This window comes from Mesoplodon mirus (assembly GCF_964341445.2).
Source record: "Mesoplodon mirus genome assembly, chromosome: 5".
NCBI lineage: Eukaryota > Metazoa > Chordata > Mammalia > Artiodactyla > Ziphiidae > Mesoplodon > Mesoplodon mirus.
The window spans coordinates 5,780,335-5,924,513 of NC_138980.1; the positions used below are offsets into that span (position 1 = coordinate 5,780,335).

At 37.2% G+C, this 144,179-nt stretch overlaps 1 protein-coding gene across 1 annotated transcript; it reads left to right on the forward strand.

Moving 5' to 3' along the window:
* Positions 1-51,324: 51,324 nt before the first annotated feature.
* On the forward strand, positions 51,325-107,654 carry GABRA1 (gamma-aminobutyric acid type A receptor subunit alpha1; the record flags this gene model as incomplete). The annotated part of the gene is made up of 9 exons (XM_082620724.1): positions 51,325-51,398; positions 54,754-54,866; positions 67,973-68,040; positions 75,321-75,541; positions 78,883-78,965; positions 86,894-87,037; positions 97,200-97,352; positions 102,323-102,525; positions 107,343-107,654. The coding sequence occupies 9 exons, from the start codon at positions 51,325-51,327 to the stop codon at positions 107,652-107,654; spliced, it is 1,371 nt and encodes a 456-aa protein (XP_082476850.1).
* Positions 107,655-144,179: the final 36,525 nt, after the last annotated feature.

Below are 144,179 nucleotides of genomic sequence, written 5' to 3' on the forward strand. Positions count from 1 at the left end.
ATTGTGTTGTTCATCACTGTTTGTTTGCTCTTTCGTTCTTCTACGTCCTTGTTAAACATTTCTTGTATTTTCTCCATTCTATTTCCAAGATTTTGGATCATCTTTACTATCATTACTCTGAATTCCTTTTCAGGTAGGCTGCCTATTTCCTCTTCATTTGATTGGTCTGTTGGGTTTGCCTTGCTACTTCATCTGCTGTGTATTTCTCTGTCTTCTCATTTTGTTTACCTTACTGTGTTTGGGGTCTCCTTTTTGCAGGCTGCAGGGTTGTAGTTCCTGTTGTTTTTGGTGTCTGCTCCCAATGGCTAAGGTTGGTTCAGTGTGTTGTGTAGGTTTCCTAGTGGAGGGGACTGGTTCCTGTGTTCAGGTGGATGAGGCTGGATCTTTTCTTTTTGGTGTGCAGGTCCATGTCCGGTAGTGTGTTTTAGGGGTGTCTGAGACCTTATTATGATTTTAGGCAGCCTCTCTGCTAATGGTTTGGGTTGTGTTCCTGTCTTGCTAGTTGTTTGGCATAGGGTGTCCAGCACTGTTGCTTGCTGGTCATTGAGTGGAGCTGGGTCTTAACGTTGAGATGGAGATCTCTGGGAAAGTTTTTGCTGTTTGATATTACATGGAGCCAGGAGGTTTCTGGTGGACCCCTGTCCTGAACTCGGCCCTCCCACCTCAGAGGCACAGGCCTGACACCCGGCCAGAGCATCAAAACCCTGTCAGCCACATGGCTCAGAAGAAAAGGGAGAAAAAAAGAAAGAAAGAAAAAAATAAATAAAATAATTAAAATAAAAAATTATTAAAAATAAACAATTTTAAGTAATAAAAGAAATAAAGAAGAGAGCAACCAAATGAAAAAACAAATCCACCAATGATAACATGCACTAAAAACTATACTAAAACAAAACAAATCAAACAAATCGGACAGACAGAACTCTAGGACAAATGGTAAAAAGCAAAGCTATACAGACAAATTCACACAAAGAAGCATACACATACACAATCACAAAAAGAGAAAAAGAAGGAAAAAATACATACATATATATATATATATTTTTTTTTAAAACATGAACAGAGCAACCAAATCAGTAGACAAATCTACCTATGATAATAAACTCTAAATACTAAAGTTAGATAATCATAAAACCAGAAACAAATTAGATGCAGAAAGCAAACCCTAAGTCTATATTTGCTCCAAAAATCCACCGCCTGGATTTTGGGATGATTCATAGTCTATTCAGGTATTCCAGATGCCAGGTACATAAAGTTGATTGTCGAGATTTAATCCGCTGCTCCTGAGGCTGCTGGGAGAGATTTCCCTTTCTCTTCTTTGTTCGCACAGCTCCCTGGTTTCAGGTTTGGATTTGGCCCTGCCTCTGTGTGTAGGTCGCCTGAGGGCGTCTCTTCCCCACCCAGACAGGACGGGGTTAAAGGAGCAGCTGATTCGGGGGCTCTGGCTCACTCAGGCCAGAAGGACGGAGTGGTATGGAATGCAGGGTGAGCCTGCAGCGGCAGAGGCCAGCGTGACGTTGCAATAGCCTGAGGCACGCCCTGTGTTCTTCCAGGGAAGTTGTCCCTGGATCATGGGACCCTGGCAGTGGTGGGCTGCACAGGCTCCCAGAAGGGGAGGTGTGGATAGTGACCTGTGCTTGCACACAGGCTTCTAAGTGGCTGCAGCAGCAGCCTTAGCGTTTCATGCCCGTCTCTGGTGTCCACGCTGATAGCCATGGCTTGCGTCCATCTCTGCAGCTCATTTAGACAGTGCTCTGAATCCCCTCTCCTCATGCACCCCAAAACCATGGTATCTTGCCTCTTAGGCAGTTCCAGACTTTTTCCCGGACTCCCTCCTGGCTAGCTGTGGCACACTAGCCCCCTTCAGGCTGTGTACACACAGCCAACCCCAGCCGGAGCCTCAGCTCCCAGCCACAACCCATCCTGGCGGGTGAGCAGACAAGTCTCTCAGACTGGTGAGTGAGTGCTGGTCGGCACTGATCCTCTGTGCAGGAATATCTCCGCTTTGCCCTCTGCACCCTTGTTGCTGTGCTCTCCTCCGTGGCTTCGAAGCTTCCCCCACCACCACCCCACCACCCCGTCTCCGCCAGTGAAGTGACTTCCTAGTGTGTGGAAACTTTTCCTCCTTCACAGCTCCCTCCCTGAGGTTCAGGTCCTCTCCCTATTCTTTTGTCTCTGTTTTTTCTTTTTTCTTTTGCCCTACCCATGTACGTGGGGAGTTTCTTGCCTTTGGGGAAGTCTGAGATATTCTGCCAGAGTTCAGTAGGTGTTCTGTAGGAGTTGTTCCACATGTAGATGTATTTCTGATACATTTGTGGGGAGGAAGGTGATCTCCACATCTTACTCCTCCACCATCTTGAAGGTCTCCCCTCTTTCTATTATATTATCTAAAGAACCACCAAGTCATCTTTCCAAATTGTAATTTTTGTCCTGCTCTAAAAATATAATGGGTCCACATTGCTCTCAGGAGCAATTCCAAAGTCCTATAAGTTTAAGTCCATGCTTAATCTGCCTTTACCTAACTGCCCATTATCTCATGTCCCTTTCTCTCTCCCTATGTTGTTCTACTGTTGTTACCTCTTCTCAACTAGAGTCTGTGTACTAGCAGTACCAGAAATGCTTTTTCTATTCCACTTCCCCTCTTGAAACTAGCTGGTGCTGGCTAGACAAATCACAGTTTTCTTCCTAGTTCTACATGTTCATGACAGGCCGTGTTCTTTGTAACGAATATCGTATGGTTGTTAATAAACTGTTTTTTCCTTGTGGTATATTCTTCTTCCTCTACAGGATATACATTCCACAAGGTCAGGGACTTATCCATTTGCTTATCTCTATGTTCCCATTGTCCCTGAACATAATAAACACAATAAATATTTATTGGAAAAATAAATGAAATGATGGTTTTTGAGGAAAAAATATGCTATGAGCCACTCATAATTAGTATAATTTTAAGTGATTTTCAGGGATGAGTATCTGGGGTCATAGTGCAGAGAAAAAAATCCAATTCTTTTTCAGTCTCCCACACATGCAAGTCTGATGGTCAATATTGTGGTAAGAAAGTTAGGAAAATGAAATTTTGATTAAATGAAGTTCTCAATGTTCTCAAGTTAATGATCTTTTAAGGTTCAATGTTAAGTAAAGAACCAATTTTAACTTAACAATATTGGCATCCATCTCCACTAAATGTAACACAGTCACAGGTTTTGTCCATTATATTATATAGGATTATATAACCTCATATAAATTTCCAGAATTAAATATTTGCAACTTCACAATTTTAATACTGAATAATAATAATTTATTCTTTTCTTGGTTGACCTTTTATTTATTTTTATTAAAGTATAGTTTATTTACAATGTTGTGTTAGTTTCAGGTATACAGCAAAGTAATTCAGATACACATATATTCTTCTTCACATTCTTTTCCCTTATAGGTTATTACAAAATATTGAGTATAGTTCTCTGTGCTATATAGTAGGTCCTGGGTGGTTATCTATAATTATTCCATTTTTGATGACTAAAAGTTTTAATCAGACTCTGGACCCTCAAACCCAATTGTCAGAAATTGCAAACCATGTTATACTAAACAATAACAAAAATAAAATAATTGAATGTTACTTTCAACAATGAGATTGGGACCACCCAAAGGATTTTTTTAAGTAAATTTCAATATACCAGAAATTGACTATTTCTGAAGATCCCATTCCCCCAATACTTTTTGTTGTGGTTATGGCAAAATATATAAAATAAAATTTACCATTTTATCCCCAAATTTTAAGGTTAAATAAAGATGTAATGTACATGGTAGAGACTACTTCGCTGTTCTCCAAATCTGTTTCTCCTATTTCTTGTACTTAGTGCTATCGTTTATTTCCCAGCTGTGCTCTTAGTTCAGTGTGGCCATATGGCTGGATGGTAGCCCATGGAATACGGGGTATGAGCAGAAGCTAACATGCTCCTCTTCCACACTTTCTGTATAAAATACTTCCATCCAGAGTTCCTCCATGCTTTTTCCTCATCTAGTGGTTGAATGAAAGGACTAAAAGGCCACAGAGGATTGTAAACTCACAAGAGAAAGGATGTTGGTTTCCTGAATGATCACTTGGAAAGTGAACTGACACAATGGAGCATTTAATGCCATCACTTAATGTGGAGTGGAATTTGGAAGTTTGATGGTCACAGATATAGAACCTGGTATTACCCTAACAAATACTATGTGCTCTCCATAGCAGATGCAAATATTGACTGATAGGTTTTCCAAGTATTAAACTAGCAAAACATACGATGGGTGCTTTTTCTTTTGTTTGTTTGTTTTCCTCTTAATTGACCGGCTTCCGGAAGTTGATGGTAGTAGTTGAAGAGACAAATAAAATGACCCTATATTACTAATAGCAGGAAGAAAGGCTACAATGAGCAGTACATCCTTTTGGGGATGGCACAATTCTCTATGGAATGCTTGAGGCAGACCTGAGTTCACATCAGAATGTAGTGATGGTTGCCACGGCAACAGGGTGGTGGCATTTATTTCTGTTGAAAATATCTGAAGCACATGCAGCACCTTTTCCAAATTGAATGCTCTACTTTGAAGTTATTTGCCCAGATTCCGTACCCTAAACTGCTACAATTCCCTGCTGAGCTCCACGCCTTACTATAAAGGGCAAAAAGCCTCAGCACACACTTGCCATGTCACTGTTCACTCCCTTTTCAGCTCATTAGGAAGACTAGATGGGAATACAGAAGGATTCCTGTGACTGGGGAGAACTTGAACCATAAAGGTGATAAGGTATAAACTGCTCCCTGTGAGAGGAAGGGAGGAAGTTACTGACTTCCTTCTGAATCACTATATTTGGATGTACCTGATAGTGAGCTCTGCTAGGGTAACTTAATAGAAAATATAGCTCACTTTCACTTCTTAAAGAGTTAAAACAATACTCTTAGGAAGATCTGGGGGATGGGGAGATCTCTAGGTTAATGAAGCTCACCTAGAATGATTCTTTTGTAAAGCAGCCAATATTACCAGAGAAATCACTCCCTTGCTTAAAATACTTCAGTGGCTCCCCATTAAGATAAATGTTTAAATTCTTAAGAGGCTACAAATGCCTTACTCACAGCTACGTACTCATATCAGGGTAACCTCCCCATCTCTGCCTTTACTTCAGCTTTATTTCTTTCATTTTTCCAAAAGGTCATGCTTACTTGCATCTCATAACATTTCCATTTGCTGTTTGTACTGCATGGAATGTTCTCTGTGGACCACAGTTTGCAGTTAATTACATCTCATCCGTTAGAACAGCACTGAGACAGTGCTACCCTCAGGCTTTCCTTGCCTCCTCAACTAGGCTGAGGATCTCTTTCACATGTCTACTGTGGGTTGCATTATTTGTTTAAAATATCCTCGGTGGGACCCTTCTCTGGTGTTGCTTTTTATAGGAGGAGTATATTTCCTTTCCCACTGATGCATGATTTTACGATGAGGCTTGCTTTATACAATGAAATGAGAGTGAAAGTGCTGATGGTATGTTCATGAAGAGGTTTCATGGCTGGTATAGCTAAGATAAGAGATGATCTTTTCTCTTGGATTCCAGAAAAATAGGACATGGAGCAGAGTTACAGCTGACCCACAAGGGACATTAATATGAGTAATAAATAAGTAATTAAACCTTTATTGTTGTAGGTCACAGAGACTTGGGATATGTTTGCTATTTGAATATAATGTAATGAAAGCTGAGTAGTTCACTGTCATAGTTCATTTTTTTTTTTTAAATAAGAGGAAGCATAGCATGGTAGTATTAGGCTCTAAATTCAAACTCCTATATTCGATGTCCATTCTGCCACTTGTTATTTTGTGTTCTAAGATATCACATTATTTAATGTCTTTGGCTTCTGTTACTTTACTTGTGAAATGGAGATAATACTAGTATATACCTCATAAGGTGGTGGTCAGGATTAAGTGAGTTAATATTAACATTAACATTAAATGTAATTAAATATTACACCAATGTCTGGCACAGAACAAGCCCTCAGTAAGTGTTAATTATTAGTATTCATAGGACTTAGCAAATTTTTCAGTCACAAGTTTTCTATGATTATTTGATTAAGGTCTGTTTCCCCTATTAGACTGTTAGAATCCTGAGAGCAGAAACCTCACCAACTTGATTCACTTTTATATCACCAGTGACTAGTATAAACCTGACACATAATGAGCACCTGACAAATATTTGTTCCTACAATGAATTTTTTAAAATGAATGAATAAACTAGTAGCCCAAAGCTAACATCAGTCACTGTATTGAAATGAATAAAGAATAAATACTATTAATATTTAAAATTACTTGTAAGAGGAGTAATAATTCAAGCAATGCTAGTTTTGTCCACTGAAATTATATAAAATCTAGACTGATGGAAAAACCAGGCTTTTTGGTTGAAATCTGCAGGGTAAAATTTCCTGTGGTAGATGGCACTGCTGGTCTGGTGTCAGCACCATTGCTATTCCAAAGGGCACAATTGTGTGAAGTATGGGATGGTGATCATTTGTTAAGATGTTTCTCAAAAAAATACTTCAATAATGACATATCTAATTATTGAATTTTATGATGAATAAAACCAGTCCTAATATCTATATAATGCTTGTTCTCAAATTCTCCCATTGCCATGTTCTGCCTATCCTAAAGGACATTTCCTGGTACCCCATGATGGCCATCATTTTTCATATTGTCTGATGTGACTGCAACTTCATGCCCATGCCTCTCTGATAGCACCACCATCTCCCCATTTCCCCTAACCCTCAGCCCCTGGTAACTATTCTACTCTGTTTCTGTGAGTTTGGCTTTTTTAGATTCCACATGTGAGATCATACAGTATTTGTCTTTCACTGACTTATTTCACTTAGCATAATGCCCTCAAGCTCTATCCATGTTGTCACAAATGGCAGGATTTCCTTCTCTTTAATGGCTGAATATAATGGAGTATATATATCACATCTTCTTTATCCATTCATATGTAGACAGTCACTTAGGTTGTTTCCATATCTGGTCTGTTGTTAATAATTCTGCAGTGAACATGAGAGGGCAGATATCTCTTTGAAATCCTGATTTCATTCCCTTTGAATATATATACAGAAGCAGGATTGCTGGCTCACATGGCAGTTCTATTTTTAGTTTTTTGAGGAACCTTCATACTGTTTTCCACAGTGGCTGCACCAATTTACATTCCCACTAACTGGGCCCTTTTTCTCCGTATCCTTACCAACACTTATTTTTTAACTTTCTGGTAACAAACAGGTGTGAGGTGATATCTCATTGTGGTTTTGATTTCTATTTCCCTGATGATTAGTGATATTGAGCATCTTTTCATATACCTATTGGCCATTTGTATGTCTTCTTTGGAAAAATGTCTATTCAGGTCCTCTGCCCATTTTTAGTTCGATTGTTTGATTTGTTGCTATTGCGTTGTATGTGTTCCTTATATATTTGGGGTATTAACCTGTTATTAGATAGGGAGTTTGCAAATATTTTCTTCCATTCTGTATGTTGCCTTTATATTGTATTGATTGTTCCTTTGACTTTTTAGTTTGCAGAACTAAAAAGTGCAGAAGCTTCTTAGTTTGATGTAGTCCCACTTATCGAGTTTTGCTTTTATTGCTTGTACTTTTTGTGTCAAATTCAGAAATTGCTGCCAAGATGAATGTCAAGGAGGTTTTTCCCCCTGTTTTCTTCTAGGAGTTCTACAGTTTCAAATCCTATGTTTGTCTTTAATTCATTTTGAGATAATTTTTGTGAGTGGTGTAAGATAGGAGTCCAATTTATTTTTTGCAGGTGGTAATCCAGTTTTTCCAACAACACTTATTGAACAGACTATCATTTCTCCATTAAGTATTCTTGACTTCTTTGTCAAATATCAGTTGAAGTGTTCATTTCTAGGCTCTCTATTCTGTTCAATTGCTTTATTGTGTATTTTTTTGTGAGTAGCATACTGTTTTAATTACTATCGCTTTGTAATAAGTTTGAAATCAGGAAGTATGATGCCTCCAGCTTTGTTCTTCTTTCTTAGGATGGCTTTGACTAGTAGAGGCCTTCTGTGGTTCCATACAAATTTTAGAATATTCTTCTATTTCTGTGAAAAATGCCCAGACTTGTGGTTGCCAAGGAGGGGAGGAAGAGGGATGGACTGGAAATTTGGGGTTGGTAGATGCAAACTATTACATTTAGAAGGGATAAACAACAAAGTTCTACTGTATAGCACAGGGAACTATATCCAGTCTCCTGGGATAAATTGTAATGGAAAAGAATATTAAAAAAGAATGTCTATATGTCTATGACTGAGTCATTTTGCTATACAGCAGAGATTGGCACAACATTGTAAATCAACTATATTTCAATAAAAAAAGAATATCCAAGAGAACTCTAAATGACTGAATAAAATTTATTCAAATTATTAAAGGCTATATTCATTAGATAATAGATGAGATTCATGTGATGGTAAATGTTTTTCCTTGAGTAAAGAGCAGAGACAGTTTATAACAATGAATAGAAATATTTGATTTAAACAAAGTTTATAGGTGTAATAAGCCTCGGAGTCTAAATTTCTTGCCCTGTTATCCCTATAAATATAGATCTGATTTCCTTAGAAAAACTGGGTGCTTGTTTTCCTGTATCCTATTTTCCTGCATCATATTTTTATCTCCCCAAAGAAAACTCTGATATCTCTGACATATAATGCAAGCTTCCAGCGCTCCTCTTTCTGTGAGATGCTGTCTCTTACGGACTTCATTCCATTAGTCATGTGTGGATTGTGGGCACATTTAATCTGGGCAGGACACCAAAGGGACAAAAGCACATTCCTGAGCTTTTACATAAAGCCCTTCATTTGTCTAGCCCTGGCACCAAAGGGTGAAATATCAATTATTATAAACGTATTTTGGGCACTTAGAGGCATTACTCATTCTTCGATGTGGAATGGGAATTTGTGTTTCCAGGAGAAGAGAGGGAGTTGGCAGGTGCAATGAGAAGCACTGCAGTAAAAATTTCCCTACAAAGAGAGATGCTGTGTGTAGAGAGTGTGTGTGCAAGATCTCCTGCATTGCTTAGTCCATTCCTCTTGGGTAGAGAAGCCAGTTTACATTTTCCAGTGAACCATATCCATTGATGAGTGTTTTGATTTCACTGAACAGGAGGCTTAACAAACAGCCAACGGATTTACATTTTAGTGGAAAGCATGGCATAACCTTCAGCAAAAAACCTCCTTCAGAAAGAACCAATGTGCTTAGACTGCCAAATGCATTTAACTGTTGCAACAGATTAAGAAAACAGGACATATGTGTGCCATGTTCACCAGGCTGAGTGTCCTCTGAATAACCCCCTTGGGAACAAGTCCACATGCAATAGCACTCACATGCTTCCTGATCTTAGCAACATCTGCATCTCTCTAGTTGGTGCTATAGATGTTGGAAAGAAACTATTTGATGGTAAGATTGTTTTACTCCATTTTAGGGATTTGTACCTTTAAGAGCTGTTACTTTTTATCTTTTTTTAATAAATGTATTTATTTTTGGCTGCGTTGAGTCTTTGTTGCTGTGCGTGGGCTTTCTCTAGTTGCAGCAAGCAGGGGCTGCTCTTCACTGCAGTGCTCGGGCTTCTCATTGCAGTGCCTTCTCTTCTTGCAGAGCACGGGCTCTAGGCATGCAGGCTTCAGTAGCTGTGGCTCACAGATTCTAGAGCACAGGCTCAGTAGCTGTGGTGCAAGGGTTTCGTTGCTCCATGGCATGTGGGATCTTCCCGGACCAGGGATTGAACCCGTGTCCCCTGCACTGGCAGGTGGGTTCGTAACCACTGCGCCACGAGTGAAGTCCCAAGAGCTGCTCCTTTTTAATTCATACATTTTGCTCTCTGCTGAGGGCAAGAGCCAGATATGTTGTTTTAAATGATATGTGTGGTTAGTACAACATATCATTTAAAATAGCATTTTCCCTTGTAAGATTTGAATTGCAAACCATTACAATTTTAACTGCTTTACTGAGGTATGAGTAACAAATAAAAAGCTGTACATACTTAATTCATACAACTGGATGCTTGGAGATAGGTTTACACTCTGGAAACCATCAGCAGTACTAGTACCATAAATGTATCCACCACTTACAAAAGTACCCTCTTGCCCCCCCTTGTGTTTTTTGCTTGTTTGTTTATATGTTTTCCCTTTTTGTGATCAGAGCACTTACTATAAGATCTAGCCTCTTCTTGAGTCTGTTGGGCCCTGATTGTCTTCAGCTAGAAATAACTCACTTACCAAAGTGGCACATTCTGGGGCAGCCTCCCCTGAACCCCATCACATCATAATGGTAAGCTTGATTTTTCAAGCAGGGATACTGCCTTTGGTGAAATTTCAGGAAAAAATATGGGATCAAATATGATTTCTGTGGCTGGTTTCTATGTGGGTTAATATAGAGACACATTATTTTATGCAGTATAGACGGAGGGAAGGAAGATTGAAGCAAAAAACTTGTTGGTCCTTTATTTACAAGCTTTCTCTCAAACAGGTTCTGTGAGCTTTATCCCAGCTCTATTTCATTAGTGGTTATAATTAGAAAGTAACATGTTCTCTGTTCCTATGGTATTCTGATATAAAATTTGGGGAGAGACATGTGCTTTCTTGATTTTATATTAGTGCAATGTATGAGACTTTTAAGAGAAAGGTTTTTTCTTTATTTGTAAATAATCTTTAAAATTATTTTTAAAGTCACTCATTGCTCACAAGCCAGCCTAGCATCTTCAACCTGTGCGGCACCGTGCATTAGAACTTGGCCCCTGCTGTTCCGTTTGTCCAGAACACGTCTTCAGACAAGCTCAGGTCTTGCTTCCTTTCTTCACAATGTTGTTCAGATATCATCTGCTCAGTGAGGTCTTCCATGGTCACTCTATTCAAAGTGTCACCTCCATATCTATATTTCCTGTTCCCCTTCCTTGCTTTACTTTTCTCTCCAGAACTTAACACCTTATAACAAAGTATATAATTTTTACATTGTTTACGTGATCTCCATCCACAAGGATGAAAGCTCCATGTGGGCAGAGGTTTTCAGCTGCTTTTTTACTAATACTAATCAGAACTTAGAACACTGTCTTACATCTAATATACACACATTTGTATATATACAAATATAGCATTAAGTAAAAGCTATTAATACAAGAAACTTTGAACAGTATATAAATATAACTACATATATCTTAGATTCATTTTAGTAAACTACACATAATCAGGGACTCTAATAGAAGCAATAACCAAGGATACTTGTCTAAATACTTATAATACTATGATTCCATATTTAGGGAATTATTTAAAAATTAAGAAGGCTGCATTAATTTTAAAAGGAATAATTTATCATGGATTTAGGCATCAGTTCCTGAAATCTTTCAAAATTTGTTTTGCAAGGTATATTTTAGCCTCAAGGATATTATTGCTCTCAAAATATTTTCCCAATAACAAAAGAGGAACTTTTTTCCTTACATTTTAAAAGGGTCCATAAGAAATTATAATAGAGTTTTACCTAATTTCAATCATTAACTGAAAACTACTAAAACAAGAAAGACCAAAAGCAAAACAAAACAAAAATTACATCCTGAGAAAATAACAACATTGCAATCTCACATACTATGGACTTTTTTTTCTCTTAGCACAGTCTCTCCCAACTGTGTTTATCTGCCTGCATTCACTGGCGGTGGGTCCAGCTTCATAAGATCTGTTTTCAAAGAGACATTAGCAATCAAACCTGATGTATGAGTTTTCCATGTTAAACCTGACTAGGAATTAATTGCCAAATAAAGGATTACATATTAATTCATCCTGCATTTATTCATTCAGTATGCATGTATGCGTGTGTGTATTTAGCAAAAGCCCACTATGTACAAAACATTAGGCTTTGTGCTACCTGCAAGAAGAACAAAACACAGTCTTGATCTTCAAGCAACTTACATGCTATGGGAGATAACAACTTGAAAATCCAAGCTGTGTGTGGCCATACCCTGACGACTTCCCTGGGGGCCTTCCTAGTATTGCTCCCTCCGTGGGGATCCCTAGAACTGTGAAGTGCACAAGTGGTCATAAGGTCTGAAAGTGTAGGATGTGATGGAAACAATTTTATCGAATAAGGCAGGAGAGCATAAGTGCTCTTCAGGAGGTGTAATCATTGCATCATGGGAGTAGTTAATTCTGCCTCAAAGACTGGAGAGTGGGAAGGGGGTGGCAGGAGCTGCAAATGGTGTAATATGATTTCTTCCAAAGTCAGGAAGATTACTTGGCTTAAGTAGACTGTTACGAGTAACTGGACATAAGAAATAGAAAACATTTTACAGATCACTTCTAGTTCAATATCTTTGTTTTATTGGTCAGGAAACTGAAGCTCAGAGAGAGGAAGTGACATGCCCAAAGTTACAGAGCTAGTTAAATGCAGTATGGAATTCTAATCGCATTTATTAGCTGTTACTTACTATTAGATATTATTTTCAATTTAGAATTTTCCTTTACTTTTTTCAATGAAACTCATCTTTCTCTCAATCTCTTGATTATTGAAGTGGTCTTGGATCAAATATTAAGGGAATTGTAAGGTGATATAGTATGGAAGACTTTTTGGAGAAGATCATGTGTTAAAAATCTACTTCAGGGAAGAAAACTATTAAAAAACAACTTTCTACAGTTTTCCTTAACTAAATGCACTTAAACTTAAGATTCTATATTTTTTAGTTTCTACTCATGCTTTAAAAAAGACTGTGACCATAGCAGAAATAGCATGTCACAGCAATACTGAAGCGGATTTATATGTTATTTAGAGATTGTGAATAACTCTTTCTAACAAAACTAGGAATTTCTTTAAATCCTTTAAGTCTACTGTGACTAAAAGAATTAGAGTTGGAAAAGTTTCCTCAGCAGAACATAAATTAGAAAGTGTATGGCTTCAGTGTGGGTTCCATTTCTGATTTCACTCCCACCTTCTTCCCGGCATGGTGGCTCTATTGGTAAAAACAATTTCACTTAAATACTATTTACTTAAAATTGAAAAAATGCTTGTAAAATTAAACACAATTTAAATTATCTTTTAATTAAAAAAAAAGATCTGTTCTAAAGCCTTTAGATAAATAGCCACTGAATCTTGAATTTACATTTACCTATATTTGTAAAAGTTGAGAGTGTTCATATTCTGTAAGCACAGGAATTTAAGGGTAATGGTATAGTACCCTTATATACCCTTTATATATATATATATATATTATAATGTGTGTATATATATATAAAATACATATACATATATATTTTATATATATTATATACACACATATAAATATATATATGTGTATATATATGTGGCTAATATATAAATAATATATATATTTTAGCCACAATGTGATAAGCATACAAAAACATTTAAAAATGATGTTCTATACTTAATGATTTGTATTTTCCTTGGCAATTAGTTAGAAATCAGTGATTAAACTGAATTGAAAATGCCATTTGCAAAGTATTAAATGGGACAGTTAACTAATCAAATAAATTTACATACTTGAAAAAATGTTATGAATTTGGAATACGAATGATAGTAACTAAATTTTTGAAAGACTCTAGTTATGGTCAAATGTGCTTAAAATCCAGAGGCATTATGAAAATATTAATTAAATAAAATCTTTAATTGCTGCCATCCTAAACATAAATCCATCCCATTTATGGAATATTGGATTAACTTTAGTGCCAGGTTAATACTGTTCACTAACTTGAATCTGGATTTCCAAAAGTGTTCATTATTTTACAGCATTTATGAAGAGGAAAAGAGAATAATGTTTATGTGTGGGTATTTATTTTTCCATGGACAACAAAAGTTAAAGAGAATGAGAAGTAAAATATTAATGGTAGACATACTTGAACAATGAGATTATCGTCACATTTTTCCATGTTTTAAATTTCTAAATTTTTCACTATTTTTGGTTTAGTTTGTTTGTATCTATCATTTGGAAAAACAACCATGACTTAAAAACAGGCAAAACAACAAAACTAAAGCAAGTGATTTCTCATAAGATTCCTTGGTGGGGAAAGTGGTGGGGGGCAGTGGTAGGATGAATTGGGAGACTGGGATTGACATATATACACTAATATGTATAAAACAGATAACTAATAAGAACCTGCTGTATAAAAAATAAATAAAATACAATACAATACAAAAAAAAAAAAAGATTCCTTGGTAGATTTTTTTACCTATAGGTAATATAGGACCAGATAGAAAAGGTCTGAGGATAACTTGTAAGAGAAAAACACCATAAAATAATTAAAAATCCATAAGTACTGAAACATTTGTTGAAGATGACTAATTTAGTGGCTTAATTGTACACTGAAAAAACAGCAGTGATCCGCCATGCCTTTGAGTTTTATGGAATATGGATGTACCACATGATCTTACTCTAGAGTTCGCTGTCTCCACATTTTAATCTTGGCCAGCTAGGAAACATAGGCAAAAACTCAGCAGATGGCACTCCTATCCTTAGGTCTAGACTAAAACCAAATCTAAAGATGTTTGTTTCACACTTCAGGATAGAAATGGCACTTAAAAACATGTAAAGACTATTTATCATAATACTAACATGGATCAATGCAATCCACATCAAAAGCTCAGCAAGTCATTTTGTGGATATCAACAAACTGGAGTGTCAAAAGACCCACAGTAGTCAACACAATACTGAAGGAGAAGAACAAAGTTGGAGGACTGATACTACGTGACCTCAAGTTTTACTATACACCTGTAGTAGGCAGTTCAGATCAGGATGGTGGAGCTAAAGGAGCATGGCGCTCACTTTCCCCCATGAACACAACAAAAATGCATCTACAGGTGGAACAATCCTCACTGAAATCTAACTGGAAACTGTCAGAAGGGCTTCTGTACAACCAAGGCTGTAAGAAAGATACACACCTAATTGAGTAGGAAGGGAAGAAAGGCAATCAGGTCAGGACCTGTGCCCTTGGGAAGGGACACAGAGGAAAAAGGAGATAACACGGACGGACTCCCACCCTGGGTAGTGTACAGTTTGAGCCACAGACTGGGCACCCGGATCCTGGGGTCCCATGAGAGGGAGGCTATCCCCGTTGGCTGGTTGGAGGACCACTGGACCTAACAGAAGGGCTGTGGGAAGCCTGGACTCCACTCAAGAGGTGCCTACATGCTAGCTTGCCCCCGAGGCAGGGTGGAGAGAGGTCTGTTCTGAAGGTTACTGTATTTCCAGCAACTACTTCTCTGTGTATCCCAGTCTGAGCTGAGCAAACACTTCGGCCCCACTTACTCCACATCACAGAGCAGCACTAGATCTGGGGTGGCTATGACAGGGGAAGAGACTGGACCATGGGACGCAGAGGTGACCCGGTCCTGAGACAGAGCCTGAGTGGGACAGTGGCCATGGTTGGTGCTTATTCAAGCAGTGTCTCAGAAGCAGCCCAGGTCTCTGACGGCGGCCGCACAACCACAACTCCCCTCCTGAGACATGCTGAGAGTCCATGTGGGCCCTGCCCACACTGCAAAGCAGCTCTACAATGGGGCAGGGGCAGCAGAGGCTGGGGTCAGCGATCAGCTGTGTTGGACAAAGGGGACTTGCATCCAAGGATACATCTGAGAGAAGGCACCGGTGCCTGCACACTGTACCTCTGTCTGTGGCTGACACAAGCCGAGAGCCTGCAGGGGCCCCACTTACTTCAGCACTACCCTCCCCGGGGCAAAGGTCCCGGTGCTGAGAGAGGGAAAAACACATAGTTCAAGGGAACAGAGCCTGGTTGGGCTTCAGACCGCACCCTGATAGGGTAGTGATTGTCACTGAGCAGAGAGGAAGTCCCACCTCACACCTGGCTCCAGCTCTAGCCCCTCCACCTCCAACGTCACCTCCTACCAAGGTGATAGCTCTAGCACACCCTGAGGAAAGATGTGACTTGAATCCACATCAAATCCAGTTCTCCCACCAAAGGCACTGGGCACACACGGTCTGTACAGGGACACTCCCACATAGGACACACATTCAAGACCACAGTAAGTAGCTGTTTCACTCAAATTGATAGATGCAGAGAAAGTTAAGCAAAATGAAAAGGCAGAGGAACTACTCTCAATTGAATAAGCATGAGAAAACTCCTGGAAAAAATAAATAATGAAACAGAAATAATCAATTTACCAGATATATAATTCAAAGCATTGGGAATTAAAATGTTAACTGAATTAGGGAAAATAAGTGATGTAATCAGTGAATTAACAACAATTAACAAGAAACTAGAAAATAAAAAAGACCCAATCAGAAATGAAGAATTCAATAGCTGAAATAAAAAACACACTAGAAGGAATGAATAGCAGACCAAATGATACACTCTGCTTGATTCCCAAAACAGCAACGCTGTCAAATGGACTCAGTAACTACACATTTTAATCCAGGAGCACTCCAGTATTGTTTCTGGATTGGTGCTTGCTGACAGTCTCTCTGCCCCTAATTTTACTTTACACCTAGTGTAAAGAGAAATAAAGAGAAACACGGCATTGTCACTTTGCTAAAATGCCATTTCTTAAGAAAGACAGAATTTTCTTGATCAAACTGTGGAAAACAGGCTCCACCCAAGTTATATCACTCCCGGAAATTGTAATATATATTTATAAACTGTAACTCCCATCGTCAATAATATGGAGGTATTGTCTGTCCCAGGCACTCCTTAAACCCCAGTGTTTAGAACAGTGCCTGAATGAATGAATGAACCTGTGAATGCAAAACAGAATAAAGGAGGTTAAGAGAAACGTATTTTTAAGGAATTTATCCAAAGACTCACAACTTACAAGTTGTACAACCAGAATTTTAACTACAGATTTCAGTCCAAACCCTGTGCGCCAACTGTTTCCATCTTGGTTAATGTCACCATGTCCATGGAGAGCAGCATAACGTAGTAGTAGTTTAAGCCATATGGAATTTCCTTTCTGAGTTGAGTGCCATTTAATCTATAACATGAAGTATATAAAGGAGTCACTCTGCTAATAGGTAGGCTATGTTATGCAGAAGAATCAGTAAGTTCAATGGCCCATATGTCAGGGAAGAGTACGGATTATTCTAGAAACTGCCAAAAGGCCAACATAGTTGGAATTTGAGTGACTGACAAGGAAAGTGTTTGAAATGAGACTAAAGAGTAGGCAAAGTCTAGATCCTACATGGTCCTGTAGGTTATATAAAGGAATTCAGATTTTATTCTAAGCACAGCAGGAAGCCAATGGTTTTAAGTTAGAAGAGTGACATGATCTAATGTGAGTTTTTGAACAGTCACTCTGGCTATTGCATGGAGAAAGAACTAAGAATGGGCAAAACCTACATACATACACTACACCTTCACACCCCACAGGCCACCTGTGGAAGGGTGTAAAGGATGGGGAAAGAGAGTGTTCTGCACAGCATTAGGTACATGGTGACAGTGGAGTTTATGATAGCATTTCACGTCTCTGAACACCAGATATAGGTGTGTCTCCCTCTCTCTCTGTCCAAGTTGCCTGCCCTCTGCAGCAGTATGAGAAATCTCATGGGGAATGGGACCCTACCCTACAGATGGCAACTCTAATATGAATGGAACACTAAACTAGACATAATTTCATATGCAAAACATTCAGTGTGTAACAACTTACATGTTTTCTATTGTTAAGGTGCATTTTATTCCTGAATTCTATGCAATTGTTAACGATGGTTTTCTTTAATTTTTTTTCTATGGCCAGGTAATTCTTACCTCTAATTTTTTTTTTTTTTTTACCAGCTCTCTGTTTTCTTTTATTTTCTAGGATAAAATTCAGGCATTTAAAGTTGCTCATGGAAAAGGGAACTTTCCTACACCGTTGCTGGGAATGTAAATTGGTACAGCCATTATGGAGAACAGTATGGAGGTTCCTTAAGAAACTAACAATAGAGCTACCATATGACCCAGCAATCCCATCCCTGAGCATATATCCAGAGAAAACTATAATTCAAAAAGATACATGCATCCCTATATTCATAGCAGCACTATTCACAACAGCCAAGATATGGAAGCAACCTGAATGTCCATCAACAGATGAATGGATAAAGAAGATGTGGTACATATATACAATGGAATAATATTCAGCCATAAAAAAGAATGAAATATGCCATTTGCAGCTACATGGATGGACCTAGAGATTATCATACTAAGTGAAGTAATTCAGAGAAAGACAAATACCATATGATATCACTTATATGTAGAATCTAGAGTATGACACTAATGAACTTATCTACAAAACAGAAACAGACTCATAGATGAAGAGAATAGACTTGTGTTTGCCAAGGGGTGGAGTGGGTGGGGAAGGGATGGACTGGGAATTTGGGATTAGCAGATGCAAACTATTATATTTAGAATTGAGAAACAAGTTCCTACTGTGTAGCACAGGAAACTATATTCAATATCCTGTCATAAACCATAATGGAAAAGAATATGAAAAATAATATATATATGTATAACTAAATCACTTTGCTGTACAGCAGAAATTAACACATTATAAATCAACTATACTTCAGTAAAATAAATTTTTTTAAAAAGTTCCTCATGATCTGGTTCCTGTATCTTTCTCTATTCTCACCTTTATAAGGAATTCCCGTTCATCCATCACACACATACAAACATGCATACACACAAACTTTGTGCTGAAGCAGTAATGAATATAGTCATTGCATTCTATGATTTTTTCCATGCTTTTATATCTTTGGGGATGTTTGCTTTTTGATTCGACAAACTTGTATTCAATCTTAAAAGCTCAGTTGCTGTCATATTCCCAGAAAGCCATCCCTGGTACTCCTTTAACTGGAGGCAGTTATACTTTTCTCTAAATTTTCTCTACACCTTATTTATGGATATATTAATACATTCATTTATCAAATTGGTGTTTATTTATTGCCAGAATGAATTTCCTGTTAAGGGATTACTTTTCATTTGTTTTATGCTTCTTGTGTCTAGCAGCATTGGGCTTGAGGCAGTTTGGCCATTCAAGGAATATGTTCTAGATTGAATTCTACTTTTCATCTATACAGATATTCTGAATAACTACTATGCATGTGCAAAAAAAGTAAATTGAGATTATGAAGTAAAAGTGGAAACCAGGATAATTATTATTAGTCATTTGTCCAGTCACCCTTGCAAAAAAGTATTGCAACTTGACAAAAGGAAACACAATATAAATTCTTAGTGAGATTGCAAACATTCTTAGGCATTTTTTTTTCCTTTGTGGTGTTGGAAGTCTATATTTGTGAAAGAGATAATGAAGAATAAAGGATAAATTAAAAGTCCAAAACAAGCTTTACTGTTTAAAAAAACTGAACTTGGAAGAAATACGTCAATATACTGTGGATATCACCTTTTTATGATTTTGATTTAAAGCACGTTAAAAATAATGTTTCCGGGCTTCCCTGGTGGCGCAGTGGTTGAGAATCTGCCTGCTAATGCAAGGGACACGGGTTCGAGCCCTGGTCTGGGAGGATCCCACGTACCGCAGAGCAACTAGGCCTGTGAGCCACAACTGCTGAGCCTGCACGTCTGGAGCCTGTGCTCCGCAACAAGAGAGGCCGCGATAGTGAGAGGCCTGTGCATTGCGATGAAGAGTGGCCCCCGCTTGCCACAACTAGAGAAAGCCCTCGCGCAGAAATGAAGACCCAACACAGCCAAAAATAAATAAATAAACAAACAAATAAATAAAAAGCCAAGCATTTGAAGCCCTTTTAAAAAATAATAATAATAATGTTTCCACTGAAGGCCTATACCACAATTTATAAAGGTTTCTGGTCTTTACTCTTTTGCTCAGAATGCTGCTGACCTTTGAAATTCAAGGAACTGGAAGGGAATCAGTATTTATTATTTGAGGTGGCAATGCATAACCAGGCTGATTTTAGCTCTGACAAAAGAGATCAGAGCTTGTGAAGGTACAGGAAAAGTTAAAAAAACAACCAAACCAAACAAACAAACGAAATCCTCATCCATTCATAATCCTGGTAATAATAATAGAATATAACATACTTTCTAGACTCAAGATCCCAGAAATTAAAAAAGAGAATACGTTTGCCATAAAGAAGAGATTTAGGTGGTTATAGTTTTCTGTTGAATGTTATTTCTTCCTCAGATTTCCTCACCTCCTTTCACAAGGCCACTGGAATGTTTAAAAATAATATAAATAAAAATAATGTTCTAATGAATTAATTACTTCAGAAAAAGAATCACAGACCTCACATGGTTATGTGAATTCCACTAGATTCTAGATATTTGTGGGTGGGATCTTTGTTTATATCTTGTTCCCCCTACAGATCCTGTACCTAAAATAGTGGAACAAACACAGTGGAATCTCAGTATTTGTTGGACTAATGAATGATATATTGAATACCCAACTTAATATAAATGGAGATAACTCTATTCTTTCCAATCATCATGCAAATATATACATATATATGTATACATATATATTTTTTAAAGATTTTTTTGTTTTGTTTTTTAAATTTATTTTATTGAAGTATAGCTAATTTATAATGTTGTCTTAATTTATACTGTACAGCAAAGTGATTCAGTTATATATATTTATACATTCTTTTTCATATTCTTTTCCATTAAGGTTTATCACAGGATATTGAATAGAACTCCCTGTGCTACACAGTAGGACCTTGTTGTTTATCCATGCTATATATTTATAATAGTTTGCATCTGATAATTCCAAACTCCCAGTCCATCCCCCACATCAGTTGAATGATTCTTATCTCATCCCCGACATCTACTTTGTCACCAAATCTTGACTGTGTCTTCCCATTTCCATTGCTACCTTCTTCTTAACTCATCATCTCTTCACTGTAGGTCCTCCAACTGAACATTTTCTTCCTACTGCTGAGAGAGTGTTTGTATTGAAAATAGCTCTGATATTTCTCTTACCCAATCCTCTGATTAAGTTTTGCCACATTTGTTCTATCGCCCAATCTATATATAAATATATAGCCATTATCTTTCATCTTTTCCTAAACTTTTCAAGAGTAAGATGTAGGCAGAATGTCCCCTCACTCCAAACAATACAGTATTTATGTTCCCCAAACAAGGATACTTTCTCGAATAAAAATCATATAACCCTCCCTCAATTTAAGTTCCTCAATCAGGAACCTAAAATTAGTACAAAATTCAAGCCCACATTCCCATTCAAATTTTGTCAGCTGCCACAATTATGACTCCTTTACCATTCTGGTTCTCATTCTTATCCAAGACACCATAGTGCACTAAATTGTCAGGTCTCCTCTGATTCCTGCATCCTGAATCAGTTCCTCAGTATTTTCATGTCTTTTTGTCTTTGATGGGCTTAAAGGGGACAGGTCTTAAACTCTATAGCATGACACTCAACCTGGGTCCATCTGATGATTCTTCATGTCCTGATGGAGGTCATGCATTTTTGGTAGGAATTCCATAGAAATGATGTTACACACTTCTTGGTGCATCACTTGAAGAGACACTTGATGTGGAACAATCCTTCCTTTGGTCACTTTAACTTTAACTACCTGGTAATACTGGCCTCTGTCAAGTTCTTCCCCTTTACAGTCATCATTTTCCCAGTTTAATTGATTAGTGTTATATTGTAGGAAAGTATTTAAAAATAATTCCATAAACCCATTCCTTATCAAACCACCACCAAATAATTTTGGTATCCATTAACAGCATCTTCTTAATTAACCATGATTTCTGATGTTTGCCAAATGGCAATTCTCTATTTCCATTATCCCTACAAAATTTGTTGGCAATCTATTGTAAGGAAGAATTTTATCTCTGCATAGGTTTATTTATATAGCTATAACATAATATATAGGCTATCTATAATAGAACCCACAATTCTATTCATTCATTCATTTGTTCATATATTCTATCAGTATAATATCATGAGTTAACATCTTATTCAATGGGGTTGCAATCTATCATTATTGTTATTTATTTTGATGCCAAAATCATCTCAAACTGTCTCCTATGTGCTTTAGACATGTCCCAACATTCACTGAGCATTACATTAATTTCAGGTACAATATGATGTTCAAGGCTTATCTCATCCTTTCCCTGCCTAGTCCTAGGAATCGTTAGTTCTCCAGGAAGCCCTGGTTCCTTTTAGTGAAGACATCATTTAGCTGTCTTGGCACTCACTGTACTCATTGTTATAAGATTGCTGTTGCACTATTAATTAATGGGCAGAGCTTGGAAATATATGTATATGACTCCATATACAACTACAATTACTTATATGTATAGTTGTATGTATATGTTACAAAATCATGAGTCCATGTTGAAATCTCCAGTTTTAGTCTAACACTTCATGCTTCTTTTCATCCTTTACTTTTCTTTGTTAATATCTTCTTTTGCTTCCAGAGGCTTCACATTATTCTCAATGCATGTATTTATTTGCTCAATGTAACCATACTCTAGCCATGCAGGTCATCTCTTCTGTCATCTCCAACCTTCTCACATCACTCCCATTCTTGGTCATCAAGTCTTCCAGTCTGCTGAGCAATGTGTATCTCTAGCCCTTTCACAGTGCCCTGCCTCCCTGGTCACCATCAATCCTACCATCCCATAGCTCCATGCAGTTTTGCAACTCCCTCTCCCCTCACCACCTCACATGCTAGGTGACATATGTTCTCCTTTACACAGGGAAGAGAAGGAAAAGAAAAACTACACATGAATTTTTAATAGCATTTTTGTCCACTGATTAGTACTTCACAAAAGATTCATCACAGTCCACACTGTACATTCTTAGAATACCAACAGAAAGAGAAAGGAAAAGAAGAGGGAAAAAAAACATAGCTCTTTCTGTTTGCTTTTGGGGTTATATATGTAAACTTGAGTCAACTAAAGAAATAATTCTACAATGGTACCTAACACTTTGTCCCTTTGCAGTTCTATCCCCAGGGGAAAAAATTAAATTCAATTAAAAGGTGTTTATTTTAGAGTTCAAGAACTCTCTCACTTGTAAACCCTGAAATTAGAATAAAAAAGGTTGTGGTGCAACACTAATTATATAAACAATTCTAAGTTTCTTTATAGAGAATACTCACATAAAATCTTACAATTTTAATTCAACAAAGGCAACTATATATATTATATGCAAAGTACAGCCCTTATATAAGACCATATGTAGGTAGGTCATATTTACTGTCACTATTCAACAACAGTTTTATAAGTTCTCAGAAGTATCAAATTCTTCCACTTTCACTATACCACGCAACTGACTTTAAGACAACGTAAAATTACACTTAGAGTATTTTGCTCCTCTCTTCCAAAAATACACATTATTGGGATAATATCTTGATGGATGACTTGAGCCATGAACAATAAAATATCCCATGTCTAGAAAACATCCTGACTACAGACCTACAAAATTAGTAAGAATCATGAAATCTCACAGATCCTGAGATGAATCAGTTTATGGAATGATGATTCTTAGAGAGCATTTAATCCAATGCCTGAACTTCACAATAAGGGGTAATCATTGGGGGATTATACTACTTCACACAACAGGAAGCTTACTGTCAATAACTGTAAAGGGTCTGAGATTTTACTCTACCTGTAAAAAAATTGGCCTGTAACAGTTTCATGAATGCAAGTGAACACAAGACTCTGGGTCAGAAACAGAGGGCTTTATTAATCACAGCAATAACACGGGCCACAGTATCAGCTTTTGCACCACTCCCATGAGTCCCATTTCCACAGGGAAAATCAAAGGGCTGGGTGATGCCTGTTCATAAAGTTGGTTGCATTACAGGAGGGAAATTCTAAGCTTAGGAAACCAGCATCTTTTTTAACAGGCTGTAATCTTGCCTAAGCTTTATCTTAGAGGTAAATATTATCTTCATCATACTGAAAAGTAAACAAACCACCTCTTTGTTGCAGAAGGAGACTCAATTTCTGTCCTCCAAGCCTGTTCATTATACAAACATCCTTGAAAAATTAATAAGAAACAAAGGCTGTCAGTACCACTGCTTGCAAGATAGGCAGAAATGCAGGAGACCCATGGGAAACTGTCTCTCAAAGCTTAGCTTCAGGTTGATTCCAGGATGGCTTTAGCAAGTCAGCAATAGCATCATGCACCCAGGGGCCCAGAGAACTTTGGTTCTCTGTTATCCTTAGCAAGTTGATGTTTTTACTCATCGTTGTAAGATGTTTACAGCAGTTTCTTGGTATCATATTGATGTCTGTCTGGCCTGATCTAGGGAAAAAGAGATGTTTCTACTCTTGCTTCTCTTTTAATGGTGAAGCCACATTGACAGATTTACATGCCTGTTCTTTTGGTCAAGATTGGGTCCCTCATTCATGCCTAATTAGTGACTGCCAAGGGGGAGAAGACCTATCAGAATTCTTCCCCTCTATTTTCTTTTCTGAGTCATATGAAGGGGAACATCCAATCAAATGGAGATTCTGCAGCAAAGAAACAGGCAGATGGGGCAATCAACTGAGACTGCCAGGCTCCTGGATTCCAGGAACATTTCTACTTCTCTGCTTTATAAATTTGAAACTTTTTTTTTTTTCAGTGCAAAAGAGGAAAATGGTCTTTCTCTTCCATATAGAATAATAGGATATAAGCAATTGCAAAGTTTTTACATTTTGGGAAAATCATAATGGTGGAGCTAAGGAGAACACACACTTTCATCCTATTATCTGAGAGTCTGTGATTCTTACTCAATTTATGAGATCGAAATTCAGAGATTTCCTTTTTTTTACCCTGAGGATTAGAGACAATGAATATCAATGTTACTACACCTTTAAGGAACCCTTCTCAAGCTTCTATTCTGAAGTGTTTCTTCTTATTTACAACTTGAAAAAAATATGAGTAGGATTGCTCTTAAAAATTGAATTTTCTTAAATTCCTTTGAGAGCTTATCATTATTATCTTCATCAACAAGTCATCTCCTGAATTACGAGAGCCAATTAGCATGATTATGAGAGCAATTTATATTTGAATGGTACCTAAATATGTATTTTATGGAAGGAAAGTGAAAAATATCTATTTGATTAATTTAATTACTAAAGATGAAATTCAAGAAAAGAGAGTACTTTCCTTCCACTAGATTGGCTTTTCTTTTCCCCTAGGCTAAACTTTTACATCCAAGAGCTCTCAAACATGCACCCTGCTGTGATGTAATGGAATCTTATGAAACTGGATTACCACGTACTTCTAGAAACCTAGGGAAGATTCTTTAATCTTTTAACTGGTGGAAGCTTAACTGAATACCATAAAGGCCTTTTTTTTTTTTTTTTTTTTTGAAGGATTGTGTTCTCATGTCTCCTTTCTTTAAGGGAAGTAATTACATACAGTGTTCTACCTAGTTTTGTTTTTTTTTTTAAATATGGAACGCTTCACGAATTTGCGTGTCATCCTTGCGCAGGGGCCATGCTAATCTTCTCTGTATCGTTCCAATTTTAGTATATGTGCTGCCGAAGCGAGCACTGTTCTACCTAGTTTTTAAAATCTGATTTGAAATATGTCACATTTAGTTTCTAAACGGAGGATGCTTCAGTCTTTGATCACTGACACTGGTTCAAATGTTGTTTCGTTAGTTGGTTTTTGTTAGCTTTTTTTTTTTTTTTTTAAACCAGGATTGTACCTTCTATCAAAAATTCAGGAAAATAAATGTATCCTCGTTCATACATACACCTGTCTACATGGTAGAAGGGGCAAAACTAGAGTCCTGGACCAGGGCTTTCCCCCTAGAATAAGTTGCCAGGAGCACTTCACATAGTAAGAAATTTGAAGTAAGGTTCAGGAAGCTCCAGTTAGCCTCTATTACTGTGTGACATTGGAAATTTTGCTTAACTGCCCTGGGATCTTTATTTCCTTACTGTGAAGTTCAGACACTGGATTAAATGCTCTCTAAGAATCATCATTGCATAAGCTGATTCATCTCAAGATCTGTGGGATTTCATGATCTTTACTAATTTTATAAGACTGTAGTCAGGATGTTTTCTAGACACAGGGAAATGCCTTTAATTCTTGAAAATTTTTGATTCATAAATGTTTTAAAGGTTCAGTTCCATGATTTTTATCTCACTGTTTTCTTTTCCATTTGTGAAAAACAAACACTAAGCTTCCTGGCTCTTTATCTTCCTAATTTCCAAATTATCTAAATATTATTGCCTTTTTTTTCTCATTGAATATATTTCTCTTATGGAAATAAACAGATGAATTTAATTGATATAAAAGAGAAGGTTCTACTGTGTGCAATAATGTCCTCTTCTTCTGAATTTGTGCTCTAGGACATCAGTAAAACTTTTAATAGAATAATGATAATAAAGCAGAGGTAGTGAACACCACAAACCATGCCATATTCTCTTTGAGAACTAGGTGGAGTCCATATAAAAATAAACAAAACATAAGTAGACTATGTTCTTACATTATGTTCAATAAGTGGGCTACTTTCTTGAAATATATGTCTAATCTACCTAGTCATTATTTTCTAGTTAAACTATTTATTTATTTATTAAGTCCACTGGGTATGCAACAGCATGACGCAATGTTCAACTCACTGAGCCTCTGCCATAATCTGATGGAGGTAGTGTTGCTTTCTGCCAAAAGCTTTGTGAGTAGTGGTTCTTGGATACATTCTCTTGCATGAGGGTATGTATTTCATGAATTCAAAAGGAAAAAGTTTCCTAAGGGAATAATGTCAGAGGTAGAACTCTTTTTAAAGGAAGATAGACGGTAGACGAAAGCAGCATTGATGAACTTGAGTTCTACTTCTTCATATGCTGACTGATTTCTCCCAGAAATCTAGCTGGCAGGGTGGATGGAGGTGATGAGAGTTATGGATGGGATATAAATAATTGCAACATTGTTGTTTTAAGTTTAGAAAGGCTAAGGGACCCTAAAAATGTTATTATCTCCCAAGGAAATAATCATTTTCTCTGAAATTGGGACTTTGCAGATTTTTGTTGATGCTGTGGTCACTGGTTTATTAGCTTAAATGGTACTACTTCAGTGAAAAAAACCCTGGCTTCAGTCACAATGCTCAAATGCCACAGTGGCCTGATTCTCAGCATCTTCTCAGTGCCAGGAATGTTGAGCCTAGGAAAAATGGAAGTCTCCGTGACTACAGATATGAAGAGATGCGTAGATTCTGTGCTCCTATTCTGGGATCATGGGAGGTCTGCAAAGTGGCAGAGAAATCAAACCCATCTTCAGCATGGAGCAAGCTGAGTGTTAGTGGGAGAACCAGTTTAGATCAAATAAGCGTCAGCATTTTGTGCTCTTAAGAAAGAAAAAAAGTGGTTCTTTAAAAAATTGGAGAATGGATTTTTTTTTTTTTTTTTTTTTTTTTTGCAGTATGCGGGGCCTCTCACTGCTGTGGCCTCTCCCGTTGCGGAGCACAGGCTCCGGACACGCAGGCTCAGCGGCCATGGCTCACGGGCCTAGCTGCTCCGTGGCATGTGGGATCTTCCCGGACCAGGGCATGAACCCGTGTCCCCTGCATCAGCAGGCGGACTCTCAACCACTGTGCCACCAGGGAAGCCCTGGATTTTTTTTTTTTTAACTTTTATTTCATAGAATCAGTTTCCTCAAACATGGGATTTCTATTGGTAAAATGAGTCAGCATGCCTTTTTCTCCTATGACTATTGGTTAGGTTCATGGAATTGGCATTGCTCCATGAATAAATACTAGTGGCCTGTTACTAGCCCGTCAAAGAGGTTACTACTGCAGCGGTTTGTCCCCTCTTGATATCTGCTCTGGACCATTCCAGTAGATTCCAACTTGGCTTTCTAATATATAGTTTCGTGCCCCACCTCACTTACCTCCTCAAATCAGCCTCTCTTATGCATTCTTCACAGTGACGTCAGAGAGGTCTTTCAAGAACACAAATTTGATCATGTTTCTTTTTGCCGAAAATTGCTTAAGAGTGCCACATTGCCTAGAATATAAAACCTAAGTTCCTTAGATTTGCATTAAAAGTCTTTCACAGTTTTGCCTCTGTATACCTCTCTAAATGTGTAATTCTGTCCCAGGACCATGTATCTACTTAAAGGCCAACTCACTTTTATTCTCTAGCTATAGCAAAGATGCTGAAGTTCTTGGGAAACACCATACTGCTGTCTCTTTTCATTTACTACATTTTCTACCCATCTTGTATTTCCATTTCTTCTCTACTTGCAAAATTCCTATTCAACCCTCTAAACTTAAGTGAGCTTCTTTTGGAAAAACTTCCATGACATACTCAGAGTCAAACATTCTCTCTTTTCCCACATCCTCAACATTCGCACAGTAGCCGGTACATGGTAATTTCTTAATAGTTGTTTTATTTATGTATGTAATGTTTATGACAGTAATTTTCAGGATCTTTAATGAACAAATGTGCCTGCAATCCTTTAAGAGGAGTGTGGAACGTACAGGGTGTATCAGGAATTGCATCCAATTGCTGTAACAGAGACCTGGTTGGAATGGCTTAAACACATTAGGGTTTTATATTCTCACTGAAATCAAGATAAGAGGTAGGGCTGATGTGGTAGTGCCACAGAGTAAACTGAAGTTTCATTTATAAGGTTTTGTAGAAAAGAAAAAACTCTGACAGTTTTTCTTTTTGTAATGCAAGTGCGTGATTTAAAATCTGCCTAGGCATCCACTTCAATGATGGCTATCTGGAATGAACACAATGCCAACCACAGGGCCAGATAAAGAGCCAGGCCATGCCCCACTACCCGCTTTGTTTTAGAGATCTTGGTTAATTTCAATAACCGACTATTTGGGACATTGTTTTTCTCTTCCTGTGCCTTAAATTTCCACACTTAGGTTTTAAATTCACCAATACAGAATAAACCTTTGAAACCATAGGCCCTCACCCTAGACCCCAATCAAGCTGAACTCCAAGTGCGCTGGCGCGCTCTCTCTCTCTCTCTCTCTCTCTCTCTCTCTCTCTCTGAGACCTGCCATGGGGCCCTAAATGTGCCATGTAATTTCCAGGACTTGTAAGTAACAAACATTTTTTTCCCCCTAAAGTTTCCTGATGGTTATTGCTGGGGGTGTCTTGTGTAGGAAAGCAAAATTTGCACCCCAATGTGTGTCTCTTTGACATGAGGATTATTTTAGGTTGATTATTTTTAAGAGAAAGAAGACTCAGGAAGCCTTTCTTTTTACTTCACCCTTAGCTGCCTAAAGAATTAGATAAAAGGGGCTGCAACAGGAATGGGTCACCAAAGATATCTACCAAGAACCGGGCTACGTGGGGATAAGAAACTTGGCATGTCCTGGAGAGTCCTTGGCAAAGTCCTGTCTGTGTCCCATTGTCTCTGCGTGGCCCAGCAAACATCTGTTTATCAAACATTTGTTTTTCCATCTCCATGTAAATCGCCTTCCTTCCCTTTGAGTCACTTCCCAATCCAATACCCCCAAAATTCCCTTTTGTCTTTAGGTGTAAATAGATGGTGTTTAAGGTGAGGGCTTTGGCCATTTTAGTGAGTTACTTGTTTTTCCTGGGTCTCTTGCATGTGAGAGACCCAGGAAATTAAATTAAAATTATTAAATTTTTTGCTTATTTTTCTCCTGTTAATCTGTCTCATGTCAATTTAATTCTCAGACTAGCCAGAAGAACCTGGAAGGTAGAGGAAAGTTTTTTCCTCCCGCACACTTGCAGTCATAATAAGAACCACAAGGGCTGGTCCAGCCACAACCCTGGTTATCAGTGTGCTGAGACTGGCACAAAACAGTGGTATCACATGCTAACTTCTTGGATTTTATCCTAAAACAACCCAATGTCACAAGAGTGTGAACTACGGGAACTCCAGCCATCACATATAACTACCAACCAGAAAAGTAAAACAAGAAAATGGCAAAATGGATCCCTTCCAATCTTACTTACAGCCCTCTAAAGAACTTTTCTCATAACACAATCCAAAATTCGATTTACATTTCATTGTCCTCCTCAATGAAATAGAGGCTGGGTAATATAGTCACGTGGTTATAATATATATATATATATAATTTATTATTATTATATATATATATATTACCCTAGTTCTACTCCTTCTCCAAATAAAACATAAAAAACGGTGTTCTGTTACTAAGAAGGAAGAGATGTGGATAAATAAATTCTGCTAGAGGTGTTTCAAACTATGAAACCCTAATTTCATAAAACATTAGCATTTCTAGAAACATGCATTGTTTGCAACAGAGTTTTGGAAACAATGGTCTAGATAATCTCTTTTAAACATTTTTCCCAGTGTAAGAACATGTCATTAATTACTAGTTACCCAAGGAGTGAATTTCAGATCCCCTCAGGTTTGATATTCTACTCTTCTATTAGATCAAAATCTGCCTTTTTAGTTAAGATAAATTTTTGTGTTCCCTTTGGCTCTGTGCATTTGTGAAGCATTTCTCTAGGATGATAATGATCTTTTCTCTTTAGAGATATTTTCCAGAAACGTATCATTTTTCTTCCAAAGGACCACAGTCTAGAAGCACCTGGAATAAAGCATCGGTCAGCTATTTTGTTATGCTAGATGATCAGTTTTGGCACTTCTGCCCATCTTATTATGTAGACAATCTGTTGTCTGCTCTGGCATCCACTGGAAGAAAAAATGTTATGTGCTGTGTTTCAGCTGCTGTATAGAGCCAGGCTTTTCAAACAATGCAGACAAAAACCACCAATCATCTTGTCCCATGACTGAACCTAACAATCGTTGGGATACTACAATTCTCTATCAACTGATGACAAAGCTGCATGCTTTATAAGGGAAGAAACATCTGCAGCATAAAAGATGCTGCATTAAAATACAGGCTGCTTATTCTGCAAAGATCCTGGCTCTGGAGCCAGATTGTTCCAAGGTTCAAATCCTGGCTCAGGCATTGGGGTAGATGGAAAAATCTCAGGCAAAGAGCTTTACCTCTATGAGCCTGAATTTCCATCTCTGAAAGGAGCATCAAAGCATTTTGCAGAGTAATTCCAAGGTTTAGAAAAAAGCCAGTAAAGCATTGAGCATGGTTCTTGGCACACGTGCTCCTCCATAATTTGTTGTTTTCCTTATCTTCCTATTCCTTCCCCACCCCTCCTCATCCTTTTCCTCATCTTTAGATTGCTATTTTTAGTAGCAGTAGAAGTATTTGTGTTTTAGTAGTAATAGAAAGTTAGTTGCAAATATACTTCATCCTGTTCTACAAACATTTCCAGGTAAAGGCATTTTTTTCTCATTTTTTTCCACAGTCCATACACCTGCATTCCACTGTGCAAATGTATTCCTTATTTTCAGAAAACTCATGGCATCAATAGACTTTGTGTCTTTTTAAAAATAATGAGGAACGTGAGCCAATTTAACTTCACAAAGGAACAGAGACAGCATCTATCCCACCTGACTGCCTACTGTAGTCTATAATTTTCAACAAGATCTGGCTCCTGCACAAATGGCTAAATTCATCCAGTATCCCTTTTCTAATCACTCACTATGTTCCAGCCACACTGCCTTTCTTTCTCTTTTCCAAGCTTCAGTGTTTACTCTTGCTGCTTCTCGTTCTCTCCCTCTATCTCTTTTTCCCTCCTTCTCACTCTCTCTCCCTCTCCTTTTCCCCGTCCTCCTGGAATGTTCTTCCCCCAAAACTCTACATGGCAGATCTTATCCTAAATGCTATCACTTCAGAAAGGCCTTCCCTGACCTCCCTAATTAAAGAAGCTGTCCTAGTGACATTATCCTTTTCATTTAGCTTCATAACATTTATAACCATCTGGGATTTTTTTTTTTTTTTTTTTGCGGTACGCGGGCCTCTCACTGTTGTGGCCTCTCCCGTTGCAGAGCCCAGGCTCCGGACGCGCAGGCTCAGCGGCCATGGCTCATGGGCCCAGCCGCTCCGCGGCATGTGGGATCTTCCCGGACCGGGGCACGAACCCATGTCCCCTGCATCGGCAGGCGGACTCTCAACCACTGCACCACCAGGGAAGCCCCATCTGGGATTTTAAAATCTATTTATTCACCTATTTATATTTGTCCCTGCTCACTAGTAGGCATGCAGCGAGAAGGGAAATTGTTAGTCATGGTTAGTACTCTATTCCTGGTACCTAGAATAATACCTGTCACCTGCAATGTGCTTGATGTACACTTGAATCAATGAATTAATGCTAAGTAAACATTTATTAAGCATGAAGAAAGGGAATCACAGGGTATTGTTTGCTCTTTTATCCTGTTCTTTTATCCAGTTCTTTTATATGCCGTATCTCTTTATTTTTCTATGTTCTGTCAAGAACCATGAAGTATCTAATACTTTATGCTACTTGTAAGCTAACACTTTATTCTGCTGCAGTTTCATGGATGCTGGCAGAAGACATAAGACTCCTAAATCAAAGATGAAGGACTTTATTATTCCAGGCACAGCAAGCATCACGAGCATCACGTTTGCATCAGTGCTCCAGGCCCCAATTTCCACAGGGGGACACGCAGAGGGCCAGGTAACATCTGCAAATTGAATGGGGTGCATTATAGGAGAAGAACTTTCAACTTAGGGAACCCACATCTCTTACTATGAGAAGTGAGCATGCTTGCCCTCTGTTCCAGATGGAAACAATATCTCTACCTTCCAAGGCTATAAGAAAATATGTTTTTTGCTCTGAAGAGAAACACTCTCTTATAAGGATGTTTACTAAAGAAACATCCAGGAAAAAATAATTTGGAATAAAGCAACGACTGTCCTCTGCTCATAAGATGTGCAGAAACGCTAGAAAACAACAGAAGATTGTCTCCCAACAAGTCCCTCTAACTCTTACTCACATTTCACCCCAATGTCTATTTTGCTCTTCTAGCTTCTATCTTATATATGACTTGTTCAATCCATTTGTCTACTCTGAATGCTTCTGGTTCTCGGGGAGCTTATAGTCTAATATTAGTGAGTAAGGAAACCCAGGTTTTCCAGCTCCAAAACCAGTATTACCTACCCCACTCCATGAGTACAGCCCCCTAAATAGTTGAAGTGGCAGCCACTGTTTCTCAGGGATATCTCCCTAGGTATACTAGACAAAAAGTAGTCATGTAATGCTTTTCAGTGAGAATAGAAGGCTGGCTATCTTCTGAAGCACTTAGAAATATTAAACTCAGCAGGAGAAGTTTAAGAATGATTGCACTGAGGGAATTCCCTGGCAGTCCAGTGGTTGGGACTTTGCCTTCCAATGAAGGGGGTGTGGGTTCAATCCCTGGTTGGGGAGCTACGACCCCACATGCCTTGTGGCCAAAAAACCAAAACAGAAAATAGAAGCAATATTGTAACAAATTCAATAAAGCCTTTAAAAATGGTCCACGTCAAAAAAAAAAAAAAAAAAACGACGACAAAAAAGAACCTCTTCATTAAAAAAAATAAAAATGACTGCACTGAGAAAAATACCCTCATGTGAATTGTTGATATTTGTAATAATCAGAATATCCCTAATCAGCATGGCTCCAATACTTTGGAGCTGGAAGTATGCCTGTCATAGTTTGCAATGTAATCTGTCTATATTTGTAAGGACAGGATTAGGGGAGGGAAGTTTTTAGTCCAGTAGAAGCTTAGGCACAAATACCTGAGTGTCAAGTTTTTGAAAATGCTCAGTAAGGTCCTTTGCCTTATACATAAGGGATACATGGGCTGATATATAGGAAAACAATCTTCTTGCCTAATAATTGCAATGAGGGACATAGCCTTTAGAATTCAAAAAGTAGAGAAGGGGATGGGGGCATATACAATTTGAAAACTGCAACATTAACATACTTCTACTTATGCACAGATTCATGGAGCCAAGGAGAAGTAATTGTGCATTCTGACTGATCTAACTTCAGTGTTCATATGATCCTGATCTTTCTAAACATTTATCACTAGAGTGTAGTCTTTAAAATAGGGTTATCTAAAGCCTATAATGACTGCCCATGCTGATATACATTAGCATCACTTCTTCTAGGAATCTTGCATTCATCAATTAAATCCTAAATTGTACAGTGCATTCAGAGACATGTGTTCCTTGATGTGTGGCATCTGCATGCTTATTTTGTAAATTCTCACGTGATGGTGACACAGCTGTGTTCCTTAAATCAAAATCTTATAGTGTCACTGTCTCCAGTAATGGTACCTATGGTGAAATTTCCCTCAGATTATTGATTTCTAACCTCACTGTGAGGAACAAATATTAATCTCAGTCTATAGAGAAACTGAGTCTCAGAAAGGTTTCTTATAGTAGTGATAATAATAATATTAATAAGAATAGGAATAATATCAGTTACCTTTTTAAAAATGTTTATTGAGCATTTATTATGTGCTAGGCACTGTGCTAAGCACTTTATCTATCCAATCTAGGCCTCATAGGAAAAAATTTGAAGTGGCTCTTATTCCTAATTATCAGGCAAATAATCAGAGACACAGAAATGTTAAGTGACTTAGCTCAGTAATTAGCTGAGCCAAGACATGACCCCTGTTTCCCTGAAACTGCTCTGCTGTACCTCTACTTGGACATTTATTTCATGGAGTTTGTTTTGAACAAAACCTCTAAGCCACCTTTATGCCCTTCCAAGATTGGACATCTAGCCCCTACCTGCAAACTCTATCTTCATCTGAAGAGCAGAAGAGAAGTCCTCTTTATAACCAGTCTGGAGACTGATGCATGCCTTACTTTCCTGGATCATGCTATGTTGACTATCAAGCTAAGCTTTACTCAATTAAACTCTTTTGAAATGCAAATTTATTTAAGTTGGGTGGGAAATAAGAAATGCTAATCTCATCTACCACAATGCAATAGTAAAATGTAATAGAGTTTTAAACTTAGAACTGTTTCAATAAAATCCTGCAGATATATTTATCAATGATTAAGCCTGATCCTTTTATCCTTTAGACAGAAAGCTGTGCTTTCAATCCATAGAAAATAGATGCCCAAAATGTAATGTATATTCATTATGGAAGAATTGTTTTCTTTCCTTGTACAAAGATGCAAAGCAGAATTATACTTTTCTCTTGACCATGAGGTTAACTTTTTAAAAATTTCCATAAGAAATGAACTTATGATGGTACACATTTTAGGAGTAAAAACAAAGAAACTTGAGACATTTAAATTTACTCTCTGTTTTAAAGCTTACTCTCTTTGCTGAGGCTATGTGAAAACAAAAACAACAAAAATAACAATAAAACCTTCCATATGAGAGAAAAGAACATGCTTGATAGGGATTTGGAGTTGTTTACTTACATACCTGTTATGCAAAGCCACAGAACCAAACTTACACATCTTTCAAAGTAAGGGATAAAAGGGGATTTATTTAACAATAAGCCTATGAGAATTACATACTAGTGAAGAGTTCCAAAGTCTGCAGACAGAGAACTAGGCCAAGAACTCTGGTTCCCATCAATGTGATGCTAACATATTTAAACATAATGCTCTCTAGGGTAGGTGGCAAGCACAAAATAAATTCTGCCTGAAACCCTGAAACAAAAAAAAGAAAAAGAAAAAGAAAAAGAAAGAAAGGCTGGGGGGGGCTGTAAGTCTCCATACTGGTGATACTGTAAACTGATCTGGTATTTATAGCATGAACCCCAGCATCTTTCCTACTCAACCATGTCTGTTCAGTTGTTTGACAGCCTCTATCTTTCCATCATTTGTTATGGAGTTTACAGTAAACTTATAAGCACATTATTTGGAGCAGTGCCTAAGATTCTGAACAGGTTATCTTATTTCTGAAGGGAAGTGTTATTCCTGGATAACTAGGTAATTAGGAAAACGGAGGAAGTGAGTTTGAGCTTCTAGCACTAGGCTGCCACTTCCTCCTCAACTTCTAAGAGAAGTGAATGAAATCTCAGCAATTCTGAGAATCCAACTCTTTCTGAGTGATAATTATAATAACAAACCTGTCTCTGTAAACACAAAAGAGTCAGACTTCTGGGGTTTTAAGTGAACTCAGGTGTTGTTGATTTATTTCTTCTGTATCCAGGCATTTGTCTTATCCTTTTTCTTTTGGTTATTGTTTTATTAAAAATTTTGCAGAAGATGTACACACTTACTTAAAAATTGTACTATGTGGAAAGGAAAAATAAAAAGGTGTGATCTCTGTTGATGGTTTTATGTATCTGTGCCATTTCAGACCTATATTTTATCTTGTTTTTATATGTATTTTGCAAAACAGAAATCATACTATTTAAATGTTTGCTTTTTGATTCAGCAATACATTGCAAGTATCTTTCTGTGTCAATGGGTAAAGATTTACTTAGATTTTTTTAAACATTGCATATAATTTCATGATGTGAATACACCAAAATTTATTCAACCATTCCCCTATTTTTGAACTTTTAAGATGCTTCTAATTTCAGAGGTATTTACAGATGATTCTACATTAAACCTCCATCTACATACAGCCTTTCCCACTTGCACTAAAATATCTAAAGAATGAATTCCTAGAAATAGTATTACTTCTTTAAATTTTGTATATATGTATTTATCATTTGATATATACTAACAGAATGCTTCCAATTTTATTACCAGCAACTTTTCAGATGAACATTATATAAGAACATCAAATTCCTTAAAACATTTTTATTAATCTGATAACCATGACATTATCTTGCTTTAGTTTGTATTTTCTTGATCACAATTGCAGTTAAATATCTGCTCTCATGTTTCTATTAGCAGAATCTCCATACTGATGTACCATTTCATCCTCCGTACTCATTTTTCTGAGTTGTTTGTCTTTTATTATTGATTTAATTGATATAGAGGATTTGTAGATTCCTTCCTTCACCAGGAATCCATTTTTATTTACAGTTGGAGGTGTAAATCTAATTTAAAGGTTTTTGTTTGATTTTAATGTATGATTCATAATCCTGTTCATGTATTAAATAATAAATTATTTCACTGATTAGGAATACTACCTTTTCATATAAAATTTCTCATATGTGCATGAATCTGTTTCTGGGCCAGAAATTTTGAGTTTATTTACTATAGCTTTTCGTGTATATTTTTCTATGTGGTAGAACAATCTCTATGCCTAGACTTTTTCTCCCCCAAAAAATTCTTGATGATTTTGATCACATATACCCCTTCAGAAGAACTTGTGAATTGACTTCACCAGTTCTAAAAATAATCTGACTATTTAGTACATTTGTGAAGATTTTATATGAAATAAACTCTAGAAAGTCCAAGGCAGTAATATATATAGATTGAATTCTGCAAATGGGCATGAGAAAATGAAACTAGTAGTCCTAAGCAGGTGTGTCCTTCAACAGAGTATGCTGTTAAATAAAGAAATCTCAAATTTGAATTTGGAAACTAAATAGAAATTATGATTTGTAAAAAGGGTGGTTACTGAGGCCTCTTCAAATAAAAATGACATGAACAAATCACTACTTAATATTGTCCAGGTGTCATTTTTTTAATTTTTATATAAAATTTTATTTTTCCATGTATTTGATGTGCTGAGCTCTGAAGACGTTACCTATCTTTATGTCTTAATCAATGTTTCAAAAGAGAAGGGATTTTAGCAACTTCAGAGTAAGAATGATATTTGAAAGGGCTACATTTCAAATTTTACAAACACTTTCTCTACCTGTATCCCTGCATTATAGTAGAGGAGTTACTGTAAGGTTTAAACAAATTTAGTCCTAAAATGTTTGGGGTTTTTTCCTCTTACATTTTCCTGGTACCTCACAAGCTCTTCTCAAGGAAGGTATTAGCCTGTCTCCTGTTTTTATTTTTTATTTTCCTTTGCTCTTATATATTGCTCAGGGCCAAGTTATACACTGATTTGGAGAAATGTGAGGGGAGGAGGGCACAGTTTGTAATGGAATTTTTTTCATAATTTATGGGGCCTCCCATGAGCATATATATGGGCTATAGATGCTGCTCTGTCTGAGAACAGGGCTTGTATTTGCATCCTCCTTAAGCCTTTGACAAAGGTTTCTGAACCCTGACTGACCTTCCCCAGCCCTGTTCTTCCAATGCCACAGGGCAGTTCTGAATTCGCTGACTTGCTTGGGAGCCTGACAAAAATTTCTCTAGGCAATGAAATCATGATTTAAACATATGGCTGTCAGACTAACTTAGGACAGTTTAATCCCTGAAATAGCTAGTTTTCCTAGAGGTATGGAGTCTCTCAAGGTCACCTTAAGTGTAACTATAGTATTTTAACCTGGTTCACAGAACTAATAATGAAGGATAAGAACAGAACATCTGTCTAGTAAGTTGCTTTTCAGACACTGTTTCTAAGTTCTGGCTTTATACCACTTGGCTCGTTTAGAAGAAATATAAGCACCCTTTTAATTCAGATGGATCTGTTGAAAATTGTGAAACAAAACAAAATGTTTTGCATGATTTTAAATTCTATAATAGTTGATATATGTGTTTAACTTGAATTTCAGAACATCGATATGATTTGCTTGGTTCATCAAGGAATGAACTTCCCTGCTAAAAGATTCCCACACACATAAATAAAAGAAAAAGCATGGTATAAAAATAGACCTTCATAAGAGTTTTCCCTGATTCCTTATTTGTCTAGTAAAGGTTGCTTTTCAATTTCAGAATTTGCTGAATCCATAATAAATGGCTTGTCCTTCAATGTTTCCTTCTAGAGTTTCTGAACTGCTTCCTACTTCAGCAGCATCTACTCCAGTTATCAGAAAAGAGTAAAACATAGCAAGAATAGATAATTTTCCTCAACCTTTTATTCATTAATTTTCATCCCATTTATTTTGTATTCCGTTTCATCTAATTTCAATATTAAGCCATCTTATATTTTCACTAAACGTACATTGTCTTACTGGCAAAATAGTTGAGCAGAAGTTGGATGGGGAAGAATTTTTCATCTCCTGTTGTGGGGTTATGGCTGAGTCTTGCAGATGCTTCAGCCTTAAGCATTTTATGTCTCATGTCCTACCACCTACTGAGTCTAATTTCTCTGAAATAATGAATTCACTTTCCTTGCAAAGGCCAATGGTTTCTTACTACAGCCTCCAACTATATGAGGAAAAAGCCTGAATGGTCAATCTGGTATTTGATACACTTTGGCTGTATTGGTTCAACTGCAAAGCTTCAACTTAATTGTTTGCCATGTGTAAAACCTTAATTTCAATATTTTAAAAACTAAGTTACTGGAAAAGTCATATGTTATCACAGATTATTACATTGCAAAGACTGTGTTAAGTACAACTACTACTTGTTGAAAATATTTTGTAGGTATTATATCATGAATGTTCCATGTAAAATAAAGTTGTTAATCATTAATACAATACAAATAAAGAAACTGAAGTTTAGAGAAGTTAGGTGACCAAACAGTAAGTCATTGACAGAGAAGGAAAATGTCTGACTCCAAATTCTACTTTCTTAAATATATTATTCTGCTTCTCTATACAAAACATTTAAACATTTTACTTCATAAGAACTACATTTCACTGTCACAAACATTTGTGATCAGAAATATTTTCATCAGTCTCTCATGACAGTTCTACCCCCAGGCTACACAGAAGGGAACTACCTTCATTGCCTTATAATTATGAAATTTTGGAAGCCACAAAATCTAGGCCTCGGTTCAAATCCAGGCTCTGATTTATACCCCAGGTGTCTGTGGGAAAGTCCCTTATTCTTTTTGAACCTAGGTTCTCTATCTGTAAACAGCATTATTGTGAAAATGCAGTTGCAAAGATTATGTTGCGGGGGGGAGAAATTAGTACAGTGTCTTGTATATTATAGCTATTAAATAGGCGATAATCTCTATTGTGAGGGGAGAGAATAGTATTGTGGAGCCCATTCTCTCATCTCCTTAAATGAAATTTATGAAAGGTCTACTTTATGTTGAAATTCTAATACTGAATATGAGTAGTGACAAACAGTAAGCCCACTCAACTGCTTTCAGAATCGCACTTTGATCTCTTTCAAAGGCAATTAGGAGCTGTCATCTTTATAAGCAGTTGAAGTGTAGGACAAATAAATATTTCTTCATTTGTCATCTTGAATCTTTAAGTTGGTATTGGACTATATGGTTTCTGATGTATCTTTTTACTCATCAAGAGTAATGCTCACTGGGCCAAGTATCTAGTTCTCATGGTGAACAGCCTACATTTACAAGATTTGCATGGGTTTTTTGTTTCATAAATACAATTACTCAAAAGTGTTTATCATTCTCTTTTAAAACTCCCTACCACTACCCAAGGTTCCTCCCTACCACTGCCCAAGCTCATATGTATACATGTGTATATACATACATATAATTGAATATATATAGTTGAATATATGTATAATACAATATATATAACTGAATATATATTATATTATAAGAATACATATAATTAAAGGAGTTTTTGAAATATTCTCTTAGAAAAAGCTTGGTGAATGTTATTATAAGCAAAACGGAAATGGGTTAGGTTGAGATTCTTTAGTTGTAAACGATAGAAAAAAAAGTCTAATTAAAAAAAAAGTCTAATTAGTTCTGTTTTCTACATTTAATACAAGGACATAAGTTACATTTGGATACATTTATTAACAACCTAATAAAAATGAGTTCATATCTACAGACTCGTTTTCATTTCATTGTACAGAACACAATTATTATAAACATCAAGAATTGGGAGCTATTGAACAGATGGGGCATTAGTGTCTTAATTCTTGATCTTTGTTCTAGTAAATCCTTCCATTTCATATCCTTTCCACAAATCCTATGGCCATTCGGGGCATGATGAATGATTTTTTAAATGCTGCTTTAATGTTCACGTCACTTTTTGTGTTTTACTATTTCAAACAAATATGTAAACACAGGTGATCAAACAGCATAATGAGGACACATTAAAATCTTTGAATATTCCAAACTAGGCATATCCTAATCCTGCCAGAAGATTCTGCATAAACTAAATGAAGTTTCTTGGCACCAACATGTCTAATGTTTTTTATTATTTCTGATAACTAATATCTGAAAATTGATTCCTGACTCAGAACTTTATTTTTCCATGCTGCATGCTAGACACTTAATAAATGATACTGATTATCTATTCATTATGTTTATCTTAAAGAAAAATAGGAATATATGAACATACTAATGGTTTATAGGACATTACACAGACCATGTGCACACATGCACACGCTCAAAGCTTACTGAAGGAAACACATAGACATCGCGAATGCCTTAATTTTGCCATAAAAATAGAGAATGCATGTTTCCTCAAGCAAGTCACATAGGATATAACATTTAAAAATATCGAATCTAGGGTTGTGACAGTATTTTAACAAACTATGTTTGTTTCCTTACCTCCCTCCTGGCTTACATTGCAATCTTCAAGTTGCAAATGGAATCTACAGAGTCCAAAATACTTGTTCAAAGTTTTAGAAATTATTGATATTTATATGGTATTCGAAAATAATTTCTTTCAACGATCAGCATACTATTATTCCTCTTAACTTTGAATAAAACTGCAGTTTCCTGCTTGGATTGATGGGATTGACATCTATGCAAAGTAAAGACTGAAAGAAAATGGGGAACCTAAGTTACACATGAGTTGCTGATAACTGAAAACTGCCACAGAAGAAAATTGGATAGTGTCCTACTTATATGACTATTAAATAGAATCTGACTCTCACATGTGTATTTTATTCCTGATGGTTATTGACTGGGTCCTTCTTAAATCTTGTGGAAAATTAATGCTGTAAACTGTAACTTTGGGCAAAACTACGGCTGACTGTAGTAGCCCGTGCTTGCAAAGTGTGTGTGGTCGGTTCTATCTTGGACCATATTCTCTTCAAATCTTTCTGGTTTGGGGGAGAGCAGCCAGGATGATGGGGAAAGACTCTGAGCTCACCTCCTCTCACAAGCACACCAAAATCACAACTATCTGCAGAACAACCATCAATGAAAAAGACTGGAACCTACCAGAAAAGACCTTCTCCAACATAAAGAAGGAACCACAATGAGAAGGTAGGAGGAGCAGACTCGCAAAGTAATCAAATCCCATCCCCCACCCCCAAGGTGGGCGACACACGCGCTGGAGAATAATTATATTGCAGAAGTTCTCCCACAGGAGTGAGAGTTCTGAGCCCCATGTCAGGCTCCCCAGCCTGGGGCTCCAGCGCCGGGAAGGCGAGCTCCCAGAGCGTTTGGCTTTGAAGGCCAGCGGGGCTTCATTGCCGGAGCCCACAGGACTGAGGGAAACAGAGACTTCACTCTTAAAGGCACACATAAAATCCCAGGGCAAAAGCAGTAATTTGATAGGAGCCTGGGCCAGACCTACCTGCTGGTCTTGGAGAGTCCCCTGGAGAGGCGGGGTGGCTGTCCCTCACCCTGGGGCCGTTCATCCACGTGAACATGGCGGCTGCGTGTTTGCCTCGTTAGCACCGATACCGCACCTGGTCCCACTCAACAGCCTACAGGTTCCGGAGCTGGGAAGCCTCGGGGCCAAACAAGTAACGCGGGAACAGAGCCCTCCCCATCAGCAGGCAGGCTGCTTAAAGCCTGAAGAACCCCCGCTGTCTCTACAGTCGCCCCTAGACACGGCCCAGCCCACGTGAGGGCCAGGGCCCGGCTCCACCCACCAGGGGGCAGACACCGGCCCCTCCCACCCGGAAGCCCGCACAAACCTCTAAAGCAGCCTCACCCACCAGGCGGCAGACACCAGAAGCAAGAAAACTAGGATCAGCAACCCAGGTCAGACCCTACCCTGGGACCACCTGGGCCCTGGCTCTGTCCATGATCAGACCAACGCAACCTTCGGGACACCCCCTACCCCTTACCCAACTGTGCGAGAACCATCTCCCACCACCAATTATCTGAATCGAGTTCTGGGATCCCTGAGCCCTGCAGACAGACTCCAGGAGCCAGCTCTGCCTGCAAGTAGACTGGCACTAACCCCAGGACCTGACTTCACCTGCCACTGGGTGTGCAACAGCCTGAGTCTTCAGGACCCTGACTCTGCCCACCAGTGAGCCAGCACTAGCCCTGGGAATCCTAGGGTTCCTCAACCGGCCCCCTTGTGACCAGGCCCCACTAAACAGCAGCCACACAAGGCAGGGCCTGGCAACCAACCAGACTAGGGGCCAACCAAGCCCACCAGACAGCCACCAGTTAGCCACCACAATAGAAGGACTCGTGCAGCCCTCTTAGGGGGAACCCCCAGAGCATATAGCTTGGGTGACTGCTGGGACTCATAGAACGCCTTCTATATAGGGCTACTTCTCCAAGGCTGAGAAACATAACTAACCTACCACAGACATAAAAATACAAATAGCGACTTAGAAAACATGAGGTGGCAGAGGAACATGTTCCAGATGAAGGAATAAGATAAAACCCCAGAAGAAGAACTAAGTGAGAGACTTTTCTGTTGGCGCAGTGATTAAGAGTCTGCCTGCCAATGAAGGGGACACAGGTTCGAGCCCTAGTCCGGGAAGATCCCACATGCCGTGGAGCAACTAAGCCCGTGCACCACAACTACTGAGCCTGCGCTCTGAAGCCCATGAGCCACAACTACTGAGCCCGTGCTCTAGAGCCCGTGCTCCGTAACAAGAGAAGCTGCCACAATGAGAAGCCTGCACCGCAATGAAGAGTAGCCCCGTCCCACGCACAGCAACGAAGACCCAATGCAGCTAAAAATAAATAAACTAATTAATTAATTAAAAAAAAAAAAAAAAAAAAAGAACTAAGTGATGGGGAGACAGGCAATCTACCCGAGAAAGAGTTCAGAGTAATGATAGCAAAAATGATCAAAGAATATGAGAGGAGAATGGATGCATAGAGTGGGAAGTCAGAAGTTTTTAACAGAGAGTTAGAAAAATAAGAAGAACAACTGAGATGTATGGTTTGGATTGTGTATAAAATACTCTATGCCTAGGGCAGGGGTAGGGAGAAGCATTCTTTTTCTTGGAATACCTTAGAATTAAGAATATGCGCCTAGGATTTAAGTTGGCATGTGAGCTAGCTTGCCATAGTAGCTTGTCTGATAACTGAGAATTTTATGGTTCAGTTAAAGCTTATGGAAAATGTGTATAAAATAATAAGTATTGCGAGTTATATGAACATGCTGTAGATAATGCACTAAAATGTTTGATAAGTAATGAATTTGTGTTGAGATAAAAAAAGAGAGAAGGAAACTGGCATTCACTGGATACCTACTAGGTGCTATGCAAGAGGACTATGTGATTCACATTTGTTTTCCCATATTATGCCACAACCAGCTAATAATAGTACCTCATTTTAAAACTTCAGAAAATGAGATTCAGAAAAGTTGAGTAACATACCAATGGTCACACATCTATTAGGGGTCAGTGACTTCAGATCTATATCCATGTATGAGAACTCACGGTACCATCCTAACCTGGGTTCTTCTTCTGCAAAAATCTTGGGGGAAATTACATAATCTTTTGGATTTGTCTAAGAGGTTGGAACAAACAATCTCTACATTCCTTTAGAATGTCAAACACTTATGACTTAAGTATGATAAAAGTTTGGTTTTCTTTTTACTGTACTCACCAAGTCTCTCACTATGCTGAGATGTCAAACTAGCCTTCCAGCCTGGGAAAAAGAATTTGTCTAACTAACCTGATGACAAAGAAGTCTCGCTTAAGGAACAAAAATTACTCTATTACTTATCACAGTTCTTTTCTTTTTATGAACTGAACTATTAGTTCAATATCAATTATAAGAGAAGGGCTAGCCCTCTGGACACGTGTATAGTTCATTAACAAGATGGTGCTTATTATATACAGGGAAATTAGAAAAAGGGGAGCTAGTTTAGTGGGTGAAAATATTCCATATAAATATCCAAATATATATATATATATACATAAATGGTGAAATCATATTTAACTGCCATGTGTACATTTCTTGTTACAGATTGATAACCATTAAAATATTAGCATTAAAATATATTTTCAGTATATATATATCTGAGCCATGCAAACACATTTAAAAAAGACCACTTTATCCTAGATTTCAGCTGAAGCTTATTTGGTATTTTATCATTTTACTTATCTCTTCTCCCTCATCTCAAATTATTTTGTAAATGTTAAAAAGCCACACTGAATTAATGAGAACATGCTTGCTATTTTTTCCTCATTTGGTTCACATTTAGTTGGATGAAGTAAAAACATTTCTGTTGAAAAGAATCAGTACACTTCTTCAATTAGGTCAGGGCTTCCTGCCATTTAAAATTGACAGAAAAAGCAAAATGTACCAGTCTGCAACACTGGAAATAGAGCTGTTAGGCCTCCCCAGGATCCCTGGTCCTAGGTTTGGCCTCAAATCCCTTCTGCCCAAAACTAGTGACTGTTCAAAGGGCCTTCAAAACTGGCCTCATGAGACTGAAGGAAAACAGCTGGAAACTCCAAAATACTAAAGTTAGCCTGACACCCTGTTGCAGTTGGATGCACTAGATCATCAAATGGAAGAATCTCATCATGAATAAATACATTTTTTAAATACTCAGAGGTAGGTTTTATGTGACTGCTATTAAGATAGTCGAACATAGATATAAGACGAATAAAACAGATCTTAACATGAGCTCACAACCCCATAGTAAGGAAATAAAGTAATGTAGAAACATGGTTAAGAGAATAAGCTTTGAAGTCAGAAGATCCGAGTTTGCATTCTAGCATAAACACTCACTTGCTGTGTAACCTTGACCAAATCTCTCGCTCTCTCTAATCCACAAATTATTGAGTGATTTGTAAAACAGGGATATAAGACTATCACAGACTTGTTTTGAGAATTAAATGGAATGATTTATTCAAATTGTTAGCACATTACTTGGCACTCAGTAAATATTTTAAGAATATTAAACATCATGGTTATTGTGGTTTCAAGAACTTAATTCAATCAGATGCACACTTACCTTGAAGAGATTTATCAAGAATTTCAACAATTATATAAAAAGTCAATTTAATAAGACAATATAAAAAGTGATTTCCTTGCCATTAATTTCTTATGGTTTATTCCCTAGTGTTATGTGCATATGTTAATGATACCTTAGATGGAAAATAATAAGCATACTCATAATTTAGATTTGCAATTGCTGTTTTTGGAATAGTCAAATTACAATATTTTAAACACCTGCAATTTATTTATTAAATTTATTTATTAAAAACATACATGTCCCAAAACAAATTATATATACATCATCTAGCAAAAACTACCTTGTGAACATTGTATCTTAAATAGAGAAGCAGAATATGGAATTTCCATTTCCATATTTGTACCATAGTTTTAAGATAAACCCAGAACTATTTATAAATATTCATTTGTTTTAAAATGTATGGAAGTGCTGTGCAATTGTATCCTGTTGGATAGTCACATAACACTTTTAGTCTCAAGTAAGATGTGACTGGCATTGTTTTCAGAGATTATTGTTCAAATGATAAAGTTTCAGCGATTGTGCTCGAAAAAACAATGAGTAGAGTGATTTGGTTGTATGTCATTAGGTATAGAATATAAAGTCATTCTCAATTTGTAAAGGGAAGTAAAATGAGCTGTGACAATTTAGTCAGGAGGAAAAAAATGCCTAAAAGGTCACTTTTAGGACTATTAGTCTTTGTTGAATCAAAACAAAACTATGGAATTGCATTTTATATTGCCAGGTAAGAAAATAATGTTTTCTAATTAACTCAGGGTTTCAAAACCTTACCAATGTGAGCTTTATTCTCAGAACTGCTCAATAAATAAGTAAATTAATGGATAAGCACATTAAATAAATAAAAATTGGGTAATGTCACATAAGGAAGCTCTGATGTTCCTTCAATGGCTATCGTTAAGAATACATTACACGGGCTTCCCTGGTGGCGCAGCGGTTGGGAATCTGCCTGCCAGTGCAGGGGACATGGGTTCAAGCCCTGGTCCGGGAAGATTCCACATGCCCCGGAGCAACTAAGCCCGGGTGCCACAACTACTGACCCCACAAGCCACAACTACTGCAGCCTGCGCACCTAAAGCCCTGCTCCACAACAAGAGAAGCCACGACAATGAGAAGCCAGCGCACCACAACGAAGAGTAGCCCCCGCTCGCCTCAACTAGAGAAAGCCCGCACACAGCAATAAAGACCCAACACAGCCAAATATAAAAACAAATAAATAAATTTATTTTAAAAAATACATTTGTTGTGTCTGAATAGCGTAGGCGACTAAACAAGAATATTATAAAATGATCTTCAAACCTCCCTTCCTTGAAGATTTATTTCTAAAATAACTTCCCAATGACACTTCCCTTTCAAAACTCAGAAGAAACAAGCCCAATTCTAAATGTGGTCTTCAATTATATATTCCTTATTATTTCATTCACCTGTCTTAAGTTTTATTCATGTAAGCTGACTGCATTGCAGCACAAAGTCAACGAATACTTGTAGAATCAAAAACGCATGAGTGGTATGGACTGGCCATTTGGATTTTTTTCTTCCCTTAGCCAAGATCTGACCCTATCTGAAATGTCTCCTCTGGTAGAAATCCACGGAAAATGACTAGGGAGCTCACCAAAGTTCAGCCCTTATTCACCAGAAGCACTGCATGGAGGCACCCCGTCTTTTCTTTTCAGCACCTGCTACCTAGTCCAGGGGAAAGTGCTAAAGGGACAATTCCCAGAGCCTCAGGTCATTTCAGTAAGCGCTCCCAGGAACACAGCACCCATCTCTCTGCTACAAACACCCATTCACAAAATCTGAGGAGAGAACTACAGTCGTCCCTGATTCCTTGGAAATTTAGTTAGACTGATGTAGAAACACACCCTCCTTCCCTCAGTGTATAATTATTCGTGGGTGAAGAGCCACCAGGGAGGGTAACAGAAGAGGAAAGAGGGGAAAAAAGTAGAAGCGGGTCTTGACCTGACTTCTAAGAGGCTTTCTGTTCATCTCTGGTCCCCCTCTCTCATTTTCCTAATCCCGCGGATGATGGAGTTATAGGCAAGGGAATGATTCCGGAAATGCAGATATGACTCTCAAACCTAGAAATGATCCGGGCGATTTATTTAAAGTTAAATACTCCTCGTCCTAGGAACCCAGCACAATTCATATTTAAAGGAGGCCGTGTTTTCTCCATCATGACATAAACAAACAAACAGTTGCCTCCAAAGATGAAAAACCCGGTTCCGGAGCGCGTTCTTGCTGTCCTCTAAGCTGCAGACTGAGGGCCGGTGGAGAGCGCTCACAACCTGTGAAAGTGCGGAGGACTCTCTCAACCCGGTGGCCAATTCCCCACCGGCCAGAACTCTTCCCTACCAGCCCTCATCATTCGTGACTCTGCAAGACACAGGGACTCAGACGTGTGTGGGAGTGCGTGTGAGGGAGACAGGCGACAGGAGAGTGCGCTTTCCACATGTGGAATCCTGCATCTCCCTGTCTCATAGCTTGCGTCCGTTCATATGCATGCAGTGGTTAAATATTTGATCAAAGGTGGAATAGTTATACTCATCAGTTGTATTTTTAATAGGCACGCCTTAAAATAGGGGGTTCATAAATTGAAAGTGTGAGAAGATTCTGAGTATCGTCCCTGTGTCTCTAGAAACCCTTTCTACTCTTCCCTCCCCCATGTCTACTCCCCCCCAAAAAAGGAAAGCTTGCAGCAGATTGTAGAAGGATTTGAGTCTGCAGCTAGAGAGAAGGGGATTAGGGCCAGAGCGGTGCAAGTTAAATTGTGCTGCCTATAAAAAATGGGCGGATTGGTCTCCAGATCCAGAGGCTGGTACCACCTTCCTTTCTAAAATAAAATCTCTCTGGCATGAAGTCACCGCCTATTTCACATCCGGTTTGCCCTGGGACGTATTACTACTGTCTTGGTAAAGAAAAATCTTTTGTTGTATAGCTGCAGATTGGATACTGGGAAGCAAATTTGGGTGTGAAATCTTCAGCAAAGGAGCACGCAGAGTCCATGATGGCTCTGACCGCTCAGAGCGAGTGAGTGAGCGGCAGAGCGAGGACGCCCCTGCGCTGCCGGCGCGCCGGGACTCGCGAGCGGACTCGCGCTGGCTCCCAGCTCTCCACGATTTTCTCTCGCAGACTTTTCTCGGGTCTTGAGCGATCCTCTGCCCGGAGGGGGCCCGAGGTAAGTGCGGCATCGGACCGCCACACACAAGCTTTGAACGTGCCTTTTCCTTGCTGGAGTGACAGGAATGCAATAGAAAAAAGAGAAGGAGGGAACAGGACAAGAGCCTGATCCCGCAGCAGGTAGAAAGAACGAATGTTTTTCTTTCAGGGTGAAAACCGCAGCGATCTAGGAGCATTATTATTATTATTATTATCTTCTCCGTCTCTCTTCTTTTCTTTCCCTCTTTCTTAGGCAGATTTTAATGTATTCCGCGGGGTGGGTGGTGACATGTTGTTTTGGTCTTTTTTGTCTGTTTGTTTGTTTGCAAGAGGGAGCTGGGGTGAGGTGGGAAGAGGCGTTGGGTGCATCGTCTAAAGTTAAGACGCTGGGATAGAAAATCTGTCTCAACGTTCCATCGTAGGGAAGGCACTCTGTCTTTCTGGCTGCAAAAATGCTTCTTTTCTCCTTTCCAGTGGACGCTGCTGTTATGCCGTCTGGTGTAGGGGTCTCTCTCATTCCGAACACGAAAAACTCAAGTTATCATTTGCTGTGGGTGGCATAGATATGGGTGTTCAGACTGTGTGTTTGATGGGGAGAGGTTGAAGGTGGAAAGGGGTAAGGAGACAGCTTAGCGTTTCTTTTAAACTATTAGGTTTGCATTTGCAAGAAACTTTCTTACTCAACAACTCAAGTGCCATGATAGGTTTGTTTTTCTCTTTTCAAAATGTCAGAGGGGGACAAAAAGCCATGGTATCTTGCTTTGGGGTTTTGTTTTGTTTCATTTACCCCTTTGGGAATTACCCTTTTTTATAAAGACCAACAGATATTAAAAGGGTACGAGAAGTTGTTTTTCCTTCATAACGGATGTTGAAGGTTAATAAAAGGGTGAATTATAATTATGCGATTTAGGTGCAATATTTTAACATAAGGATATTTACCCAATATTTCTTGTCATATTCAACTCATCTATGTCAAAAGCAGTCGCTAAATTAGGGAAAAACTATGAAGCTCACAGTTCTTACCTCTAGGTCTAGACCATTTCACTCTAAACACTTTAATTATGTTTCATTGCTTACATGCCTGTTTGGAATGGTTTTTACTGATATAAATGATCCTGGAGAGTGCGGAAAGCATTTGTGTAGATGTATTTAAAGGCATACCACATTAAACTATAGAGTGCCTAATGAAAAATATGCTTTAAAAGACTTGCAATCCATTAATCACTGACCCTGCTAAGGAGTACAGATTCAGGGAAGTGCTAACAAATTTTACCTTGAACATTTCTCATGACTGGAATCAGTTATAGCACATTCAAATAGTGTTACCATGTCTGCTCTTTCACTAGGTAGTGCTCTGATTTTTAAAGTAATTACACAAATAGATTATAATTTTAAAAATTCTCTAAGCTTTCCATGCCCCTCCATTCCTCCAACATCCCACTACCAAGTCTAAATTCAACAATCAGAGGGTGATTGATTGCACTTTACCTAAGAGGGAAAAAAGATTCCCTTTTTCACGCAAAGCAAAGCACTCCAGCTTCCATCTGTTTTAGATGAAACATTTTCTAGCAGCAACCTGGCAGAATCTGAGAGGGCTTAAAAGACATGTGTGGGCATGCTTGTGTGCATTTATGTGAGTGTGGTTTGTATGTGAGAGATCAGCACATGGCTTGACTATAAAGTGTGTCCTTTAGCCTCACAGAAGCATTAGCGAGCATATTTAACGAGGCAATCACAGGCAGAGAATTACAAGCATGATTTCGGCATTCAACTGAGTGTTTCCTATGATTTTATTCTTTAAAAAAAAAAAAGATAAATAGCAGTTGCTTCTGAAATCAAGGTGCATCCAGAATCCAAAGATGAATTCAGTCATCAAAGCATATTAACCTACCCTATCACAGCCTCCCAACATGCTCTCCCTGTTGTAGACACCAGCTGAAAATTTTCAGTGCACAGTTCAGTTGTGGGAACTCAAATAAGAAAGGTCAAAATTTTCAGATGATAACAAGAAGAGAGTAATTCAAACTACATTGTAAATATAAAACCTAGAGAAAAAACTACTCACAGCTTTTATGTTGAGCAATATTGTCACCTGAGAGAATTTCAACTTGTATTCTTTTACAGGAGAAATTTAGACACTGATATTTCTGAATGGAGAAATGGAAGTGAAAGTGGAGAATGGATGGTCCAGATTTCCATTGCTTCCAATGAGGTGTCATATCCCAGTGAGGTCATTTCCTGACTTCAAAGTGTTTATCTGAACTGCCTCAGTCAGCCCTAGTGGTTATAACCTGATGTTTCTTGCAAGAGACATTGATCTCTACTTGTTCTACTTTTCAGCTGCACAAGCCCGCAATGAAGAAAAGTCCGGGTCTCTCTGACTACATTTGGGGCTGGACCCTCCTTCTGAGCACATTGACTGGAAGAAGGTGGGGACCCTTTATTTTAAATATGCATGAGAATTTCTGTAACTTTTCATTTATTCTTTCAGGGGGAAGAAAATTGTCCTTGGATGAATTCATGACTAAGGGAATTCAAAAAACTTAACTGCGATAAAATTCCTGCTAATAACAGAGAACAATATGAAAAAATAATCAACTTATTTGCATGTTGGTTAGAATACGCTTAACACGCTTCTGTTACGGAACGTATTAATTCAACTTTTAATTCTTAAATTGAACTTTTCACTGCTCAGTTGTAACTGAACAAAACATGTGGTTTCCTAATTCACAGAAAAAGTTACCCCAATTAATGTCAGCATACTATGTGAGTTGATTTTCCAACAAGAACATTTCTAAGCAGTTGCAAAGATCACAGAGTAACTTCTAACTATGTGGAAGTGGAACGGTTAGAATAATATTTGTAATTTGAAAGTCATAAGTTTTTATAAATGCATGTGCATTACGTTTTGAGACTGTTATTTATGTAACCAATAGAAGTAGAATATACTAGACACATATTTAAGAACGTTAGATAAAACTGAACTTATCTATTTAAGTTTAACTACTGTGGAGACAAGTTATGAGATAATGTAATCATATGATTAACCATATTCAAAATATTTGCTAATGATCCCATCAAATGTATAGACATATTATACTAGCAAAGATATAAATGACCAAATATTTCAGATTCTCCTTTATCTGCTTTTATATTTTTTTGTGTAGTCCACTCCTGTGGCCCCAAAGAAAGTCTTAGACATATTACAAAAATCTAAGATTCTCCATAATGTAATGAAAAGCGAACCCTTATGAGTTAAGGCAGAGAGATGGAATAGACTGGAAAGATACAGACTAAGGAGGATTTTTTAAATTGAGAAGTTGTCTATTTTTATTGTTTGTTGTTGTGTATGGTAAATAATGACCTCCAGATGAACAGAAAATGCATTATTGCCAGATACTCTTAATCTGAGGAGTTAAATGTTCTTCACTGCTCCTGAAAAATTATATGAAGTGTTGCTATTGTAATGACCTGTAGATGGAGTTAGTGCACAATGTTTTATTTTATAGTGGTTCGTATGGGATCAAAATCACGTACGGTAACTGACATTTCTCTACAAATTATATATTCAGTTTAGGAAACATTACATTGGCATGAGTGTTTAATAGCAAATAAATAATCTTGATCTTTATCCTAGGGTCATTGTCTGACAATTACATAGTAAATTAGAATTAAAGATGAAGCATAACCTGATTAAGAAAGGCACATAAAAGAAAGATTATCATTCCAATGGGCAGAGCAGAACTGGTTCTCTGGGAGGGAGGGAAAAGTCTCTTTTGGCATTTGTATTCCAATGCAAACAATTGGTGAGTACAACATTTATAAAATAAAACCAGGGGGATAAAGGCATTTCCTGAATTTGACATAAGCTATGAAAACAAAGAGAATGCAGGTAAAGGTAGTAGATCACCCCATATTTTGGGAATCATATTAACAATCTAATTTGCTCTGTCATGTCACCCCATCTCATCATTTTCTCCCTTCTTATTTTAGTGGTTCTTCCTTAGACTACTTGGTCAGGCTCTCGTCACAACTCAAAGTGTGTTAGCATTTCTTTTCCACCTTTATCAAGATGACCTTCCAGTATCCTTGAAAGATGCATGCATGGCAGTAGGTTTTGTGATAATGAGTTTTTATAAATAATTGTATTCAGAAAGCTATTTTTGCTTTACTGCTGTCATCTGCTAGCAAGACATCCTGAAAGACACAGCGCTCGTTGAAAATTTGATTTCAAAAACTAGTAAGATCTTTAAGTCTGCCAAAGGAGAGTAAACCCTCAATCTGCACAGTATTAATATTGAATTTAGGAGAATGGAGAACTGTTTCATAGAAGTACATTTCATATATTTCGTATCATGAATAACTTTTAGTTATAATAGCTTATTAAATTAAAATTTTATCAGAAAAGTTTTGCATTTTGCCAGTATAACATTATTACCCAAACAATAGTGTTTGTTTTTGAATGGATACTTTGATTATATTTCTTGCTTCTGTCAAATCAGTGAACCCTGGTTTCAAATGTTATTATTTTTCTTAGATTGATCAGTAATATAAACACACAAGAGAGATGCCAAAAGCATATTAAATTGAAAGTATGAAAGGGATATTTTTGTGTCCGTTTTTTAGTTCACACTCTATATTCTTTTTTTTTTTTTTTTTTTTTTTGCTCAAGGTCAGAGCTATCATTGAAATATATCAGTAAGTGTGATCCCTCCTAAGATAGAATACTCTTCTCTCAAAGGATTTTGGAGGTGTCATTCTAATCATTACATAAAATATGATTTAAGGAGCATAGATAATAATGTGATTGATGCAATAAATACATAATATGTGAACTGCAGTCATCATGTGGTCAAAATTCAAAGACTAGTAATGACTGGTAAGGGATAAAAACTAGACCTTCACATAGAAAGACTTAAATAGGAACAATTACTCTGATATAGAAAAATGAAAATAAAGTTTTAGACTAAAAGTTAAAGAAAGCTGGATTCTAGTTCAAACTCTACAAATGGCTGTATTTTCTTAAAATGCTAATCCTGCATTAGTTTAGTAAAACCATAAATTAAGAATACTGGACCATATCTTTTCCAAGGTATCTTTTACTTCTAAGGCCAGAAATGACAAAATTCAATTAATTAGAGGTTTGAATAGACAAAATTATAAAAATTGGTTCATAAACCTTAAGAAGAATGGAAATTACACACTGATGTGAACATGTAATTATCCTAAGAAACAAGTTTTATCTATTTTTCTCATCTAAATACCAGAAAGAACATCAAAAACACAAAACATAGATATATATGAAGTGGATAAAGGGACAGTTGTTGGTAGATGAAATCTTAGGATTATGCTACATGTTAAATTAAATGAAAACAAAGCTATTAAGTATTTTGGTAGCTCAGAAATAAATTTTTTTAATTTGGGAAGAAGTTTCCCAGATTTAGGTTTTTTACTAAAGTGCATTAATGTTCTTGCTTGCCCAGAGAAAACATTCATTACAACATTGTATACACTCTGAGAATTATAAATGTAAAGACACAACTCATTTCCTGTAATTTTCCTTCCATAGTTAGAAATATTAGAATAAAGAGCATGTCATCTATGAGAACAAATATGAAAAAATGGTAAGAATTAAACTATGACATTTTTTTACTTTACCAGAAGAAATTTTCAAATTAAGATTCAATAGAAAGGAAGTTGGAAAATTGCAGAAGGTTTTATTTGGAAAAAGGTTTTAGTAGAAATGTATAATTTAGATATTGCCTCCCTTTACATTTTTTTCAGCTATGGACAACCCTCATTACAAGATGAACTTAAAGACAACACCACTGTCTTCACTAGGATTTTGGACCGACTCCTAGATGGTTATGACAATCGCCTGAGACCAGGATTGGGAGGTGGGTAGCATTATTGTGTTTTTATTTTACAGAACAATATTAAACATTTACTATTAAAGTATTGCTTCCCTCTACGTGTTAAAGTAATAAGAATGGAAGCACATAGTGTAATGACATCCTATTTTTAGTATATTGCTCAATATTAATTCAATTTTCCACGGTCATTCCATGCACATACCCATACGTAGTAGAAGGCAGATTCAAACTTCTCATAATGTCATGAAATAAATGTTACATTTACTTGACAATCAATCTTTTCCATGTATGATTTGATTTTATAAGGGAAAAAGGGGGGTAATATCATCTCTTCCAGCCCAAATTCTGCATCACTGTTTCATTAGGCATAGCTAGGTTTGCGTTGAATTCAAGTAGAATATCTCTGAATCTATTGCTCTAAACATTGATTTTGGAATATTACATATTGATCCACTATTTTGTGTTAGATTACCCCCAACTCTAGGATAAAAGGTGAATGAGATAGATGATAGTGTGCATTTTTTTTGACTGTGAATTTAAACTTAAACCCTAATTTTCTATAGTTAAAATGTTTTTTTTTTTTTTTTTTTTGTATACCAGTTCATTGGTTTTATAATGAATTTCTACTCAGGGAGAAGTTAGCACTTAATAATACAGTATTTATGACAATAAGAGTAAATAGTGCAAGGCATTACACACTTATTTAAATAATCCTTGAGTAAGATAATCAACCTATCTTATTTAGTTAAACAAAGACTAATGAAGCCAAAACAAAATATTGATCTCAGAGTAAAACAAGTGAAGCAAGGAAATAAATTATTGTTCAAAGTCACATAGGAAACCAAGGATAGAATCTATGACTCCCAACTATAACTTATGCTGCACTTACTCCAGAGCATTTGTTGAAACTATTTAATAGCAATATTTAAATTACAATGAAATTACAATACTAAGAAATTCATCTCTTCTTCATCTAGACAGCAAAGTTATGCAAAGAATGTGAAGGTTAAGAATTCATGGTAACATGGATTTAGAGTCTTCCTGTTAATACTCTGGGCAGTGTAATGACACAGATATGGATCGTAGGTCTGTTTTGAGGCTGCCAATGTCATTAGTGTCTCAGAGGTTTAAGGGAAACTCCTTTATCGAAGACATGACTCAGATATATGTCAAAGGTCTTACCAGGTGTCCTTTCCTATCAATCTCAAGCATTCGTTCTAGGACACACTGTACAAATTCCTCCAGGTTTGCATTCCACTTGGTTTCCTTTTACTAAGTTCTTTGAAAAAATATTAAGGAACAAAATGCATTGGTCACAAAATGGAGTGCATAAATGTGTATGTGATGTATTAATATAAGGTCTGTGTATATCTAAACCTCTGGAGTGGTTTCAGAAAAATTGTTCTTGGTTCATAAAATTTGAAATAAATTACAAAAACTGCAGGTGGCGGAGGAATGTACAAAAAGAAGAAATTCAGGACAGTGACAATAACTTTTAAAAAGAAGACTTTTAAAGTACTAATGGGCATGCATCTGATCTCTTTACTTATTCTTCTTCCTTCTCCGTGGTATCTCCTTAGAAAATCAGCAGAATTTTATAACACAGCTAGAAAATCTTATCTTCATTCTAGTTTAGGAAATCCCATTTAATACTTTACCTTGTGAATGTGACTATCCTCTATAAGTTCTGTGCATAGTATTCAGTTTGTTAAACAATTTTACACATACACACACACACACAAACACACACACACCCCTTCTTTAATAATCAGCTGTTTGGTCGTATTATTTGGAGTACAAATAACAAGCCTGTGACTGCCCATTTACATTTAACTATGTGTAATAACTCTTTAATAAGTGTGTGTATTAACTCTTTAATCAAATATAGTATAAGCAGGAAGCATTTCACCTACTCCTCATATGCATGCCTAAGTCTTGGAGAGCCACAGACCTTGAGGATGTATAATATAGACTAAGAATGGGTCAAAAAGCTAATTTTCAAGACTCAAGATAATGGTGGATTTATTAACAGAAACAACTACATTAATTCAGGCTGCAGTTTTGGTGGAATCTACTTTATTACCTACTTAATCCCCTCAAAATAACAAAAATAGATATTTAAAGAACAGAAATAGTAGTTGGCTAAATATAGACAAGATATATTCTTTTTAATCGAAATGGATATAATATGCTACAGTAATAGAGAATTCAAGGGCTCAGGAAAATCAAAAAGAATGGATATGCTTTAATTTTTGCTAAAGATGATTTTTCTGATATTTATGATTTCTGGAAACAGTGATTTTGAGATTATGAGAGACATGAAAACAAATTAAAAAGTAGCCCAAATAGTTTCCTCTATTTCTATTTTATGTATCATCCTGGAGCATACTGCAATTAAATCTGATGGATTTGAGATTTATGAAAAAACTTTAATACTAACTAAATTTTTGTCATTTTTTGGTCATGCTTTTTAAGTCTTAAGGGATATAATGGCATGTGTTTATTACATATATAGCATGTGTTTACTACATATATCTCCAGAATCATTAACACGTTTTTGTTTTTGTTTTTGTTTTTCATTAACACATTTAAATACATTTTGAGAATGTTTATCTGTCTTTAGAAAACATCTTAACATGTTTAAGTACATTTTGAGAATGTTTATCTGTCTTCAGAAAACATCTTAAATATTAAACACAGATTTTAGATATCTTATAAAACATAATCAGCTACAGAATAGAGAAAAATGTTAACACCATGGTTTTGGGATGCTATAAATTGAAATTAATATATATATTTCTGCAAAATTATTTAATTTTATTTCTTTACCATAGATTTCTGGTAAGCTAAGTATGACATGCATTCTAGTAGCTCTCCATTATAAAAATGGATTTTTTTACATGATCCTTTTGCTTTCAGATGTGAAAACTATGTAGAGGCAATACTTGAAAGATTATCATTAGCTTATAGGGCGGTAAAAATTCCTCTTAGTAGGTTCATGATCACAGCTGGGATAATCTTCTCTCGCAAGAGATAGAAGGCCACCCTCTTCTTAAATATGATAAAAGTCTGGTTTTATAAAAATAACAACATTGTGCAGAAGTCAGGGATATTTTGTTCTGAATGTTTTGAGAAAATATAAAAATGTGATAAGCTAAGACTTGAGGCTAATGTAAGAAACTCTTGTACATGCAGATTCATCATGACCTGTTTTTCAGAAACACACACAGAACCCAAAAGTGTAACATTTTTCTTTGGAGATGTACACCCTGGATCCAATAACTAAGAAAACAGATATATAACATGGTTCATCCAGATGATAGGAATCAGTTGCAGATACTGTAACACTATTTTAAAAGGCTATCTTTTCAGGGTCAAGAGCAATCCTGAGAAAGTAGAAAGAAAAGGGCAACATAAAGAGAAATATCCTGGGGCTTCCCTGGTGGCGCAGTGGTTGGGAGTCCGCCTGCCGATGCAGGGGACGCGGGTTTGTGTCCCGGTCCGGGAGGATCCCACATGCCGCGGAGCGGCTGGGCCCGTGAGCCATGGCCGCTGAGCCTGCGCGCCCAGAGCCTGTGCTCCACGATGGGAGAGGTCACAGCAGTGAGAGGCCCGCGTACCGCAAAAAAAAAAAAAAAAAAAAAAAAAAAAGAGAGATATCCTGGAAGACACTTATCATTTTAAATGAGATAAAAGATAAAAGAACTAAAAAGGATAGACTGTGTGGAATTCTAATAATATACTCTATTCAGGGATGTAAAGAGAAAAATATGTTGGCAAGTTCATATTTTAAGCACAAAATTAATGAAGAAACCTTTAAATGGACTTGAATTGAAATAGTCAGTAGTCAGAAAATACAAATCGAAACTGTCAGTGATTGTTGGATTCATTCTCATTTAATATCTCTTTCTTTGAGGGCAAGGTGTGGAGGGCTGGTTCTTCCTTGCAACCAGGGCCTGAAGAATGTTTTTGAAAAGCTCTTGCCTAAAGCATGGTCACTAGAGAAGAATAAAATGGTTGAGGGAGGGGAGGAGATAAAATCCAGAAAAAAAAAATGGCAAGAGAAGAAAGAAAAGGTTACAGAAGAAAGGAGAGCAAAAGAGGGTGCTGAAAATAAGGAGAAAGAACAGAGAAAAGTGAGAGGGCTGGAGAAGGTGAAGGAGAGCAACTTAGAGAAAATGGAAAAGGCATCTGTGGTAGGAGGATGGGTAGGCTCAGGTGTTCCTTGGTTAATCAAGATTCCTCTTTTTGCTTTAAATCAAGACCAAACCAATCACCTTCTGAGAAAATCCATTTCCTCAAGGCTTCTCTTTATTGACTCTGAATCTAATAAACGAAAGAAGCCTGAATTTTCTCCAACTTCCGAAAAAGTTAAATGATGCTCCCCCTGAATTACACCTATCTGGGTAAAATTTCAGCCACCATCATTTTGGCTTTCCCTGCACTCTGGGAGAGGGAGTAAGAACAATCCAGAAACATAGATCCAAAACTACATTCTGAAGAAAGTTTTCAGATTTTTAAGAAGAAATGCCCTTCCAGTGACATCTTTCCCTTCCCTTCTGCCACACCATATATACAGGCTACATCTCTCTTTCTTTTGAAAGAGTACACATGTGTACTCATCAGGTGACAAACCCAGATGGATGAGGGGAGAAGTAAATAAGTAACAGGTAGGTAGGTAGGTAGGAATGGAGGTAGAGAATGGGCTTTATTCCTACTATATGTTTAACACATTTAGTTAAGATTTTCTTCTTTTTCCTATAAGTGTTATAGAATTTGGGGGAAGTTGTTTGTTTTAGATTTTACTTAATTGAAGCTATCAGTTGAGTATTTGTGACTGGAATGTAGATGGGATTTTTCTCTCAAGGTATTTTAGCACGACATACTATTTAACAAAAAATCTATGCTTCAAAGCAGACTTACTCCTTATCTTCTTAATTTTCCCAATTTTTGATTTTTTATGCCTGTAGGAAACCTTTTAGACTTCATTTAGCCCGATTATTGCCAGAGATCTTAGCTTTAAGATATAAGCATCTCCAACAAGGCAAGGAGACTGGGTTGGATATGAGTGCTACTGGCAAGGTGGTATGGGCTCCTTGGGGAATTAGCTTGGGATATTGGGTTATGTTTCTTTAGGTCAAAATAAGTAAAGGTGGGAAACTAAGAGTGTTCTGGAGAAAAAAAATCAGATTAACTTGTGAAATTTTGTGCAACTCTAAACTTTAGGTGACTAGACTTTGTTCTATCTCAAGATGATATCTGATATTCATGTGATCTTTTATTATGTTTTTGTATCTTGTGTGATGTTGAGATCAGAGGCAACCATTTTATTCATGTTCACCTAACTTAAAACACACATTTTGTATTTATATTAAAAAGCCAGAATTTCTAAAATTTAGAGGGCAAGATATCTGTGTCATAATGTGTTCACCTTCAGTAAAACAAAAAGATTCTAAATTACCGACAATACCACCCCCCCAAATTTAAAAAGGTTAGATTTATCCAATTTTTTTATTGTTGTTGTTACATTTTCTTTACCAGATAATGGCTTTTCATATCAGCTTTTGAAATTCTACTCTGGAATTCTTCTTTTTGAATTTTCTATAGGTGTATCTGGTGCTTTTAATGCAAGGTGTGGAGCAGATGCTCAGACTTTGGCATAATGCAATCTATTTCCACTGAAATACTATATCTAGACATTCTAGAATTCAGTTGAGTTTTACCAAAAACCCAAGAGGAATTGTTAAAATGAACAGAGAACACCTTTTAACCTTTACTGGCTGAGAAATCCAGTCAGCTCATGAAGCCAGCTCATCTAATGAATCCAACTGAGATGCCCAGAGGAATGTTCTAGCATATTTAGAAACTTTCTGCTTCCATCTTTTCCTATTGTATATAAATCATCTTGCCAAGCATTTCCTAAGATAAAATGTAGCCACTGAGATTTTGCTAAAGTTATACAGGCCAAATTATTAGTCAACAGCTGTAGTTTATATTTTGTGCAGTTACTTTTGGACTTTTTATATAGTTTCCATTTCCTATCTTGATTCTAGAACCAATGTGAAATATTAAAAAATATACATATATTTCTTTCTGTATATGATTTTTTTTTGCAGCCTGAACTTGAGTTCTTTATTTGAAAAATAGTGTTTGTAGTGTTTCTGAGGTAAGAATCCCATAGTTGAAAAATAGTGTTTGTAGTTTTTCTGAAGTAAGAATCTCATCGTTAATAGTCATGGACTCGGCCATTTTGAAGAACTTAAAACCAAGTCCTAAGTGGATGCCATATCCCTCCATAATATATATATACTATATAATGATATTATATTATTATGCTCATATAATTAAAATTCGATAATAGGAACAGAAAGTAGGATACCTCAAAACTACTGCAGGTTAGGCAATTTTTTTTTTTTTGGTACGCGGGCCTCTCACTGTTGTGGCCTCTCCCGTTGCGGAGCACAGGCTCCGGACGCGCAGGCTCAGCGGCCATGGCTCACGGGCCCAGCCGCTTCGCGGCACGTGGGATCTTCCCAGACTGGGGCACGAACCCGTGTCCCCTGCATCGGCAGGCGGACTCTCAACCACTGCGCCACCAGGGAAGCCCTGAGGTTAGGCAATTTTGATCAAGACTTCTACAGACCAAAAGAAACCTATTCCTCCAACACAGCAATCACATTCTTCTCTACAGCTTTGCTCTCTCCCAATAGAAAATGCCATGATATAAGGAGGGAAGGAGGCAAATTCTCAGTCGAGAAGAAATAAATGTCTCCTGTAATAAACTTTCCTTTTTTTCCCTGGGAGATTCTTGTATCATCTGAGTTCTTGGAACACAAAGGACCAGGTATTGGTCAGACACCTCAAAATGTGATTTTCTACCCCATACCCAGGTTTAGTAGCTGAATATCACCAACATTAAGTTGCTCTACGTTATCAGGGAGGGGAAAATTGCCAACTATTCTAAAGAATTAAGGGAATGGAAATGAAGGACAAGGAGCAAAAATGTTGCTCCAGGCAGATTGGCAGGGAGCTGAAACATTGTCCAATCCAGGAGTATAAATTGATGGTTATGTAGGGAGCTCAGGATACTTTCAATTTCCAAACTGGACCCTTTCAAAGTGGGGTTTTAAGAAATACTTTTTTATGATGACTAATGTTAGCCAATTCATTCTCCATATAGTGACTGCCTCTGTGAATTAATAGAAGCAAAGTAGCTTGAAGGAGGCAATAAACCTCCTTCATAAGTTATGAGTACACAGAACTGGGCCCAGTGAATATTATTCTGAGTTCCTCAATAGACAGCATTTTCAGTGAAAATAGGGCCAATGCCATATCAAATAAATTGTTGTAATAGGGATTCCTAAGGAAACACCGCCTACAATTCTTCACTATTTATTCCCTCTTCCATTATTTTTAAAATTAGTCACTCTTAAAATCCACTCTTCACACATCAGCTGTCTTCTTAAACTGCAAGTAACATTCCTTCACTTCATTACCCAAAACTTCTTATTGCATTAGAACAAAGGTCAGCTGCTTCTATAAGAAGCTCTTTAGGTGTGGCCCCTCTTTCCTCTAGAGTGTCATCTTGTACCGTGATCATCAGCATCACCAAGCTCCAGATGTACTGGACTTTCTGTTTCTTAAGTCAAGCACATCTATTCTCACCTCAGATCTTTGCCTTATTCTTTCCTCTCCCTGAAATGTCTTTCCCTGTCTCTGTTCATCCTTGAATTTTTCTCACCTTTTGGGTTGCAGTTCAAATGTCATCTCTTCAAAGACATTCTTTCAGAACATTTATAATGATCTGACATTAACTAGTATAATTTGTGCATATGTGTTTGTACACAACTACGTATGTAATTCTTCCTAGCTATCTATCTATCTACCTACCTATCTATGTTTCTAACCTATTTACCTAAAATATGTTTTACCTAAGATTGTGAGATATGCTACAGAAGAAAAGGAGCAATTGCACTTTTGCTCATCAATGTATTGATATTACTATTACCTGGAACAGTGCCTTCCTGGCACATAGAAAATGCTCAGTAAACATTTGTTGACTAAATTCATGTACCCAGTAAATACATCTCAAAGTGTTTTTGGCATTAAAATCTTATTTGACCCTCACTCTAATGCAATGGAGTTGACTGTGCAGGTATTATTTCTTCATTAAAGAAGTGATAAAAGAGTCTCAGGGACATTAAAGGATTGTACCTAAAGACACACAGCTTGTTCTCTAGGAAAATCAGAGTTAAAATCCAAGTGTTTTGACTCTTAATCCAATGTGCTTATTACTCACTATACTGCACTGCTTTTCTCATTTCTGCCTCAAGCACTAATCATCTTTTTGAATTATCACTTCAAAACATCTGTTACTTCAAAACTTATCAGCAGGATATCAACACTGTAGGAAATCCCCAGTAAAAACAGATTTACTGCTGTCTGGCTGTTATAGAGGGATATAATATAGTGTGTATATATATGTGTATACATATATGTGTGTGTTTGTGTACATATATGTGTGTGTGCTCATATATGTTTATAAATTATATATATATATATGTTGTATGTAAAACATATCTTTGAAGAGTGTGCTTGTTTAAAGACTGATTTTAATTAATTTATCATCATAAACTTCATTTACATTGATGTACTATCTTAAGATATTCTTAGTCACTGCAATAACAACCATCATCATCATAATCTCATTTTATATAATTCCATTCTATCTTTATCCTTTGAAAACTTGAACATGTGTATTCAGTTATACTAATTTGAAAGAATCTGTTGATTTTTTTACATTGGACAGAGAAGGATTATTGTGATGAAAATATATGATTGAAAAAAATTATTTGCTGAATAATCTACTCTCTGAACATTTCTTCCAACTGAGTTATTTTAATTGATTTCCACTTGCATACAATTTCCTCATTACATAAGAGGTTCATTCATGTTTAACTTTGGCTAGGTGTATAATCTTCCTAGATCAACTTCATCAGAAGTTTCTGACTCATGCTGTATGCTCTTAAATAGAATATATCGAAGCATAAAAATATTTTGACTTTTCCTCACGTGACCCATAGAAAGGCCTTGAGTACTTTATAGGTATTTCTAATAACACTTTAGAGTCTAATGCTAATTCAATAAAGTCTAATATTAGAGAACGTGATTTAAATTGTTTCAATGTTCCTTAAATAATAAATTATATATGCATATTATATATATATATATATATATATATATATATATATATATATATCCCTACAACAGGGATTTCATGTTGAGGGGAGGATGACAAAGTTTTTCTAGAATTGGGAAAAAATAAGGTTCCTCAGCAATTGCCCTAGCTCTCAGCCAAAGCACACAGGTATGAGCTCATCTTCCATTTAAGCCTGGTACACCTGAAGAGCACTTGATTACAAACCACCATTTCTTTGTCAAAAAAGCAAGTTAACCATGCCTCTATTTACAGTTTGGCTGAAGTTGATTCACAACAACCCTCTATATTGAACCTTTGCACTACAGATTATAAACTTTCTATCTTAAAGCAGAATGACTTCACATGCCACTCACGGACTCCCTGGTGATCTGGAGTGAAAGACACACTTTGGTCAAAGGATCCTATTCCTTGTCTCTGAGATTGTACTCAACTGAGTGAGAATGTGGTTTGAGGATAATCATTAAGTGTATATTTGAATAGAAGAAAATATGTAAGGGAATACATCAAGATATTAACAGTGGGGCTTCCCTGGTGGCGCAGTGGTAGAGAGTCCGCCTGCCGATGCAGGGGACATGGGTTTGTGCCCCGGTCTGGGAAGATCCCACATGCCGTGGAGCGGCTGGGCCCGTGAGCCATGGCCGCTGAGCCTGCGCATCCGGAGCATGTGCTCCGCAACGGGAGAGTCCACAACAGTGAGAGGCCCGCATACCGCAAAAAAAAAAAAAAAAAAAGATATTTACAGTGGATTTATGTGGAAGGTGGTATTCCAGGGAATTTAAATTTTTAAAAATATTTTTCTGAAGTTTCTAAACTTATACTATGAACTTTAAAAAATTTTTATAAACAACATAATATGTTATATGGGCCTCATGCTTACCCTAAAGCTTTTGTAATGTTTTAGAGTAGCATTCCCAAGTAAGTTTGGGAAACACAGGGGTAGATGAAGTTGACCATGTTTATTTAAAACATGGTTTCTTAGAAACATTAGCATGCTAATGTGCAAGACAAATCTTTTGGAGGCATACATAATAAGCAGAGTTTTACAGCAATGGAAACTTCTTGCTCCACTGCATACTTACTAACAGCTGATGACAAATCAAAGAAAACTGTTTGGATGTGTGACAAGGGAAATATATTAGAAGGGAAAATATAGAAAGTGAGTGTTCTCTTCTGATTATCTTACCCCCCCAAGTTGAAGATGGAATCATCTGCTAACAATCTAAAATCAGCAGAGGGAAATAGTCCATATATTGGGCAAGTGGATAGCTCACTTCTTCAGAGCATTTTATCATGCTAGATAAAACAGATTTGTGGTGTGTATGTGTCAATCACAATCTCCCAATTTATCCCTCCCCCACCTTACTCCCTGGTAACCATAAGTTTGTCTTCTACATCTGTAACTCTATTTCTGTTTTGTAAATAAGTTTGTTTGAACCCTACTTTTTAGATTCCACATATAAGTGATATATGGTATTTGTCTTTTTCTGTCTGACTTACTTCACTCAGTATGACAATCTGTAGGTCCATCCATGTTACTACAAATGGCATTATTTCATTCTTTTCATAGCTGAGTAATATTCCATTGTATATATGTACCACATCTTCTTTATCCATTCCTCTATTGATGGACATTTATGTTGCTTCCATGTCCTGGCTATTGTAAATAGTGCTGCTATGAACATTGGGGTGCATGTATATTTTTGAATTATGGATTTCTCTGCTGGATCATATGGTAGCTCTATTTTTAGTTTTTTAAGGAACCTCCGTACTGTTCTCCATAGTGGCTGTACCAATTCACATTCCCACCAACAGTGTAGGAGGGTTCCCTTTTCTTTACACCCTCTCCAGCATTTACAAAAAAAAGAAAAGAAAAGATTGGTTGCCCCTAAAACATCTGGTAAGTCAAGTTTTGTAAAGCTAGCTACCTTGGGGAGTTACCTTAAAGTGTAGAAATTATACCCTCCTCACATCCCCGAAATGGATAATAGTGATAAAGGAGTCAAAGAGAACCATCCCACACCACCAAGCACTTGCAAGTGTGCAAACTGAGATTCGTATATATTTCCCAAATGATTATGCATTTAATGACAGATCTCTGCCATAAAAATAAAAATGAAAGAAAGAACATAATTTTAATTCCATAACTGTCACTCAAATCTGTAAGATATTCACCATAAATCTTAGAGTTTATAATCTGGAGAGAACCAAAACTCAAACTTGGGAACAAAATGAGGTTTTCTGCTTGATCTAGAAGGGGAAATCTTGAAAGAGAAAGATGAAAGTGAGCTCAATTAATAAGATAGATTCTAGCTTTTGTGACTAGATAGCATATATTTTCTTTTCATTATGGTTTTTAATTGAAAGTCATTCCTGACATTCTAATAAAGTGTGAGCTCTTGATGGAGTCATAAGAAATAGAAGATATTTAAACTAAGAAAATAATCAGTCTAGTAAAAAAATATATATATATGGAAAGAGAGTGTGCAATAGAGAGAGGTATACATTGCGGAAGTGACTGCTGGAAGGGGTGAGAAGGGGAACTGGTATGAGAGGCAAGTGGTTAATACAGCTGAGACTTACTGCTGACAGCTGCTCTTCTTAAGCGATGCAGTTGCTGCAGGATGTTGGATGTTAAAGCTGAGGTTGGAAATGAGTTCTAAAAACACATCTCTATTCTCTTTGTCTCAAACTACCTCCTCTATTTTGAAACGTTAAACAGTGAACCCCACATAACTATTATGTCAGGGGGCTCATTTAAGCATTTTGGAGCCCGTCAAATTGTTGGGGGGGGAATGGCCTAAAAATATTAGATTGATTATTGAGGCGACTATCTCCACCTCAAAATTATTATATCATTTGTTGAGCCAAATTTATACTGAAAGTATTACCTGTTTACAAGTGAATTGCTAAGGGATAAAAGTTTTGATTTTCAAAAGAATTCTTATTGCATGTATTGGATCACCTTTTTAATGTCCTACATCAAAGATACAAATGTCCTGATAAATGAAATGAATTGCTTAAAATACTGGACTGAATTGCTTAAAATACTGGAAAAGTATTTCTCAGAGCTAAAGTTGAAAATTATGGAGTCATCTTTTTTCATTTTCACCTCTTAACAAAGTGTTTCCTTTTATACAGGCAACATATTTTTCTTTTTTTTTTTTTTTTTTTTGGTGAGTGACTGTATTTCCTTGAAAATATTTGTGTTGAGTTGTCACCAAACTATAATACATACGCTTTTTTGGTTGAAATATATGCCTCAGAGACCAATAACATAAAATCACATTGAGCTTGAAATGGAATCTATTAAGTGAACTTTTGCTGTACCGTAATATGTTCTTCTCATCCTCAAAACTGAAGAAGACATTTATATAGGTTGTCAGATTTTTTTCCCCAGGGAGTAATTTGGATAATTAACTTATGATTTAGTGCCAGAAAGCAATCATTTATAAAACATACCCTTGAGTCCTTAAACAGTTAATAAAGCTCACTACAGTACACTATATACTTCCCAAGAGTAGCCTAAGTACCTGGAGCATCTGACGAGCTGTATAAGTCTGTTTAAGCTCAAACCATATCCATATGCTAACATGTTTTTATTATAATATGAAATGGCTTGGTATCATTCAGGAAAGTGTGTCCATTCTTAAAGAATTCATTAAGCATCATCTGACCTCTCCATAAAATCTGTCTCCCAAAGTGGCATATTTAGGTTCTGTTTTTCCACTGAAAGATATTCACTGTGAAATTTCATGTGTAAGCAGTAAATTATCAGGACTACACAGTGGACCAATTTTAGAAATAGCTAATCAAAGCCTATAAATTTCCCATTTGGGTGTGAGTTTGTGGTGGTGAGATCTAATAAGGGCTGTTGATAGACATTCACTGTCCCAATTTCCTGCTTCATCAGAGCGTGTAACTGAAGTGAAGACTGACATCTTCGTCACCAGTTTCGGACCCGTTTCAGACCATGATATGGTAAGTGACTGCATTTTTGGTTTTCCTGGGGTATTTTCTAAATTTAACCTTTGAAAGAAAAAATATAGATTAGGTATTTAGGAAGCAGCTCGCAATGCCTTGGCTATATCTTCGTGTCTCTCTGTGTGCATAATATGTAATATGTAATACATATAATATTTATGTAGTAGAAGATACCCATTTACTTTCCAGACCAGGCCTATTTATGGTTATCAACCACTGCAGTCTTCTTTTGTTCCATCCCTGAAATTATTCCTTTGCCTTGGTTTATGTTCTGCGAGACAAGTACTGTGAATTACCTTATATTTTAGTTAGGAGGACATACTGATTGAAGAATGCTAGGTTTCTGGATAGCCAGCGCTATTATAAAACAGCCATAAACACTGCAATTGCTGAATTATTTTTGGTTAAAAAGGAGAAATGTGTTTAAAAGCTGAGTGAATACTTGACCAGAATTAGACAGAGAATGAAATAACACCTGTGGGAAAGGTTCAGCTTCATTGCAAAAGGCAATCGTTAAATTATTACCAAAAGTGAGAATAAAATGAATACATACCTGTTCTCTCTTTTCCCAACCCAAATGAACTAACATGAATTTCTCTTCTATCTGATGGGAGTTGGTAAATCCGTAGAGCTCTGCAGATATTGTATAATATTTCTTAACTCATAACAGCCAAGCTCCTGTATAAGCAAAAAATCATAAAGAGCACATGAAGATTCATCGTTATGGATATTTTGAAGATATATTAATTAAATACTATTTTTGAAATGCCTTTTTGTTGATACCACCTTAACATTAAAGTCTTCTGATTTCATAGTAGCTCAGATGATTCAGAATAAAAGTTACAGAAAATATCAATTTAGACCAGCATTTCCCAAAGTGTGGAAATTCACAGGGCACCCAGTTTGGCAGGATTAAAGCTCTGACCAGTCCTGAGGTAAGGTAACTGTTTAACTGCACTTAATCTAGTGTGTTCCAATCATATTTGTCCAAAACCCTTTTCTTCAAGTGATACTTGTTGACATTCTGTGAGTCATACATTGGGAAATGCTGGCTTAGGATAATTAGATACTTTATACCTAAGAGAGGTTATGAAATGCACCAACTGTACAAATTAGAGTCAGTGGAGCATATGAGAGACAGCAGAGTGCTAGGTAAGAATACAGATCTCTGAACCAGAACGCCTGGGTTTATAATCCCAGCTCCCCCATTTATAAGAGTGTATCCTTGGGGAAGTTGCTTAATATGTCTCTGCCTCAGTTTCTTCATGTGTAAAATGGGAGTAAAAATAATAATACTTCATGGGGTTATCACAGTATTAAACAAATTAATACATGAAAAGCACTTAAAAATCATTGGCGTATCATGAGCACTCAACAAATGTCAGTCATTGTTACTACGTAAGAAATAGAAATATAAAAGTTAGCCATAATTGTGGATTTATTCCTCTGGCAATTCATTTTGGCATTGTGGTCAGTCTGTAGACCAGTTTATTGAAATACTGTGTGATACAATTATTTTTGCTAAATTGATTGCGGTCTGAGGACCTATTGTGATTCCCCCATATTGGAACTCAGTCTTCCCACCACCCTATTCTCTCATGCTACTTTTCTAATCAAGAACATTTAATAGATCCTAGTCAAGCTTAAGGTCAAATTGAAACTCCTCTGCCTGTATCCCATACAATCCATACACGATTTACCACTAGACCTCACTTGTTCCCAATATTTACCATTTAGTCATCAGGTTAGTACTACTTTCTGTGAGGTATAACACTGGGGGTTAGCAGGACTGGCTCTAGGATTCAGGCTGGCTGAATTCAAATTCATCACTAACAGCAGCATGACCTTGGGCAAATCAGTTAAGGTTGTAAGGCTCAAAGTCTCTAAAGTGGTTATATTATTATAATTACCTATCCTTGTAAGACTGTTAGGAATTTTAAATGAGATATGTAAATAATGGTCTATTGATGGTGCTCAATAAATAGTAGCTATTATTATTTTGCCTCTGAACCCTTTATCATGCCATGCACTCTTTGTGGAAATTTCCTCTATTCTCCACCCATCTAAATTCTGTATTTCCACAAAAGCCCTAATCAGGACCCAAATGCTTGATGAAAACTTTTTTTTTTAATTAATCCAATAACAAGTTAACTTTTCCTTTCTGCATTATAATCACATTTATTGACTGTAAAGTACAATTTAGCTTTTGCACACTGCTTCGTAAAGTTATTTATCTTACATAAATATCTTATTTTCCTAAAGTGATGCCGAAAAACATAAAGGCACTCTTGTTTTGCATCCCTCACAGTAACAGTGCATTGCTGTTTTACAGTAAGTGTTGAATTTCTACTTATTTGGTGAAAGGCTTAGGAGTCTATATTATCTTTTAAAAATTAAGGTCTTCTGAAACTCAGTAAATAACACCCTCTTTCTTACCTGAATCCTGAACCTTTTGAGAAATAAGGCCGCAGTGTAAGGGATATGGAAAATGAGAACATCATCTTTATTGCTAATAATGATGGTATTGCAAAAGGTGGCTTATATCTGCAGACAAGTGAGTTTCCAGAGAGTACACACCAGTCAGATTAACCCACCCCATCAGCAGGCAGAGTTGGCTTCCCTCTGCGAGGGTGTAGACTGTCCACGTAAAACTTCTAGCATAGAGGAACACAGCTGCATTTGTGAGTCTAATGGACAGCCAGCATTCAAAATGCAGAAGACAAGAGGAAGAGGCTGAGATAGGCAAGATTGATTTCTCCTTCCAAATTCTCCTGTCGAATTAAATTATTCCTCCTCTCTCCCCTCCCCAAATAGAAGAGTGTGAGACAAAGGAGAACTTTCAGAAGTTTTACACTGGTGAAGCTCTCTTCTCATAGATGGAAACACTAAGAGAGGGGATGAAGCATTACAAAGAGCACATACTGATAATGATATTACTCCTAATAATAATAATAATAAATAACTTTTCTCTCTCATCTCTGGCACCTAGCATGATGTCTCAGAAAGAGTAGATGCTCGATAGAAGTTGTCAGGGACAGTGCCCAAATAAAGCCATAGGCAATCAAAAAGTTTTCTCTTAAAAATATTTGGCATACCTTTGAGTTATTGGTTCAGATTAAGTATGACCTTAGGAACCAATGATGTCTTTTGTCTTAGACAAAAGATGCACTCTAGGATTTTGGATACACCATTAACCCTAAGATTATCATGAATCACTTTTTATTTATGGCCTTTGATCAAATATCAGGTAGGAAGAAGGGAACGGAGTCTAAACCAGTGATACTGTTTTGCCTAAAACTCTTGAACAAGACAATATCTGAATTTTTCTATCAAGGGATCAAATTAGCCATAGATCTGCAACTGGTTTCCTAAGTGACAAGCAGAAACTGTACCTTACCACTTTGAGATTAATCATTTAAACTACATTACTGGGGAATTATCCGTAAGAAAGAGCAGTATGATTTAGAGGCTATCAAAATTAAAAGGCAGAATGACAAAGCTATTTTTCAAGACATGAAGTGTAGTTTTTAAACTGAGCACTAATAAAATATCTAATTAATAATAATAACCATAACAACATTCAACACTATTGAATGCTACAATATGTTAGGCACCGTGCTAAGGGTTTTATAGATCATATTTCTTCTAATCCTCCTGCCAACATTTTAGCTAAGTGTTATTATTACCCACATTTTCCAGAGGAGAAAAGTGACCCAGCTAGGTAGCAACTTGAACTCAGCCTGTCCGTCCTTAGAGACTCCACAGCTCCCAAGGCATTTGACTTCATCTGGAATAGAAAACAAAATTAGGACAACTCCTTAACTTTATCTTAAAAACCATTAATTGGCAATCAAACCTCACATTCCCAGGGCACCAGGTTCTGACAGAAATATCCAGGCAGCACAATCATACAGCCCTGTTTTCCAGAGCGCTTAAAATGTATTAAATCAAAGCACACACAGACGGTAATAAACGGTGCAAGCGGGAATGCTACAGTACAATATTTATTTAGGAATATAATGGATGTTTTGTCCCAGTCTTCAGAAAAAGGCTCATATTCTCTAGGTCCTACTCTATTGAACAGGGTAACTTGGAGAGAATTTTCACTCAAGTGGTGTGGGCTAGAACACTGAACCCTGAACAAAGTGTTCACCAGAGCTTCTTATTTGTTCAGGCACTTTTCTGTGGAGTCTTCTGTTTTGCCTTCTTTTTTTGTTTTGCTTAGTTATGACCACTTTCTCACTTTCTTCAGGTTTTCTGTCCTACCACCCTTCCAAAGAAATAGCACTTTTTCCATTCCCAGCTACCTAGAAATCTAATATAAATTTGTGTTGATTAAAAAAAAAAGAGAAAGACAATAACTTTTAATGTTTACTGAGAACTTCTGTGTTCTAGACTAGGGGTCCCCAACCCCCGGGCCACGGACCACTACCAGTCCGTGGCCTGTTAGGACCTAAGCCGCACAGCAGGAGGTGAGCAGCGGGCAAGCGAGCGAAGCTTCATCTGCCGCTCCCCATCGCTCCCATTCCCGCCTGAACCATCACTCGCGTTACCACCTAAACTAGCCCCCTGCCCCTCACCCACCATGGTCCGTGGAAAAATTGTCTTCCACGAAACCGGCCCCTGGTGCCAAAAAGGTTGGAGACCGCTGCTCTAGACATTCCTGTAAGCTGTTCACTTGTGTTGACACTTCTCACAACAGCAAAGTGAAATAAGTATTTCAATGATCCCCACTGCAACTAGGGCATTGGAGAAAATAAGAAAATGACCTAAGGCCATTCATGTGGCAGAGGGACGATTCAGTTCTAGTTAGCAGACTTAGAATTTACATTTGTAACCATTATGCTCTGGCTTTACCCTCTCCTTCTTGTTCCAACTTCCTAAAGAAGGGGCTCTGGCCCATCTTGGTCTAATGAATTTCGACCATGGGGAGAGGTCACACTATACAAGTAGCTGCTGGGAGCTGCATGCTGCTACCATGGCAATCTTGCAGGGGCCATTCTCAGAATATGGGAGACCAAATACACTCTTTTTTAGGCAAGAGGTGATGATGATCAACTGCTTTATATCAGTTTTCATTTCCACTTCTAACAGAGGAAATCATGGAAATGAAAGCTAATCCAGTTAATTTTTCCCCTTGTACTTGTGTGTGTGTGTGTGTGTATGCACACGCATGCTTGTGTAACTAGGTATTCGAAAAGAGAGTATCTTAAATGAATTTGGGGATTTCATTGTCCACCATTATCACAGGTAAATAAAGCTAGCTGTAAATATGATAAACTTGTAAACCTTAGGACCTTGGCAAGTTTTGACATAATTTTTTGGAATCTTTGTCTTTGGGATATATCTTGTCAAACACTTGATGATAAATATAGTTTAAGTTTATTTTATATGTAACATTTATTTTATATTCAAAAATCTCCTTGGAGCAAGCAACAAGTGAACAAATGTTTCAGATTCATGGGAATATGGTCAGTTTAGACATCCTTGGAACCTTGGTTTACGAGAGACTGTTGCCTCCACTGCTGACCAGGCTAAAGTTGTTCAGTTGCATAAACCATAGAGCGCTGATTCCTGAGGCATAGAAATAGCATCATTAGCATAGCCCTATCTCAGAAGCTTGTCTATTGTCCAGAGAAGAGAACATGCACAGCCCAGAGTAAACCCATCTGCTCTGCTTCCCTAGCAAGCACTGCTACTCTGGATCTTTTCCTGATATAATCCACAGGCACTCCCCTCATTTCTCTCCTCAAGAAAAATACTATTCTAAACCCAGTTTACTCCTCCACAAGTTTTTCCTATAGCTTCCAAGTCCAAACAGTTTCTCACTCTGTCGAATTTAACAGATGCTTAATAAATGTTTCTAAGTAAATTCCTATGCCAGGTATCCCAGTGCCTCTCATCTGAGACTTCCAGACAGAAAAAACAAACAAAAGTAACTTCTGCCTGCAAAGATAGACTGGTGTCCTGTTACACTTTGTTTTTTTTTTTTTTCTATCTCAATCGCACTTACCACTATGCCTGGTACATTATAGACTAACCAATAATAATTCTTAGTAACCTGATCAGTAAGGGCTCAGCAATGTCAAATGTGTGCTTTGAAAATCTTCATTCAGTCTTTACCCGAACTTGCATTAACCCTGGGAAAGAGACAGGTAGTAAAATTCATGCACAGAAAGCCTGAACACAGACACTATTGTGCATGTGCTAAAGATGATATGTATAAAAGATTTTAAAAAACAGCTTTCTGATGCATCAGGGTTTAGGGGATTAAGAAAACAGAGCATGATGTTTTCAAGTTAGTCTTCCTTCCAGTTTGGAGCATTCTAAGATTAATGGAGAATGTGGTAATCTTTATTTCAAACCATTGACTTCCAATTTTAGTGTCAGTGTAGCAAGTCCTGCAAGGAAGATGGATATTATTACCCCTTTCAATTTTAGGAGCTGGTAAATCACATTGCTTGTTTTCAGATTAGCAGATGTTTGTCTCTGGGTATTGCCATGAGGAATGCTGTGCTTATTCAAACAAATAGATTCCCTGGCTGTGAATGATGATGAGCTTCACACACTTCTCCTGTGTCTCACACACACATATATATATACTCACAAACACACACTCACACACACCTGCATATTCTGCATTCTTTTCTTTTTTTCTTGGAAAGTATGCAAATTACCAGTGAAACAATTTCTTATTTTCATAATCTTCTTCACTGTGTAGAATTGAAAATCTATATACATTATTTGTGGAAAAAAATGCTCACTTAGCCAAAAAGAAGATGGGAGTATCACATTCACATTAGCACCATGGATGTCTTGGGACTGGGTGTGGGGTTTTCAGAAACCGTGAGAGGGCCCCCCAAATGCTTTATTTTTATAACTAGAATTGCCTAACTTAAATATTTTCCTGTATGTCATAATCTGTAACATGAGTTTTGTTTTCACTTGCAATATATTCTATCTCTTCAAGTATTGATGTGGTGTAGGTGGTGATGGGGATAGGGTGCTAGTTTCCTTTCACATGTCTGAGGAGATACTCAACAGAAGTTTTCTTACCAAAAAGTAATTCAGGCATTTAGATATTTTTCAAGTGATTATGTCAACCAACGATTCACCTGATACCGATATGTACAGGCCACCACAAGTTTACTTCTAGGAAAATCATCTAGGTCATATTTTGCTTCTAAAGTTGAAAAAATTATGCATCATCTGTGTAAGCCATTTGCATTGCAAAATACAGCACAGTGAACTCTTTGCCATTTTCCAAAATTACCTAGGAATATACAATAGATGTATTCTTCCGTCAAAGCTGGAAGGATGAAAGGTTAAAATTTAAAGGACCCATGACGGTACTCCGGTTAAATAACCTAATGGCAAGTAAAATCTGGACTCCGGATACCTTTTTCCACAATGGAAAGAAATCAGTGGCACACAACATGACCATGCCCAACAAGCTCCTACGGATCACGGAGGATGGGACCTTGTTGTACACCATGAGGTAAGGATGACTGTGCTTCCGTTCGTGAATTTTTCTAGACCTTCTCTTCCATGTGTAGGCAGTCAACAAGCTGATGGGCCATTGTAGAGCATCTGGTTTCCTGTTTTCCCTGTTTTTCAACTTTAATAATTATTCTACTATAAAAACTAAACTGGCTGAAATATTATGCAAGTATTAAAGTGTTAAGTAAAATGATTAGAAAAAATGAAAAAAATGTTTACAATGTATAAGTAATGCAATATATATACATATATATATATCTATATATATATCTATATATATATATATATATATATATCTCCAATATGTTCTAATTCAACAGAGGAACTTCTCCCTACTATTAACCTCATGGATTCCTGCATTCCAGTAAGGCCTAGATTAAATTTCTAGAAGGTACCTCATGGTATATATCTGAAAATGTTTCTATTTAAAAAGGAGAAAAAAACCAGAAAATAGAAAAAGTTCAAAATTTTTAAACATAAATTCATGTGAAAGTATACATTTTGAAGAAGAATATTAATTCACAATGATGTTAATTAGACTGAGAATATAAATAATCTTAATTTTGCTTAAATTGAAGGCTACATATATATTTTTGCTCCATAAACATTTCCCCTATTTTGAGATTACTGTAAGCCCTGAATCTGGATACCAATCACTCATTTATGGATGAATGAAAGAAACATGAATTGAATAAAGGTTTGAATATTTTTAGAAAAAAAGTTGTTTAAAAACATTCCTATTTTATGAGAAATTAAGAATTATCCAGGACTTGTGACTTCCCTGGTGGTCCAGTGGTAGAGAATCCACCTTCCAATGCAGGGGACATGGGTTCAATCCCATGTCGGAGAACTAACATCCCACATGCTGCAAGGCCACTAAACCAGTGCGCCACAACTACTGAGCTCGTGCACCTCAGCTAGAGAGCCTGTGTGTTGCAAGCTACAAAGTCCACATGCTGCAACTAGAGAGAAGCCCACAAACCACAGCGAAAGATCCCACATGCCGCAACGAAGATGCTGTGTACCACAACTAAGACCTGACACAGCCAAAATATAAAATAAATAAATAAATAAAATATTTTTAAAAATTATCTAGGACTCATTCTGAAGAGAAGCAGTTTTTTCATATCCAGATGACTTGTTGGAATGTTGTTTTTGTAGATCTGCCCAGCACTTGGTAATTTAGACCATCCAATTATACCTTTGGTATGAAAAGATAATGAAGGCAACCCCTAGACTTGGTGGATTGTGTTTCGAGTGGGAGTAGAGTGATATTTTGACTTTGGAGAAAGCTGCCAGAATTCCTAGCTTTTTATACCCAAATGAAAGAAAAACTGCTTTAAGAGCCACTTTAGATAGATGTTGGACTCAACTAGTAAAACTGTAATAGGACTGAAAGAATGAAAAATCCAGAAAAGAGAGAAAGTAGAGGATCAGTGGACAGATGTGTTGAGAACTTTCCAGATCATCTAAGCAGGATCTACTTATATTTGAAATTTGAAATATTCTCCCCTTGTAAAATATCCTACACTTGTTTTTGAGCCTAAATCTAGTATCCTTTCCTGCCAGCTGGTAATTATCTAAGGAGGGATTTGTGTATACTGAAAAGTTTATCAGTTAATAGTTCCTGATATATGTAATATTCTTCATCAGTAACTAACCTATATCCCCCTTCTCCTAAATGTCTCATCACCTTTGCTAATGTGTTACCACTTCCCTGAATAGTTTGATTTAAGTATATGAGTTTAATCATTAATTTACACATTTCATATTTACTTTAATTAATATTGTAATCACTTCATGATTTTACTCATTATAAAGCCATCTTGCCACATTAGAGTTACTTAATAATATGGGTAAATATATTTTCTGAAAATTATGTGAGGAATTTGGGTGTAAATTTTCCATAGTTCCACCAAATGAGATCAAATATATTTCGGTGAATTCCTTTCTTGACTACCCTTTTAAAAACATAAATAGGGGGCTTCCCTGGTGGTGCAGTGGTTGAGAGTCTGCCTGCTAATGCAGGGGACACAGGTTCGGGCCCTGGTCTCGGAGGATCCCACATGCCGCGGAGCAACTGGGCCCGTGAGCCACAACTACTGAGCCTGCGCATCTGGAGCCTGTGCTCCTCAACAAGAGAGGCCGCGATAGTGAGAGGCCCACACACCGCGATGAAGAGTGGCCCCCGCTTGCCACAACTAGAGAAAGCCATCACACAGAAACGAAGACCCAACACAGCAAAAATAAATAAATTAATTAATAAACTCCTACCCCCAACATCTTCTAAAAAAAAAAAAAAAAACATAAATAGAATTCACATTCACATTCCCATAACATAAGGACTAAAAAGAAGCTCAGCAGAGTACTGGCTTCAATTAGGCAGTAGATTTGTAGGTAAAACTAAATGGTTGGAATATAGTGAAATCACTTATAAAGGAGACTTTAAGTGAATGTCAGCTTCACAGAACCTGAGGACAGTTCCTCCCTCACCTATTCCTTTGTTGTCTTATGCATTTGGTGCTATATTAGGGAAGGAGGTGGGGAGAGATGCACTTAGGAATGGAGAAATTTGCCTCTCTTCCTTGTTATCCATGTCTTCTCAACCAAGGATGAATTAGCATTATTGCAAGTATTTATTTGCTTATATCCCATTTTATTCTCAAAGGATTTGCTCTGGTAGGTGCCTATTTTGGAAAACTTTGGCAATGCTTGCCCATCATATAAAATCAGGTGTCACCTATTTTCTCAAAACAGACAAAAAAATGGATAGAATCCAGTCATTGTTGTAAATAATTCTTTTTATTTTTATTTTTATTTTTTAAAATTTATTTATTTATTTTTGGCTGCATTGGGTCTTCGTGCACAGGCTTTCTCTAGTCACGGTGAGCAGGGGCTACTCTTCGTTGTGGTGTTCAGGCTTCTCGTTGTGGTGGCTTGTCTTTGCTGTGGAGCATGGGCTCTAGGCGTGTGGGCTTCAGTAGTTGTGGCTCATGGGCTCCGCAGTTGTGGCTCGTGGGCTCTAGAGTGCAGGCTCAGTAGTTGTGGTGCACAGGCTTAGTTGCTCCGCGGCATGTGGGATCTTCCCGGACCAGTGTTTGAACCCATGTCCCCTGCCTTGGCAGGTGGATTCTTAACCACTGTGCCACCAGGGAAGTCCAATAATTCTTTTTAGATCAGTTGATTATTAACAGCTCGGTATAGCATTGCCATTTGTGTTTGTCTCTCCTGCTTTCTTAATATATTTGCTATAGTTAATAACATCCCACTTGTATTTATCAGAAAGTATCTAATCTATAGGACTTTTGTTTGTATCCCATATTTCCCTTAATTGATAAGGCTGACGGTGAGAGCTGAATGTCCAATGCATTTGGAGGATTTCCCTATGGATGCCCATGCCTGCCCACTAAAATTTGGGAGCTGTGAGTAAATTTATTTTATTTTTATTTTTATGAGAGGCATGTCTTTAAGCAAGAAACCTCCAGCTAGTTATGAATGTTCAAGAGACAGATAAAGAACATCAAGAATATTTAAACAGTGATTTACTGCAAGTGCTTTCTGTAAGTAATCATCTTTGACTTCACTTTTTAATATTTTTCCAGGAAGGGGTTATTCCCTATCTGTTGAACTAGAAAGAATGGATTTAACTATTTAGTGGAAATATTCTATTTTTGTTCAAGTAGTATTCATAAAAAACCAAATGGAGTATGGATGCTTATACCTCATAGATAATACCTTCTTTCCAATAAATGGAGATCACTGTGTTTATTTTATATCATTACTGATATTTTTTTGTTCTTAAGAATAATTTGACTTGTTTATCAAATGGAAATATTGGTAGGTGGCAAAGTAAAATAATTAGGTTCTCTTAATAATGAAGGCTACACCCAAAGATGATGCTAGAAAAGAACTTACTCTAATTATAGTCTTAAAACAGTTCTTGATATGTTTGGATATCTCATGAAGTTCATGCATATATTAATGCTTTTGAAGCTATCTTAGATAAATCACCTTTATGATAACTTTTAGGGTTTCTGCTACTTGAAAATATGCAGGCACACATGTTAGAGGAGCCCAGAGAACAGTGGTCAGCAGAGTTAGGTTATCTTGTCTTCCTCTACTTTTCTGCTTTTGATTAGTGTGCATGCATAAAGTGAGGAGGAATAATGTATTCCTGGTTTCCTGCAGGGGAGTTACATATAAGGACTGAGTCAACCTCTTGACTAACCTAACCAGCTTTCTATTCTCACTAGACAGGCAATCTGAGCAACTATTTTGGTGAAGGTATGATTCACAGAAGAAAAATAGTGGTAGTGTAGGAAGACAGCAAGCAAAGAAAATAGCAAAGGGCCTTTGGGTTCCTAGCAGCGCTAGTCATGGAAAGACAACTTTCTCTATTTATAAATCTCATTCTATACTGAAACCCAAGGGTAAACGACTTCAAAAACTGTCAGCTAAACAGGCCTTTGATGATAACTCCCTCCTCTCCATTTTTTCCCCAATTTAATGTATGTTCTATACCATGAACTATTATTTTTTTTCTCATTACCAGTTCCATTTTTAACAATAATATTATGTATTATGTGTTACTTGTATGCCAGGCAGTGTACTAAATATTTGTATATGCATCAGCTCATCTAATCCACAAAATAATCTTATAGTTAGGGATATCATACATCATAGTTTGCCTGAAACAGTACTGATTCACACCTAAATCCTGGTATAACTAATAGTACCTCCTTTTGGCTTCAAAAATATCTTGTTTTAGACAATTAATTTTATGTTTAGTATATTACTTAGTTCACTCACTTTTAATCAGTGAGTATAGCTTAAAAAAGAGGAGTTTACATTTTTATACAAGATATATGAAGGTAAGTGACTGTTGGTTAATTACTGGTTAGTTCAGCATCTTAACAAGGATGCTGTCTTAAGACGTCCTTAGAAATTCTTCCTGATGACAGAATGGTTGTTGCAACTCCAGCCATTGCCTCTGCTTTCAAGATGAAGAGGAATAGTGGGAAAAGAAGAAAAGAGTAGTGCCTGTGTCAAAAAAGTAAAATCTTTCCCTAAAGTCCTAACAGGTATCTTCTCACATCTTATTAATTAAAGCTGTGTCACATGACCAATGCTAACTGCAAAGGAGGCTGGGGAAAAATATTTTTAACTAGGCACATTGTCATCCTGAAGAAAATGGACAGTGAGGAGAAAACAAATAATGTCTCACATAAGAAAACTGAAATTTAAAGAAAAACCAGTAAGCTGTTTTCCACCTCAGAGCCTTTGCACATGCTCTTTTCTCTGCCTGGGTTACTCTCCCCTTGGTTCTTAGCATAGCTGGTTTTATTTTTTAAATATAGGATTTTATTTATTTATTTTTTGGTCATGCCTCACAGCTTGTGGGACCTTAGTTCCCCAACCAGGGATCGAACCCTGGCCCTCGGCACTGAAAGTGCTGAGTCCTAACCACTGGACCGCCAGGGAATTCCCCGTGGCTGGTTTTATTTATCCCCTACATCTCAGCATAAATATCGGTTCCTAGGGCCTTCCTTGAAGCCCTTATCAAAACTTGTAGATGCTCCCATCAGTCTTCTTGATCACAATACACATTTATTTTATACTATTTATCACAGAAATAATTATTAGTTTTGTTAACATTGTTATTGTCTGGAGACTGCAAACTCCATGACAGCAGAATCTATTTTGTTCTACATTTCCTAGCACAGAGCCTAATACAATGTAGGCACTCAATAAATATTTATTGAATGGATAAAGATGATAATAATCAGGTTTTAAATGCCCCTTCAGTATTTAAGCCTCAGAAATGATGGCCTCAGAAAAGAGGGTTTAAGGACTGTGGGGAATGAAACCTCAACATCAAAGACTTAATATTGAAGAATAGACTCAGAAGGCACATGCTCAGTGGAAGGGAACACCATGGCGAATTACTGTTGCCTGCCAGTAGAATTGGAAGATGCAGCAGTGGTCCATTTATGGTATAGTCATTTCTCAAACGTGGTCTAACTAGCATATTTCAGAGATAAAGAAACTGAGGCAAAAGTGAGATAAAACTGTTTTGACCCAACTTTTAAAGCAAACACCTTGCCAAAGTATCAGAGAGAATAAGGAAAACATAAGCAAGATGATTTTGCAATAATTTAGTAAAGCACTATGTAATAAATGTTTATGAGGTACGGAAGCAACTTCATCCATATGTTGATAAGAACCAAACCTGGAAAAGCAGATGTTTTCCTTACCACTCGCCATTAGATTCTGATTGTCAGTGCTACATTATACTTTCTGCTTGTTAGGGATAACACCCTCTGTATAAGGCCAGATAACTCAAACACTGTATATATACATAAGGCAGCTGACATCTTTTAACTGCTTTCTGAGGAATTTACAAAATAAGGCTTTGATTCTAGAAGAAGAGATTCAGATTATATTCTGACAGTAAGATCTAGGCAAGTGCTAGACGTAGTCAGGATATAATAAATGATCATTTCCTGACTGATTATCAAGCAGTGTCTTATAAACAAGGAGAAAGGGATAAACAGAAATTCAAAAGAATTCTGAACAATAAATAATTTTTTTTTTTTTTTTTTTTTTTTGCTGTACGCGGGCCTCTCACTGCTGTGGCCTCTCCCGTTGCGGAGCACAGGCTCTGGACACACAGGCTCCGCGGCCATGGCTCGCGGGCCCAGCCGCTCCGCGGCATGTGGGATCTTCCGGGATCGGGGCACGAACCCGTGTCCCCTGCATCGGCAGGCGGACTCTCAACCACTGCGCCACCAGGGAAGCCCTGAACAATAAATAATTTTAGAAATTATTTAGTGTACCTGCCTCATACAAATGGAAAAACAAAGGCCCATAAAACCGAAGTGACAGTGTCAATAAGCAGATGCTCTTCTGATACTGTCTATGCCATCTTTTAAAAAATTTTTTTCGTAAGTAATCTACTGATTTATTTGAAATCTGAGCTTAACGTTTTTGACTACATAGCTGAAGACTCTTTCTAACCTTCTTTTCTTTATGCTAAATAGTGTCAAATCAAAAAAGTTTTCATAGGACCTACTTTCCAGATATTGAAACGAAGAAATAATAAGATATATCACCTATTGTGGAGCTTTAGGTGAGCCTTTAGGTGTATCTGTCTTCTATATTTAAAACAGCAAATTTCATCATATGAATTTACTCTTCATTTTGGAAGATTTCTATTGAGAGATGTAAACAATGAGTAATCTCTACCTTCACAACAATAGCATATTTATAGTAGATTTCATACACAGTGGAGTTTCTAAAAATTGCAAGAAATGAGACACTGAATTATATGAAATGAGAAGTCGATGGTAACACACTTTTCCCTCTACAAGTAAATTAGCAGCCCATTGGCAACACATGACAAGGTATAAAAAGATAGAGTCCAGCCACTGTTGCTAATGACAGTGTGATAAAGTAGCAAGAACTCTAATTTGTTATGAAATGACACAAGGTCTAGAATTGGTTTCATCAATAGTTACATGACCACCAGTTATCTTTGCTTGGCTTTTGAGCATATATTAGAGAGTCTTTGCCTAGAAAATTCTTACTAACAGCACTGGAGTAGAATGAATGCCATTCTATGTTCTTATCTTGGTTTTCCCACTAAGTAACTATGCACCCTTAAACAAGTCATTTAATGTACCTGTGCCCCAGCTTGCCATTTGTAAAATGAAATAAACTATGTGACTCTAAAAGTTCTTCCCCATTAACATTCAGTAATTCCAGGTCACCATAAACCCAGTATGTCCTCTTTGTAAAGACCCTTCCACTTGACAAACAAGAGTTTATCATGACCAGAAAAACATTTTACTGAATATAGATACCTACAAATTTTAAGTGATATGGTTCTTTTCAAATGTGTGCTCTGGCCTCTCCAAAGGGATTTTTTTTTTAATAAATAAAGTTTTAGACCCTCCTAACAAATGCAATCATGCCACTCTTTACAATTCTGAAATGCTTAATTTTTTTTTAAGTCAATGAGATGTGTTAAGTCAATGGGAGAAATCCTTTCACAATGTATATGTATAATAAATCCTCACGTTGTACACTTTAAATATCTTACAGTTTTATTAATTATACCTCAATAAAGCTGAAAATAAATTAATAAATTAAAGACTACTGCAGTTAAAAAAATTTCAGTGAGGAACACCACAATTAATAAAATAAAAAAGGCAATGACGATAAACTCTAAAATTATCTACTGTCATTCTTACATGTTTCTGAAAGAAGCCATAACCACTAAATTAATTCCTAGTATATTCTCTCAAACTTCTGAAAAAATTTGTTTAAAAAGCTATCTGGGGCTTCCCTGGTGGTGCAGTGCTTGAGAGTCCGCCTGCCGATGCAGGGGACACGGGTTCATGCCCCGGTCCGGGAAGATCCCACATGCCACAGAGCGGCTGGGCCCGTGAGCCACGGCCGCTGAGCCTGCGCGTCTGGAGCCTGTGCTTCACAATGGGAGAGGCCACAACAGTGAGAGGCCCGCGTACTGAAAAAAAAAAAAAAAAAAAAAATCGATCTGATTGTAAGTTGGTTCAGGAATGATGCTGGAGCAGACAGGATACCCACATAAAATCTGGGGAATACTAGCTACATTTTTCTGCATCAATCACCCAGAAACAAGTGGTCACTATAAAGAGAATGTCGTTCAGAGAATGAGGGACATGGGCTCACATCTGGTTTTAGGCAGCCTCATGTTTGTGTGAAAAGGCCACCATTATTTTACATCTCATAGTATTGTAGTTTGGACAAATACAGATTTGGACAAAGTACCCAAGCCAGGTTACCATGGGGTGAGGGTTGTGTTGAGCAGGGACTCATTATGACTTCTGAGCCACAGGAATGTTTACCTTTGAGGGCCATTCCTCCAAACATATATATTAAAAATGTATTTTAATTTTTATTTTCTCTTTTAAATTTTTATATTTTATGATGATGTTAATAAAAAGTTGGATTATATTCATTTTTTCTTCTGATTTTAAAAGAAAGTGAAACATGTCTGTGCCTCCTAAAAGCATTGTAGGCCCTAGGTACAGAGCCTACTGTCCCTAATGGAGAAGTTGGCCAAGGGGTAAAGCTTTCACCATAAGGCTAACTTTTGCTATCATATCTCACACTCAGAAGCCCTGGAAACTGTTTTTGCTAATGCGATAGCCCTTCAGTGTTTATCTCTCTACAACTAAACAGAGGAGGATAGGTACCACCATTACAACCTAAATGACGTGGGTGTTCTGTGACTAGAAATCAGAAAAGCTATGGAATTCCTTCTCTTTCTCCTTCTCTGTCTCTCTCACTCTGTACATCTCCTCTTCTAACCTTCCTGAATTAAAGATAAGGATTATGACCTAACCTCTCCTATAGGAGGATGACTAGGTTAAAGTGTTACATGACAAATAAGAATGACTGAGAAGTGGAAAGAGCTGTATGGTACTCCTCCTCCTCCTCTTCCTCATCATCATCATGGTAAATATCTATGAGAAGGATAATTAATTAAAAAGAAAGTAAAATCACACTCTTTAAAAATGGAGGTATCACCTCATACCAGTCAGCATGGCCATCATCAAAAAATCTAGAAGCGGGCCCCCCTGGTGGCGCAGTGGTTGGGAATCCGCCTGCCGATGCAGGGGATATGGGTTCGTGCCCCGGTCCGGGAGGATCCCATATGCCGCGGAGCGGCTGGGCCCGTGAGCCATGGCCGCTGAGCCTGCGCATCCGGAGCCTGTGCTCCGCAACGGGAGAGGCCACAACAGTGAGAGGCCCGCGTACCGCAAAAAAAAAAAAAAAAAAAAAAAAAAATCTAGAAGCAATAAATGCTGGAGAGGGTGTGGAGAAAAGGGAACACTCTTGTACTGTTGGTGGGAATGTAAATTGATACAGCCACTAGGGAGAAGAGCATGAAGGTTCCTTAAAAAGGTAAAAATAGAACTACCATATGACCCAGCAATCCCACTACTGGGCATATACCCTGAGAAAACCATAACTCAAAAAGAGTCATGTACCACAGTGTTCTTTGCAACACTATTTGCAGTAGCCAGGACATGGAAGCAACCTAAGTGTCCATCGACAGATGAATGGATAAAGAAGATGTGGCACATATATACAAAGGAATATTACTCTGCCATAAAAAGAAACAAAATTGAGTTATTTATAGTGAGGTGGATGGACCTAGAGTCTGTCATACAGAGTGAAGTAAGTCAGAAAGAGAAACCAACAAATACCGTATGCTAACACATATATATGGAATCAAAAAAAAATGGTTCTGAAGAACTTAGGGGCAGGACAGGAATAAAGACACAGATGTAGAGAATGGACTTGAGGACATGGGGTGGGGGAAGGGTAAGCTGGGATGAAGTGAGAGAGTGGCATGGACATATATACACTACCAAATGTAAAATAGATAGCTAGTGGGAAGCAGCCACATAGCACGGGGAGATCAGCTCAGTGCTTTGTGACCACCTAGAAGGGTGGGATACGGAGGGTGGGAGGGAGACGCAAGAGGGAGGGGATATGGGGATATATGTATATGTATAGCTGATTTACTTTGTTATAAAGCAGAAACTAACACACCATTGTAAAGCAATTATATTCCAATAAAGATGTCAAAAAAAAAAAAGGATGCTTAGTAAAATATCCAGTTTTATCACATTTATCATGACCTTCCCCTGGCCTGATATAATCTGGACCCAGGCTACTGCCTCTAACCTCATTTCAACTCTTCATTCTGGCCACATTGGTCTTCTTGTTCTTTGTTAAATATGTCAAGCTTTTACCTGCCCTGGAGGAAGAAACTTGCTAGCTCATCTATCCAGAGTACCCTTCCCCAAGACATGGCTCCCTCTCACATTTCTGTCATGTATTTGTATAAATGTCATTTCCTCAGTGAACCTCTTTGAGTCCCTTACCTAGAATAGGCCCCATCCCCTCCATTCTCTATCCTCATATCTGTTGTATATGGCTTTACTGCATTTAACACTACTTGAATTATGTATTCATTAGCTTCTCTGCTTTTGTCCCCACTACTGCAATGCATGTTCCCCAAGATCAGGTGTTTGTTATGTTCACTGCTGTATCCTCAGCAAGGTACTTAGTCCTTTGTAGATGCTTAAATACCATTTGTTATGAGTGAACTGATAACTGAATGAATTAGGAAAATGTGTCTCAGTTTTCCTAAACTAAGGGATATGGGCTCTCCTTTCCTAGGCTGACCTCTGGAACCATGTGTTAGAAAATATGAAACTGATAGAACACACCAACTAACTAGGAGAAGCACAGCAGCAAAACACATGGACCGTCTTCCATTCTTTCCTTTTAGATGCTTACACGAGAGCGGAAGTTGTTTATGAGTGGACCAGAGAGCCGGCACGCTCAGTGGTTGTAGCAGAAGATGGGTCACGCCTAAACCAGTACGATCTTCTTGGACAAACAGTAGACTCTGGAATTGTTCAGTCTAGCACAGGTGAGTGCCATTTAGTTACTTTAGATAGGGGAGAAGGACCAGAAAAAGTTTTTGTAAGAATGTGCAAATTCAGTTAAGTCCTTCAATGACACAAGTAGAGAGAGTGAAAAATTGCACTAAACTGGGGAACAGTTGGACTGGGAGCTAGTGTAAACTCTATAGACCTGTGACCTTGAATTTGACATTTAATGCCTTTTGGTCTCTGGGGGGTTTTGTTGTTGTTGTTTGTTTGTTTACAAAATGAAGAAGTAGTTCCATGTGATCAGGGTAGCATTGTATTTAGGCATGTGAACTTTTGGAGAAGAATATACGGGTTAAATCCTTATTCCTCCAGCTTGCCAGTTAATTGTGGTCAGGTCACAGGGTTGTTGGAAGGAATGAATTAAATCCATGAAGAGTAATCATCACACTTCCTGGCACATAAAAAACTCTTAATAAATGTTAGCTATTAATGTCATCTAGGCCCCATTTATTGTCATTATTCAATAAATCTTGGTAAATTTCTAGCGGCAATCATTACACATAGGATACCAAAAAGCCTTTTTTTCCCCACAAATCCATTTGTGACTCTAGCCACGGATCTTCTACAGCTAAAATCTACACTGATCACTCCATTCTGGAATTAAAAGTAGATGGACCACCATCCTTCTTGGTACTGTAACTGTTTTACCAATGAAATACTCAAAATTAGATCAGATACTATGAAGCAGCTGTATCTAAAATTTTAAACTTCTGAAGTTGCTTCAAGAAATAAGATGAGTATAGTTATGCAGGTATCCCTTTTGTGACTAAGGGATATGTGATCATAGGGTCAGATAATTATAAATAAAATTTGGATTCTAACAATTAGGAAAATATGCTCCCTTAATACCAATGTTTTTAAGTATGTTCAATTACTGAAAGCTTAGCAAGGATCAACAATTTTATGACTGTATCTAAAATTTGAAATTAGTTCATTCACTTTGATTTGTAATTCCTAAAAAAAAAGACAATTAAGTGATATGTAAAGGCAGAATTGCTCTTTTTCTCAGGAAAATTTCTTCCTTACGTTTCAGACTTTATATTAGGACCATGATCATTATAATCTGACCATTCTAAATTCAAGTAATAGGTCAATATATCTTACTCTGACTATTGGATAATTGCTGCTTAACAGGATCTGTCTTTTGCTAACTTTATAACAACCGTGGCTACTATAGAAGTTGAAATATTTATGTTTCTTGCTTTGAAAAATGGAGAAGATTTTCCCTCAGCTTTGCCTACCTTAGAAATGCACATGGCATAGTGGGAATGTCTTAGGCTTTGCAGTGAGAAAGATGTGGGCTCAAGTCCTAGTCCTGCCTCTTAGAAGCCTGGTGACTTTGGGAGGGTCATTTATCCAATTAGAAACTCTGTTCTCTTCTAATAATGGCGAGCCCGTAATTTTGCATTAAAGATGAGATAGTATAAAACACTAAACAGAGTGTTATTCAGTAGATGCTCAAAATGGTGTGCAATAGCTGTTGTTATTGACCTGAAAATATCCCAGAACGTGGAAAATACAGAACATTTTTCTTCCTCACCAAGTTATGTTGGAAAAGACACTAAAATGAGCAGTGCTTACTTTTTAAAACTTGAATGTTATTATAAACTGGATATTGTGGCAGGTGCTACAGTCAATGATAGACAAGACACATATCTTGCTCTCATGAAATCTGAAGTCTAAAGGAAGACAGACACAAACTGTAGTTATCAAAATGGGTGGAAAGTGTTGTGATCAACATTTTTGTGAGGGCAAGGATGCGCCTGTCTTCTGTATCCCTATGATTTACTACAGTAGATGAAACAGGAGGCACTGAATAAATATTTTGAATTAATTAATAAAAAATAAATGAATCCAGCCTGGGTAATCAAGGAAGGATTGCTGCAGGGGTTGACTTTCATTTTGTCAATCTGTATTTGATGGGATCCAAGTAATCACTATTCTAGGCCCAGGACATTCAGAATAATAGACAAAGAACTTTCCCTCAAGAAATTCTCTCCCTACTATCATTAGAATGGAGGTTAGAGGATGTCAGGGAAATAGTATTTCAAGTGCAATAGCATGCATGCAATAGGACAAATATATACTACGGTTGCTGGGCGGAAGGAGTGCTTTCATTCTAATGTTAGGGACCTTGGTGTGTCACTGTATCCCTCTTTACATTCTAGTTCCCATGTCTGCAAAATGAGTGGCTTAGTCTGATGAACTTGGAGACCTTTTTCACTTTTGGTTTCCTAAATCAGCCTACCTACATTCTTGTTACTCAGAAAAGATATACAGTCCTAAAAGGGCAATAGGTGAGAAAGAGTGGTCCAACCCACCACCACCAAGCTGGCTAGACCTCATAAGTTAGGTTCATTAAAAGTCATCATTTCGTGTTAGAGCTGCAAGTTTATCTGTACAAAATAAGAGCTTTTCCTTGTCATTCCAATAATGGATATGGGGGGAGGGGGGAGGAGAATAGAGAGCAAATTCTCAAATGTGGGAGCTCAGTTTGATGTATGTTTTCCCCTCCACACTAAAACCCTGAACTACCCTTCCTCTGGGTTTCCTTTAGCTCATCAAAAATCCACCTTGTTGGGCTTCCCTGGTGGCGCAGTGGTTGAGAGTCCACCTGCCAATGCAGGGGACACGGGTTCGTGCCCCGGTCCGGGAGGATCCCACATGCCGTGGAGCGGCTGGGCCCGTGAGCCATGGCCACTGAGCCTGCGCATCCGGAGCCTGTGCTCCGCAATGGGAGAGGCCACAACAGTGAGAGGCCCCGCGTACCGCAAAAAAAAAAAAAAAAAAAAAAAAAAAAATCCACGTTGTTACATTTCTATGAGAAGAGACAAAGATCTTTTGTAAGGTCTTCAATCCCATATTTCACAACTCCTACAGAGCCTTGAAAACATTAAGATAAATGACATTGAGTGCTATTATCTCCCTGTTTCTGCCAGAAGACTAGGAATGGTGGCAGAAAAGTACACACACATTGAGAATGAATAGATAAAAAGCATCTTCTCTTACCTTAAAATTCTCTGTGGGGAGAGAAGCAATTCAGGTCACCTTCTAGAAGGTTAGAAGGTGTTTCCCCACTTGCGTGCAACCAGCACATGTGTGAATACTCACTCACACACACTACCAGTGACCTCTTTCAGGTCAAATACCTCTAGATCACTTCAGTGCCATAGTAGGGAAGATATGAGGCTCAATCCAATACTTGGATTTTTCTCAGTGCAAACATATTAGAGGGACAGTCCCTTCATTGGAATCTGCCATCAGTTTGGGGGAAAAAATGAGTTGGAGACTTAGTTTGAAGTGCACTTATTCACCTGGCAGAGCAAACTTGTTACAAGGACACAGAAGGATGAGTCTAGTCAGTTTTCACATCCGATGCAATTCTCTGTTATCCATTCATTTATTCACTTATTCCTTCAACCATTTGCTCATTTACTCTGTTTGACACTGATTGGGCCTGGAAAAGAGAGGTGAAGGACCCATAGTTCCTGCACTCAAGAAGCTCATGGTTGAGTGATGTAAGTAGTTAATATGCATTGTGTTGTTCTAATCCTTACAACAGTCCGAGATTGTAGGTATTATCATTATCTCCATTTTACAGATGGGACATAATTGAGGCCTAGAGAGGTTTAATAATTATTCCAAGGTCACACAGCTAGGCAGTGGCAGATCTGGGATTTGAACTTGGGAAGTCTAGCTATAGAGTGTGTGCTCTCAACCATATGACACACTAGTAATAGGCAAGATAGACATGTGAAAATGCAACAATGTGGTATAGCATGAAGCTTAAGGGGTGGATTCTGGAGTTATACTGTGAGGTTTTGAATGCTGGTTTTACCACTTATTAACTGTGTGACCTTTCCCTGTTCATCTTTTCTCTTGTACTACTTGGAGATGATCAGAGGATCTACTTCATGAGTTACTGTGAAATTGAAATGAGAAAAATGCATGTAAACTGCTTACCAGAGTATCTGACATGTAAAAATTATATAATAAATATTAGATATTACTATTAATAATAATGATGAAGTTAGTACAAGAAAGCTACATGATGACACCTAAGAAGATGTCATTTCTTCTTGAAGTATAAGGGAAGGCAGTTTGAAACTAGACCCCAGCCATGGCCCCCTGACTCATTCTAATATACCACATTATGCTTCCTAAGGAATTCTTTAAGGAAAGCCCACACAAAAATTATAATTGTAATTAAGGGATATGACAATATGACTTATACAGAGATGCAAAGTTGTTAAATTTGGCATTACGTATAAGAATAATATCATGGCTATAAAATAAGAAGAATGTAATATAAAATGCTTTTTTAAAACACAACAATGATGACTGGAAAGTCGTCATATTTGCCTAAGTCAATAGACAGGTGTGATCAAAGGAAACGTAGGTGAGTTTTGTCTAATAAGAATGTCTCTTCTTCGTGAATGACTATTGTTTATTCTTAGAACGGATGACCAGGGAAAATTGTAGGATCCTCTTTCCTAGAAACAGTCTTCTCTGGATGAGTTAAGGATGACTCTGCAGGGTCGAAATGAATAAGGGAAGCAACTGTTTTCACTGACCAGGGAGCAATAGTGGTGATCGACATTCACCAAAGGAGCCTCAGGACTTCTATTTTTGCAGCCTAATACATGATCTCCAGAGAAATAATATAACTGTAAGACATGAAAACAGGTTTGTAGGAGGGAAGGTGGAGAGGGACACTTACATAGTCATCTGGTCAACCTAATCATATTTCAGATGAGGAGATAGGTCCAGAGGGGTTAAGTGGCCTAGAACTATAACCATTGTTTCCTTATTTCTATTTCCGTATTCTCTGAAGCAGATATTAAAATACCAGCCCCTCCCTCAACGACATCTTTTATTCCTCACTCCTTTGAAAAAGGTAGCATCTTAGAAAACACAAAATTTAGAATACTTGAAAGGAAAGTGATAGCTTTACATGGAATCAGTATCCACTACAATTTTGTTAAATAAATGAATGGAGCTAGAGAATCCTTTTCTATCCTTTCTACCTTTACACTGTAAATCTGCATGTGACTCAGACTTTTGTAGAAGAACTTTCACATGTTATTTCATATTATCCTCACAGCATCCCAGGAAACAGTTAAGTAGCACACTATCATTTTTACTGAATGAGAAAACTGAAGTCAAATAAAGTTAAGCAAGGAATTTACTCTAAGTAACCAACATTTAAGAAAGTAAAGGATGGAAGCCAGATCTAAAGAAACCCTCAATGCTGCTTTACAAAATTATATTCCTGCTTCTTTTCTTCTCTCTCTTTAATTTTGTATTGGGATGTATAAGAAATATTGTCACATCTAATTTACAAGCTTCCCTCAGGGTTACATGATGTGCAAGGATATTTGAATTACAATTCTTCTAGACTGTTAAATCAGAGGGAAATAATTTGACATGCTTAGTACATAAGCACTTGATGTCTAGAGATACTCTTTCAATCCAATTTACATGACTTTTTTGTTGTGTTTTTCTTTCATTTTTAAATGATTACAATGTGATTTTGATTTTGCCACCTTTTTCTCTCCTTATTTAAATGTTATTGATGGAAATAATCAATAAATAATATATAATAAGAACAGATAAAAGTTTTATTTGAGCCAAACTGTGGACTATAGCCTGGAAGACACAGATTCAAGAAGTGCTCAAATTGTGCTCTACCAGACTACAAAAATGGGGGAGGCTTATAAAGGCAAAAACTGCAAAACTACATAAGTTGTTTGTCAGAAATTATAGATGGAGCTGGCAAAAAGTAAGGATGTTTATTAAGCAAAGGGTTGGTTGGGGTCTGAACTGGATGCATAGTTACATGGGGAGAACTTGAGACCATAAGGTTGCAGCTGGCAGCTGCTAGCAGATATTATTTTGAGAATGGCTAGTGGTGTCCTTGAGTCTGGTAGAGTTCAGAAAATTGAAATTCTCAGATACAGGAATATATCTGAAACCATATCCACAGTGACCACCCGGATCCATTTTGGATGCCTGAACCTCAGTTATTCCATTTAGATTTTTAAATGAATTATTTTCTTTAATGGTTAAAGTAGATGTACAATACATGCTTGATAGGCCACAAGACAGGCTGTTCTGGTTAGCAATAAGTATCGACCAAATCATGTATAAGCCAGAATGACTTCCCCATACCTCAACATGTGAAAATTTCTTCCATCAACATTTTGTACCAAAACTTCTTAGATTTTGTTTAATTGAGGAAGGTGATGTCAAAAGATTTGAAGTTTTCCTCTACTTTTTCTAATTTGTTAGTGAGGAAGTGGTTTATAAAACAAATATAATGTCACATGATAGCTCCTCCAAAAAAATAATCTTTGCAGGGCTTCCCTGGTGGCGCAGTGGTTGAGAGTCCGCCTGCCGATGCAGGGGACACAGGTTCGTGCCCCGGTCTGGGAAGATCCCACATGCTGCGGAGCGGCTGGGCCCGTGAGCCATGGCTGCTGAGCCTCTGCATCTGGAGCCTGTGCTCTGCTACAGGTGAGGCCACAACAGTGAGAGGCCCGCGTATCGCAAAAAAAATAATAATAATAATCTTTGCAGAATCTTCCCAAAATGTCACATTGTGAACAAGAAAAGATGATAATGGAATATATATAGACATTCACCTTTCTGGCATTATATGACAGATGGAATTTTTTCTTTGAGTTGATGACATTTTGCAGGCTACAATTGAATGAATGGTTAGGAATAATAATGCATACTCCTGGGAGGTGAGATGTAACCTGACTATGTCTACCCAAGGCTACATTTTAGCAGAGTCCCAGGGAAAAAATGTGGTTTTTTTGCATTTTTCTCATATTTGAATCACTTGTTTATTTCAGATGACCTTGGAGACATTATCCAAGTTATCTACAGAAAATAGAAAAAAATTAGATAACATTTTATTTACCTTTCAAAAAAGAGATGCTAGTGGATGTTAATTGCAATGAGTATTCTTAAGCCTCATTCATCCCTTTTCACCATAGGTAGGTGCTGAATATTGAGGATATGTAAAGCCATGCTATACTCAAAGAACTCTCTCTTCTTAATTAGCTTTCAGTTTGGTGGATGGGTATAAGTACATAAATAACTAAAATTAAAAGTATACAATATATTGATTAGTGTAAACAGAAGCTGTAAATAAATTTGAAGTTACTTAATATTGATCAGTAAATGGCAGGTGTTATCATTAATAACAATCATGAAAACATAACTGAATGTATTGATGATTTCCTACTATAGAGAGTACAGGGAGCATTTCTTCTACCAATAATTCTACCAATTCTGACTGGAGAAATGAGAGAAGAAATGGAGAAAGGAACTAAAATTTATTTTTAAACTCTTATATAGAATGATCTTCACTAGAGCCCTTATTCTGTATTCTCCCCACAATATACTTATCACTATTTTATAATGAGGAAACTGAGGATCAGAGAGTTTAAGGCTACACAGCAAGAAAATAGCATATCTGGGTTTTGAACCCAAATTCATTTGCTTCTAAAGCTAATAAAGTGTCCCCATACAGTACATTTCTTCCTCTTCTACTATGGACTGAGCTCAACCCATATATGAATAAAATATTCGGCTATAGAAGAGGTCAAGTAGGGAATTTTGTTGATCAGATTACTGAGATATGAAAATGTGTGGTGAGACATGAGATGTGATACTGAAATGCGTATCAGAGCTAGGATGTGGAGAGTGTTGAGTACTGGTTAGGGAGTTTGCTTGTTAGTATGTAACACTGGAGACATTGTTGATTATCACATTGTGGGAAGGGAGAGTGGCTACTAGTGGCGTCTAGTGGGCAAGAGGCAAGGTATGTGGCTAAATATCCTAAATTACACAAGACAGCTCCCACAATAAACAATTATCTGTTCTGAAATGTCAGTAGTACTGAGGTTGACAAACCCTGATGTGGATAATGGGAATCCATTAAGGTGTTTTAAGGTATGTACGTATGCTTTGAAACAATCACTCTGACCTCAAATTTAGGGAAAATTGTAGTTTAGGACATGACTGGAGATAAACAAGACAGTTCATAGATTATGGCAGATTTACATTGTAAATCTGCAAAGGAGATAATAGCAGTGACCATGAGATAAGAGATAGACTGAAAGATACTGTACAGGTGAAATTAAAATTGTGATGATCAACTGATTCCTTTCTCTCTCTTTTGGAAGTCCTACTTAACAACCAAGGATTAATTCCAAGTTTTTATCAATAGCCTGAGTGAACAGACAGATGAGAGCGCCATGAATTTAGAAATGGACGCTAAGTGGAAAAGAAGCCCTGCTATTTGCTAGTCATTATTTTTTATGGAAAAGTTTAAGTAATATCACTTTTGAACATATTTAGTTGGTGATATCAATGAAAAATCAGTATCTATGAGATGTCTAGTAGATATTTGGAAATACAGTGGTTTTTGAGAGCAATGTCACTTAGAGATGTAGATTCCTGCAGCGATCTGGATAAAAATGACATTAAGAACAGGGGTGAGAAGGAAAATTCCTTATTAGAGTCAAGAAAAAAAAATTGAGATGACAGCTAAAGACAGAACTATACCAGGAACCTCTAAATTTGCTTTGCAGAAAGATGAAGATTAGTGCCCGAGAGACAGGAAGAACTCATAACTCTCTGACTGAAATATCCAGTGAGTTAGCAAAAGAAACTGAAAATGAGAGCTAAAAGGAGAATGTGAGTCTAGAGAGTGCTACCAAGATGGTAGGGGCAGTCAGCATTGCTTAATTTTTAGTGCTACAAAGAAGATGGTCAGTGGGCTTGAAGACTGAGATCTCCTTTAAGACTGAGATGTTCAGTTATGGATATTAAGAGATCATGAGCAGTTTTAACCACATTATAGGGGCTGAAGCTGGATGGCCATGACCTGAGACATAAATCACAGGCTGAAGAGGGAAAAGTTTGGAGTTGAAGGGAAGGAGGAAGATAGAGAAATGTGAATACCGAAGAAAGCAATATTTTCTTAGTAAGAATACACCTATTTTTCTCCTACCCACACACAGATAACTAAGTATATATTCAGAGTGAGTAAAGCTAAAAACTTCTAAGACTTGCAATTAAGAAATAACATCAACTAAAAACAGAAAACACCTCCTACAATTTGGGTTGTGTGTTTATTTCTTTGGGCCTCTAATCAAATCAGACTTTGACATATATAAAGACCATGGAGAGTGCCTAGCTACTCCATTATTTCCCAGACTGGTCTAGGAATTGAGACAAGTTCAAAAGCTAGTGACAAATAGGATTTTTCTGCCCTCACCTTAAAGAATGGTTTGTGTGAATAGGTGGGACCTGAAGAGTTGCATGTTTCGAAACCTTCCCAGGTGACTGTGATGAAGGTGTTCCTCAAAACAAATTTTGAGAGTTCTATCATACTCTTCTCATTTTGATAATCAGGGTAAGTGAAATCCAAGGTCAGAGAGCTACTGAAAGAAAGTGCAAGAGCTGGAATTCAGCTCCCCTGAATTGGGCACCAAAGCTCCTCCATTAGACAGCCTGAGTCTTTTCTGCAGAGGACAAACTGGGGATCTGGTGTCTTCTAATCCACCGGTGTACATCATCAGGATCTAGCACATTGCCTTCAGGGTTATTAAAGCCAATCTGTAAATATATGCTCAGATTTGTCTCTTAAATATATCAGGTACCGGGATTAGGACATAAGAAAATCGATGAGATCTCTGGCACATCAATCTCAACCTCAGTGCCATTTTGGTGTTTGGTTTTTTTTTTTTTATTTTTATTGGAGTATAGTTGATTTAAAATGTTGTGTTAGTTTCAGGTGTACAGCAAAGTGAATCAGTTATACATATATATATTTTTTTAGATTCTTTTCCCATACAGGCCATTACAGTGTATTGAGTAGAGTTCCCTGTGCTGTACAGCAGGTTCTTATTAGTTATCTATTTTATATACAGTAATGTGTTATGGTGTGTTTTTTAAATGTCTCTTTTCTTTCCTGGATAAAAGCTTTTTTCTCCAGGAACCAGATGTCACGTGGATAAAGGCTATGTCTAACCTCCAGGTTCTTGCTGCTGATGGAAAAACTCAGAGATAATTTATTTTCAAGGTCAAATTGCTCACCTTACTGTCTGTTTTACCCTCCAGGAGAATATGTTGTTATGACCACTCATTTCCACCTGAAGAGAAAGATTGGCTATTTTGTTATTCAAACATACCTGCCATGCATAATGACGGTTATTCTCTCCCAAGTCTCGTTCTGGCTCAACAGAGAGTCTGTACCAGCAAGGACTGTCTTTGGTAAGTGCCAATCAAGACACGCATGCAAGGGTCTGGAGGGCAAGTTGTATCATATCTATGACATTGCAGATAGAATGAAAAAAAGAATAATACATTAAAATCTGAAGTTAGTACAATAGGAATGTTCAAGGAATTACCATTCTCATTATGACATGATTGTAAAAAAATTCTTTTTTTAAAATAGCAAGCTGTTTTAGTGCATGTTAATCGATGGGATTAATGAACACTTGATTTGCTATTTTAGGAGAAAAATGGAATGAAGCAGGTATGAAATGCATGTGATAGGTTAAAATACACACATAGAAACATTAATACTTAAATCATACATTTAGAATCATTTAGAATCTAATGATTCTAAAACATTAATACTTAAATCATACATTTAGAATCGTGTCAGTGTATTTTTTGAGAATCTGAGAAAATGTAGTATCAGCAGAACTACTTCCTTACATATATGAAAGCAAGGGGTCCTTATGTAGAAAGAACTCATTGATGACCATGACACCAGTACAGGAATATCTCATTTTACCCAAATTGTGTACTTCTGAAGAGTTACAAATATTTTTTTCTATGAAAATATTTTAAATGCCTTAGATGCTTTAAGTCAGTCTAAGGGAAAAATGTTTAAAGGGTAGTAACTTTTTACTAATAGGAAAACTCACTCCCTAATTTATAATTTTAGAAGTTTGTATTTCATATAAAGAGGTATTTCCTGCCTGTATCATAGTACACTGTCTTAAGTGTACTTTTCAGACTGATGAAAATGAGATTTCATCACCAAAAACTTACTGATTCATTCATTCATTCACTCATTCAATCACTGACTTTTTCTTTGAAATCTACTACGAGGTCCTACTATGTTCTATGCATGGAATGTAGCTGTTACCCTAACATAAACCATTTTTTTCATGAATGTTAAATTCTGGAGCTTAAAATTTGAATAACAATAAAATCATGCAGAATACTTATTGAATGCTTTTATATCAGGCTTTGTTCTATGAAACAACCCTATATTATCTTATTTAACACTAAAAGAATCCTCTGTAATATTATCCCTGTGGTATAGACAAGAAAGCTAAGGAGCAAGATATTAAGTAACTTGCCCAAGTTCAGAAGCTATGAGGTGAAGAAGACCGGAGTAAGACACAGCCTCTTTGCTCTAGAGTCTGTGCGCTTAATGATGATGAGGTACCCATGTACTTCCTGCTGCAATGACAAGGCATGGAACGGGGTTGTCGTGGGCAACATAATTTATCTGGAAATTATAACCACATATTCAATTGGTGAAAGGTACAATTATCAAGGTTCATTCCAAAAATATCAACTAGGCACATGCTATGTTTAAAACCCTTTACTACAAAACAGAAGCCTTCAGGTGCTTACATTCTAAACTGAGGATTATTCTTGTGCAGAGACCCCTGTGGCATCAGTCATCTCAGGAAAAAAAGCAAGACTCTGTTACAAGGGCCCAGAAAAACATCTTTTCTTCTGAACTTAGCAAGGTGCTTCTGGGCTGGAAACCACGAAATCTTTACTATGACATTAGCCCGAGAACACAGCTAAATCAAGACCCAGAATGATTCCACCTACAGAGCAAAAGAGTAGTTCATTTAAAACTCTTTTTTTCCTTAACACAATTTGTAAATATTAACTAGTGTTTACACCACTTATTAGAACTGAAGATTGAACTCTTGTCAGATGCTCACTTCTATATGTGTATGTAGTTTGAGCCCTTTATTCACTTGAATTTTTTTAAATGAGAACAAAAGACATGTACTTTATGTTTTATGTTTATTTTTGTAGAATGAGCCCAGCACTATAGTGAAAATGTTTTTTTTAAATGCTCCCTTCCCCCGCCTTGGTCCCCGACAAATCCTACCCTTCCTTTTTGGAAATCCTCTAAAGCACTTTGGAATGTTTTATAAGTCAAAAACCTTGTTCTTAGCATTTTCAACAGTCTGCTATCTCAGCCGACTCATGCCCTTTTGGTAAACATAACTGCATATCTGTAAACTCAACCATGGCAAGTGTTTCTGTGTATCAAGTTATATATTTCTAATGTTTTAAGTTCAGTAAAATCACAAATACAATTTTCTGAGACCTTCAGCCTTCTAACATTTATTTAGTACACATCTCTATTCTTTCTAGTCTGCACTCAGCACATTCCTCTGAGCTGTGGGGAATGCCTGAGAGGGTCATGGGTATTTAAAGAAAAAATACCAAAGGGAAAAAATAACGCAAAAGTTGTACCTTATAACAGTTTATTAAATGGCATCCAAAATGCAACAAAGCTGGAGCCATTTCATGTCTTAAAACATCATCTTCTTAACCTTCCATGCTCTTTCTCATTTGGAGGCTGTGGTCATGTAAATTTGCTGCCAGACAGACCCAAGTTTTAGGTTCAATCTTCAGTCTTCTAAGTGTCAGTTGCCTATAAAATGAGAGTACAATTAAAATAAAATAGTGCCATTTAAAAGATTAAGTGAGAAAAATAAAGTAAAATTTGTAAATTGTTGGGCTCAATACTTGAAACTTAATAGATACTCAACATATTTTTGGTTTTTTCCCTTTCCCTATAGCAGGAATTGTAAGACAACACACACACACACACACACCTCTCTTTATGTTATTCTTAACTGTTTTTAATTTATGGATACATTTTTTTTTAAGAACACCCATTCCCCAATTACTTTTAACAGTTGGTTGCCCACATAAGCCAAAATTCAAATAAAAAATGGAATTCACTTTAGTGGGGATTTATCCAAAAGGACTGAAGTTGTTAATAATAAGTTATTAACTTTGGGGCTTCCCTGGTGGCATAGTGGTTAAGAATCCCCCTGCCAATGCAGGGGACATGCGTTCGAGCCCTGGTCCGGGAAGATCCCACATGCCACGGAGCAACTAAGCCCGTGCGCCACAACTACTGAGCCTGTACTCTAGAGCCCGTGAGCCACAGCTACTGATCCCACGCTCTAGAGCCCATAATCTGCAACAAGAGAAGCCACCGCAATGAGAAGCCCATGCACCGTAACGAAGAGTAGCCCCTGCTCACTGCAACTAGAGAAAGCCTGCACGCAGCAATGAAGACCCAACACAGCCAAAAAATTAAAAAATGTTATTAACTTTGTTCTTAGTAAGTATCAGGCTAAGTGCTAAACACTTTATTACGTTATTTTATTTAATACTCACAATAGCCCTCTGAGTTAGACTTATTAAAATTAAGTTATAAGGAAATAATTACAAAAAATCCAGAAGCTCAGAACTGTGAGGCAATTTTCCCAACGTCACTCAGCAGTTACAGAGCTGGGATTTGAAACTGGGTTGCTCTGTTTTCCAAATACTGACATTTAATTACCTTGCTCTTTGCTCAAGTTAATATTGATATGTAAATTTGGGGGCTATTTTCCCACCAATATTCCTTAAACCATTTGTTGGTTACATAATATGGTTAATGCCCCAGAACTTTCTGCAACACCTCCAATGTTCATAGTAAGTCTATTTCCTACAACTGTGACCATGTATCAAAAATATGAGTTAATAAAAATCTCAGTGTTTCTTCTTAGTCCTATCACTTTCTAATAGTTAAAGATCATCTATCTTGAAAATCATGGAAACTAGGGAATATTGGATGGTTTAAAGCAGCTTAGAAAAATTAGCCTCCTACCAGCTGTGTAACTTGCTGATTCTCTAAAATTAATCAAGAGGGGGAATCATAGGTATGAGTTTTAGACACATGGGATGACAATATCTTCTGTGGCAATAATTTACTTATCTTTAAAATGCTTTCACATATTATTATATTTAATCCTCAAATAATCTTGTAAATGTGCAGAACTTTTCCTCTCTTAGAATTTCAACAATGATGTAGACAATCAAGAGAATGAAGTTTAAATCATCACTTTTAGAGTTATGGAGACTGAGGGCCCTAGAAGTTAACTCACTTACTCAAGGCTATAGAGCAAAGAAGTAGTGAGGAACTAGTTACTGGAAGAGGTTAAGAGTTTTTCAACACCATGCAACCTAAGCCACCCGCACTGGGTTCCTGTGATTTTTTTTCATACATTTTCAAATGGCTTAAAAGGGAACTTACAGTATTGTAACTAGTTTGGTGCATTACATATAGTAGGTTGATAATATTAATTTGTTAAATGAACATTAATGGATGTCATCATTCACATACCAACCCTTATAATAATCTAAGTAAACTAAAAGCAACTGACTTGAAAATTGCTTTGAATATAGGTGATTTTAATCAGTAGGGATAGATTCACAGAATAGGGAAGATAGGGCAGCATTAGCAGAGAGAGTAAGACTGTGGACATTTGAATCTGATGAATGTGTTCAAATTTGGTTTTGCTACTTCTGAGCTATGTGACCTCAAGCAAGTTACATGCAACTTATTTCAGGAACATCTTCAAAAGAGGAGTTATTTGAAGAATCAGGAAAATATAGTATAAAGGCCAAAGAGTTAATAATGTAACAAGGTATTATCCTAAAATAATTTAATTATCTATCAATGATGAATTATCAAAAAGTTATTGGTTTCTTGGATTGTATATTCAAAGTACACAGGTAGAATATTAAACAGAGCTGAGGATCCAGAGACTACTTACGGATCAAGGACAGTGAAGATACCTGCTTTCTTTTTCCTAGAGTTGGGGACAGTGAAGGAATATTATTTCCTTTCCTACGCAGGACACCATGTTCAAGACACCTATTTACAGGAGTTCGCTGTCTTATTAACAACTTCTCAATAGAAGAGGAGTTTATCCCTCCAAGAGCTCTCCATCAATACTGCCATACCATGAACTGCAAACTACACTGGGGTTAAATTAAAACTCATCCATCCCAAACCAAAATGGGATGAACTTGAAAACACACTTTGTCTGTGTTTCCCTTTACATAAGTAGCTGACCTCAGTGATGAAAGTTTGTAGTATGAACCTACAAATTCACTTTCTTTCTTTACAGGAGTAACAACTGTGCTCACCATGACAACTTTGAGTATCAGTGCCAGAAATTCCCTCCCTAAGGTGGCTTATGCAACTGCTATGGATTGGTTTATTGCAGTGTGCTATGCCTTTGTATTCTCAGCTCTAATTGAGTTTGCCACAGTAAACTATTTCACCAAAAGAGGTTATGCATGGGATGGCAAAAGTGTGGTTCCAGAAAAGGTAAATGCTTTAATATTTCCTGTGATATAGCACTATTATGTCTTTTTAAACATATAGGATGGGATGTCTGGACTTGGGGGAATGGACGAAGAACGCAGAGAGAGGGTAAAGAGGATTCCTTGTTTCTTATGTCACAAATGATTAAGTGCTATGAGAATTTTGTTATTGCTAAGCAAAGGTTGTTTCAGTGGATAGATGTTCAGAGTGGAAGGAATGAGATAAAGGAGAAACACAAAGGTAAACATCTCTCCTCAAATATGCTTTCCTATGGTCCCCATTGATGTGAGAACAGTCTTAACAAACCTGACATTAGGAGCAATTACGCCATTATAATTTTTGTAACTTGAAAATTATAGTCTTCTGGTTGTTTTCCAGGCCTAATAACTTTGGTCATAAATGTTATTACTTTAATGGCTCAATTGAATTGAGCTTACAAAATGCATTATCTCTAATTTTCACTAAAGGGTAGGAAACACATTTTCTTTTTCCAAAATAGAGGTTTGCTTTAAGAATCATAACACACAGAATCCACAGAAAAATTCTTCACTGTAGAAAATTATCAAGTCAAGAATATCACTGTCCTTCTCAATTAGAACCTACTTTAGAGTGGATTTTAAAGCATAGTTGGGAGGGACTTCCCCCATGGTCCAGTGGTTAAGACTCTTCCTTCCAATTCAGGTGGTGAGGGTCCCATCCCTGGTCAGGGAACTAAGGTCCTGCGTGCTGCAGGGTGCAGCCAAAATAAATAAGTAAATAAATAAAGCACCATTGGGGAGGATATTTCTACTTCTGGGGTTTGAAGGAAAAATATGTCAAAATGCAAGGGAGCCTTGGGAGGGTGGAAAAAAGGGCAAAGTCAGAGACACAGAGATCCTAAGACACCTAGAAGTCATCTAGGAGGCATCACTCTACAGCAAATATAGAATTCTAGTGTCTTGAGTCAGTCCCTAAAAATACAGTTCTGTGGTCAAATACACTTGAATAATCCTGCCTACTGTCGCCGAGTCACAGTATAGTAAACAGTCTGAGAGGGTGTATAGTAAAGAAATCCATTTAATGATGTTTTTCCCATAGCTCCACAAATATACTAGAAAAGAGGATCCTTTGTGTTGGAAACATCTACCACATTTAATAGAATCTAAAGTGTTACTGATTATACGGTGTACCCCTACTATATGTATATATAAGAAAGAAAATATGCTGTCAAGCAAAAGTTCTTTGAGTTTTACCTTTCAGCAACAGGTGAATCCGTTGCACACCTCAATGATCCTGTACACAAGCAACAGCATAGAAGGTTCTGCATCAGATGCACTATCACAACCCAAATGGGCCAGAACCAGTCCTCAAAATTCACCTTGCCTTGAAACATCCTTGCCCAGTATAAAAGAATCTCTGAATTTTCAAATCAAGAACCTTGGCTCAGGTTCAGTAAAGAGGAGACAAGACAAAAGGGACTGCATTTACCAGTTGGAGAAAGGGGTGAGAGAGTGGAGACAGAGTTATTGTCCAATACTTACCTTAGCTATTGATGGCCTCCATTTGTCCTAGAACAGAAGGGCAGTCCCCAAGGACAGAGCACCTAAACTGAAGATGAGTGATCATAAGACACGACCAATTGTAAGACATAGCCCAAAGTCATAGACGTGGACATTTTAAAATGCACATCTTAGAATCACTGGCATATTCTATTAAAGTTCTTCAAAATTAATTATAAGCAAACATCGATGACATGCAACTGAAAAATGAAATGCAAGCACTGCGAAAAGTTGCTTTTCTGTCTTAATCCTTTCTTTGCATGCTGCAAGAGGCCAATGTCTTTCTGATTGTGGCCCACCAGTATCAGTTGTTAATGACTTGTTAGATGAATTGAACTTGATCTGGAAAGCACAGAATTTGGGTTGAGGCATTGGTGAGCTCATAGTTGAGTTTATATTTCTCTCTTTCTGACCGTGTGTTAGTCTTTCAAGTGCTGTGTCTCAAATAAAATATTTCAATCTCTATCAATCTACAGTCCGTGTTATTCAGTGTACACATATAGATATAGGTATGGTCATATCTATATGTCTCTCTCTATATATAGTTTTTTAATGTGTATATATATATATATATATAGATACATATACATAATGCCTATATCTGTCATCCTAATGAGAAAGAGAATATTTTTTATAATTTACTATGTCTCTGTAAAAATCTTCCCCAGGGCTTTGCCAGTTTGATTAGCTTATAATAAGGAGCATGATCACAGTGTGATCCAGGTCTCATTTTGACATTCAGAGAGAATAAATAACATATTTTTCCTGTGACCAGGTGAGTGTTTTCAGGAGAGGTAAACTTTCAATCTCTGACATGGTATAACTTCAAAAAATAAGAAAATCCACATAGGGCATCATGTTTTCAAGCAAGCATATAGTAGCCTTCTTAAGATCCATCCTCATATGTTTAATTGCTGAAAGAAATATGAACTTTTTTTTTTCTTTTTTTTTGTGGTACGCGGGCCTCTCACTGTTGTGACCTCTCCCGTTGCGGAGCACAGGCTCCAGACACGCAGGCTCAGCGGCCATGGCCCACGGGCCCAGCCGCTCCACGGCATGCGGGATCCTCCCGGACCAGGGCATGAACCCGTGTCCCCTGCATCAGCAGGCGGACTCTCAACCACTGCGCCAGCAGGGAAGCCCCCAACTTCTTAATGAATATGGGGGGGCTCAATATTTTCAGAAATGAAAAAAACGGTATTATTTCCTGAGAAACCAACCAGATATTTCTAAATATCCTTTTCAACATGATGCTGCAAAAAGAAAGAAAGAAATAAAACACTTAAGTTGAGAAAATTTAGTATTAGGGTATTATGATAAATTGGCAGTGGGAGAGACGAAATCTACCAACAATACAAACTCTTCTCCAAGAATTTTTCCTGTGGCAGATTATTCATTTCAGTTTATCTAATAAGGTGTCTGTCACTCAACAAATTTTGTTTAGATTAGAACCCATTGCCTCTCTTCAACATCAGAGTGCATATACATTTTATCTAAAGGACATACATGCTTTTCAATGTATCCTTTAATATTAGATCTGCTATTTTCTAAGCAGTAGACTCAATACAAGTTCAGTCTGGCTGTTTGTGTTGAAATAATTCATATCAATTTTTGACTTGTAGTCATTTGGACCACATTCAGAGATAATCCATTTTACTCATTTTATTTTTGTACAAATAATTATAGAAATTTCTGTCACTCTTCCTTAAAGCTTAAGCAAATCTGCCTTCACTATGAAATGGGTGTATACTTGGACTAAGTGGCCTAACTTTTAATGGTGTAATACTAGGAGAAAAAAAAATCTGGGCTTTTTTTTTTGGTTTTAAGTCCCAGTGAATGTATGCTTAAGGATTTGGAGAGGAGAAAAGGTAGCAGATAGGTCATGGAGTTGGATAATAAAGAAATTAACCTGTTAAAATTGCACCTTGTGAGTGAGAAATATCAGCTCTTCTAGAAGTAATATTTTATTCTGATTTGATATTAAAAATACAGATTGTCCAGAGTATATCGAGTCTGGTTGGTCAAGTTTAGCTGCTCATGAACATTCTCTGTGTAGTTTATTCACAATGTCAATAATCAGACTTCACTCCCTAGGAGTTCTGATTCAAAATGCAAGATTGTGCCCAAGACATTTACACTTAAAAAATTTTTAACTGGTGATTTACTGTGCACAAGAAAACAAGGCTCACTCTTCTAGACTAGTGCTATCCAGCAGGAATATAAGTGAGCCACAAATGTGAGCCATATATATAATTAACATATTTCTGGTAGCCTTATTTAAAAAGTGCAAACCAGTGAAATTAAGTTTAATAATATACTTTAGCCAATATGTCAAAAATATCCTCTTTACATGTAAATAATTCTAAACATTATTTAGGAGAAATATTGTACATTTTTTAATTTTTCATACTAAGCCTTCAGACTCCTATGTGTACTTTATACTTCCAGAACATCTCAAATTAGACTAGCCACATTACAAGTGCTCAATAGTCAACAAGTTACTAATGGCAACTGTATCAGAGCACATAGCTCTAAACAATGATACAATTTATTTTTGAGAAATGTCTGTATGACAGAAACTCTAAGAAATACTGCACTTGTCAATTACTGCACAGATAACATTGATAAGCAGCTAACACTGAGCAAGAATTGAATTCAGGATATCTTGACTACTCCTGCTTTGTCATTTGCCCATTGGAAACATGGGGAGAAGGAACAAATAATAATTAGCTCAGCAATTTTTCACTGCAAAACAAACTACCCCAAAACTTAGTGACCTAAAACAACCACCAAGCATTTTGGGCTGGGAAAAACCTGATGGTATTTCTATTAGTCTGACCTGGGCTCATGCCAAAAAGTCCTTGATACGTGGTCATACTTGGTCCTGCCCAAAACATCCATAAGACATTTGGTCCACACCAAAGGACTTTGTTATTTGATCCTGTCCAAAACCATTTGGCATGGCCCCGATATGCTCATGGACATTTTGGATAGGACCACATTTCAAGGACTTGGCGTCAGCCAAACATCTTACGGACCAACTGTCTTATGGACATTTTGGACAGGAACAAATGTCCTGCAAGGTCACTTGTCAATCTTATAACTAGACGTTTGTATCTGCGTTTTTCATTTTTCCCCAAAGTGCAGTTGGAAATTACATTCCTCAGATTTTAAATAAAGCACATGTTTGAGTTCTAAAGTAAAGGTCACTTTGCTCAGCGACTTATACACGTGCTTCCCACAGTTTACTAAACAAAATACTTTTACTCTTTCCTTCTACAGCCAAAGAAAATGAAGGATCCTCTCATTAAGAAAAACAACACTTATGCTCCAACAGCAACCAGCTACACACCTAATTTGGCCAGGGGCGACCCTGGTTTAGCCACCATTGCTAAAAGTGCAACCATAGAACCAAAAGAAGTCAAGACGGAAACAAAACCACCAGAACCGAAGAAAACCTTTAACAGTGTCAGCAAAATTGACCGACTGTCAAGAATAGCCTTCCCGCTGTTATTCGGAATCTTTAACTTGGTCTATTGGGCTACATATTTAAACAGAGAGCCTCAGCTAAAAGCCCCTACCCCACATCAATAGGTCCTGTCATTCACATTCTGTTGTTCAGTCCTCTGCACTGGGAATTGCTTTCTGTTCTCAATGCAGTAATTCCCATCTGCTTTATTGCCTCTATCTTAAAGAATTTGAAGATTTCCTTATTTCCATAATTCATATAAGAACAACAGTCCCCTGTCTGGCAGTCCAGAGCAGAGCATACAGCTGAGAGACAGGATTCTGAAAGAGGGAGCAAGAGAGAAAAATCACGACAGAAGGAGACAGAAGGGAAAAGAGAGGAAAGGTGGGGGAAGTAGGTCCAAAGACATGAGGAAAAGTAGAAGAAAAATCAAACTTAACTCTATAACTCTGGGTCATTTGTAGATATATATTTCCAAATATTCTAGAAAAAAAGATACTGTATATGTCAAAAATATTTTTATGTGAAGGTGTTTAAAAGAATAAATTATAAATGTTTAATGAAGAAGCATTTTAAAAAATCTATGTCTTTATTGCACAAACTACAATGTGCTTCTTACATTTGTTTTGTTTTTTAAACCGATGTATAGCTTTAACATTCTGTTTCCAAAGCTAAAGATCCCCACTCTTTCTCCTTTTAAGAAATGCCTAATGCATTATTTTGTTGTTAAATGCTATTTTAAAATTTATGGAAATTGCATTGGCAAATGTGCAGTTCCTCACTGTAGAGCACATTTAATCCAATGGAGACAAATGCTTTAAATAGGCTGCTTTACTATCATCTGAGCTTTTACCACTAGACTCAATGAGGAGTTATTTTAACAGATACACACTCAATAAAACTAAAAAGAGAAATAATAAATTTAAATAGAACAATTTTAAAAGATTTATTTTCCATCCTGTCTATATCCAGATAGCACATGCATCCAATAATCACTGGATTTTCATTCTGAAGATGTTTTTAGAGGGGCAAAAAATATTTTGCAAGCTCTAGAATTGTTGAATGTATTATTTTATATAACAGTACATTAAAAGCTTTAGATTGAAATTTATGACTAGTAAACAAATATAGACTATATAAATTATATATGTAAATATACGGCATGAGATTGTACATTTTTTTACTTTTTTAAAGGTTGTGTTCTTAAAATACTGTGTAGGACTCACCGCTCTTAGCTGTTAGAATGTTGTTAAATGCTATGGAAATACTATTAGAGCCTGCATTTAAGACCAGAACAGCCTGAAGGAATCAGATGGAAGTTCCAATATATAGGTATAAAATCTACTTATGGAGAGAAAGCTTGTAATTCAAACTGTTGTCCAGTGTACAGCAGGAAATCAGTTGCTATCTGCTCAAGCCATCCCACATTTCCCTATTTTAGGCTCTTGTAATATAGAAAGAAGATGGAAAAGCATTAGTGGGAGCTAGAAAAATCAACTGTATATTATTGCTATCTTTGCGGATACCAACTATTTCAATAAGTGTTGTACCATATGTAGCATTAAATATAAAAATACATGAAAGAATGTACAGGAAATAGCTTTTATTGAGTAATATTACATTTCATTTATACTGTAGCAATATATTTGTAGGCATACTATGTAAGGGCTTTAATGACAAGAGGTCCATTAATACTCCCTATGAAAATTCTAGTCTGTTTCATTACTTCCCAGATGTTTTAGAAATAAATATTTATGCAGAAGGTATTTTTGAAGCCTCCTTTTGTCTGACAGAATTTCAGAGATATTTAAAATTAGTGTCCAGAATCCACAGGTTATGGTCTAACCACATTTAGAATACTATAACATAAACCTGTCATCATAATTACCAAATAAGACAGTTGGGATCCAAACCCAAGTTTTGAGCAATGTTTGTCTCAAAAAGCTGCTATCCAATGATGCAGGAAAATACAGTTTGTGTTTTCCTAAACAAACTCTGGTTTTGTTTTTAAATGTGCTTTATTGTTTGATATGGTCCTGCCTAAATTCAATGAGCTAGCCCAATAAAGGCTGAACCGGGATATTTCATCCTTCAGTATCATGTGTAGATATCATGTATAGAAATAAAGTAAAATATGGCTCTAACTTCTGTGTTGCTGTTAATCTTGTTATTTTGGGGCGTTAATCTAATGTGTTTATTAAGAGCATTTTATCTTCCAGACTCCTCATAGCTAACATTTGGTCTGTATTTTGCTCATTAGATGTGAATATTTCTTATTAGTCTGCTTTCTGCTATGCAATGACTGCATTTCTATCATTTCTTAGTTTGTTAGTATATGTGGACAGTATTCTATTGTATAAATTGATTGCACAACTTATCAAAGACAAATGATTCTATGTAGCTTTTCTACAGTGCTTTGCTAAACCATGTAATAGTAGTTAAGTCTTCCTTGAAAATAAAGATACACTCTTATAGAGGACAGTTCCTGTAAACTCCCAGGAAAAATTTTTTAAAGATGACACTGAATGTTTATTGCACCTTAGTGCAGTGAAGTGGCAATAAAACCTAACATGAATCGAGGTTGTTTATGGCAGATGCATGTATTGCTTTACAGAGTTTAGCAAAAGCTCTTAACTTTATGTCATACTGTATTCTATTATAATAATAAAGCTAACATTATTCAGTAAAAAATGGAATGTTTGACTTTCTTTTCTTGTTATCAATATGACCTACCATTGCCTTGTTTTAAAATATTTTCAAGTAGGAGCACCTAAACGTGCCAAGTGCTAATAAGAATCTAGGCTACTCAGAAGATTTTTGAAGACGTATCAATAGTATGATCCTAAACTATGATTTTAAATGAATCACTTTCACAAAGAGGAATTGTTAAACACCTGGTATCTGGTGCTGCCAGTAGCACCTCAACTCAAAATTTATAAAGCATAAATAGAAAAGAGTCAACATACTGAAACAATAGTAGTTTGTTCATATCTATTGTTAATACAGTAGCTTTGTTTTCTGATCTACTCCCGGGAGACTGGTTTAATTGTTTTAGAGGAAGAGTCTGAGCATTATAGTTTTTAAAGCTCCCGCAGAGCTATTACATTCCTTAATGTTTCTATAAGCACAAAGTTAAAGTACAAAACACTGAGAGGGACCTTCAAGATGGTGGAGGAGTAAGACATGGAGATCACCTTCCTCCCCACAAATACATCAAAAATACATCTACATGTGGAACAACTCCTACAGAACTCCTACTGAACGCTGGCAGAAGACCTCAGCCTTCCTAAAAGGCAAGAAACTCCCACATACCTGGATAGGGCAAAAGAATGAAGGAAAAACAGAGAAAAAAGAATAGGGATGGAACCTGCACCTCTGGGAGGGAGCTGTGAAAGGAAAGGTTTCCACACACTAGGAAGCCCCTTCACTGGTGGAGACAGTGGGTGGCGGAGGGGGGAAGCTTCGGAGCCATGGAGGAGAGCGTAGCAACAGGGGTACAGAGGGCAAAGCGGAGAGATTCCCACACAAAAGATCGGTGCCGACCAGCACTCACCAGCCCAAGAGGCTTCTCTGCTCACCCGCCGGGGCGGGTGGGGGCTGGGAGCTGAGGCTCAGGATCAGAATCGGGAGGTCAGATCCCAGGGAGAGGACTGGGGTTGGCTGTGTGAACACAACACAACAGCTAGCTGGAAGGGAGTCCGGGAAAAAGTCTGGAACTACATAAGAAGCAAGAGAACATTGTTTTGGGGTGTACAGGAGAGGGGATTCAGAGCACCACCTAAACGAGCTCCAGAGACAGGCACGAGCTGCGGCTATCAGCGTGGATGCCAGAGACAGGCATGAAACACTAAGGCTGCAGCTGCAGCCACCAAGAAGCCTCTGTGCAAGCACAGGTCACTCTCCACACCTCCCCTCCCAGGAGCCTATGCAGCCTGCCACTGCCAGGGTCCTGAGATCCAGGGACAACTTCCCTGGGAGAACACACGGCAAGCCTCAGGCTGGTGCAACATCACGCTGGGCTCTGCCACCGCAGGCTCGCCCCACATTCCGTACCCCAGGCTTGAGTGAGCCAGAGACCCCTAATCAGCTGCTCATTTAACCCCATCGTGTCTAAGTGAAGAACAGACGCCCTCAGGCAACCTAAATGCGGAGGCGGGGCCAAATCCAAAGCTGAACCCCAGGAGCTGTGCGAGCAAAGAAGAGAAAGAAGGGAAATCTCTCCCAGCAGTCAGGAGCAGTGGATTAAATCTCCACAATCAACGTGATGTACCCTGCATCTGTGGAATACCTGAATAGACTACGAATCATTCCAAATCTGAGGCGGTGGACTTTGGGAGCAACTGTAGAGTTGGGGTTTGCTTTCTGCATCTAATTTGTTTCTGGTTTTATGTTTATCTGAGTTTAGAATTTAGAGCTTATTATCATTGGTAGATTTGTTTATTGATTTGGTTGCTCTCTTCCTTTTTTAAATTATTATATATATATATTTTTTTTTTTTCCTTTTTCTCTTTCTGTGAGTATGCACATGTAGGCTTCCTTGTTTGATTTTGTCTGTATAGCTTTGCTTTTACCATTTGTCCTAGGGTTATGCCTGTCCATTTTTGTTTTTCATTTTTTTAAAAATACTTTTTAGCACTTGCTATCATTAGTGGATTTGGTTTTGGGTTTGGTTGCTCTCTTCCTTCATTTTTGCTTCTTTTCTTTTTATTACTTTTATATTTTTAACAATTTTTTTATTTTAATAACTTTATTTTATTTTTTTATTTATTTTCTTTCTTTTTTTTTCTCCCTTTTGTTCTGAGCCATGAGGCTGACAGGATCTTGGTGCTCTGGCCAGGTGTCAGGCCTGAGCCTCTGAGGTGGGAGAGCCAAGTTCAGGACATTGGTCCACCAGAGAACTCCCAGCAACATGTAATAACAAATGGCGAAAGCTCTCCCAGAGGTCTCCATATCAACACTAAAACCCAGCTCCACTCAACAACCAGCAAACTACAGTGCTGGACACCCTATGCCAAAAAAGCTAGCAAGGCAAGAATACAACCTCATCCACTAGCAGAGAGGCTGCCTAAAATCAAAATAAGTTCGCAGTCACCCCAAAACACACTACCAGACATGATCCTGCCAACAAAAAGACAAGATTCAGCCTTATTCACCAGAACACAGGCCCCAGTCCCCTCCACCATGAAGCCAACACAACTCACTAAACCAAACTTAGCCACTGGGGGCAGACAGCAAAAACAACAGGAATTATGAACCTTGAGCCTGTGAAAACGAGACCCTAAACACAGTAAGTTAAGGAAAATGAGAAGACAGAGAAATACACAGCAGATGAAGGAGCAAGGGAAAACTCACAAGGCCAAACAAATGAAGAGGAAATAGGCAGTCTACCTGAAAAAGAATTCAGAGTAATGATAGTAAAGGTGATACAAAATCTTGGAAATACAATGGAGAAAATACAAGAAAAGTTTAACAAGGACCTAGAAGAATTAAAGAGCAAACAAACAAAGATGAGCAACACAATAAATAAAATTAAAAATCCTCTAGAAGGAATCCATAGAAGAAAACTGAGGCAAAAAACGGATAAGTGACCTGGAAGATAAAATAGTGGAAATAACTACTGCAAGCAGAATAAAGAAAAAAGGATGAAAAGAATTGAGGACAGCCTCAGGGACCTCTAGGACAACATTAAACACACCAACATTTGAATTATAGGGGTCCTAGAAGAAGAAGAGATAAAGAAAGGGACTGAGAAAATATTCGAAGAGATTATAGTTGAAAACTTCCCTAATATGGGAAAGGAAATAATCAAGTCCAGGAAGCACAGAGAGTCCAATACAGAATAAATCCAAGGAGAAACACACTAAGACACATATTAATCAAACTATCAAAAATTAAATACAAAGAAAAAATATTAAAAGCAGGAAGGGAAAAACAACAAATAACATACAACAGAAAACCGATTAAGGTTAACATCTGATCTTTCAGCAGAAACTGCAAGCCAGAAGGGTGTGGCAGGACATACTTAAAGTGCAGAAGCAGAAAAACCTTACAACCAAGAATACTCTACCAGCAAGGATCTCATTCACATTTGACAGAGAAGTTAAAATATTTACAGATAAGCAAAAGCTAAGAGAATTCAGCATCACCAAACCAGCTTTACAACAAATGCTAAAGGAACTTCTCTAGACAAGAAATACAAGAGAAGGAAAACACATACAATAACAAACCCAAAACAATTAAGAAAATGGTAATAGGAACATACATATTGATAATTACCTTAAATGTAAATGGATTAAATGCTCTAACCAAAAGACATAGACTGGCTGAATGGACACAAAAACAAGACCCATGTATTTGCTGTCTGCAAGAGACCCACTTCAGATCTAGGGACACATGCACACTGAAAGTGAGGGGACGGAGAAAGATATTCCATGCAAATGGAAATCAAAAGGAAGCTGGAGCAGCAATTCTCATATCAGATAAAACAGACTTTAAAATAAAGACTATGACAAGAGACAAAGAAGGACACCACATAATGATCAAGGGATCAAGCCAAGAAGAAGATAAAGCAATTGTAAACATTTATGTTCTTAACATAGGAGCACCTCAATACATAAGGCAACTGTTAACAGCTATAAAAGAGGAAATCGACAGTAACACAATCATTGTAGGGGACTTGAACACCCCACTTTCACCAATGGACAGATCATACAAAATGAAAATAAATAAGGAAACACAAGCATTAAATGATACATTAAACAAGATGGACTTAATGATTTTTCTAGGACATGCCATCAAAAAACAACAGAATACACTTTTTCTCAAATGCTTATGGAACACTGTCCAGGATAGATCACATCTTGGGTCTCAAATCAAGCCTTGGTAAATTTAAGAAAATTGAAGTATCTTTTATGACCACAACAATATCAGGCTAGATATCAGTTACAGGAAAAAATCTGTAAGAAATACAAACACGTGGAGGCTAAACAATACACTACTAAAAAACCAAGAGATCACTGAAGAAATCAAAGAGAAAATCAAAAATACCTAGAAACAAATGACAATGAAAACACGATGACCCAAAACCTATGGGATGCAGCAAAAGCAGTTCTAAAAGGGAAGTTTATAGCAATACAATCCTACAATCCTACCTCATGAAACAAGAAACATCTCAAATAAACAACCTAACCTTACACCTAAAGCAATTAGAGAAAGAAGAACAAAAAAACCCAAAAGTTAGCAGAAGGAAAGAAATCATAAAGATCAGATCAGAAATAAAAACAAAGACATAAAGAGCAAAGATCAATAAAACTAAAAGCTGGTTCTTTGAGAAGATAAACAAAAATGATAAACAATTAACCTGACTCATGAAGAAAAAAAGGGGGAAGACTCAATTCAATAGAATTAGAAATGAAAAAGGAGAAGTAACAACTGACACTGCAGAAGTACAAAGGATCATGAGAGATTACTACAAGCAACTCTATGCCAATAAAATGGACAACCTGGAAGAAATGGACAAATTCTTAGAAAAGCACAAACTTCCAACACTGAACCAGGAAGAAATAAAAAATGTAAACAGACCGATCACAAGCACTGAAATTGAGACTGTGATTAAAAATCTTCCATCAAACAAAAGCCCAGGACTAGATGGCTTCACAGGCGAATTCAATCACACATTTAAAGAAGAGCTAACACCTATCCTTCTCAAACTCTTCCAGAATATAGCAGAGGGAGGAACACTCCCAAACTCATTCTACACAGCCACCATCACACTGATACCAAAATCAGACAAAGATGTCACAAAAAAAGAAAACTACAGACCAATATCACTGATGAACATATATGTAAAATCTTCAACAAAATACTAGCAATCAGAATACAATAGCACATTGAAAAGATCGTACACCATGATCAAGTTGGGTTTATCCCAGGAATGCAAGGATTCTTCAGTGTACCCAAATCAATCAGTGTGAAAAACCATATTAAAATTTGAAGGAGAAAAATCATCTCAATAGATGCAGAAAAATCTTTCAACAAAATTCAACTCCCATTTATGATAAAAACTCTCCAGAATGTAGGCATAGAGGGAACTCACCTCAACATAATAAAGGCCATATATGACAAACCCACAGCCAGCATCAGTCTCAATGGTGAAAAACTGAAACCATTTCCACTAAGATCAGTAACAAGACAATGTTGCCCATTCCCACCACTATTATCCAACATAGTTATGGGACTTTTAGCCACAACAATCAGAGAAGAAAAAGAAATAAAAGGAATCTAAATCGGAAAAGAAAAAGTAAAACTGTCACTGTTTGCAGATGACATGATACTATACATAGAGAATCCTAAAGATGCTACCAGAAAACTACTAGAGCAAATCAATGAATTTGGTAAAGTAACAGGATACAAAATTATTGCACAGAAATCTCTTGCATTCCTAAACATTAATGATGAAAAATCTGAAAGAGAAATTAAGGAAACACTCCCATTTACCATTGCAACAAAAGAATAAAATACCTAGGAATAGACCTACCTAAGGAAACAAAAGACCTGTATGCAGAAAACTAAAAGACACTGATGAAAAAAATTAAAAATGATACAAACAGATGGAGAGATAAACCATGTTCCTGGATTGGAAGAATCAACATTGTGAAAATGACTCTACTACCCAAGGCAATCTACAGATTCAATACAATCCCTATCAAACTACCAACGGCATTTTTCACAGAACTAGAACCAAAAATTTCACAATTTGTATGGAAACACAAAAGACTCCGAATAGCCAAAGCAATCTTGAGAAAGAAGCTGGAGGTATCAGGCCTGGCTTCAGATTACACTACAACGCTATAGCAATGAAGACAGTATGGTACTGGCACAAAAACAGAAATATAGATCAGTGGAGCAGGATAGAAAGCCCAGAGATAAACCCACACACATATGTTCACCTTATCTTTGATAAAGGATGCAAGAATATACAATGGAGAGAAGAGAGGCACTTCAATATGCGGTGCTGGGAAAACTGGACAGCTACATGTAAAAGAATGAAATTAGAACACCTTCTAACACCATACACAAAAATACACTCAAAATGGATTATAAACTAAATGTAAGGCCAGACATTATAATACTTACAGGAAAATATAGGCAGAACACTCTATGACATAAATCACCGCAAGATCTTTTTTGACCCACCTCCTAGAGAAATGGAAATAAAAACAAAAATAAACAAATGGGACCTAATGAGACTTAAAAGCGTTTGCACAGCAAAGGAAACCATAAACAAGATGAAAAGAAAGCCCTCAGAATGGGAGAACATATTTGCTAATGAAGCAACAGACAAAGGATTAATCTCCAAAATATACAAGTAGCTCATGCAGCTCAATATCAAAGAAACAAACATCCCAATCCATAAACGGGCAGAAGACCTAAATAAACATTTCTCCAAAGAAGACATACAGATTGCCAACAAGCACATGAAAGGATGCTTAACATCACTAATCATTAGAGAAATGAAAATCAAAACTACAATGAGGTATGTCACACAAGTCACAATGGTCATCATCAAAAAATCTACAAACAATAAATGCTGGAGAGGGTGTGGAGAAATGGGAACCCTCTTGCACTGTTGGTGGGAAGGTAAATTGATATAGCCACATGGAGAACAATATGGAGGTTCCTTAAAAAACTAAAAATAGTACTATCATACAGCCCATCCATCCCACTACTGGGCATATACCCTGAGAAAACCATAACTCAAAAAGATTCATGTACCACAATGTTCATTGCAGCTCTATTTATAACAGCCAGGACATGGAAGCAACCTAAGTGTCCATCGATGGATGAATGGATAAAGAAGATGTGGCACATATATACAATGGAATATTACTCAGTCATAAAAAGAAACAAGTTTGAGTTATTTGTAGTGAGGTGGATGGACCTAGGCACTGTCATACAGAGTGAAGTAAGTCAGAAAGAGAAAAACAAATACCATATGCTAACACATATATATGGAATGTAAAAAACAAAAAAAGAATGATTCTGAAGAACCTAGGGGCAGGAAAGGAATAAAGACACAGACACATTCTCTAATGGTCTTCAGCACACAGGAAAGGGGAAGGGGAAGCTGAGATGAAGTGAGAGAGTGGCATGGACATATATACACTACCAAATGTAAAATAGCTAGCTAGTGGGAAGCAGCCACATAGCACATAGAGATCAGCTTGGCGCTTTGTGTTCACCTAGAGAGGTGGGATAGTGAGGGTGGGAGGGAGATGCAAGAGGGAGGAAATATGGGGATATATGTATCTGTATAGCTGATTCACTTTGTTATACAGCAGAAACTAACACACCACTGTAAAGCAATTATACTCCAATAAAGATGTTAAAAAAATAAAAATTACCTTTATAAAAAATGAAAGTACAGAATACTTGTAATTGCTTGAAAGACAACAGAGAAATTTCAACAATAGGCACAAAACTGTACCTGCTTCCTACAGACAAGAGCATGTGAGGCCAAATCTTTCTATGTCAGATGGTTGCCAGGTGAAAACAAAGTAAATTATATTTCTACAATAAAACATGCATCTTCTTAAAAAAATCACTCAGGACTTAGGAAAATTAATACTTTTAAAATCCTCCAGTGAAATGACTTATTCAAGCCAAATAAAACTACCCATGTAAACTAGGTGAACCATAACATTCATTGATTTCTTGGCTTTCATAAAAATGAACATAGTGAATGATGATTATTTTGGCTATCAAACTATATCCATGTCAAGGCTAACCATAACAATTATCAAAGGAATCAGAATAAGAATGGACTTGGCATTATGACCGACCATCTGTTTGAATTTAATTATACCTGTTTGTTGATCTCTTCTGTTGGAGTTTTCTAACATCCATCCAGCTCTTGTGACCAACAAGAGCAGTCATCTGACTTGATGATGTTATAGCCATGATTTAGTCAAATAAACTCCAAATGTTAATTTAATTAAACTAAATTCTACTAACATTTGCTGAGTCTCTACCCTGTGTTAAGTACTGTGCTAGTCAATAGGGATGTAGAGATAAATATTTCATGGCCTTTTTCCATTTGGAAATCAATGCTATCATTGGGTAGGAAAACAAAGAATTAGGCAAAAATAATGATAAAAATATTGTAAGAAAAGTAGAGGATGCTATGAAACACATAACAGGGGTTCCTTGCCACTCTTCATAAGGTTAGGTTATTGAATCTGTAGGAACTAATAATGTCTAAGATGAAACTTGAAATATAAGAGGAAATGAAGTATTCCTGCACCACGGGACAGTGGCCTTGGGATTTAAGGCCAACCTATGAGGTGTTAGCCATTTAACCACTGACTAAACAGTTGGGACATCTTAGAACCCTTCCGGTATTATAGTAGTTACTGAGATTACAGAGATGAAGATAACAGTAAGCTCTTGGAAAGCTCATAATTTCATAGACAATCCAAGTGAACCTAAAGTTATAACAGTAAAAAAGATGTAAAGGGACAAAGTACAGGGCATTTATACTTGGGAAGTGGTATGAGGGAGGTCTTCAGATGAAAGTGTTAGCTGAGCTACGTTTTGAAAGATGATTCAACATTTATCAGGCACTTTGGTGTTGGGAAGGCTGCTGATGATAAGGGACATATTTTTTATTCAAAGATAATAACACGTTAAAACTTAACTCAGTCACAAAGTCTACTGCCAGGGAACTAACATGTATATGTAAAGCAGACAATATCACACCAAGAGAAGCTTTGGGGACTGTGAAAAACAGTACATGCCCCCAGTCTCTTTAGCCTCAGCTCCAGCTATTTGGTGCCATGTGGGGAAAGGGGCCTCATATTGCTATGTATTACAGTGTTACAATAAAAAAAAACAAACACTTGATTCTCAATTTCTTTTTAACTCCAATTTTGAAACTATTGTTTGTCACATGTAATGTATCAGCCAGTTGAATTTGGCTAATTCAGCTGATTAGTGATCTCTGTTTTTCAGAATATCTATACAAATCCACACATTCATTTGGTAATCATTAATTGAACAGCTATACTATGTTTGGTGTTAAGATCATTTCACAGAGAAAGGGAAGGTTGTCCTCTGTATTAGTTAGCAAACATCAAAACTCTATTTGAAAGAATGCTGATTTACTACATTTTCAAAAGCTACATTGTTCTTCAAGAAAACATTTATAGTCTAAAAAGAGATCAAAGTTTCCATAGGATTGTAAAATATTAAGATTCTTTTTGGTTTTGGTTGATAATTTACCTATCTTTCTCTGTAACATGTAGCACATGTTATTATAGAAAAGATGATGTCCTAGTTAATAGTCCATCAAAGTATAATTTATGCATATTACCTTCCCTGATCTTACCATAGAGTAGTTATAAAAGAAGAAATTCATATAGGTCTATTGATTCATTTAAAACACTGTGTAAGTGGTTTTGCCAGATTAAAAAAATAATTTGTACTTAATTATAAAGATACTTTCAAAACTCATCTTTAAAAATCTTACACTGGATCTCCTTGGTCTATGTTTTATTTGAAAACTTAATCATCATATAAAGTATGAGAAACAACATGAAAAAAATTGGTATTTCAGGTCAAAAGGAAAAGTCATCCTAAACAAACTAGAGATGATGAGGATGGCCAGCACAAACACTCTGGTATCCATTGAAGCAGAAAGAGCATGGCCACTGGAGTCAGAGATCCCACTTTAAATATTGACTTGACCCATTGCACAGTTCCTTCTGAGCCTCATTTATGCAGAAAACAGGAATAATAGTGGTTAATGTAGACATTTCTAGAGTGGCGCAGTGAGGACCTGAACAATTCCTCTCCCCAAGAGCAATAATAAAACTTGACAGGTTTTCTAAAAGCAATAATTTCCAGATACTAGAAATCAACAACAACGTAAGGGGTATTTATTTTTAAAAAAAAAAAGCACTACTGAAACTTTTGTAAGAATGTTCATATGTAACATTTTAATTTGCAATTGCACACATGGCCTCTTCATCTCCATTTTTGCAATAATGTTACCAGTGAAGCACAAGCTGTATAAATATGCATCTTCACCACTGGGGGGATGGGGGCTCTTACTTAAATTGGAGCAAAGTATGCAAAAATTCTATACCCATGGAAATAGTAGTAATATCGTAGGCAAATGGATAGGAAGGCCAATACTTAAGGTAACCAGAAGTTACAATCCTTATTAAAGCAAACAAAAGACCTGCAAAAGAGGCAGAAATGGAAAGTTAACAGGAAGATAAGGGAAAAAAAGTCATCTGTAGTGGGCTGATTTCAAATCAGTATAATATGCATGTTCAAAGGATGAAAAAAGTTATGTTCAAATAATAAAGAAAAGTATTATAGCAATGATACATTAAATACAGAATCTCAATAAAGAGAAGAAATCATTAAAAAAGTAAATCTAAAGGGAGAATCTGGACTTGGAAATAAGAATAATTTAAGTGATTAAGTTACTAGAGGAGCTCAGAAGCGGATTTGAGATTTTATTTTATTATTTGCATATTGTATCAACATTACCCACAGCCTATGTTTACGGATTCATTGGTTTTATTTCAGAAACTAAAGTAACAATACTTGGGGGGTGAGGAAGGAGGGATGACTGAGGATTTAAGCAATAAAGTGTGGCATCACTAAGGAAAATCTATACAGTTTGATGCCAATGACAAGGAATTCAAAGTTTCATTAAAATAAATCTTGGAGATTTTGCCTCATTCAGTATAAAACCAGTCACTATAATAAATTCCCTCCATAAATGGAAGAGTGAGTATAAATTCAATGAACAAATAAAATTTGATGGAACTGTTAAATCAGAGGGTTTTTTCTTTCATAATAAAACACACATAATTTTTGAAAATTAAATTGCTTTGTCCTTTAAAGAGGAAATTCTATTTCGGACATCATATATAAGACTATACTCTCCTCTCTACATTATAGCACAGTTATTTGTAGGTCAAGCAGAAACATTTGTTCCTGCTGTTTGTAGCTATCTTTATTTTGCCCACTAGCTCTAATCTTCAACTAATATAAGAGCAGGGAGAAGTCTGTGGATATTATTACAAATTTTTATAATCTTGAAAGATGAAGTATAGTTTATGCTCAGAATGATCTAGTTTTAGAGCTTGGCATGAAATAATGAAACACTGCCTAGGTGTTTATAACACTGATGGTTACAAAACGACATTGTTGAATATAATTTGGATTTCTGGCATCACAATTATCTCAAGGCGAAGGGTGCAATAGGGTCTCTTCAAAATATTGTTGAGTACTTTTCTTTAACAAAGTTATTCAACTATTAAAAGGTAAACATTTAAAATTGTTTTTATTAATATTGGTGAGTCTCTGTTCCTCAGCAGCCCTATTTCTGCACAGATCACCACCGGGAGTTGGTGAATTAACATGTGGAAACTGAATACACACATAGGTAGGTCAGTTGTCCACATAAATTCAGCTTTTTTCCTTCATGGCCACTGCAAAAAATAGAAAGAAACAGAAATATCAAAACTGTTTTTAAATTCAAGCCTTAGGTAGGATTCTCAGGAACATTTGTGATTCAGAAACTTTTTCTTGAGCAAAGGATTATTCAAAGGTAAGATTAAAGTGATATGTGGCCCAAAGAAAAGGGACTTTTTCTCCCCAACAAATTTTGGGCAGGGCACCCTTGAAAAGTGTCTGTGTATTCTATGGATCCTAAACAAAACTTTCCACAGGAAAATAAACCACTGTATGATATAACAGAGATAATCATCACTAATTTATAGCTCCCAATAATGTATTGCTTTCTTTGTGACAGGGATTACACTGTATCATTTTCATATATTATTTTATTTAATTCTCATATCCCTGTGATGTTGTGATGACAATCCCATTTTACAGATGAGAAAACTGAGATTTAAAAAGATAAATGAACTAACCCACTGCTGTGTAGCTATAAAATGCCAAACCACAATTCGAAACAGGATTGGAACTAGGTCACTTTTTATGAGTTTAAATGGGCTTAAATTTTCTCTAAATTAATTCCTTTACTTTATAAATAAAAAATAATGAAAGCCATAATGGATAAACTCCCTGTTAAAGGTAGATTCAAGATTATAGTGCACATTTTGTGAATGCCAATAAAAAAAAACATGAGAAAAAACCTATTTTTCCAAGTGGAAAAAAACCCAACGAGATTATTCGGTCTGCCAACGAAATCTAATTTTCCTGGAACAATAATTTAACCAGTATGTCTTCTGCTTAGGTATGTTTTAACATGTGAATTTTATTCGTTTCCTATTGATTGTCTAATGCCAGGGGGTGGTATAAGTGGTGGGGAGGGGAATGGAAATATGGAAAATTGTAAGTACAGATTGGAATTTGTTATAAGCTTTGTCTTTTTTTAGTAAAGAAAGACTGCCACCAGTAAATTAGGAAGGGCCAGTTGTGGAGGTGAGATCAAGATGTTGGACTAGAAAGATGCTGCTCTCACCTCGCCCATGAGCACATCAAAACTACCACCATATATGGAGCCACTTTCTCTGAGAACTATGACAGCTCTTCTACAACCAAGGTTACAAAGAAACAACCACAGAGAGTCTGGTAGGAGGGAAGGAGACACAGTCTAGTCTAGACCCACACCCCTGGTGGGTGACCCAAAAGAGGAGGCGGGATATCACAGGCTAAAGAATCCTGCCAAAGGGGTGAGGAGTGGCTGGTTTGAAAACCAGTGGGGCTTATCAGAGGGTTGTAGGAAATCGAGACTCAGTTTCATTCATTAACATTATCTTTTTCAGTTTTGTAGGCATTTGGAGGCCCTGACCTAGTCTACAACACTGCACATCTCAGTGGAAACAGAGCTGTTAGACTTTTTGATGCAGTGCCTTCTCCATATATTTTAGTTTTTAACTTTCTCTCTCTTTCTTATATTTGGGAAAATAATAACTATGTATGTGTACATATATGTGTCATGCAGTATGTGTCTATTTATATCACTCCCTCTCTTTCTCTCTCTCTTTCCATATGTAGAGAGAAAAATACAGAAGTAGACAGATAAAAACATAGGCACACACAGATACACACACACACACACATACATATGTAGTTATTATTTCCCCACATATTTCCTCCTATTTGCAGAATTTGGTGAAGAGAGGGTAAAAAGTATAACAAAGATAGTAACCACATGTGGGGATTTTTTTTGGTCTAAAAATATAACAAGCACATACGTGATCTAGATTCTAAATGAAATTTCTCAAGAGCTAATGTCTTCTTGTGGGGTCAATGACACCTGCACTTTTTAAAATAAAGAAAGGGCAAATTCTCTGTACTGGCATCCTTGGTTTTCAGGTACCTGTTTGCTTTTGTTTTGCCAAAGGTTATTGGGACAAAGCAGAAATGACAGATTGTCTGGAGACCATAAGGCTGCTACCAGCCCACAGCAGTCTAGGCAGTGCCAGGGAGCAGTCTTCACAGACTGCCAGGCCCTGTGCTCTTTAATGAGGACTGCTAAACAAGGCAGGTGGCATGGAGATTGGGGCATCCTAGTATGACGTGGGAGAAATAAGTGAATATTCCCTTTCCACCTGTTCCATTTGGCTTCTCTTCATTCAGTACAAATGTCCTTGGGAGCAAGAGGGACCTGCTTTTAAGGACAGGTCCAATATCATTTTTTTTGTAAGAATAAAAAATAAATACAAACCTAAGGGGAAAATTTTTTTAAAAAAACAAAAAGATCCTGTTTGTCAGAAGCAGACAAGGGCAGAGAGCCACAAGGCCAAAGATTTCTACAGATATTACAGATAGAATGTGTGGTTTTCACCTCTACCTCCCCTGGAGAGGATTGCCTCCTGCATGGGCTTGGTTAAGTCCCTGGGCTAAACCTAACTTCCCTGTAAATATGTGCATTATGGGTTACACCTCCACCACCCCAAAGTCTTCTGTAACCTCTATGGCAGTGATTTTGTCTTAGATCAATTTCTAATTCTTATTTCCTCCCATTTAATTGCAGGTCTGCCTTTTGTTATTCTCCTTATTTTCTTCACCAGCAACGCAACCTTCATTTGCCTTGCCAGGCATCCACAGCCTCACTAACCGCTCACTCCTCCACTTGTCCCTGGATCCTGAGACTCTTGCTGGCCCAGAGACCGACCATGGAGGGATCCGACATGTAAAATCAGTATTAACCCAATGGCAAAGCTAGTCTGCTTCGAGTCACCTACAAACTCAGCTTCGATTGACTGCAAAGACTCTCCTCTAACCTCAACAGAATTTCACTAAAACCACAAGAAAAAGAGTAAATAGAAGAGACAAAATGCACTATGAGTTCAGAGGTGAGGACACCCATGCGAGCTCAAAACATCAGGGAAGAATGCTCCTTCTTCCCAAGTGGCTAGATTGGGTGTGAATAAGCAGATCGGAAGTTGTGAGCATCACGAAGAGGACTGCACAAGGACAAAGGTGCCAAGTTAGAAACAGCCTGGGCATACTGTGAGAACGATGAGAAAAATGGGAAAGCAAGAGTGGAAGCCTACATTGTAAGACCATGTTCTAAAGTCATGTGTCTTGATGCTTGCATTATTTCCATTCATGAAGGGATCTAATAAAGTACAGTGCTTATGAGTATGGATTCTACTTTAGAGAAAACAAAATGCAAATTTCCTCTGTCAGTGTCTGTGTGAACAAAGGTAAACCCCATATCCTATCTAGGCTTACTTTTTCTGATTTAGGGTGGAAATATTATTTAGCTTCCAGATTGACTGAAAAAATTGAATGAGGTAATACATGGAAGAACTAAGTACATTGCCTAGCACATAGAATTATTCAGGAATTATATGACTATTATTAATTTTTCAATCATGCAATACTTTTTTTGAGAATATTTTAGGTTCTCTTTGTTGTGTTGGGCACTAGGGATAGAATGAAAAGACAACCTACAGAATGGAAAAAAAAATGTTTGCAAATGATGTGACCGACAAGGGATTAATCTCCAAAATATACAAACAGTTCATGCAGCTCAATATCAAAAAAACAAACAACCCAATCAAAAAATAGACAGAAGATCTAAATAGACATTTCTCCAAAGAAGACATACAAATGGCCAAAAGGCACATGAAAAGATGCTCAACATCACTAATTATTAGAAAAATGCAAATCAAAACTACAATGAGGTATCACCTCACACCAGTCAGAATGGCCATCATCAAAAAGTCTACTAATAATAAATGCTGGAGAGGGTGTGGAGAAAAAGGAACTCTCCTGCACTGGTCGTGGGAATGTAAATTGGTGCAGCCACTCTGGAGAATAGTATTGAGGTTCCTTAAAAACCTAAAAATAGAATTACCATATGATCCTGCAATCCCACTCCTGAACATATAGCTGAAGAAAACCATAATTCGGAAAGATACATGCACCCCAGTGTTCACTGCAGCACTATTTGCAATAGCCAAGACATGGAAGCAAACTAAATGTCCATCAAAAGATAAATGAGAAAAGAAGATGTGGTATCTATCTATCTATCTATCTACCTATCTACACACCACCATACTATATATATATAAAATATATATATTTATATATAATATATATTTATATATCTATTATATATAATATACATAATGGAATATTACTCAGCCATAAAAAATGAAATAATGCCATTTGCAGAGACATGGGAGGACTTAGAGATTAACATACTAAGTGAAGTAAGTCAGATAGAGAAAGACAAATATATGCTATTGCTTACATGTGGAATCTAAAAAAATGATACAAATGAACTTACATACAAAACATAAATAGACCCACGGACATAGAAAACAAACTTATGGTTACCAAAGGGGAAAGGGTAGGGGGAGGGATAAATTAGGAGTTTGGGATTAACATATACACACTACTATATATGAAATAGATAACCAACAAGGACCTACTGTATAGCACAGACAACTATACTCAATATTTTATAATAACCTATAGGAAAAGAATCTGAAAATATAAATAAATAAATAACTGAATTAGTTTGCTGTGTACCTGAAACTAATACAACATTGTAAATCAACCATACTTCAATTAAAAACATGTAGAATAGGGGCTTCCCTGGCGGCGCAGTGGTTGAGAGTCCGCCTGCCAATGCAGGGGACGCAGGTTCGTGCCCTGGTCCAGGAAGAACCCACATGCCATGGAGCGGCTGGGCCCGTGAGCCATGGCTGCTGAGCCTGCACAACCGGAGGCTGTGCTCCACAATGGGAGAGGCCACAACAGTGAGAGGCCCGTGTACCGCAAAAAAAAAACAAAACAAAAAAACAATATGGAGGAGCGAAAGTAAATTGGGCAGGTCATCACAACTAATAAGTGAACTTTGTTAATTCAGAGTCTTTGAATTTAAAAGAAAACTTAAATTTGATTATGTAACCTGAAAACTCCAAACCAAGAAATTGAAAAAATAATTTCTTGCTGATCAATGGAAGGGCATTCTTGGGCAAGCCCTCTTATCCTCTCCAAATCTTGACTTCCAAATTTGTAAAATGAATAGATAGGTTTGAGACATCTTAACAATTTTATGTTTCTATGATTTTACATGAGCCCTCAATATATTTCTCAAATGAGCATTTTCTACATCTCCATGGGAAATTTATGGGAACTTTTAATTCAAAAAGGTAACTAGAGGATAATGGATTATACCAGCACATGAATGGAAAACACCTGTCACTCCTGTTCAAACTCCCTCATTCCTCTTCCAAGAGAGCCATTGCTATTCAATCACCATACTCATTCATGCCAGGACTGGCCACATTATCCCACTAAAAATCTGAATTGACATGTGAAATAAAACTTATCTGTCAACACATCTGCACAGTGATGAAAGGCTACCCTAGAAAAGTGCTGCAGGTTTCACAAACACCATTTTGAAGTACCAAGTCTGCAATGCTGGGGCAAAAATGTTCTCATTTTTTTCAGCTCCTTGGATGCTATCTGTCTTCATGGACCATATCAAGCCCATTGTCGTTCCTGCATCCTTCCTTAGTAATCTCACCAGCGCTAATTCATTCCTTCCTCTCCTTCCTTCCTTCCATCTGTTACCTTTTCTTTTTCTTTCTTTCTTTCTTTCTTTTTCTTTTTTCTTTCTCTTTCTCTTTCTTACTCTTTCTCTTTCTTTCTTCCTTTCTTTTCTTTCTTTTTCTTTCACTTTCTTTTTTTGAATTTTAATTTATTATTTATTTTATACAGCAGGTTCTTATTAGTTATCTATTTTATACATATTAGTGTATATATGTCAATCCCAATCTCCCAATTCATCCCACCACCTGCCCCCCTTGCTTTACCCACTTGGTGTCCATAAGTTGGTTCTCTACATCTGTGTCTCTAATTCTGCCTTGCAAACCTTTTCATTTGTACCATTTTTCTAGATTCCACATATATACATTAATATACAATATTTGTTTTTCTCTTTTTGACTTACTTCACTCTGCATGACACTCTCTAGGTCCAGCCACATCTCTACAAATGACCCAATTTCATTCCTTTCTATGGCTGAGTAATATTCCATTGTATATATGTACCACATCTTCTTTATCCATTCGTCTGTCAATGGGCTTAGGTTGCTTCCATGACCTGGCTATTGTAAATAGTGCTGCAATAAACATTGGGGTGCATGTGTCTTTCTGAATTATGGTTTTCTCTGGGTATATGCCCAGTAGTGGGATTGCTGGGTCATATGGTAACTCTATTTTTAGTTTTTTAAGGAACTCCCATACTGTTCTCCATAGTGGCTGTATCAATTTACATTCCCACCAACAGTGCAAGAGGGTACTCTTTTCTCCACACCCTCTCCAGCATTTATTGTTTATAGACCTTCTAATGATGCCAATTCTAACGGGTGTGAGGTGATACCTCATTGTAATTTTGATTTGCATTTCTTTAATAAATAGTGATGTTGAGCGCTTTCCATGTGCTTCTTGGCCATCTGTATGTCTTCTTTGGAGAAATGTCTATTTAGGTCATCTACCCATTTTTTGATTGGGTTGTTTGTTTTTTTGATATTGAGCTACATGAGCTGTTTATATATATTGGAGATTAATCCTTTATCCGTTGTTTCATTTGCAAATATTTTCTCCCATTCTGAAGGTTGTCTTTTTGTCTTGTTTATAGTTTCCTTTGCTGTGCAAAAGTTTTTAAGTTTCATTAGGTCCCATTTGCTTATATTTGTTTTTATTTCCATTACTCTAGGAGGTGGGTCCAAAAAGACCTTGCTGTGATTTATATCAGTAGAGTGTTCTGCCTATGTTTTCCTCAAAGGGTTTTACAGTCCAGTCACATTTAGGTCTTTAATCCATTTTGAATTTATTTTTGTGTATGGTGTTAGGGAGTGTTCTAATTTCATTCTTTTACATGTAGCTGTCCAGTTTTCCCAGCACCACTTATTGGAGAGACGGTCTTTTCTCCATTGTATATCCTTGCCTCCTTTGTCATAGGTTAGTTGACAATATGTGCGTGGGTTTATCTCTGGGCTTTCTATCCTGATCCATTGATCTATATTTCTGTTTTTGTGCCAGTACCATATTTTCTTTACTGTAGCTTTGTAGTATAGTCTGAAATCAGGGAGCCTGATTCCTCCAGCTCCGTTTTTCTTTCTCAAAATTGCTTTGGATATTCAGGGTCTTTTGTGTTTCCATACAAATTGTGAAATTTTTTGTTCTAGTTCTGAAAAATGGAGTAGTAGTTTGATAGGGATTGCATTGAATCTGTAGATTGCTTTGGGTGGTATAGTCATTTTCACAATGTTGATTCTTCCAATCCAAGAACATGGTATATCTCTCCATCTGTTGCTATCATCTTTAATTTCTTTCATCAGTGCCTTATAATTTTCTGCATACAGGTCTTTTGTCTCCTTAGGTAGGTTTATTCCTAGATATTTTATTCTTTTTGTTGCAATGGTAAATGGGAGTGTTTTCTTAATTTCTCTTTCAGATTTTTCATTATTAGTGTATAGGAATGCAAGAGATTTCTGTGCATTAATTTTGTATCCTGCTACTTTACCAAATTCATTGATTAGCTCTAGTAGTTTTCTGGTGGCATCTTTAGGATTCTCTATCTATAGTATCATGTCATCTGCAAACAGTGACAGTTTTACTTCTTCTTTTCCAATTTGTATTCCTTCTGTTTCTTTTTCTTCTCTGATTGCAGTGGCTAGGACTTCCAAAAATATGGTGAATAACAGTGGCAAGAGTGGACATCCTTTTCTTGTTCCTGATCTTAGAGGAAATGTTTTCAGGTTTTTCTAAAAAAAACACCATCGAGAATGATGTTTCCTGTTGGTTTGTTGTATATGGCCTTTATTATGTTGAGGTAGGTTCCCTGTATGCCCACTTTCTGGAGGGTTTTTATCATAAATGGGTGTTGAATGCTGTCAAAAGCTTTTTGTGCATCTATTGAGATGATCATATGGTTTTTATCCTTCAGTTTGTGAATATGGTGCATCACATTGATTGATTTGCATATATTGAAGAACTTGCATCCTGGGGTAAATCCCACTTGATCATGGTGTATGATCAAATCTGTTATTGGATGTGTTTAATGTGTTGTTGGATTCTGTTTGCTAGTATTTTCTTGAGGACTTTTGCATCTGTATTCATAAGTGATATTGGTCTCTAATTTTCTATTTTTGTAGTATCTTTGGTTTTGGTATCAGAGTGATGGTGGCCTTGTAGAATGAGTTTGGGGTGTTCCTTCCTCTGCAATTTTTTGGAAGAGTTTGAGAAGGATGGATGTTAGTTCTTTTCTAAATGTTTGATAGAATCCACCTGTGAAGCCATCTGGTCCTGGACTTTTGTTTGCTGGAAGATTTTTAATCACAGTTTCAATTTCATTACTTGTGATTGTTCTGTTCATATTTTCTATTTCTTCCTGGTTCAGTCTTGGAAGATTATACCTTTCTAAGAATTTTTCCACTCCTTCCAGCTTGTCCATTTTATTGGCATAGCATTGCTTGTAGTAATCTCTCATAATCCTTTGTATTTCTGCAGTGCCGTTGTAACGTCTCCTTTTTCATTTCTAACTCTATTGAGTTGAGTTTTCTACCTTTTTTTCTTTATGAGTCTGGTTAATGGTTTATCAATTTTTGTTTATCTTCTCAAGAACCAGCTTTTAGTTTTATTGATCTTTGCTATTGTTTCCTTCATTTGTTTTTCATTTATTTCTGACCTGATCTTTATGGTTTCTTTCCTTCTGCTAACTTTGCATTTTGTTTGTTCTTCTTTCTCTAGTTCCTTTAGGTGTACCGTTAGGTTGCTTATTTGAGATTTTACTTGTTTCTTGAGGTAGGATTGTGTTGCTATAAATGTCCTTCTTAGCACTGCTTTTGCTGCATCCCATAGGATTTGGATCATCATGTCTTCATTGTCATTTGTCTCTAGTTATTTTTTGATTTACTCTTTGATTTCTTCAGTGATCTCTTGGTTATTTAGTAACATATTTTTTAGCTTCCATGTGTTTGTGGTTTTTACGTTTTTTTCCCCTGTAATTTATTTCCAATCACATACCATTGTGGTTGGAAAAGATGCTTGATATAATTTCAGTTTTCTTAAATTTACCAGGGCTTCATTTGTGACCCAAGATGTGATCTATCCTGGACAAAGTTCTGTGTGCACTTGAGAAGAAAGTGTAATCTGCTGTTTTTGGATGTAATGTCCTATAAATATCAATTAAATCTATCTGGCTTATTCTGTCATTTAAAGCTTGTGTCCTTGTTAATTTTCTGTCTGGATGATCTGTCCATTGGTGTAAGTGAGGTGTTAAAGTCCCCCACTATTACTGTGTTACTGTCGATTTCCTCTTTTATAGTTGTTAGCAGTTGCCTTATGTATTGAGGGGCTCCTATGTTAGGTGCATATGTAATTGTTATATCTTCTTCTTGGATTGATCCCTTGATCATTATGTAGTGTCCTTCCTTGTCTCTTATAACATTCTTTATTTTAAAGTCTATTTTATCTGCTATGAGTATTGCTACTCCAGCTTTCTTTTGATTTCCATTTGCATGGAATACCTTTTTCTATCCCCTCAGTTTCAGTCTGTTTGTGTTCCTAGGTCTCTTGTAGACAGCATATATATGGGTCTTGCTTTTGTATCCATTCAGCAAGCCCGGGTCTTTTGGCTGGAGCATTTAATCCATTCACATTTAAGGTAATTATTGATATGTGTATTCCTATTACCAATTTCTTAATTGTTTTGCATTTGTTTTTGTAGGTCCTTTTCTTCTCTTGTGTTTCCCACTTAGAGAAGTTCATTTAGCATTTGTTGTAGAGCTGGTTTGGTGGTGCTGAATTCTCTTAGCTTTTGCTTGTCTGTAAAGCTTCTGATTTCTCTTTCAAATCTGAATGAGATCCTTGCAGGGTAGAGTAATCTTGGTTGTAGTTTCTTCCCTTTCATTACTTTAAATATAGCGTGCCACTCCCTTCTGGCTTGTAGGTTTCTGCTGAGAAATCAGCTCTTCACCTTATGGGAGTTCCTTTGTGTGTTATTTGTCATTTTTCCCTTGTTGCTTTTAATAATTTTACTTTGTCTTTAACTTTTGTCCACTTGATTACTATGTGTCTTGGCATGTTTTTCCTTGGGTTTTTTCCTGCCTTGGACTCTCTGCACTTCCTGGACTTGAGTGGCTATTTCCTTTCCCATGTTAGGGAAGTTTATGACTATAATCTCTTGAAATATTTTCTACGGTCCTTTCTCTCTCTCTTCTCATTCTGGGACCCCTATAATGCAAATGGTGCATTTAATGTTGTCCCAGAGGTCTCTTAGGCTGTCTTCAGTTCTTTTCATTCTTTTTTCTTTATTCTGTTCTGCAGCAGTGAGTTCCACCATTCTGTCTTCCAGGTCAGTTATCCCTTCTTCTGCCTCAGGTATTCTGCTATTGATTCCTTCTAGTGTATTTTCATTTCAGTTATTATATTGTTCATCTCTGTTTGTTTGTTCTTTAATTCTTCTAGATCTTTGTTAAACACTTCTTGCATCTTCTCGATCTTTGCCTCCATTCTTTTTCGAGGTCCTGGATCATCTTTACTATCATTATCCTGAATTCTTTTTCTGGAAGATTGCCTATCTCCACGTCACTTAGTTGTTTTTCTGGGGTTTTATGTTGTTCCTTCACCTGGTACATACTCCTCTGCCTTCTCATTTTGTCTATCTTTCTGTGAGTGTGGTTTTCGTTCCACAGTCTGCAGAATTGTAGTTCTTGCTTCTGCTGTCTGCCCTCTTGTGGATGAGGCTATCTAAGAGGCTTGTGCAAGCTTTCTGATGGGATGGACTGGTGGTGGGTAGAGCTGGGTGTTGCTCTGGTGGGCAGAGCTCAGTAAAACTTTAATCCGATTGTCTGCTGATGGGTAGGGCTGGGTTCCCTCCCTGTTGGTTGTTTGGTCTGAGGTGACCCAGCACTGGAGGCTACAGGCTCTTTGGTGGGGCTAATGGTGGACTCTGGGAGGGCGCATGACAAGGAGTACTTCCCAGAACTTCTGCTGCTAGTGTCCTTGTCCCCACAATGAGCCACAGCCACCCCCTACCTCGGCAGGAGACCCTCCAACACTAGCAGGTAGGTCTGGATCAGTCTCCTGTGGGGTCACTGTTCCTCCCCCTGGGTTCTGATACACACACTACTTTGTGTGTGCCCTCCAAGAGTGGAGTCTCTGTTTCCCTGAGTCCTGTCGAAGTCTTACAGTCAAATCCTGCTAGTCTTCTAAGTCATACTCTGTGAATTCTTCCTCCCATTGCCAGACCCCCAGGTTGGGAAGCCTGACGTGGGGCTCAGAACCTTCACTTCAGTGGGTGGACTTCTGTGGTATAATTGTTCTCCATTTTGTGAGTCACCCACCCAGTGGTTATGGGATTTGATTTTATTGTGATTGCGCCCCTCCTACCATCTCACTGCAGCTTCTCCTTTGTCTTTGGATGTGGGATATCTTTTTTGGTGAGTTCCACTGTCTTCCTGTAGATGATTGTTCAGCAGTTAGTTGTGATTCCTGTGCTCTTGCAAGAGGGAGTGAGCACATGTCCTTCTATTCCACCATCTTGAACCAATCTCCCTTCTTTCTTCCTTTCTTTCTTCCTTCCTTCCTTCCTTCCTCCTTCCATCCTTTCCTTCCTTCCTTTCTTGCCTTCTATCTTGCCAAAAGCCTTACTGCCTCAACTTGGATTATATTTAATTTGGAACATGATTATACAATGTTTTTTAAAATTAAATAAGTGTTTCTTAGGTTCATTCATTTACTCATTATTCAACAAATATTTGAAAATTTGTTTTTACATACTAGGCACTGAGCTAGGTACTATGAATAAAATATAAATAAGACAGACATAGACTCTACACTTACGAAACTTCCTATTTCACAGCAGATAAGCAACAACTGAAAAGCATGTTAAACAAGATATAGGCACACATAGTAGCAGTAGCAGCATCTGGGACATGAAGGAAGTTTTCATACAGAAAATAATGTTGAGTTCTAGAGGATATGTAGAAATTAGAGAAGTACAGATATGAGAAAGGGGGTTTCCATGGAAAGGGGGCATGAAGAGCAAATATCTAGAACCAGATGAGAAACAACTGTGGTATACTGTGAGAATAAGACAAAAAGGCTGGTAAATTAATGAAGAACACTGAATTCAGTAAGTCCCAGATGAAAGGTGGGGAATTTTAAGAGATAAGGATGTAGGTCTATGAAGGGGTCTACTAATGTCCTTGAAAGCAATCAAAATCAACTATGGATAACTTTTTAGAAAATGAAAGAACTTATTGAAATGGTTAAATTACAAAACTGATGGAAAAGCTATATAGCAAGTACACAAGAAATATAAGAACTATAATATTCCCAGGGAACTCAGTAGCAGGAATTTATGGCATTTTCTTTAAGGCACAGTCATTGCATTGGTTCAACTACAACCACCTTAGGTCCTTTTTGGCACTCTACTCTGGACTCAATTCTTAGAAGATTTTGATTGGTCTAGTTTGGGTCAGGTATTCACTCCTTGGAGAGACACAGTTGGTGGTGGTTCTAATAGAACATGAAATGGGAGGGGCAGTGTACCCCAAAACAAATATGCATGGGAGGGTGCTATGTTGGCCTAAGGAGCTGTAAGCAGTAAAGTACAACAGACTCAAGAAATGCCTCCTATGTCGTGATGAAACATTTGGATGCTAAACTGAGGGCAATGGATTGGCACTGAATGGAAGAATGCTCTGAGCAGGGCTGTATTTAAGGAAAAGTACAAGGAAGGATGGCTAAGGGGTGGACCTTCCTGGAGGCCTGCAGACATACAGGAAATTTGTACAAAGGAGGTCATAGAAGGGACAGAGAAATGAAAATTGGTTTAAGAGATATGAGTCCTGTAGAATGAAAAGGGCAAGGGGATACTATATGTATCATAGCAGCCAGTATATTTCCATGAACAAAGCAGGAGCTCAGTAAATATCTATTGACAAGACTTAAATGCAGAAATCTGGCTTAGAAGGTGCTTAGTACGTTTAGACATTTGTATATATTCTGTGCATCACGATATCTGAATTTTTTCAACTTGTTCTTCCTTTTTCACATCATTTATTGTATGGCTCTTAATTCCACAATTTTATAGTTTTGCTGCCTAATTGTAAGTAGTACACAGTGGTTCATAGGGAGAATGAAATTATTTCATTTCAAAGAGAATCTCCATCTGAGAAGAAAAGGGAACATGTAGGAAAAAAAAAAAGTTTTCCAAACTTGCAGGTGTTGCTTAAAATTTAAGAAGGTATAAAACCTTGGTAAGTGGATATGTAAGAGTAATTGTGATAAATGTCCTAAAAATTTAGGTTTGGTACCGATGGCAGTTTTACAAAGCTTAGATTTCAGCTTCTCTCTCTTCCCCAACTATAACAAACACATCAGTGCTCTTTACCTGTTTCTTAGAAAATAGAAATAATTTCCTCTGCAAATGGAATTTGACAGCAATTAATTGGAAGACACGGATGTTAATAAATTTTGATATAATCCGATTTAAATTAATTCAATAACTTTATATGTTAAGTTAGTATAACGGCAGCCCAAATTTCAGATAATTTTGTGTTTCGGGAACGGAGACGGACGAACAAGGTAAAAAGAAAATCACCAAATTTCCAAAACAGAAGAAAAAGAAACATTCTAGAGAGAAGGTTGCTGTAGCATACCAATGAGAGGAGGGATTTGGGAGTTACTCATGAAAATCTATAGTTATCACGCTATGCACCACTGTCACAGAAAAGGAAAATGAGAAAGCAGATCCCAGGCTCAAGAGACATAGAATTGAAATGTAAATTAAATGTAATCATGCCATGTATTACCACCTCTGCTCCTGCACAGCTCAAAAACCAATTTCAGCATAAACATTGTGCTGTGCTGTTCCATCTTTAACAAGCTGACCTCAAGGGGGAAAAATGCGCTATTTTTACAACTGAAGCTTACTCTTGATTGAGGAAATCTGATTGTAAGGGCACTTTTGACACACTGTTGCAATTTAAATGAACTCTTCAAATTTGAAAGAATATCATCTATCAATCTTCCAGTAAATCTCTCCTTATCTTCCTCTCTTTGTCTCTCCTCCCCTCTCTCTATTTTCTTATTATTGAGATATAGTTAACATGTAACATAGTATAAGTTTAAAGCACACAATGGCTGATTTGATACATTTATATATTGTAATATGATTACCGCCATAGTGTTAATTAATATCTCTATAAAGTCCCTTAGCATTTCTTTTGTGTGGTGAGAACATTTAAGATCTATTCTCTTAGCAACTTTGAAGTATATAGTTCAATGTTATTGACTATAATCACTATGCTGTACACTAGATCACTAGAACTTAACTCATTTTCTAGTTGAAAGTTTGTACCCTTTGGCCAACATCTCCCCAATTTCCCCACCTCTTGGCCCCTGGTAACCAACATTCTATTCTGCTCTCTGTTCACAGTCAATCTACTGAATATTAAGGTTAACAACATGATCTTAAAACCCAAGAAAAAGATAAGACAGATAAGAAGGTATCATCAGAAAAAATACAAGAAGGTAGGGAACTATTATCTTCAAAATACTAAAATAAAATACGGATAAACTAAAATTTAATGTGCACATAAATTATCATTCTAAAGTGAGATGAAAACTAAAGACATTTTCAGACTTATAAAGGATGTGAGAGTTTATCACCAAATTAAATTTACAAAAGTAAGTCCTAATTAAGGTAATCCAGAATCCAGAAATATACAATATAAATAATGAAAAAAACAGAAACTCCTAAACTCTTTATAATTAAATCAAATTTCACTAGCAATACTAAGTTCAATTAACTACCAATTGTAGTTAATACTAAATATTAGTATTTATTTTGAAAAAGAACAATAATCAGCTTCTGGTCATAATGGAGTAACTGGGATCTAATTTCCCTTCTCATAGTAAACGACTAGAAAACTGGAATAGCACAAAAGTCTGCAGCTTTTAGACACTGGAGGAAAGACCTCCAAGCAAGGACTGTGATCACCAAGAAAAGGGAAACAAATAAGATGAGCCCTGTGATCACCCCAGATTTCTGTCTAGATTCAACTTCCTAATAGTCCAGAGAGGGTGATCCTACATGGAGCATTGTAATCTCCCTGAGAAGAATCATTAATCAGGGAAATGCATACTACAACCACAATGAATGGCTCTAATCACCCACTGAAGTGGCTAAAATGAAAAGTATTGAAGGATGTGGACTCATCATATGATCTAGCAATTGCCCTCTTAGGTATTTGCCCAAGGGAAATGAAAACATATGTCCACGCGAAGACTTGTACCTGATGCTTATAGAAGCTTTATTCATAATAGCAAAAAACAAAACAAAAACAAACAAAGAAAAAAGTGAGAAGCAATCCAAATGTCCTTCAACAAGTGAATGGATAAACAGTTTGTAATATATTTATTTAATAGAACACTATTTATAAATAAATGGAAGAAAGTACTAATACACATTACATCATACATGAAAGTCAAAAATATGTTGAGTGAAAGAAGCCAAACCGAATAGACTAGATACTGTATGATTTTCATTTACATGGGATTCTAGAAAAGAAAAATCTGATAGTGACAGAAAGCAAGTCAAGGTTTGTCTGGATCCAAGCATGTGCGATAATGATAGAAAATGAGCTTCACTGAGGTTAAACAGTTGAATAATTTGTCATAATTTGTTGAATCTATACACTTTTGTTATTTTTAAATTACACCTTAATATAGTTAATTAAAATGTAATAATGAAAAATCTAGAAAAACATTATATAGCTGATAAGCATATGAAAAGATACTCAACTTTACTCAGATTTAGGGAAATGCAATGTACACCATAATCAAATTTATAAAAATTAAAATGTCTGAGAATACCAACTATGGACAAGAATGTGGAAAATCATAACCTCTCAAACCTGACTTTTGGGGGCGTTAATTAATACAACAATTTTGGACAACATTTGGACAACATGGTAGATTTTGAATGTGCTTGCCCCAATAAGCTATGTGTACAATGTCACATGCAGTTAGCTAGCTGGGGTTCAAATCCTTCTCCTCTAACTGTTATAAACTCTTGATTTGATTCCCTTATTTGTAAAATGAGGACAATGATTAAAGCTACTTCATAAAAATGTTATGAGCATTTGATCAGTTAATATATGTAGTATATGTAAAGTCTTAGAACAATGCCTGGTTTGATTTGGGATGGTTACCCAGGGAATTTCAATTCTTTCAACATTTATTTATTTTTTCTTTGAAAATTATTTAAAGCAAATTGACCATGTTAAATTTTGTAAAGCATGTGCTGAGTCATGTGTAGTTATTTAAATGGTTTACTATATTGGAGTTTTATCTTCAAATAAAACTTTATAGTTTTTCTTACACAACAACTAATCCTCATCTTATCTGCTGGCCCCAGTAGCAGTTATGTTTATAGTCCCTCCTCTAAATTAATGAGACATTTTCAGCATAGATTTCAAGAATATTTCACACTTACAGACTCACTTTACATACATGTATAGCATATCCTTGTAATTTTATCAGATATGAATACTAAAACTGAATTTGCATTACTTAAATATTAATATAAAATATTTAGTTCTTTAATCGTATTTAACATCAATTTCTTTTACTAAAATTTTGCCTTCTTTTTTTGTAAACTTACTTGTTTTGCTTAATTCCTTTCTATTTTAGTCAGGTTTAATAATGGAGCGCCTACACTCAAGCATCTGGAGATCAACTGCTTCTTTTATATGAATTTAAATGTTGATTTTGCCAATTATTCATTGTATCATCAACTGACCACTTCTTTTCATTCCTATCCTAGTGTCCCAGATTCCAACATTGGTTATGTTTTGAAAACGCATTTTATCATTATATCATAAATCATTTCTGAAGCATTTTCCAAAAATCAATGCACAGAATCATGTAACTTCAACATTTTCCTTAAAGGTAAATTGAGTTGTCAGACTGAATGATCTGGGAATTAATAGAACAAAATTGAAAATTGTTCTTTGAGAAAGGGGGAGGGGGAGATGGAGAGGGAGGGGGAGGCAGAGACAGAATAGCATGAAACTAATAAAATATTAGTTTTTAAAAAAAGGTTTTCCTAGTGCAGCCTCTTCTAGTGCTGACTCTTTCATAAAACTGAGGTTTAGAGAGTTTAAAGGCATCACTAAAATGGAAGCAGCAAAAAAAACTGGAACAAATATTTGTTGACAGATTTAAAATAAAAGTATGTTTGTTACTATTTGCTAAAATATGAACTCAGATTAAATGCTTTTTAGCTACTAGGAATTTATTTCTTTTTAAGTATTTTTTCACGCACAATTACAGAATTTTTTTTATATGTGGTGGCATTAGTGCTATTGTATTTATCATTTTTGAGGTTTATATTCTAACAAAATATATTACTTTGGGAAATTTTATTGTTAAAAATTTATCTGGACATTTCAGAAAAGCACAAAGATTAGAATAAGAATTAGAATTTATTGTCATGGCATACTCAACACCTAGGATCATTTCAGTCCCATCCCTGAAACTAACTAATTGTTAGAGTGAATAAAATGGTATATTACATTGAAAAAAAAACCACCTAATGAGAAAGATATAGATATAACTTATTTCACTGAGTAGCTGCAACATACAATCCATCACAATTGTACAGCACCATGGTTAAGAACATGTTTTGTAATTTGCATTTCTGGTATAAGCTTTTCTAGCTATGTGATCTAGGGTGAATTACTATACTTCTCTGTGTCTTAATTTCCTCATCTTCTAAAGGGGGATATTAAAAGTTCTTAGCCCCATAGTTTTGGTAAGAGAATTAATAAATTAATACATGTAGAACACACAATGTTATGGACCCAATGTATGTGTCCTCCTAACATTTTTATGTTGAAGCCCTAACCCCCTATGTGATAGTATTTGGTGGTGGGGCTTTTGGGTGGTAGCTAGGTTTAGATGACTTCATGACGGCGAAGCCACCTGAATGTGATTAGCATTCTTACAAAGAGAGGAAGAGAGCAGAGCTTACCCTCTCCCCACCATATGAGGACACAAGGAGAAGGCACCCACCTGCAAGCCAGAGAAAGAAGGCCTTCATCAAGAACCCTACCATGCTGGCACCCTGATCTTGGACTACCCAAGACTCCAGAACTCTGAGAAATAAATGTCTGTTGCCTAAACCATCTTGTCTATGGTATTTTATTATTGCAGCCCAAACAGACTAAGACACATAGAAAATTAGTACATAATAAGTAGGCACTAAATGTTACTTTATATTATTTCGCCTTTTGTTTGTTAATGAGCATATAATTTGCACTCAATCTTTTGATTTAGGCATGTTTACTAAAATGTTAAAAGGGAAGGAAACAGAAATTTAAAACTAAATGTCAGCCCAAAGCCAGTCTATTATAACCACCTTCCCACCTTCATTTTACAATTTACAGCACAAATATGGTTCAACATTTCACAGCTACACAAGTAGTCAGTGAATAGCACCAGGATGGAATCAGGGGTTTCTTACTCCAGGGTCAGCACTCTTTCCACAAAATTTCTCCTATTTATCTTAAATACCTTTTTTTAATGCATCATAAGTCATAACACTCGTCTCAGAATGTAAGTTTAGAGTGATAAATAAGAAATAACAATTCATCTGACCACCATTTCTACAGATACAAAGTACTTAAAATGATTGCTAAGGTTTGTTATTAATTAATGATTCTTTGTAGAAGAATTTGATACCTTCAGTTCTGGCTAGTTAATCACTTGGTAATAACACTTGGGGACTGCCGGTAAAATATGGCCAATTCAACACTGGGCTATCAACACCGCTTCCTCTGTACACCCCCATTAAAATGTCCATAAGCCAGTAATACAGGCACATATCTAAAATGATGAAATGCATGGAGGAAAAACAACTATTGCATAGAGTTGTCAACAGAATATTGGGAGACAGAAATCAGATGGTCAAGTGGTAACTGACATGACAAAGCAGAGAAAGCTGAACATGTATGCCCATGACTTTTCTCAGCAAGAAGCAATGCCACGCACTCAAGGCCATATGGTCACTGGACAACTACATGTAAATGAATGAGATTAGAACATTTCCTCATACCATATACAAAAATAAACTCAAGATGGTTAAAGACCTAAATACAAGACCTGAAACCATAAAACTCCTAGAAGAGAACAAAGGCAGAACAGTCTTTGACCTAAATCGTAGCAGTATTTGTTTGGATCTGTCTCTTAAGGCAAAGGAAATAAAAGCAAAAATAAACAAATGGGACCTAATTAAACTAAAACGCTTTTTGCACAGCAAAGAAAACCATCTACAAAAGGAAAAGACAACCTGCTGAATGGGAGAATATATTTGCAAATAATATGACCAATAAGAGGTTAATATCCAAAATATACAAAGAAGTCATATGGCTCACTATCAAAATTAAAAAAAAAAAAACCTGATCAAAAAATGGGCCGAGCACCTGAATAGGCATTTCCCCAAAAATGACCTACAGGCGCAATAAAAGACGCTCAACATCACTGATCATCACGGAAACGCAAATCAAAACCGCAGTATCACCTCACACCTGGCAGAACGGCTATCTTCAAAAAGTCTACAAATAGGGCTTCCCTGGTGGCGCAGTGGTTGAGTCCACCTGCCTTTGCAGGGGACATGGGTTTGTGCCCCGGTCCGGGAAGATCCCACATGCCGCGGAGCGGCTAGGCCCGTGAGACATGGCCGCTGAGCCTGCGCGTCCGGAGCCTGTGCTCCGCAACGGGAGAGGCCACAACAGTGAGAGGCCCGCGTACTGCAAAAAAAAAAAAAAAAAAAAAAGTCTACGAATAACAAATGTTGGCAAGGATGTGGACGGCTGGTTGTGGAACCCCAGGGGGGCCCCGGGGCCAGTGCTGGCTCACTGGTGGGCAGAGTCAGGATCCTGAAGTCTCTGGGGCTGTTGTACACCCAATGGCAGGTGAAGCCAGACCCTGGGGTTAGCACCGGACCACTGGCAGGCAGAACCAGGTTCTGGGGCCTGGCGGCAGGGCCCCAGAAGCCCAGAGCTCTTTTCAGACTGTTCCTCAGGGCGGAGGAGGGGTGTGGTTGGGCTGGGGGTGGGGAGACGGCTCCTGACACAGTTGCGTATGGGGTGTGGGGTGTCCCGAAGCCTGTCTTGGCCTGCTAGTGGGCAGGGCCAACGCCCAGCAAGCCGGTCCCAGGGTAGGGTCTGACCTGGGTTGCTGATCCTAGTTTTCTTGCTTCTGGTGTCTGCCGCCTGGTGGGTGAGGCTGCTTTAGAGGTTTGTGCGGGCTTCCGGGTGGGAGGGGCCGGTGTCTGCCCCCTGGTGGGTGGAGCCGGGCCCTGGCCCTCACGTGGGCTGGGCCGTGTCTAGGGGCGACTGTAGAGACAGCGGGGGGTTCTTCAGGCTTAAAGCAGCCTGCCTGCTGATGGGGAGGGCTCTGTTCCCGCGTTACTTGTTTGGCCCCGAGGCTTCCCAGCTCCGGAACCTGTAGGCTGTTGAGTGGGACCAGGTGCGGTATCGGTGCTAACGAGGCAAACACGCAGCCGCCATGTTCACGTGGATGAACGGCCCCAGGGTGAGGGACAGCCACCCCGCCTCTCCAGGGGACTCTCCAAGACCAGCAGGTAGGTCTGGCCCAGGCTCCTATCAAATTACTGCTTTTGCCCTGGGATTTTATGTGTGCCTTTAAGAGTGAAGTCTCTGTTTCCCTCAGTCCTGTGGGCTCCGGCAATGAAGCCCCGCTGGCCTTCAAAGCCAAACGCTCTGGGAGCTCGCCTTCCCGGCGCTGGACCCCCGGGCTGGGGAGCCTGACATGGGGCTCAGAACTCTCACTCCTGTGGGAGAACTTCTGCAATATAATTATTCTCCAGCGCGTGTCTCCCGCCTTGGGGGTGGGGGATGGGATTTGATTACTTTGCGAGTCTGCTCCTCCTACCTTCTCATTGTGGTTCCTTCTTTATGTTGGAGAAGGTCTTTTCTGGTAGGTTCCAGTGTTTTTCATTGATGGTGTTCTGCAAATGTTATTTTGATGTGCTTGTGAGAGGAGGTGAGCTCAGTGTCTTTCTCTGCCATCTTGGCTGCTCTCGAGGATGAGGAGAAAAGGGAACTCTTTTACCCTGTTGGTGGGAACATAAATTGGTGCAGCCACTATGGAAAATAATATGGAGTTCCCTCAAAAAACTCAAAATAGAGCTACCATACGATCCAGCAATTCCACTGCTAGATAGACATCCAAAGAAAATGAAAACACTAATTTAAAAAGATACATGCACCCCAAGGTTCATAGCAACATTATTTACAATAGTCAAGATATAGAAGCAACCTAAGTGCCCATCAATAGATGAATGGATAAAGAAGATGTGGCATACACACACACACACACACACACACACATGAATATTACTCAGCGAAGAAAACAATGAAATTCTTCCATTTGCAACAATGTGGATGGAGCTAGAGAGTATAATGCTAAGTTAAATGTCACATAGAGAAAGACTCTATGTTATCACCTATATGTGGAATCTGAAAAATAAAACAAACAACTGTATGTAACAAAAGAGAAAGACTCACGGGTATAGAGAACAAACCAGTAGTTAATAATAGGGAGAGGGAAGGGGGGAGGGGAGAGATAGAGGTATGGGGTTAAGAGGCACAAACTACTGTGTATAAAATAAATAAGCAACAAGGATATATTGTACAGCACAGGGAAATATAGCCATTCTTTTGTAACTTTAAATGGACTATAATCTATAAAAGTATTGAGTCACTATATTGTACACCTGAAACAAATATAATATGGTAAATCAACTATACTTCAATTAAAAAAAAAGTCCACCATTGAAAATACCAGATAGTTATGACTGTAGGACTTGAGGAAGGGACCTGAAAAGTTGAACGACTTGGAAAGCTATTTAAGAAGTTTTAGACCTCCCCTCCACCCCAGATCTCCTTACCCACATCCTCCCTCTCCCCCACTCACTTACATCTGCATGCAGCTACAAGCCACCTCTCCAACCTGATGGCAGACAGCAGATTCATTCTCTGGATGAATTGAATCTGGTGAGCTCCACACGAGGGCACCAAGAAACAGGTGTGA